This window comes from Zingiber officinale, chromosome 3B (genome assembly GCF_018446385.1).
Source record: "Zingiber officinale cultivar Zhangliang chromosome 3B, Zo_v1.1, whole genome shotgun sequence".
Taxonomy (NCBI): Eukaryota; Viridiplantae; Streptophyta; class Magnoliopsida; order Zingiberales; family Zingiberaceae; genus Zingiber; species Zingiber officinale.
The window spans coordinates 114,930,748-115,074,926 of NC_055991.1; the positions used below are offsets into that span (position 1 = coordinate 114,930,748).

Consider the following 144,179-nt stretch of genomic DNA (forward strand, 5'->3'; position numbering starts at 1 on the left):
CTCGAAGTTCGGAACACAATAGCGAGGTGCATGGTAGCGGTGACTCAGGGAAGGCTGGTTCTCGTTAGAAGTGTATGACAACACGGATCGAGGGCTAAATCGGTCCCAAGAGAGGATTGCGGTGGTAGTCGGAGGTCAAATCTGTGTTACATCTAAAGGCAAGGTGTCGAATGGTCAGATCCGGCAATAGTGATATTGTCTGCGACGCAGAAGGTACGAAGGGCGTAGTAGAGTGAGAAACAGCGTAGCCGACTAAGTCAATAGACTGAGGAGGCCGGGGGCATCATGACCGGCGATGGTGGCTGGTCGTTGCGGCAGAGAGGTCGTCGATGAGTGACTGTGGACACCAGAAAGGAGGGGAGTGCGGCGGCAGGCTATGGGGCGAAGGCGGTGGCCGGTGGTGGCATGAAGGCAACAGCTGGCTGTGGCACGAAAGCTGCTGTCGCGGAGTGCGACGAAGGCACCCGCAACGCTGGAGTGGGTTGAGGGTGGTCGGTGACGACGCTGAAGGGCGGCTGTCGAAGGACTGTGGAGCGAGGAGTGATAGGATCCTTTAATGGATCTATTCAAATAAATCCTTTAACTTTATTTCCTTTTCTAAAGTAAGTTTTAAACCTTTTCCTTTTCTAAGATAAGTTTTAGATAAGATACTTTCTCTTGAAAATAGGGATGACAATGGATATGATTTGGGTAGGATTTTATATCCTCTATATCCATCCCTATTTATTATATCTATACCCATACTCATCCCCATATCCATCGGGTATTTAACTTTCATACCCATCCCCATACCCGTCAGAGTTTCGGGTATCCATATCCTACCCATCATCCTATTGCTCCCTACCATTCTCGTTTTTTTTTTAAAAAATATTTTAATGTACTTGTTAGTTCTTCCTCGTCTCACGCTCGGGTGAACATTTCCCATGGAAAAGAAAATGATATACATGTTGATGATCGAATAAAGAGACAAACTAAGTCTTTTTTTGCTAAGACGGAAAGCGGACTAAAGTTTTATATATATATATATATATATATAGTTTAGATCTCTATTTAAAGAGACGTTATGTAATTTTGGAAGACAAGTAATTTCCTTTTTAGTTAATCGATTTAATTTGATTATTAGAGGTCGATCCCCTCGAAGTGATCATCCTATCCATCTTTTCTTTTTTTTTTCTCCTTTGATTTTTCCACGTGATAGGCTCCCGGGTTTCTATCACCTTGGTTCAACGACATAGACTCTCATCCAAAACATATTACAGAATTCATCATCAGAACTCTACTATTCTTGAGATGGAGAAATTTTATGATATAAAAATAGAATCTTCCTTCCAACAAACACAATTGAAAAATAAGTAATATTGAAGGAATTTCATTGTTCACCAATTGCAGGGTATTCTGGCTTCCTATGCACGTATAAATGGATTTCAAGAGCTTTCTATTAGAAGGGAATGAAGAAAGATACCAAAAAATTTGTTACTGAATGTGATGTATGTCAAAGAAATAAAGGAGAAAATGTAGCAAGACCAAGTCTTCTTCAACCCCTTCCCATACCTGAACAAATATGGACCGACATTTCCATGGATTTCGTAGATGGGTTACCCATTTCATAAGGACAAATCACTATCATGGTAGTCGTTGATTGTCTCACAAAATATGCCCATTTTTGTTCATTATCGCATCCTTATATAGCTGCTCGTGTTGTTCAAGTATTTGTTGACCATATAATCAAACTACATGGTCTACCAAGATCTATTGTCACTGATAGGGATCCAGTATTCACAAGTAAATTTTGGAGACAATTATTTCAATTGCAAGGCTCTAAACTTAATTTTAGCACATCCTACCACCCACAGTCTGATTGACAAACATAGATGGTTAATCGATATTTAGAGAATTATTTATGTTGCTTAACTGGTGATAAACCCAAGGAGTGGGCTGGTTGGCTTCCATGGACAGAATGGTAGTATAATACGACCTACAACTCAGCTACTAAGATTACCCTATTTGAGGTTGTTTATGGATGTATACCACCCTCAGTTAACTCATACACACATGGATCAACAAATGTGCATTATGACGACCAAAACCTATGCACAAAGGGCCAAATATTGCAACTTTTGAAAAAACAACTTATGCAATGCACAAGCAAGAATGAAGCAACTGGCCGACATGCATCATTCGGAAAGAGAATTTGCAATAAGTGATTGAGTTTTTCTAAGATTTCAACCATACAAATAAGTTTCAATTCGTCCTTTAACCTCTATGAAGTTGTCACAAAAATTTTATGGCCCTTATAAAGTGATAGAACGTATTGCACATGTTGCTCATCGCTTGGAGCTTCCACAAAATTCTATAATACATCCTATATTTCATGTGTCTTGTTTAAAGAAGAAATTAAGCGACAAATTTACTCCTCAACAACATCTTCCTGAAGTGAATTCAGATGGTGAAGTTAAGTTTCAACCTTATGCTACTTTAGAAATGAGACTTGTGAAGAAGAACAATCAAGCCATGGTTGAGCTATTAATTCAATGAGACAATTCATCTATTAATGATGCAACATGAGAATTATATGATACCATTCAAGAAAATTTCTAGAGTTTGTTGCTAAACAACCTTGAGGACAAGGTTGTTTTGAAGGGCGATGGAATGATAGGATCCTTCAATAGATTTATTTAAATAAATTCTTTAACTTTTTTTTCCTTTTCTAAAATAAGTTTTAGACGTTTTCCTTTTCTAAGATTAGTTTTAGGTAAAATATTTTCTCATGAAAATATATTTTTATTTTAGATCTTTTCTTTTGAAAAGATAGTCTAGATCTCTATTTAAAAAGACGTTATGTAATTGTGAAAGATAAATAATTTTTCTTTTAATTAATTAATTTCATTTGATTATTGGAGGTTGATTCTCTCGAAATGATCACCTTATCTCCTTTTTGTTTTTTTTCCTGGGTTCCTATCAAGGAAACCGCTTGTGAGAGGAGAGGCAGTGTGCGCGAGAGGAAGAAAAGAGATGATCTCGGTAAGGGAGAAGGAGGCTAACCACGAAGATTGACCGTGTCAAAGGCAACTGGCAGTCGGCAGGCGACAAGAGAGATGGCGACATTATCCCTCTGGCAGCGCCCAAAACCCCCCTCTTTTTTCTTTAATGCCGGTGAACAATGTTCTCCTAAAAACCCTAAATGCCCCTCCCTCCTCCTCTTAGTCCTTCTTACCCCACGCAATAATATCCCTATCAATATTTAAAAAAAAATCTTAGTGAATAAGTCAATTTATCATCCTACTTATATATTAAAATTGTCTCTTTTTTTAAAAAAAAAATCTTGTTTGATGCCCTACAGAGGCAAACTTGCCATTTATGAAACTTTGACGGGTAAAATAAGAAGTTTAGGAGCAAGCCAGCCAGGTGAAATATTCTTATTAATCTTTTCGAACCACCACCAGCGCCTCATCTCCGTTCTCGTGCCGTCCGTCGTCGTCAATTCCCACTGCGTGTCCTTCTTCAATAGCTCCACCTCTCTCCCAGCCCGTACCTTCCATCTCACGCGTCCCCCCTGAATCCCGGTTGCCTCCCCGTGGAGCAGATGTCTATCGCAACCACCGCCCTCACCCGCCTCGATCGCCTCTCCCCGCTTCCCGCTTGCCCCTGCCGCGCCCGATTCGCGACTCCTGTTTCCTTCTCACTTGTCTTTCCGCGGGATCGGCACCTACTTCCTCTGCAGCAGGCGACACCAACACATGCTTCGGCCGACGCGTATCGCTGGAGAATCGGCGCCGCTTTCCCAGGTAATGCGAGGTCAATCCCTGGAATCAGCTCCAGCATTTGGGGAAAGTTTAAAAATTCGATTTTTTTAGGTGATGCTATCGCTGGGAATCCGAGCAGGGATTTTCGGGGCTGCCTGGGTTTGGATGAGCTTCTTTTAGTTGCCGAAGTGCTCTGCGTGGCGCCAGCCGTCATGTGTTCGATCTGGGTCCTCGCGAGTAGCGCATTTACCGGAGCATTAAAGGGTTTCCATATGTCATTTGGAAGTAATTTTTTTGTCTTGCAATACTCGCTGCTTGTTGGAGCGGTGGTGGTTGGGAGTATGATTCGTTGCAGGCAGTGGCGGAGGATTTGCAGGGCGAACAAAGATGGAGTGGTGGTTGGTTTTGTTGGGAGGCTCGAGAAGGTGGAAGAGGATATCCGGAGCTCGGCCACCATCCTTAGGGTTTTATCTAAGCATCTTGAGAAGCTTGATACTAGGTTTAGACTCACTAAGAAGGCCTTAAAAGAACCCATTCGTGAGGTAATACCAATCTTATATTTTTTTTTCTTATAAATCGTATGCTTTGCAGATTCCTTTTTGTCATAGCATTCAGCCGGGTTTTTATCCACTAGAGCTGGTTGCAATCACATGCCCACAGCAAACTTGGATTCTATCACTACACAACTGAATGCTGTGGCATTGCACGTACCTCGTCTAAACTTTAGTCTTTTTTCGGTACACCTTAGGCAGCTATAGGCATCAAACAGTTGCTACTTACAAAATCTTACAATGGATGCATCAGATGCCCTACCTTACTTACCGGAACTATTATACAGAAAGGTTAGGAGTTAACTCTGCAGTGGGTATTGTTTAGCAACATAAAAGATAGTTGTTAAATTCAGTCAAAGCTAGACCACGGGATTTTAACATCTATTGCAGAAATCTAGGACTGTTAATACCTGCACTATAATGCAGACACAATGTCTGGTCAACATATGCCTCGCCAACGCTCTAGTTAATACCACAGCTACTCCACTCCAACTGTAAGTGCCAGATGAAGTGGATGCCCTATAACCATACCATGTCCTGTGAAACTTATCCAAAACACAAGTACAGTATTGACTAGGCTCCATATTGGCACGGACTATAGAACAAAGCTACTAGAAGCATAAGTATATGAAAACTAAGCATGATCTGGGAATACCTTGTCAAGGAAGATTTGTTACACATGCAGTATTCTGCTTAAAAAGCAAGACCAGGATTTCTTTGTGGTAGCGTTTCAAAAGGGTCTGGTGTTGGGTACCATTAGTATGCCAAGTCTGTTTTCTAATAGATGTTGTACAAGAAAAGTTGGATGTATTGAAAGATGTTATAACTTGTGAAAGTTGATTCACTAACTGATTATCCCCAGAACTCAAACCATTAAGAAAGGAGCCAATCTTTGTAGTTGCATCTTTAACACTCACCCTTCATATATGGGTTGGTATACTTTGGTTTACTGCCCACCGAATACATGCATTGATGAGATATATTGTTGGCATTTTCTCTACTACCATGTTAAAGTGAGTGGCTAATTAATTATTGGACTATTAAGAAAGGGAACGATAATTGTATCCTTAATGACTTGCGTAATCTATGCCTTGATCTATTATAAATGTGTTTATTTACCAAAATTAGTAAACCCATCTAGCTGAGGCTAGAGTTTGCAATAATCTGAGAAAGCAAGCCATTCTAGTAATGCCCATTGGACCCTTTATCATAGTATTAATATGTAATATAAAGGACTTTGAAACCTAAGACATTGTTATTTTCACATTAGTAGCATTCTTATGTTCAATATCTTTATGAGCATGTGCAGCTAATGTTGGTGCCTAGGAGCAAACAGATTTGCTGATTCTTATGTTCAATGCATTTTTGTGTAGCTTGCTATAAGTAACTGACGCTTAATCTTACTTTATATTACATAGCAATTGATTCAGGAAAATAGTAGACAAAAGTTATTTGCCTTGCTGAGTGATCAGGAATTTGTCAAACTGTTGGCAAGAGAATCTTTTTCTGATATGATCTGGGAAAGCTACATTAGACAAGACCAAAAGAAGTGTAGATAGAAATATAACCTTCTCTTATGATATACTGAACCTTGAAACTTAAAATGAAAAATGTTCTTTGTACCTTGTGCCCTTTTTACTAAACAGAAAAAAGGAAAAGGAGACATTTCTACAAAACTAGCCATCTATATTATTTTATTACTTTTCCTGACAACTTAAAACTTTCTATTTTCTGTCTTCATGCTTTTCTTTTGCGTAATAAGTATATGGGTTGGTTAACTCCAAAGGCATAATTTGATGCTGCAGACGGCAGCCTTAGCACAGAAGAATTCCGAAGCTACTCGAGCATTAGCTATACAAGAGGAAATTCTTGAGAAAGAGCTTAGAGAAATCCAAAAGATTTTGTTGGGAATGCAGGTGAGGCTTTGTATTACAAGAATAGTGTCTTTATAATCTGAAATTCTGAATTACAGATTTGTACAAGTACTAATTAACTGCAATGTCTTGGTCTGGTAGTTTCCATTGAGTTTTTTTTTCTGAATTAATATTTCAATCATTTAAAATTTGATGAAGTTCTAGTGGTACTAAGATGAATATAGGAAAGGCAAGTTGAGAAATTTTAAAAGGAAACAGTAAAGAAAGAATTAAATAAGATGAACAAGAATTTTTTTATTGTAAATCTATTATTATGCATAAGAGATATTATAAAGAGTTATTCATAGGAAAAATCTTGATAGCTAAAGTCGAGAGCAGAGTTTATGGTCATATGCCTAGAAACATTTATAAAAGAATGGTGCAACTACTGAGAAAATAGAATCTTTATCTTAAAAAATGCTAGAAATGAAAATGTTGAGATGGATATGTGAATTTACTAGGAGCTTGCATTAGATGAATGGTATCGATATGGTCAAAGAGAACCAAATTAATTGAACTTACAAATTTAAGAGGCAAATGAAGTTACAAAAAGGAATTTTCTAAAAAATTTAAACAAGCTTAGTATACATGGCTCAAAAAGAGAGCACGAAACTGATCCAACACTTGGGACATATGACCTGTTTATGTTATTGAATGGTATATATATGTTCAAATAGGACCAAATCAATTAGAGTTATAAGTTTAAGAAGCAAATGAAGTTATAAAAGAAAACCTAAAAAACGAGTGCATGAAACTGATCCAAATATTTGGGACATAGAGCTTATTATGTTGTTGAGTGTTTGGTGAAGTCTGGGGGGTTGGTATTTTCTGCATTATCTTCTTCCTAATGGATTGGAGAAATTAAGAATTGATGTTTCCTAGGCATAAACAATTTTCTGGGTTTTGTGCACTGTGGTTGTCCCTCAATGATGATGATCCTTCTAGATGGAAATGGGCAGGAGCATGATCCATACATGTAGAGCTTCATCAACTTTGCAAGTGCTATTAGTATTCCTTAACCAACCTATCACTATATAAGACAGAAGGGAAAGTAAATCTATTTTAAGTTGCTCCGTCTAAGAAACCCAATTGAAGCAATGCTAATAGCCTAATACTAGTATTTGAATGAATTGATGGTTTTGCAGCAGGTAGAGACCCAATAGCAAACTCCATGATGAACGATATGGTGGATTGGTTGTTATCAAGTTACCCATTCTCTTTAGTAAAGCAAACTATTGTTCATTAACTTGAACAGAATTATCATAAATACCTTCTTAAGTACTTTGTGTCCTGGTGTCATTGCAATCAGACCCCTTCTTGAAATTATTGAAGTTACTGAAAAAGTTCTAGCTTGGTTTATTGACACATGTTTTCCATATTCAGCTATCAAAGCAATGCTGAAAAAAAGTATTTGAATTAATGAACGGTTTTTGGTAGGTAGCAAGCGCTAGTAGAGAACTTCGGGAAGAACACTAATGTTGATTTGTCTTCTTAACTTATCAAATTATCCATTCTCTTTAACAGCACGTGAACTTAGAAAAAATTTGTCATTAAAACCTTCTCAAATACTGTGTTCAATAATGATTACGAAAATATTGAAGTTGACAATAAGTTTCTCTTGTTTTAGTAACACATTTTTTTCCATGCCCGACACTTAGCTGATTCTTAGTTTACTGAATAGAATCATTAAGGCCTTTTCATCTATTTTCTTTGCCCTATAATGATTTTAAAAATACCCTTTATGTTTGAATTATCAAAGTTGCCAATAAGTTTCTTTCTTGTTTTATTCACATTTTTTTGCATGTTCAACTCATGTACTAATGATGAGGGTAAAACAAAGTATTTGCATGAATCAATAGTTCTGGGGCAGTTAGAGGGCAGCAGTAGAGAACTTCATGAGGAACTAATGTATGTCAATTGGTTCATAACTTATTATCCATTCTATTTAGTAAATCTAACTAGAGCACATCAACTTAGAAAAGAATGATCATGGAAACCTTCTCAAGTATTTTGTGTTTTCCATGATTGAAACTATCAAAGTTACTGATCAAGCTTCTAGCTTGTTTTAATGCTATTTTCCCCCCTCCCCCCATCTTCAACACCTTTATTACAGGAGCAACAACAGAAGCAGCTGGAATTGATCCTTGCACTTGGCAAGCTAGGAAGATTTTTGGATACCAAGGAGAGCTCTTCAGAAGGTAGTTCTGCAACTAATAATCCCATTTCAGTGAAGAAAGAACTGGAACTGGAAACCCAGTCAGAAAGACATCTTGGATGAAACATTCGAAACAGCTCATTTTTACCGAGTTGTAAAGATTTGGAAGAAGTATCAGATGAGCACTTACCATTGGCATATAGGTGAATAAGTGTTGCAGTATTGGAGCCCAAATGACTCGAAAAGTTGTTCAAGTCAGAGGGAGGAATTGAAACCTTTCAATGTATAGAGTTTGAACAGGATTATTCTTATTTTATTTGGAATCCGTGTTCTCTTCCTAGTTTGTAATGTTTTGCTTTTTGTTGCTAGCAAAAATGATCGAGTTCTGAAAATCGAAGTGGCAAAATTTCTACCAACAAAGTGGCACAATTTCTACCAACAAGTTCTTTTATTATTATTATTTTTTGTGTTCTTACATATATAATTTCTTCTTATTATTATTTTCATCATATTCTAATTTTGTTAAATATTGCATCGTATTTTTTAAATATAGGTGCTCATCCAGATAGTACGTTCTTAGGTTATCTAAAAAGAGATAAATTATATAGTCAAATTGATTATCTAAAAAGAGATAAATTATATAGTCAATTTATAATCAATTGTTAAGTGGTGTTAAATGGTTAAAGAATGATAGGAGTTTTTTTTCCTATTTGATTCCGATCTAATATATGTAATATGCTTATGCTCATGATTTTGAATAATTTGAATTCAATTCAATTATTATTTATCATAATCATGATGGGAAAAAAATTGAAATTAAACTCTCCAATTAACCATCCGAATTTCTAGCCCCCAAGTAGGTTAGTTTTTCCGGCTGGTAAAAAAGTTTCATGAAACTTGTTCAATCGTTTCAGAAATAATCAAATCTATATCGATACAACCAACTAAAAAAATAATTTCTTATTAGAAGTTGATATACTTTTGATTAAATTGTTTTTCTATTGATTTTTTTTTTTAATTTGTAACGTGTTTCTTAACTATTGTTAGGTTACCCTAGATACTTTTTTTGGTCAGTCCACCGTGGCATCCTCGTAATTTAGAATCCCTATAAAACCAGGTCAGTGTTCCCGATGCCTTTCCTACCTCCTCAAGTTTCATTTCCAATGGACGAGAACACGAAGTTTGTCGGCGCCGCCGGCGTCTGCGTCGACGCCCTCAGCTCCCTCTTTCTCCGTTTTCTCTCCGATGGTCCGCGCTTATTTCTCTTCTCCTCCGGCGACGGCGGTCGGATCCTCCGCCGCTTTCTCTTCTGCTCCCTCCACATCCTTTTCTCGATCCTCTCCCTTCTCCTCTCTCGCCTTGCTTCCTTTGTACCTCCCTCCCCTCCTCTACCTCGCACCTCCGCTCCGCCGCTCCCGCTCCCTTCCACATCCGATTCCACGAGCGCCGGCCGCGCCCTCTCGCGCGTCCTCTCCGCCGTGTCGCTCGTTCCCGTCGCGTCCCGTAAATACGACCTCGTCCGCTCCATCGCGGAACGCATCCTCGACGGGAATCTCGTCGGTGGCTCGGACGAGCTCCAGGAGCTCAACCGCTCCTCCCTGGCCGCCGCGTTCTCTAGGTCGATCGCCCTCCTCGAGGCCGCCGTCGAGGCGGAGGCGTCTCCGGCATCGGTGGATGGAGGAAAGATCATGGAAGCGCTGGGAGCGCTGAGGTCGAGAGTGAGGAGGTGGGCCGCGCCGGCGGGAGATGGGAGGTTCGGCGCGTCTGCGGAGAAGCTAGCGGCGGAGACACTGTGGCTTGGGCAGAAGATGGCAGAGAGCGGCGTCGCCTCAGAGGCGGTGGCATCGTGGGGCTCGGCGTCACGGCTCGGAGCGCTCGCCATCTCCGCCGAGCCGCGGCTTCAAGTCGGGCTCGTTCGGGTTTGCGGTAACTATCCTTCACCCTCTTAATCCCCTTTATTCATATTCTCTCTGGCTTATGATTGATGATTGGAAGAAGCTTTGGAGCCTTTCTCTTCTTAGCGGAGAGAAGCAAATTCTGGGGCATATGGTTGATAACAATTATCTTTTGATTATTTTTTTTAATTTCATTCAATTTATTTTCTTGCGTCCGATCACATCAGAGTAACAGAAAATTTAATTTTGTCAAATAATTCTGTGATGAACAATATTTCTATGCCCCTCATGTGAAGGCTGAGGGATAGGGACTGACAAATGACAATTAGAAATGCTACTTCACTGTTGGACACCATATGAAGGCTGAACCAAAGATGAGAGATAAAATATAAGGATTGACAATGAAAGATATTTATTTCCCTGAGAGATAAATGCTCCCAAGTCGCTTGCCATGAAGCAAGATACTTGATGTTGTGAATATTTCAGATCTAAATATATTAAAGAAAACACATCATTACATTTGATAAATATTAGATTGCTGCAATGAGCTAACAAGGAGCTCGTCTTCACTTCAACCATCTTGTTTAATCGATATGAAATTCATTCCTTACCATCTTGTTTAATCGATATGAAATTCATTCCTTACGTTCCTTTGTTTATTATGATTTCTCTTTCACATTTCTCTTGACTATATTGGTTATTCTTTTCTTAATTACTGAAACTACACTGTATTTTTTTTTTTGCTTCTAGTTAGTGTATTAGTCCCTCCCTGTCTGCTAGGAATTGACTTTTGCTCAAGTTAAAACGCCTCTTAATTTAGTAATCTCAAAAGTATACATATAAATTTGAATGTGACTCATAAATTCATCGACAATCATTAATAGATATACTGGTGGCATAGTAGATAGACAGTAATTTAAGAGATTTTGGTGTTATAGTGATTGAGTCTTTCATCGAGTTCAATCCAGGAATAACATCCATGTAGCTGATACTAAATGCTTGAGACTATCAAAGCTATAGCTTGATGATGGTAGTATCCCTTATTAGCTTTGACACCTTTCTTTTAACCCATATAACTATTGGGTCACCCTCTTTGGGAAATATTCCTAAATAGATTTCTTGACACTAATGAAATATTAATACACCACATATTGAAATCTTTCTTACCGCTGTAAATTTTCTCCAACGCTCATCTCATTTGAGTTGATATCTTAATTATGACAGTAGTGTGGATAATCCTATGAGTAATCAAACTCTAACTTGCCAAGGTGAGTCAGATTTTGTTTTCTCAAACTGAATAAGTACTGTTTAAATTGATTGCTGGATCTCAGATCTCAGTATTCATTGAATTAATTTATTCCAGAAACAGCATGAAATTGCAAACATTTAAGCAGATTGCAAACTGCTTTGAAGATGCTTTTCCCCTCATTTTTTGAGTACACAACTGAATGAGTCATTCACTTTTTAAATTTTTATCATTTAATCCTAATTTTATTTTCGTTGGTTTTGGGTCAGGGTACTTTGTCTGAAAACGTTGATAAGATCAGTCTGTTTGATTACAGTTACAACAATTATAATCTTAATGTTGAACCAATGTGAGAAATGCTTTCTTAAAAATCAACCCTATTACAGAACCAATGCTTGTGTCAAAAAAAAGAAGAAACAAGATACTAGGTAAAAATTTCTTTTTTTTTTCAGATTAAAACAATCTTCTTGTATCAATCTTTTCTTTCTAACATTCCGCAACATATTTTTCCTCTCCATTGTTACGTTCAAAGCTAAGTTATGAACCACTGATTCGGTGACACACTACTGATTATCTTTTTATCCTTGTGTTCAAAGTATTTTTGTTCAAGCACACCAACTCCAAGGAATTGGAGCGAGATGATGGGAAAGATACCACAACCTCTCGATTGCCGATGTTGAAGACTTGGCTGCCGTTACTTTGCCATGCATGCTGCGGAGTTGACAGTTCCATACTAAGCATTCGAGAGAAGGCAGATATGGTCAGCATATTGGAGGAAATGATCGAGAAACTTACTTGGGAGGAGCAAGAAGATGTTTTATCTCAATGGCTTCATCACTTTATCTGTGCTGATTCTGACTGGCCTAACCTTGAATCATGCTACATGCGCTGGTACTCCGAATCTCGAAAGCTCCCTCTAAAATGACATCGTACCTTGTTCAATAGAACTACTACATATTGTCTATAGCGATTCACTTGGAAGATCGTCCCCTTTAGACAAACAAATATTACTAGTGGGTACCGGTCAACTGGTGTTAGCTTGTGTATTTATATTGTCCTATGATGACAGGCAATATCAGGTTATAATCTTTTCAAATATGAACTTACTGTTTAAAGGTTCAATATGTTTACCATTCTTCTACTTATCATTTTCTATATGCTTAAAGGTTCCAAACTCAATGATGTGCTTGTTGTTAAACTTGAGTCACTTAATTGCACTCGTTGTTGGACTTAAGTCACCAATCTGAGACCTTAGATTGCAATTTAAATTATTAGTATTTTAATGTAAATCAAATCTTCATAATAATCGAATTTGTTATTATAGGATCGATTTATATAATTGAATAATAATAATCAAATCTTCATAGAGACCGAGGAATTACGATGGCTACATTCAATTTCCTTATTTACTCTATTTTAATAGTAACTAAGAAGACAGTCGTGGAGGGTAGTTCAGATTCTCTATCCATGACATCATGACATCATAAGATCTTCATGACATTATTATAATTGAATAATAATAATCAAATCTTCATAGAGACCGAGGAATTACGATGGATCAAATTAAATCTCAAGACATCATGATATCTTTAAAATATGTACAAAAAAAAAAAAAGGGGACAGAAGATCCGAACTGGGGTGGAGGGCCGCCTGACTAATTCTACCTCCTACCAAAGTTTTATTTACATTAGGATTCCAAAAAAAAAACCGTATATGCCACTTTTAAGTGGTAGGAAACTTCGGCCCATTACAATCCACCGGCCTAGTACCCCTGTTTAATGGGCCGTTCGGAACCGGAAGGAACCGCATCCTCAAATCTCATTATAAATTCTCGGCCACTCGTTCGCAACCTGCCATTAGATCGCTTCCTTAGCCTTCGGCGATTCCTTTTCGAAACCCTAGAATACAGATCGAACTCATCGCCGGGGCTATGTCTCACTTCGGGAGAACAGGGCCGCCGGACATCAAGGATACATACTCCCTCCTCGTCCTCAACATCAGCTTCCGTGAGTGCTTGCTCTTTTTGTTCGTTCTCTTTCGCGGCTTTCCGATCTGTATTTAGTGTAAAACTCGCTTGCCCTTTTGAATTGCTAGGTACCAACGCCGATGATCTCTTCCCGTTGTTTGATCGGTACGGGAAAGTGGTTGACGTCTTTATTCCGAGGGACCGGAGGTGAGCGTTGGTTGTTTGCCGTAGGATTTGGTGGCTTTTGTTTATTAATTTTATCTCTTTTTTTTTTTGTATCTGCGAACTGGAAGGACTGGGGAGTCTCGGGGGTTTGCTTTTGTGAGGTATAAGTATGCAGATGAAGCGCAGATGGCTGTCGAAAGGCTTGATGGCAAGTTTCCTCCATGTCTTTTTTCCTTCCAAAATTTGAGGTGTTAATGTTTGGTTTTTTGTGTGAAGTAATCTGAAACTATCGGTGAATTATGAATTCTATTTGATGTTATAGGGAGGGAAGTTGATGGTCGGAATATTATGGTTCAATTTGCCAAATATGGTCCAAATGCTGAACGCATGTAAGCTATGAAATTTCTTATTTGTTTTAAAATGATAACTAGACTAATTTAATTCATATCTTTTGGTCATTTTTTAGTAAAGTGATATTTAGTTGTTAGCTCTATTGAGATGCTAATAAAAAGAAAACATATTCTAGATTATCTGAGGATGGGAAATTGTAGGCTGTTTGAGGTTTATAGGCTTAGGTTGTTGAACCATTTCATATTGGGAACATCTTTGGATAATGGCCATCTAAACAAGTTAATGAGTCATTTTGGGGGGTGTGCCAATTTGTCACTTTTCTACTCATAATAATAAATCTAAAACTTCATAAAAAAAAAATCTGTAGGGAAGAATCTATGGTTGAAGGGTTTAATCAAACAACAAATTCTTGGTTGTTAATGATGGATTAAGGCCCCATTGTCAATGACACATTAAGCCAAGGTGGCTCTTTGTAATGCCAAAGACAAGGATTCAGTTTGCCATTAGAGTGTACTTCATTATTTTGTTATGTGCATTCCTTTTGACTAATGTTTTTGTGTTTGTCTTATCATTAAAATTCATTTATGCTCTATCACTTTTGTCTTTTGCCAGTCATAAAGGAAAAATTATGGAAGCAATCCCAAGCAGACGGGGAAGATCTAGAAGTCGCAGCCCTCGCCCCAGGCAAGTCGTTTCTGAGCAACTGAAGTGTTTTTTTTCCTGAATCTTATTGTGAATGTGGATTCTCTTTCCATATCAATAACTTTAAAAAGTTGCATTTGTTATGCAAAAATGATTCTTTTGTAGACTTGTCCTTCCTTTCTGAATGAACAGTGCATATATGTCTCTTTTAGTTCTTGCAAGATGACATCAGTAATAAATTTAGTCCATGGAATCTAAGGAGCTGCTTGATGGTGGAGTCGGAACTAATTAACTCATCTTTTGCTTTGATTTGTGTAAAAAGTAAACTAAAGAACAAGGCAAACTTCTAACCTGCAGTTTTCAATTCTGGTGGTTCATACTTTTTACCACTTCTTCTTCTTTTATGCTTTATTTTTTTTTACTTTCTTATATTAAGGGTAGACAAGGCTTGGTAGCCTTCAATGTCTTCAGGTTTTTTTATCGTTTGCCTCTAATTGTTGTCAAACCAAAGGCTTAAAAAATTATGCAGCTTGAAGTAAACAAGTAGTATTGTTACTTTGATCAAAGGCTTAGATATCTCAGTATCCTTCAATTCCACACTATGGGCCTGTGTCTGTTGACTAAATTGGCTTGTCAAGCCCTGATTCATGCTATGAAAAAAACTAATATTATTTTCTGCATGTTTCAGCTATATGATTATCCTTGAACAATGAAACTGTTAGCAACTGACAACTACAAGTTTTTGCACCTTAATTCATACCATTCAAATTGTCTTTGGATGCTTTCTGGGCTGTTTATCTTTTTCCACTTGTATTAGCACACTTTATGATTATCTAGCAGACATAGAGACAGCTATCGAGATCGAGAATATAGAAGGCGAAGCCGCAGTAGAAGCAGAGATAGGTATGAGAGAGATAGGTATAGTGACCGTGAGAGAGAGAATCGCCGCCGAAGTCGAAGCCGAAGCCGAAGCCGAAGTCCTAGTAGAAGTCCTGACTATCATAGGAGCCGTGGCAGAGATAGCCGTAGGAGCAGGAGTGCTTCTTATGACAGGTAACATTTTGCAGAGGTGCCTTTTTGCTTCTAACTTATTGTGCATATTGTGACTTCTTTTCTTTGTTACCAGTGCTTCACCAATTAGGCGTAGTCCTAATCCTGCAAGGAGTTCATCACCCCGTCGCACTCCTCCCTCAAGCCCTGAGAAAGGGAGCCATGGCGGAAAGTCACCCCCTCCAAAAAGTGTCTCTCCTGCAGGTCGCTGTACAAATTCTCGAAGCCCATCTCCTCACAGCTCAAATGAGGTACTTAACATTACATATTCTGATATCTTCCTTTTGCTCTTAATTCTTAGTTATGTTTTGTAAAATTGCATAATTAATTTAAAATTCTATTTTGCAGGATTGATGGATGCTTAGGTGTTGAAGAACTTGTGTGACAATTGCTGTGTTACTTTTTGTTCGCTGGGCTGCTATAAGGTTACATGTTGTCTTCATTAGACCGCCGGTAGCTTTCAAAATGACTAGCAGATGGTGTTAAACTAGTTTTGGAATTTCCAGGTTTAATTGTTGGACAATTCTGTTATTGTGTAACTTAATACTATCTGCTTTCTTCCCTTTATTAATCTTCTGGACCTATTTGCTCACTATTATCATGGCTCATCTGGACTGCATTGTGCATTTTCTAGTTATCTGTTCGTGAAAAGTGCTGATGTTGCCTGTGACAAGATGATATCAGAAGGATATTTCCTTGCTGTTCATCTTCTGGCTGATGATTTTTGAACTTCATAGTTATTGTGATATGATGGTCGTGTTGGGGGTTGATGGTGCTGTTGAACCAGCCAAAACTTTGCAGGTTCAATCGGTGGACAATTCCTATTATTACATCACTTAATTTTTTTTCACGACCTATTCATTCATCATTATCAGCACTTATACTGAACTGCATTGTGTATTTTCTAGTTGCCTGATCCTGAAAAGTGCTGATGTAGCTGTGACATGATATTAGACGGATATTTCCTTGCTCGTTATCCTCTGGCTGATGATCTTTGAAACCCATAGTTGTTATGATTTGATGATCGTTGTTGGTGCTGTTGAACCAGACCTTATGGTGGTTGTATGATTCTCTGGTGATACATACTCGCTGGAGGTTGAAGTATGCACTGAACCATTTATAGTTACAAATATGTTGATGGCCTCTTAGTTGGTAAGAATCATGTCTTGTTATGTTCTAATTTCTAATAATGCTACCACATGTTTGCAAGTCTTGTAGCACACAAGAGCAGTGATAGCTGCGATGAAGACCTGCTTTCCTGTTTCAGTTTATGCATGATGATTTATATTCTGACTGTTAGCACATGGATATGATGCAGTACACACCTCAATGGTTATGCATCTATTGATGGTCTAGCACAATGAACAGCATCGTCAACAACTTCTAGGTTTTGACATGGATATTTTACTTTTTTTTTATGATTATTATTATATTACTGGTGATTTGGTGCCCATATCTTGTTAGGTTTTGCAAGTCATTGTTTTCTTGTAGATCCTTTCTTCGTATACTTTTAGCTTGGAGTTACTCTTGTTGAAACATAGAAATAGGAATAAGATTCCAAATATAGTTTAGAAAAACATGGTTTATGGTTTGATGATGATGATGATAATGCAGATCATGTAGGTTTTGTTTGCTATTGTGGGGCGGGGGAGGGGATATACTTGTACATATGCATTTTTACTATCAAGCATACTTGTATTCGTGCACAAAGCAAATGGAAATTAATAAGAAAAAAGGATTTCGTAGGAGGGGATTACATGTCTTTACCTGAATGTTTTATTACTAGTGATTACTGGATCCGGAGCCCCTTTTGTGTGACACCACTAGTGAAACCATGATGCAGCATTAGGTTTTTTTTTCTCTCGAATGTTTATTTGCTTTTCAAGGTACATGAAAAATAAAAGGTTATTTGATTGGCAAGTCAGCTTGCAAAGTGCCAATCGACTAGGATCATGATGTCTTAGTGAAAGCTATATTTCAGTTATATTTAGTAATTTTAAGATTGTCGTAATAGGTCTGTAAAATTGAAATGTTTGGGACTCCTCATGTTCGTTAACTCACTCATTTTATAACTCTGTTAAAGCTTCTTTCAGGCCCACTGGACAAATTGATTAATGATTTATTAAAATGTTATTAATAGCTATAGATGAAACGATAAATTTTAATAAAAATTTGGCTTCATATAATCTTAGTCCAGAAGTCTTATATAATCCTTAATTAAATTAAGGTTAGAATGATAATCTTAGTCTAGAAGTCTTATATAGTTGGGATTTGAACCGTACATGATCAATTCAGAAGATACAAGTTGATTAAATTAATTAATTAAAATTTAAATACTGTGCTCACTTCGCCGTCTGCTCATTGTTGCCGCTGTGCTCAGATGCCCGCCGGTCGTGCCTCAGGCGCCTGCAGGTCGTTCCTCAAAAAGCAGCAACTCATGATCGAAATTTTTCATCAATTAGTATCTGAATTATAATTTAAATATCTTATCATGGTACCATAGTCGAGGGACAACATAGTGATTAAATAAAAAAAAAATGATAATCTCAATTAATTTCATTGACTATTCTTGGGATGATCGGTCCGATTTTACGAAAATTTTTCACCGGCCAATAAGGTAAATTAGGAAGCGCTCGCGGTCGTCAATCCAGAAGTCCAACATCTTTTGATTACATCTGTCATTTGGAGGAAAAATTCTTATAAGTATATCGTAACTGGGGTTTGAACCATGGATATCTGGGTGGGACAATATATTGATCAAACAAAAAAAATGATTAACCAGACTGGGTAACGTCGAGCCTAGGGTGACCGTCCCAGTCCCATGAAAGTTCCCACCGGTCACCAAGATAAATCGGGAAACGCTCGTAGCGGGAAGTTCAGGAGCCTAGCATCATTTAGTTGCGTGCTCTATTTGGAGGAAAAATTCATGCAAATTTGTCATAGCTGAGGCTCGAACTGCGGGTGCTTGGGTGACAACCTAGATGTCCTACCGCTGCACCATAGCTCTGGGGGCAACATATTGATCAAGCAAAAAAAAAATGATTAACCAGGCTAGGTAACGTCGAGTCTGGAGTGACCAGCCCGGTCCAATGGAAGTTTTCCACCGGTCACCAGGGTAAATCTGGAAGCGCTCGTAGTGGCCAACCCAGGAGCCCAGCATCCTTTAGTTACGTGCCCCATTTGAAGGAAATATTCTTGCAAATTTATCATAGTTGGGGTTCGAACCGCAGGTATCTGGGTGACAACCTGGATGCCTTATCACTGCATCATAGTCTCGGGAAGTGCTTCACGGTCCCATATCCCAGAAATCTTTGAAGGGATTTTTTGAGGAGTTTCAATACCACTTAGTTGATAAGAACGTCCTATCGTTGAAGCGGCAACCTCATTTAATAAGCTTCAAATTAAGAATTTTTAATTGATAAGAATTTACGCACGTGGGAGCTTGAATCCAAACATACTGATCAAACAAGAAGCATAAAAAAAACAGCTTAGGGGCACAATAATCAGAAATCTAATCAAACAAGAAGTTAGCCGGAACAATCATAGCGGCAGGTGCAAAAGAAAATCAAAAAAGCAACAGCATACATGAAACCATCCAAATCGCCGGACAACCTGTGCAACACCGGGGAGCCACATGGAGTTTCCACTTTACTCCAAATCCAGTTCAAAAACATAAAAAAGGAAATAAGATGCTCGCAAAAAAGGAATCGAAGAGATCGGAGCATACGGAGGTCGAGAGCGGAAGTAAGTCAGTAACAAATCTCCTCTCTCCCGTTCTGAAAAAAACAAAGATGATTTTGCGATTCAATTCAAGGGAATTCAACAGAATGTTACTGAGGCAAACGAGGCGGGTAGTTGCAAGTGTTAAGAGTTAAAGCAGATGAAAGGACATCTGTTTCCCTTCAATTTCTAGACTATTCAAATTCTTCCATGAGAAAGAGAATGAGTTATCTTCCGTATATAAAATTACGTCCAAGGTCTAAGAAGAAGGGAGAGAAGTTGTGTGCGATGTTTATGCAAGGTCAAAGAGAAAGGATTTATCTTATATGTGAAAGGTCTCTGTATAACATTCATCCGTGAGCACAAAAGAGAGAGAAGTGGTTACTGCTAAGAACATTCAAGGTTCGTTCGTTCGTTTACTAAAGAGGGATTTGATTTGTGAATCTTGAGAGACGGTTCAATTTTTTGTGATCGTTTCTTGCCGACGACAAGTTCTTCAACGCAGTGTCATTCTTCGTCTTCTTTTCTGAGCATTGTAAGTTTTTAGGGTTTACAGATTTCATTTTCTGTATTCTTTTCATGCTTTAGAACCAACAATGATATTAGAGTAGCGAGTTTCTAAATTGCGTGAAACTCATCTCTTGGAAATCGCGACTTCGTGTCGAAGATTTCCTTTTGAGCCGGCAAGCGCCTCGCGATCATCACTGGTACAGGCGCCTACGAAGTGTGCTAGGGACCACGTCGCGCACTAGTTGTTGTGTTGGAGATCTGGTCGGAAGGCCAGCGATTGGCCGCCGTGGTCGGCGATCTCAAGTTTATCGTGACATAGAAAGAGTTTGATTAATCGATTGATTTAATCGATTAAGCAATTTCTTCGGTTTTGCTTTTAAGAAACAAAAACGAAAGAAAGTTTTTTTTTTTACAGGTTAAGTTTAAACAATCATATTTAGATTTGATCCAATTAGTTTGAACCAATCTGTTCTAATCAGATCCAGGTTTGATCAAACTATTGATTGATTTAATCAGATTAATTTAGTCCAAATCAGAATCGATCTATTTAGGACGATCAATTAATTAGACCAGATGGAATCATACTGGTTATGTTTAATCAAATTGGCTAGATTTATTCTAATATGTCATATTTAATCAAATTGGGCCAGATTATCCAATGGATCAGAATTAATCAAATAAGCTTTGGTTTGATCAATAAGTCCGAGTTACTTAAATGAGTTTTGGTTAAATAATAACAATTGAGCATTCCAATTAGATTAGTTCTAATGAAAATAAGGGAACAAGGTAATGCTTAAGGTCTAGTTTCCCAATCGACCGATCTAGAGCATTAATCAACTGGAGCCCCTCAAATAAAGAAAATGAATTGATTTTTCTTATTTGCTTAATTATTCTATGTATTAGTTTTATGCATATGTGTGAATTAAAATGAACTGATTTTGTTACTAGTTTATTGGTTTTGTAATAACTTTCTTAGCAATAATTGCTTAATGTGCTTGCTGTCGCACAATTCATTTTTCCTAGTATATGAAATGAATGTTCTTACATGATTTTTGTGACTAGATGACCTTTCTGAATTAACTTGGACAAGTAGAAGATGTTAGAGTTAAAAAGATGAAAGGGTACCACTTTCCCTTCATCTTCTAGAACATTCAAATTCCTCGAGGAAGAGGATGAGTCATCTTCCTGATATAAAATTGCGTCCAATGTCTAAGAAGACAAGCTGTGTGCGAGGTTTGGGCAAGGTCAAAAAGAAAGGGTTCGTCCCGTGTGTGAAAGGTCTCTGTGCAAGGTTCGTCTATGTGCACAGAAGAGAGAGAAGAGGTTGCTGTAAAGAACATTCAAGGTTGGTTGGTCCATTTACTAAAGAGGAATTTGGTTTGTGAATCTTGAGAGATGGTTTGATTTTTCATGATCGCTTCTCGCCGACGACAAGTTCTTCAACGCATCCTCATTCTCCTCTGAGAATTGTAAGTTTTTACAGATTACATATTTCATTTTCTATATTTTTTTCATGCTTTAGAACCAACAACAAGGTTGTAGACTTCCATTTCAATGGAGTTCATGGGTAGCAATAGGAGAAGAAATCTCGCCATCGACATAGGGAGGATCGATTCTCTCAAATCAGACGATCCCTATCCTCTAGCCTCTCCAGCGCAATAAGGTCCTCTTTCCCGTTGGAGAGCAACAGTCATGACCTGGGTTGGTGTAGTAGTCAGGTTGTGGCACATCGCTAGGTGAGGGGGGAATGGCGACTGATACGAGTTATGATGAGCAGGTTCAGGAAATGACAGGGATATTAAAGTCAAGGTGAGGTGGTGATCAAGGTTAGGATAGGATGATGTTTGTTACCTGATTTTGTTGATCGTCCTACATCAAAGTCTTGAAAGCGTGCTCGAGCATTTCCTGAGCAGGATGCTCAGATAGGGTCGACCAGTTATAAACTTGATCTAACATAAGGTTGCTTGTGTGCGCTCGACAGGGCAAAGCCCGAGAGAGCTTAAAGGTACTCAGCATTATAAAGCTCTTAGCATATGATCAGCTGAGTGAAGGCCGAATGAACATAAGGTTACCTGTGTGCGCTCGACCGGGCAAAGCCCGAGTGCGCTTAAAGATACTTAGCCTTATAAAGCTCTTAGCATACTATTGATCGAGCAAAGGTCGAATGAACATAAGGTTGCTTGTGTGTGCTTGACCGGGCAAAGCTCGAGTGAGCTTAAAGGTACTTAGCCTCATAAAACTCTTAGCATACGATCAGCCAAGCAAAGGCCGAACGAACATAAGGTTACCTGTGTGCGCTCGACCGGGCAAAGCCCGAGCGAGCTTAAAGGTACTCAACCTCATAAAGCTCTTAGCATACGATCAACCAAGTGAAGGTCGAACGAACATAAGATTACCTGTGTGGCTTGACCCGGCAAAGCCTGAGCGAGCTTAAAGGTACTCAGCCTCATAAAGCTCTTGGAATATGATCAGTCGAGTGAAGGCCGAACGAACATAAGGTTACTTGTGTGCACTCGATCGGGCAAAGCTTAAGCGAGCTTAAAGGTACTCATCCTTATAAATGTATTAGCATACGATCGACCGAGCGAAGGCTGAACGAACATAAGGTTACCTGTGTGCACTCGACCGGGCAAAATCCGAGCAAGCTTAAAAGTACTCAGCCTTATAAGAATTTCAATATACAACCGACTTAATGACTGGTCGAGATATATTCAATAAAAGGTATTATCAATATACGACCGGTTTAATGACTGGTCGAGATATATTCAACAGAATGTATTCTCAATATACGACTGACTTAATGTCCGGTCGGGATATATTCAACAGAAGGTATTCTCAATATACGACCGACTTAATGACTGGCTGATCAGCCGGGATATATTCAACAAAAGGTATTCTCAATATACGACTGGCTTAAAGACCGGTCGAGATATATTTAGCAGACAAGTAGTCGACAACCTTATGATAGCCTGGTGAACTTGTCGGGAAATATTCCCTCGAATCTTCTTCATTAATTAATTAGTTACAACGATACACTCCTTTGAGTATTTCATCAATAGCATAAATATAAATGACAAAGGAGGTACATCTAGGGTAGTAAAAAGATTCCTCAGAAGATTATTGCACGACGTCTAGGTTATACTTCTCTCATCTTCTAACAAACTCTAACAAACTAGGGACCGCCTCACGATCACGGAGGTTATGTAAGGTGGTATAAAAAAGGAGAATTCTCTCCGCTGGCAAGGTACCCGACGCAACACGAACATATGCATCTGAAACTCTACTTTCTGGCATTTTTCGTTACTATTCTTCTTCCACTTTTCAAGAGAGGAGACTGATTTGAGCATCAGAAGGCCTAGCCAGGGATTCCCATCCCGGACTTAGATCACTAACACTTTGTTGGTTCATCTGATTGTGCGCAGGATCGTTGAGGAGTTTTCTTCAGATCTCAAGAAGCTTATTATTCGTCGATCAACTACCTATCGGAGCGAGCGTACCATCTCACCGCCTTCAGACAGGATTAGCGACGAAGACAGGAGAAGGTAGGGGGAGGGATGAAATAGGGCCAGGATCGACATGGCCGTGAGAGAAGCAGCAAGATCAGAGGCGATGGACGTGGAATAGGGGGCGAGGAGGAGAAGTGGTGGCACACAAGGTGCTTAAGGTGCTCAAAGGCGGTGCGCGAAGGGTTCGAGGCGGAGAACAAGGACATGCAAAGCATGCACCTAAGCTTCTTGGCCGAGTGGTATGCTACCCCCGCGACCATGACTAGGATGGACTCTAGATGGACCCAATACCATGCTCCTTTCCCTTCTGTCATTTTGCTCCGCACCACCGGCAATTGCATGCCGTCGGGTCCTCCTCCATGAGAAGAAGAAGCCAAGGATAATTTTGGAAATATTTTTCTATTAATCTTGGAATTGTTAAAAATCATCCATTTTGATGGTAATCTCATTTTCAATTTTGATGCCGATCCAGGGGTAAAGTGGGACCCGGATGGTAGAGGAGCCAATGACACGTGGAGGTCAGAGTCAACACGGTCAACATCTCGGGCTCGGTCGGGCGGCCGGTGTATTGCCCGGGCGGCAGCGCGACAACCCAGCTCAACGCTGGGTTTCCAACAACCCATCCACGTACACCTTCCAGGTGACTTCGGGCTCGAGGTCGTGCACCTCGGTGACGAAGTCTGCCAGAGCTTGTGCCTTTATGGCTGTTCGGGGCTGATACTGAATATCAAACTCACTGAGCTCCGTGGTCCACTTGATCAGCCGCCCTGATGCTTCTGGATCAAGCAGGACCCTGCTCAACGGGCTGTTGGTCATTACTATGATGGTATGCGCGAGAAAGTACGGACGGAGCCTCCGAGCGGCAACGTTAAACGCCAGAGCCGAACCGGCGGCTATATACTTGGTCTGAAGACCGTCGAGCGATGACGTTAAACGCCAAAGCCGAACCGACGGCTATAAATACCTGGTCTGAAGACCGTCGAGCGGCGACGTTAAACGCCAGAGCTGAATCAGCGGTTATAAATACCTGGCCTGAAGACCATCGAGCGGCGACGTTAAACCCCAGAGCCGAACCGGCGGCTATAAATACCCGACCTAAAGACTGTGGAGCGGCGACGTTAAACCCCAAAATCGAGCGGCGACGTTAAACCCAGAGTCGAGCGGCGGCTATAAAGCTCCACCTTCGCATCATTTCAATCTAACATGGGTCCTCTAGAAAGGAGGTGATCCTAAACTCGATGGCCGAGCAGCAGCTCAAAAATCAAAAGATGAGGCTCTCACAAATTTAATAGCGATCGAGGGAACAGGTAACCCGCTCGGATATACACAGCGAGAGAACAAGAAATGGAAGACACAGAAAGAGTTCATTAATCAAAATAGGTCGAACGGCAAGTACATATCAACGACTTCACTCTAGATAATCAAAGACATCATCAGGGATCGTGGTAAGAAGTCTGGCATGGTCACGAACAGGAATGGTGAAGTCTTTAGGGAGATGACCCTCTGTCTTCAGATAATTGACCGTGGCAGTGATGGCCAGCTCGAACGCACACACGAGTCGAGCGCTCGCTATTTCAATAAACTCTGTCGAGCGGATATAGTTTTGCCGCAGGACGGCGGCGCGGGTCGGCTCAGCCTCTTGATATTCTTTGAACGCAGCACGGGAGGCCTCCAGCGCGTCCTGGAGGTTCTTTAACTCCTCTCGAAGAGCAGTCGCCTTTGCCGAGCGGGCAGTCTGTTCAGCGGTCAGCAGGTCCACCAACTGTTAGAGTGTATACTAAAAGCCTAGCTTTTGTAAACATTTACTTTTGAAATAAAAGAATCACATTGGTCAAATGTCTATATTTATTTGTGAAGTGTAGTTGTTCAATTAATTTATATTGTAGATAACATGGTGTGTGGTGTCACACACAGAAGATCATGTTATCAGTTCCTTATAAATTATAAACAGTTGCTCACGACTAAGATGGAAAGGAACAAACCATTGGAATAGTCGTAGTGTAATTAGGTATTAGTTTATCTTGACTAATAAATTACACTAGTACACTCTAAGTGTATTGAGTAGGACCATTTTAGGTAAGTTCTTTTTATACTGACTTAATAAAAGAACTAGACCTTAGTTATTATGGAAGTGTATGTTCTTAATCCTAATATAATAACAAGCATATATATTTAGTATTTATTTCTTTAACTTATCAAAAGGTGAGAGATTTAGCTCGATAAATCAATAGGCCCGATAAGTTGGGAAATGATATTACTTATAGTGTGTGTTGTTGATTATAGAAGGAAACTGTGTCCTAGTAATCTAGGTTGAGAATGTCCCGAAGAGGATCTCATAAGGATTGTCATGTTAAACCCTGCAGGTGGACTTAGTCCAACATGACAATAAGGTTGAGTAGTACTCTTGGACTAAGACGTTAATCAAAGTGAGTTGTCAGTAACTCAATTAAATTAATGGACATTCAATATCTTAAACACAGGGAGACTGACACACTCATAGTAAGGAGGAGTCTATAATGTAATTTGGGATTGGTGCGATAGTACAATAATAACTCTCTAGTGGAATGAGTTATTATTGATGAACTTGAGTTGTGTGTTCGGGGCGAACACGGGATACTCAAGCTCGTCAGAAGGCTAAATCCAATTTCTCCTCTAGGTCCCTGTCGTAGCCTCATTAATGCCTTAAATCCACTCATGAAAAAGCTCATCTTGATGTCCAAGAGAGGGTCGACCCATGACTTGGTGACCAAGCCATGTGGCCGACCACTTCCTCCTCAATGGGGTCGGCCTCTTGCTTGGTGCCCAAGCAAGAAGGGACCGGCCACAATAATTCAAACTAGGAGGGGTGTTTTAAATTTTTAAAATTTTCTCTTTGTAGATATCTACAAGTTTTAAAAGAGAGATTTTAAAATATAAAACTTTCCTTATTTGAATTAGGCCACATGATTTAAAAGAAAGTTTAAAAGTTTTAAAAATTTTCTTTTTTAACCATCCCCATGGTTTTAGAAAAAAGGAAGAGAAGTTTTAAATTTGAATCTTTTTAATTTTGTAACTATGTTTAAAAAAGGAAATTTTAGAAGAGAAGTTTTAAATTTTAAAACATGATTTTAATTTTTAAAACTTTCCTTTTTTAACATCCACAAAAGGAAAGAGAGCTTGTAAAATTTTATAAGAGAATTTTTTCTTTTATAAAATTTTATAAAAAAATTATTTCTCTTGATGATAATGTGGCCGGCCACCCTTGCTTGGTGTCCAAGCAAGGGACCGACCATTAAAAGCATCTAATCATCCATGATTCAATCAATTGAATCAATGATTGAATCAATCAAGAGGAAAGAAAAGGAAAAATAAAAGGGGAAAAGTCAAAACAAGAGGAAAATTTTAATTTTTGTAAAAATATTTTCCTTATTTGCTTTGGGCAAGTAATATAAAAGAAGGGGAGAAGAGGCCTCATGGTACATCAATTCTTATTCTCAAGTTGATGCTCCCTCTTGTGGTCGGCCCTCTCCCTCTTCTCTTTCCCCTTGCTCTCTTTTGCTCCGTGGTGGTGGTGGTGGCCGAATACTAGAAGGAGGAAGAGCTTTTGGGTGGTGTTCATCTTGGAGGATCGTCACCCACACGACGTCCAAGGCGAGGCGAGGAATACGGCAGAAGATCTCGAGGTTATTAGTTTACAAAGAAGAGGTATAACTAGTAATTATTTCCCGCATCATACTAGTTCTTCTTTGTTAAGAATTCCAAACACAAGAGGTATTAGATTCTAGTTTTTCGAATTTGTTATTTGAGTTTGTGTTTTTTTTTATTTTTCGAATTTGTGATTCGATTGTTCCTTTTGGTTAAACCTAGAGTTATATAAGGAAATTAAATATTAGCTTTCCTTAAAAGGCTTTGTCTAGGCGGTGGTGGATGCTCACATACCCAAGAAGGCCATGTGCCTCGCTATGCAGTCCTGGAAGTCAATTTTGGAAATTAATATTTAATTGAATTTATAACATAGGTTGATTTGGATCAATAGTGTTAAGTTTCTCTTGCGATCCAAATCTAAACCATTAAGAACAGATAAGTTAAATTTGGGAATCAATAATGTTAAGTTCCCTTTGCGATTCCTAATTTAACTTCTAAAGAACACAATAGGTTGTTTAGGAAAGGTTCGACACTTGTACAAAATTTTTGCACAGTGGAACTGGTACGATCTTCCTAGGACCAACCAACACCAACTCCTTGACCCTCCGCGTAAGGGTCCGGGCCTCAGTGTTCTTTATCTCCAGATCGGAGATAGCCGTGTTTTTTCTGGTGTTGGCCTGCTCGATCTTTTTGTCATATGTCTTAACCTCAGTCTTGAGCCGATCCACCATAGTCTGCAGGCCAGAAGATTTGTGCTGCTCGGCCTCCAGCAGTCTCTTGGTCTCGTCAAGGTCCGCCTTCAACTTGGCGTAAGAGGGGCCTTGAGGGGGAGCCCCACCAGAAACCTTGAGCTTCTTGAACTCCTCTTCTAGGAGCGCCAGGCGGTTGCTCACTGCAATACTTTTCACCCAATACTACAACAAGCTTGGAGGCAAAAACATCAGTGCCGAACGGAAGTAAAAAAGAAAAAAAGTTGAGAATACCCCGGTGGCCTGTTGTATGTGGTTGTTGCCGAACAGCCCCGGGGGCATCAAAGTAACGCGCGCTCGAGCGTCCTCCCAGACCTTCGCCAGGGGTCCCCGAATGGTTATTTGGTGTTCGGGGCTAGCCTGCCGGTCGGTCGCCTGTAGATTTTCCTCCGTCGGTAGATGGAGTATGGCCTTGATAATCCTGCGCCCGCCCGGCGTGGATTGAGCAGACGCTGAAGGGGCAGAGGACTGGTCGATCGGATCGGAGCGGATAAGAGATCGCCTAATTTTCCGCTGAGCGGGAGGGAGTGAGCTAAGGGGCTGGGCAGCGATGGGGTCAGAAGGTCAATCGCCTTAAGAAGGGGTCCGGTCGGAAGATAGCGCTTCCACCCTCGCGGGAGCCAACGGAGGGGCCGGGAACGCCCATCTGCTCGGACACACGCACAGTTGAGGTGGCCGAGCGGGTTGGTGTGCCCGTTCGGCGTCGTTTGAGTCCAGACAACGGAAGTTCATCACCAGAAGACCTGGCTTCCTCGGCCTGAATGGCCGGTTGAGTACCTAACGGAGCGATCTCTCCTGCCACCTTGGTAGTGGCGGTCCGAGCGGCAGACGCATCGCCCGCCGTCTGCGCCTCTTCGCTCTCGCCTTCATGAGAACCGACCGGAGCGATGCTGAGTTTCTCCGCCTCCTTCGTTGCAACTGCCTCTATCTCGGCAGTCTTGAGTTTCATCATGCCGAGTACCACCGACTTCATCATAGTGACAGCTGCAAGAAAGAAAGAAGAAATTAGTTATACCCAAAGAAAAAAGGAGAAAGTTATTTCTTACCAGGGCCGCCCGGAAGCCTCGCTCGGGTCGGACTTAAGCCGAACATATACATCATTCCTTCCGTGAGCAGCTTATGGATATCCAACTTCAGCCCGGCTAGCATGTTGGCTGCGTGAAGGTAGGCGGGCTCGGTCCTATACCGCTTCAGGTCAGTCTAGGTAGGCAAAGCGGTCTGCCATCAGGTCCGGAAGGGAGGTGGTTCGGGGAATCGCAAGAAGAAGAAATAATCCTTCCAATGCTTATTGGAGGATGACATGTTCTCAAAGAAGACGAGGCTGATCCAAGACTGAAACAAAAAGGTACCTATCTCGGACTGCTTCGGATAATAAAAGTAATGAAAAACTTGAGGCTTTAGAGGAATGTTGTGCATTCGGAAAAGAACAACTACGCCGCACAGCGGTCGAAAGGAGTTAGGGACAAGCTGGGCAAGTGGAATGTGAAAGTAGTTGCAGACTTCTATCATGAACGGGTGGATGGGAAAGTGAAGACCCGCTACGAATTGGTCTCGAAAAAAGGTGACAGTGTCGGCCGGCGGGTCGTGGGGTCGGGCGGACGGCTCGGCTAAAACTATCTCATGGTCAGGGGAAAGATTGAAAGCACCTATCAGGCTGGCGGCATCACCCGAGTCGGACCGACTCTCCATGTTGTGGTACCAAAGGTCGGGAGAAGGGTTAGAGGAACTGACCATGACCGGAGAACGAAAAGCTTGGTGGTTTCGTCGAGGGATAAACGGGAAAAGGCCGACAGGAGTAGAAACAGCGCATAGGAAGGAAAGCCAAAACAAACGACAAAGGAGGACGATGAAGGAACTTACGGGAAAGTGAAACGTAGGGGAGAAAAGCGTGCCGAGGGTTCATCGGAACGCAAGAGGAGAAGGTTGCCGGAGCACTGGGCGTGAGGGAGGTCGCCTAAGCACGAAGGTGGCAGCAATGGAGCAGAAGTCGACCTCGAGGTTTTATAAAGATCGAGCTCGACCAGCCGTAGCCGTCCGATCTAGGTCACGGGGATCAAAGCTTGCATCCGGTCGTGGAATTCAAACCGCCACATGTCCCATCGTGGCAAACGCCCCCGTCGTACGATGACGGCGGCGGCGCCACGTGGCGCCAGGTTACTGTTGGTTGGTCCTAGGAAGATCGTACCGGTTCCGTTATACAAAAATTTTGTACAAGTGTCGAACCTTTCCTAACAACCTATTGTGTTCTTTAGAAATTAAATTAGGAATCGCAAACAGAACTTAACATTATTAATTCCAAATTTAACTTATCTGTTCTTAATGGTTTAGAGTTGGATCGCAAACAATGCTTAACATTATGGATCCAAATCCACCTATGTTAAAAATTCAATTAAATATTAATTTCAGAAATCGGCTTCCAGGTTAAACATGGCGAGGCACTAGACCTTCTTGGATATGGGAGCAACCACCACTTTCTAGTCAAAGTCTTTCAATAAAATCTAATATTTAATTTCCTTATATAACTCTAGGTTTAACCAAAAAGAACAATCGAATCACAAGATCGAAAAACAAAGAAACACAAACTCGAAACAAATCTGAATATCTAGAATCTCTAGCCTCTTGTGTTTGGAATTCATACAAAGAAGAACTAGTATGATGTAGAAAATAATTACTAGTTATACCTTTCTTTATAAGCAATAACCTCTTGATCTTCTACTGTATTCCTCGCCTCCTCTTGAACATCGTGTGGGCGACGATCCTCCAAGATGAACACCACCCAAAAGCTCCTCCTTCTCTAAGATTCGGCCACCATCACCACTAAGGAACAAAAGAGAGCAAGGGGAAAGGGAAGGGGAGAGGGCCGGCCACAAGAGAATAAGAATTGATGCAATCCCTACTTCTCTTCTTCTCCTTCTCTTTGTATCCGGCCACACAAAGCAACCACAAGAGGTGGCCGGCCCTAGCATGAAGAGAAGCAAGGGCCGACCCTTAGGAGAAGACTAGAGAGAAGAGAGAAAAGAATAGAATACATCATGAGGTCTCTCCTCCTCTTCTTTTATAATACTTGCCCAAGGCAAATAAGGAAAGATTTTTACAAAAAATTAAAATATTCCTCTTGATTTCCTTTCCCCTTTTTATTTTTCCTTTTCTCCTCTTTTATACTCTTAATGGCCGACCCCTTGCTTGGACACTAAGCAAGGGTGGCCGGCCATATCATCATGAAGAGAGAGAATTTTTTTTTTATATAAAATTTTATAAAAGAAGGAATCCTCTTATAAAATTTTACAAGCTCTTTTTCCTTTTGTAGATGTTAAAAAAAGGAAAGTTTTAAAAATTAAAACCAAGTTTTAAAATTTAAAAATTCTCTTATAAAATTCCCTTTTTAACATGGTTACAAAAAATGAAAGTTTTAAATTTAAAACTCTCTTTTTTAAAAATCATGTGGATGGTTAAAAAGGGGAAGTTTTAAAACTTTTAAAACTTTCTTTTAAACCATGTGACCTAATTCAAATAAGGAAAGTTTTGTAAATTTAAAATCCCTCTTTTAAAACTTATAGATGTCTACAAAGAGAAGATTTTAAAAATTTAAAACGCTCCCTAAACTTTGAATATAGTGGCCGACCTCCTTCTTGCTTGGGCACCAAGCAAGGGGCCGGCCCCTTTGTGGAGGAAGTAGCCGGCCCCATGGCTTGATCACCAAGCCATGGGTCGCCCCCCTCTTGGACACCAAGATGGACTTTTCATGAGTGGATTTGAGGCTTCATTGAGGCTACGACAGGGACCTAGAGGAGAAATTGATTTTGGTCTCCCGATGAAATTAAGCTTCTCGTGTTCGCCCCGAACACCTAACTTAATTTCATCAATAATAATTCATACCACTAAAGAATTATTATTGAACTACCATACCAATCCCAAAAATATTTTGGGTTCATTCTTATTATGAGTGTGTTAATCTCCCTATGTTTAAGATGTCGGATGTCCACTAATTAATTGAGTTACTGACAACTCATTTTAATTAATATCTTAGTCCAAGAGTAGTACCACTCAACCTTATCGTCATGTCTGACTAAGTCCATCTGCAGGATTTAACATGACAATCCTTATGAGCTACTCTTGGGGACATTATCAACCTAGATTATTAGGACACAGTTTTCTTCTATAATCAACAACACACACTATAAGTAATAGCATTTGCCAACTTATCAAGCCTATTGATTTATCGAGCTAAATCTCACCCTTGATAAGTCAAAGAAATAAATACTAAATATATGTGCTTATTATTATATTAGGATTAAAAGTATACACTTCCATAATAACAGAGGTATTGTTCTTTTATCTAATCAGTATAATAAAATTACCTCAAATGGTCCTGCTCAATACACTCAGAGTGTACTAGTGTAATTTTATAGTTAAGATGAACTAATACCAAATTACACTACAACTATTCCAATGGTTTGTTCCTATCCATCTTAGTCGTGAGCTACTGTTTATAATTTATAAAGAACCGATAACATGATCTTCTGTGTGTAACACCACACACCATGTTATCTACAATATAAATTAATTGAACAACTACACTTAGCATATAAATGTAGATATTGACCAATGTGATTTTTAAATGTTTATACAAAAAGCTAGACTTTTAGTATACACTCTAACAGTTACAGGGTGACATTTAATGGAGGCCATTACTCGGCGTGGCCGCGTGCTCGGTTTTAATGACGGGGATTTGCACGAATTTCGAGGAGATTTCGATGACGACAACTTTGACCACAAGCAGACCCAGACATGGAGCGATAAGATTAACAAGTACCGGCACACTTCTCGTCGAGCGGCCAACGAAGGTTCGACCGAGCGAATCACCCAAGCCCACCTGAATCATTTCATCATCACTGTCGAGTGACCGGCAAAACACTAAACCAATTTGTCCAGTCAGTCGGACTTACAGCCTCCTTCGACTAGACTTGAAGGGGAGGCATGTGATCCAGAGGTAAAGTGAGACCCGGATGGTAGAGGAGTCAATGACACGTGGGGGTCAGAGTTAGCACGGTCAACATCCCGGGCTCGCTCGTTCGGCCGGCGTACTGCCCAGGCGGCAGCGCGACAGCCCAACTCAACGTTGGGTTTCCGACGCCTAGGGGTCGAGCGGAGCCCCCGCTCGACCGGACGGTGGACACTGCTCGACTACGCGTGGCGAGGCGAGAGCAGGATGAAGCATTAGGGGACGAGCGGGCCTCCCACTCGGCTCGGTCACTCCCTCAACAGTATGGGGGCGCAGCCGAGCGGACCCCCCACTCAGTCTTGTAGACGACAAGATGAGCAGGAGGGAATATCTTCCTCAGGGCAGGCATCACCGACAAGCGGCATGGTTGGCGGCATGGTCAGGCAGAGAATCGTACGGTGGAAGCCTCCACTGTCACGTCAGGGATATGCCCGGTCTGTTAAGGCACGACGTCAGACACGCTTTTCTGACACACTCATTACAGGTATGCTTTGAGAAGCGTGCACATCTCGATAAACGTGCACACGCCTTCAGGGATCTCTATATAAGGACCCCCAGACTTCAACGGAGGTATAGGCGACTCATCACTGTAGCTACAGTCTCGTCATTCTACTTCAATTTCTTGCTGCCGGAGGCTGACTTGAGCGTCGGAGGACTGTTGCCAGGAACCCGTTCTCAGCTCGGTTTTGTGCTTGCAGGTTCCCGCCAAAGGTCTACGTCACTCACAGGGCTGCGCGGAGTCAACTAGAACACCACGTCCCCAGCGACCGTCGACTCAGCACTCGAACTGGATCAGATGTGTTTGTTGATGTGACTAGAGTGATTGGTTACTTAGGAATAATTTATTATCTAAATAAAATAAAATTAAATAATATAACCTTAATAACCTTTTGTTCAATAACTAAAATTATCAACTATTACCCCAACTAAATGCACTCTTAACAGTTATACGCTTTTGCTCCTTTGCATATCATTAGGTTAACTCTGAGAAAAGTGGCCAATAGTTCTTGATCCATTCTAAATGCCAATAAGGATTTTAATTTTTTAAAGTTATTATAAACATTGCCACACAAACTAATTCAGATTTTTGTTTCTTTTATGGTGATAGTTTCAATATTTTTAGATGATCGATTTTCTAACAGTAATCTAACCTCTTAATGGTGAATTCTCATCCTCTAATATGTTTTATCTAATTTTTATTTTCTAAAAATTTCTTAAGTATTCAAATTATTTAACCTTTTAAAACTATATATATACATATATATTTTAAACTAAAAGTATTAAATTTCGTACCTTTTAAAATTATTATTCTTTAAATTTAATGCTCCCGTGCAAAACATGCTTCTAATGTAATTTAAAATTGAATGTAAAATATTATAAAATTTTCTTAGGATATAATACTAGTGTAAAAAAATTATGATAATTTTAATTAATCTCATTAATTATTTTTGTGATGATCGGTTTAGTTTCATGAAAATTTTCTATCGATCATCAGGATAAATCGAAAAGTGCACACGACGATCAACTCGAAAGCCCAGCATCCTTTGAGTGTGACCCTCATTTGAGGATATAATACTAGTAGAAATAATGACAAAGGATTATACATAATTAATTGTCTAAAATTAATGAATAATCTCAATCGTTAACTAGGGTGGTAAATAAATTAAATAGTTATTAGTAAATTTAATATTTAGTTTGATAAGAATTTATTGTATTCATTGTGGTAAAAAGGATTTAGTAAATTTAATACGCTCGCCCCCAACGTCCCCGCCAACCCATCCCAAGGCTAACACGGAGGAAGTAAATCACGGACGACTACTAGCCTTTGGAATAATGACTAACACATAAAAAAAATATTTATCTCGACAACTAAATCTATCTGAGGGGACGAATTTATTGTATTCATATTCAATATGGACAACGTAAATTAAATAAATAACTTCAACATTTATGCTCAATTTACGAATGTTCATTAATAAAAATTATAAACTATTATAAATAATATTCATGGATAATATAACGATTTTTTTTATGAATCATATATTCTATAATAAAATAGTTATCAAACTTATAAATAAATAAAAATTAATCTAAATAAATAAATAAATAATTTCAAATTTAAATTCATTAACTAATTAAATAAGTTAAAAAAATAAAAATCAAATAAATTTAAATTAAAAATTGATAATATCGAAAAAAAACAAACTCAAATCAAGCTCGAATTAAAATCAAACTAAAAAAGGTAAATATTTAATAATTTGATTCATTTTGGAATGACTGGGTTCAATTTTAAGAAATATAAATTGAAACTCATTTAAACTAATAATGCTCATTAATTTTGAAAATTTTATAATTGTAAAAATTTAAAATTGTAATTTGACTTGGACTGATATAATCAGCCCGACCGACCAGTATCTCGCGACAAGGTATATATTGCAATCCCTAGACAATGGCATTCAGTTCAGCACTCGCCGCTGTCGTTCTCGTCCTTGTCGGGTCGCCTTCTTACCTTTCTCTTACGACTCCATCGATCGCTGCTCCAAAACCCTAATGTGAGGACTCAGCCATTGCTGGAGCATTAGGTTTAGTGTACCGATGTCTCTGTCGATTTTGAAGCGAATGACTTGTTCCTGTCTTTGCTGCAGTTTCTTTCTGTTTTTTTTTTTTTGCTGGTTCTGGAGGCGGAGGAGAATGGCCGGGGCCGCTCCTGGGCAATTGAATCTCGGCGAGTCTCCCTCGTGGGGGTCGCGAAGCGTCGATTGCTTCGAGAAATTGGAGCAGATCGGTGAAGGCACGTATGGGTGAGTTCAAAAGTCCCCCTAAAATCATCGCCTTTCGCTTAGTATCTCATCTTTGGTAATTGTCGCAATGAGATGTGCTGGTGAGGGCGAGACTGTGCTCTCTCTCTCGTTCCTTTTTTTCCCCTTTCCCAGTGTGAATTCTTTTAAACAGCTACGTTCTTTGATTTTATTTTAGATCTTTTATCCTACTTGGTAAGCGTGCTTCTACCTTTTCTAACTCCAGTTTGAGAATCGAAGTAGAACACTCATTAGCTAAATGAACCATTCCCCTTTCTTAACAGTTATAAACAATTTTTCACCTTGTGCCATTGTGTTTACCTTTCTTTTTAAGAAACAAATTGATCTATGCTCTTTGTATTTCGCATGAATACCTGAAAGGAGAACAACAATTGATGCTTTCACTGAAACTGTGCATTTGTGTATTCAGATAAAAGAGATGTTACTCCCTTACTTTATTCCACTATTGGGGCAAATTGCCAAATTTTGATGCTTGGCCCATAGTATATCTTTTGAATCTTCCCAATTGTATTTTGATGTTATATATATAGCAAATAGATAACACTCTAACTATCACATAACAACTTGACTCCACCTTACTGAATGCCAGTGCTCTAATACCATTTGTTGGGACTTAAGCAATTCACATATCTCCACAATGATATGATATTGTCCACTTTGGGCCTAAACCCTCATAGTTTTGTTTTGGGGCTCTACTCAAAAGACCTCATGCCAATAGAGATATCTTACATCCTTTTAAACCCATGATTTTTTTCCATATTTTTTCAATGTAGGACTTTGATTGTATCCCCAACAATATATATATATATATATATATATGAAATCAAGAAGCTTGTTTCTCAGAATCTACCTGTCTTGTGTTGTACTTGGATTGCTGTAATTTGTTTTGAAGCTTAGGTTTTGTACATTCTTATGTCGTTGCAGTCAAGTGTACATGGCACGAGAGACCAAAACTGGGGAGATAGTAGCACTGAAGAAAATTAGAATGGACAATGAAAGAGAAGGGGTATGGTTTATTGAGTTGTTCTTTCTGGAACTCCTATAACCAATACATTATAACATTTTCTGTCTAGATCTAGGATTCATAAGTTAATCCGTTAATTTGTCCTTTCAGTTCCCCATAACAGCGATACGGGAAATCAAGATTCTAAAGAAACTTCATCATCAAAATGTGATTCAGCTCAAAGAGATTGTAACCTCTCCAGGTTTTACTCTTATCATTTCCCTCTTGGTTTGTTTCATATCAGTTAGTTCATCTAACAACTTTATAATGTAAATATTGGCTACAATTTTCAGGTCCTGAGAAGGATGAGCAAGGGGAGCCAGGTAAATCTGATTCACATTGAGGGGTGCCTGAATTATTTTCTTAATTTACCTTTGCTTGGTAATTTGGTATTTATCTTTCTCTTTAACAGAGTTGCTAACTCTTTTAGTCTCTTGTACTCCAGATGGTAACAAGTACAAAGGGAGCATCTATATGGTTTTTGAATACATGGACCATGATTTAACTGGCCTATCAGATCGACCTGGGATGAGATTTTCAGTACCTCAAATTAAGGTAAAGATTTAGTACCTAATGGTAAGTAGTACTTACAATACTTCTCTTAGTTTTTAAGTTTATGCTAACTGTACAAATTTTTTTGTCTTACATCTTACTAGTGCTATATGAGGCAGCTGCTCACAGGTCTGCATTATTGTCATGTCAATCAAGTACTCCACCGTGACATTAAAGGTACTTCAATACTCTAAAGTTTGTTGTAGAATCATCCTTATTATTGAATCCTTACCATATATTTTCTATACTGGGCCAGGATCAAATCTTTTAATTGATAATGAAGGAAATTTAAAACTTGCTGATTTTGGTCTTGCACGATCATTCTCAAGTGATCATAATGGCAATCTTACAAACCGTGTCATTACTTTGTGGTATAGGTAAGACCTGAATTCTGCTGTATGGTAATATAAATGTGAGATTCCTTTTGCATATAACTTGTGTTTTGTACAGAAAAGATGCATTACCTCTCGTTGTCAGTTTTTAACTCATATCAATTCTTGGTGGCAGACCTCCAGAGTTGCTTCTTGGTGCTACCAAGTATGGTCCTGCTGTTGATATGTGGTCTGTTGGTTGTATATTTGCTGAGCTTCTTCATGGAAAACCAATCTTGCCTGGAAAGAATGAGGTACTACTGATTTGAGTAAGCTTTTTATGATTTTTGTGGTTTAGCATATTTGTTTTCTAATATAAAATTTAATTTCAAGTTAGCATTCACCAGCAAATACTACTAATAGCCTGATTGCATATCTATGACCACAGATATTTTTCCAATACTTAGGGAACAACTAATAGGTGCTTTGATACTCATGGTTTTGAATTTTCTTAGATCATTCGCTAGTTCTTCTAAAATTATTAGCATGTAATAATAAATTCATATTCCTCTTCCACATAGAGGAATCAAATTCTGAACTACAAATCTAGTTAATGTATAAAAATTGAATTACTTGATTTGAACATTGTTAGTAATATAACCTTGCCTTGGGAGCCTAATGGAGGAAAGATTCATTTAGCAACCACAAATTGTTGTGGTTGGGACAAACACAAGTTGATTCTGAGAGATCTAAAGAGAAGCTTCTTCATGATGGAGGTGTCAGTTGACTATGTCAACTCGCTGACTGTTGTATAGACAGACAATGGATATCTCATCCTGGTTTCACTGTAGCAATACTTTTGATGATTATCTTTTAATAAAAAAAATTGTGTAGAATTTGGACTGATGTTTTTGGTAGGAGTTAAATAATTTTCTAACCTCATTTTTACATGTATGCCCAAAATTTGTTATACCAAAATCTTGATGATAAATTGTCTTGTTGTATTGATACCTTTTTTTCTCACATCAACAAATTGCATGTGTTGGTCTTACCTTTTCAGGGTCTACAAACTAAACCTTATCTGTCTATTAAACACTATGCAACACAGATTGTTAGTAATAACCATACGCTTTATCACTTTGATCAATAGCTAGAAGATTATTTGATCTCCCTCTCACTGTCACATCTTCAAATTTTAATTGATTCGACTTATCTATAAAATTTATTGGTCATCTTTGAACATATGTCCATACCATGTCAATTTATTTTATCTTATTGAATTTTATTTTGTCTAGTAACCCCAAACGTTCATCTTTGCATTGTAATCTTAGTATGCTATCTTTGTGTGTGTCTAGTCTTCTAACCACCCAACACTATGATGCATTAATATGTTGATCATACCACATTCTTGTAATTTTATTTAGCATAAAGAATAGATAATAATCACATTAGACTCCAAAAATTTCTTTATTTCAAGAACACTCTATCTTGTTAATGATTTCTTTATCAATATCTTGTTGTATGTCCTTGTCGAGCAATATATCCAAGATATCTAGCAACTGCTGAAATTTCCAATCCAGTTAACTTAATTGTTCCCTGCCTCTATATGATCAACATGAACTTGAATCTTTTTGTGCCTTGCAATTCAGAATTATTATCCATTCTTTTTATTGTTTCTGTATGTGTTGGAATTAGTCTTAGGATTCACCATTTGCCATGAACTAGGATTTGGATTTGCACCAGGAATTTCACATTGGGACGTGCTGTAGCATGATGTCAAAAGGAGATTGGTTCCCTTGATCTAGTCTCACTTTAAAATTGGTGGGCTACTGATGGCAATTCATAAGAGGCATAACTGGGTCTACTATTCTACTACCAAGTACCAACAACATGGATTTAATTTTTGGCCATATGATTCAGCTTATTGAGTCCAACTATCAATTTTTCAGGGGCCTGGTTGTGATAATGGAGCATTTAATATTTCCAGGTGCCAGATTTTTGGTCATGACATTTTTTCCCTTGAGAATGGAGACAGCTTAAAACTCATTAGGATAATATAATCTTATTTTTTTCTTAATCTTGGAAACACAGGTTTGATGAAACTGGGTAAGGATTTCCAATGTCGCAATTGTCAATGATGGAATTCCCAATGAACAGTTCAAATGGTTAACTTTTCAGTAAAAACAATAGATTTAGGTAGCAAAATTTTGGTTCTTGGCATCTTTGTGCTGTGAATCTAGACAATTTTATTAGTTTTTATTTTCATTTATTTATAGAAGCAGATGGAAACCCTCCCCCTCTTTGGTGTTTGCAATGCAGTTGATCTTGTTATGATTCTTTCGGAATCTAAATGTTAATGTTCATGGTTACTTCCAACTGTGAGGACAGTAGTTTATTAGACTCAAAATGCCAAAGATTAATTTGTATCTTCAGAAGAGTGTTTCTGTAATGTTATTCTCAGTTCCGCTCAGTTATATAATTGAAGTGCAATATTGTTGATGGTTTTATACTACTTTTATGATTGAATAGAATCAATTGTTGATATCAAGATTAGCTTTGTGAGTCACAGTTGATATAAGAAATTTAATTTATAAAAAGCTATTTGCTTAGAGATTTTTCAATTAACAAATTTCTCTTCCAAGATACCTCTGTTTTCTTATTAGAAAATGATGCGGCGTTGCTAATGGAGATACTATCTCTGCAGCCAGAGCAACTCTCCAAGATATTTGAACTTTGTGGAACTCCTGATGAACTTAACTGGCCTGGCGTTTCCAAGATGCCTTGGTACAACAATTTCAAGTCTTCTCGTCCAATAAAGAGACGGGTCAGGGAGACATTTAAGCAGTAAGTAGTCCTACTTCTAGCAGCTGATATGGTGACCTTGTCCAAATTTTATACTGCCATGGACTGTTACAATTTTGGTAAAGCTTTGCAATTCTACAGTTTCGATCGTCATGCCTTGGAATTGCTTGAGAAGATGCTAACCCTCGATCCATCTCAGGTAACTAATAATTTCTTTTGCATATCTCAAATTTAAAGATAACTCTCAATTCCAAATATTCTCGTTACCACTACCATGGACAGCGATTTAAATATAGTTCATGAAATACTATATATAGTTTCACACTAGGGCAATATGCCCCCCATGATTTAACTGCCAATAATATGTTCATAGAGTTGCTTTTGTGCTTCCTTGAGATTGTTGATGAAGTTTATTCTCTGATCGAACACATCTGTGCGAATAACTTGTTGATCTAATAATCAAAAAGAAAATAGGGCTACATTATTTTGTATTTTAGTTTTCATATGCATTTCTTACAGTTTGGCAAATTTCTCGTTTGATTTGCAGAGGATATCAGCAAAGGATGCACTTGATGCAGAGTATTTCTGGACTGATCCTCTACCTTGTGACCCAAGAAGGTATTTTTGCATTTAGCGATCAACTTCCTCAAACTGGTCATCCAAAATTTCCACTTTTTTTTTTTTTTGTTGTTGTTTCAATTCAATGCATTCTGTATAAATCCTGTCAGCATATTTACTCAGTTTGACTTTATGTCATCCTGATGATACAGCTTGCCAAAATACGAATCTTCACATGAATTTCAGACCAAGAAGAAGCGTCAGCAGCAAAGACAGCAGGAGGAAACTGCAAAAAGGCAGAAACTACAGCATCCACAGCCACACGCTCGCCTGCCACCCATCCAGCAACCTGGTCAACTACACCCCCAGATACGGCCTGGTCCAAACCAGCCCACCCACAATGCCCCGCCACATATGGCTGCTGGGCCAAGCCACCATTACGGCAAGCCTCGGGGACCCCCCGGAGGTCCCAACAGGTATCCTCAAGGTGGCAACCCAAGTAGTGGATATAACCCTAATCGAGGAGGCCAAAGCGGAGGCTATAATAGTGGTTCGTATCCTCCACAAGTACGTGGACCACCACCTTATGCCGGGAGCAGTATGCCTGGATCTGCTGGCCCTCGCAGTGGGACTGGCAGTGGCTATGGAGTCAGCGCGCCTAATTTTTCACAAGGTGGAGGTCCGCCTTATGGTGCTTCGGCCGGAGGTAGAGGCGGTGCTAACCTGATGAGCGGTAATCGCAATCAACAGCATTATGGCGGATGGCAGTAGCCAAAATTGTGTGCAATAGATGTACTGATGTTAACATGGGAATGAGGTGTGATCATCTTTGCAACATTCTTAGAAGCTTAAAATTGTTGTCTGACATCAAGTTTTGAGTATGGTGGTGTTACACGTTGAAAATGATAAAAATGCTTAAGATAACAGGCTTTGGTTAACAATTCGATGTCCTTGAGTGTCCCGTTTCATTTTGTTTTGAAGTATTTCCTTCCAAATAAACTTGAAAGATTCTTCCATTGTGTTCTAGCCAGTTTTTTGTCGATCATTTGATTTTAATCCAAGTGTCAACATGAAGTGCAACAGTGCGCATTGGCCTCAGCCCTCAAGAGAGAGTTGAACATAAAATAGTATGCAATAAACGTGAAATCGATAAATCAAAGAGAAAGTCAAGATAAATCAACCTGATTTAGCTAAAACATGAATCTGCAGTTACAGATCAACCAAAAGAACTAAATGATGATCTTCTTCGACTGTAATTATCAAAGAGGAAGTAGAGACAAATCAGACTGATGTAACTGACTGCTCCAGCATCTCACACTCAAAATTAGTGTGCTCCAACATTGGACCCAGACTCACCAGCCTTGGCACCATCACATTGTTCCTAAATGCACAAACCAGAGGATCATCCCACTGCAACAGCGAGCCAGTGATATTAGAACGCACCGTCAACGGAAAAATACGTGCCCATCTCTCTCGGCTGTAATCTTGCAGTGCTTCGTCCACCGCCGAGTGTCGGCCACTCCTGATGGCAGTTGCTAACTTCTTGACGAGAACCACAGAGTCTTCTAAAGCGCAGCAAGCACCCTGGCCGAGGTTGGGTGTCATGGGATGCCATGCGTCTCCCACCACCACCACCCCATTTGATGAGGCTGAGGGGGTGAGAATGGGCCATAGCCACCGGTCGACCAGCGGAGTCTTGATGACCACATCTTCTGACGTGTTCTGTATGACATCAAGTAGCTCTTCGGGCCAGCTTCTTACAAGGTTGAGAGCTTCTTGTTTCAGAACAGATGGGTCTTTGATCTTTGGCCCTGTTTTGTGAGAATGTATCCTTCATATGGATAAACATTAAAAGTATGAACTTGATCCAAGAAGCATGATGATAAATATTAAGCAATAGGAAAGAAGTATTATTTGAACATTGCAGCATATATTAAGAGCATAGAAAGAAAGGACGGTGACTCTTCGACAATGCTACTAACTCGATCATCTAGTATAGTGCTGCCTCGTACTATCGACAAGCAAAAGCTACATAAAATCTGCACAAACATATTGTGTAGCTTCCAAAATAGTTAACCATACAGAACAATTTAAGACTGGAACATCAAAAAGATGATCTTGAAGAAGCAAACCTGGGGATACACTGTTCCAGCAAATAAACCAATAAACTTTTGTGGAAGATATTGGAAGGAAACCGGCTCGAATCCCCCTTCCATAGATGTAGTTCACTTTTGCTTTGTGGGAATGACCTTCAGGATATACAGCAAGGCCACGGAAAGCACAATGTCCAACATATCTGGGTTCTGAAAATCCCATCCATTTGGCTACAGGTGAGCGGACTCCATCACAACCTATAACTATCTGTTAAACAATGTCAGATTCAAGATGAAGTAATTCAATTCTCAACTTGAATTCTCTGACGAGACATGCTTAAAATTCTACTGGTTGCCTTGACATCACCAAAAATTCAAACAGAACAGTTCCTATAGAAAGAGCAATATCGCTTGAAATTCTACATGGAACGACAAGTTCATGGCGATGTTTCTGTTTCTAAACTGTGAGATACATTTTCACCAGGACATGTTAATGACAGGGAATGTAATTGCTTGTAGAAATCTTGTGGAAAACTCATTTTCACATTAGAAAGCATGAATAAGAACTACTTTAATCAGAACATAATCCATGCCAATAGACTAACTTTTAAGATATAGCATTCCATAAACTTGAAATGCAGAAATCTTCTACTTAAAAAAATCTTCTGTCCATTTACCTTGGCACGTATGCTGTCACCATCCTCAAGTTCCAGTAGTGACCCATGGCTTCCATCTTTTCTGATTGACTTCAATCTGGATGAGAAAGATATTGTGTTTGGTGGCAATGGGCTAGCTAGAGTCTCAAGAAGCACCCTCCTCTCAACTGCACGAGCTTCCTGCCTGCAACAGCCATCATCACTTCCCGTAACGAATTCAACAAATTAGGCTACACAAGCAATATTGTCACCCTGGGGTTTCCTCTTCGAGGACAAACGAGCGAAGCTCCCTTCCATCATCGGCTCTCATCACCAGCCTGCAAGGAGCTGACACCGTGAACGAGTTCAGACGCTGAAAAAATGAAATCAAAGCAAGTGTCCCCGAAAGTGGTCGTCTTTATAGTTCGAAACGCACCCTTGGATCTGCAGGAACTGGCCGCGGAGCTCGTCCGCGACGCCGATGGAATCCAAGACGCGCCATCCGTTCTTGAAGAGCGTCAGCGAGGTGCCTCCCGCCCGAAGCGAATCCCCTTGCTCCAGCACCACGGATCGGATCCCGAGCCTGCGCTAGGGTTCGGGAAATATCGCAACCTCGGCAACATCGACACCACAAAAGAGAAGCGGAAGGGAGGGAAGAACCTGTGGAGAGAAAGAGCGGTTGCGAGCCCAGCGATTCCGGCGCCGACGATGACGATCTCCTCCTCACGCGGGTCAGCGACTGATGCAACGGCCGGAAAGACGGTCCGACGACGAGACGTCGATGTTGCATCCCGGCGACGACTGAGGGGGAATGAGGAGGGAGGAAGGCGAAGGAGAGAGCAAGAGGATGCGGCGGCGGATGCCATGGGAGGTGTGCGGTGGTGTGTGTCACCGCCATGGATGTGGTGGTGAAGAGTATAGTAGCGGAGTCGACTTGTGTTTGCGCCACATATAAATAAGAGGCGGAGAAAGAGCCAATCTTTCCAATCGAATTCCTTTGTCTTCTTCCTCCTCGATCCAGTCCGCAAGCCTGAAGAATTGACCATCACATATGCAGTCTGCAAGATCATGCAAGATTTCGCGGAACACAAACTTGTCCTTCTTTCTCGCTGAACTCGCAAACAAACAATGTTTCGAAAGATCTTGAACATTTTCAGATGAACCCAGTCCAATGGCCTCCCATAGCTGAAACAACTGATTTTGTTCGAAAGGGTAATTCATGTGAGGCAAGATGCGTCTTCCCCATTCCCACCGGGCAGGCGATGATGATCAACGCAGGCGACTCCTTTGATTCTCCTTCTGCTCTGTGAAGTAGCGTCGCCTTCTCCACATCTCGGCCTTTCGTCTCTCCAAAGGTAGATCCACACTTTATCGCAGAAAGGTCTGGATTTGTCAGTCCCTTTGAAAAACCCTAATCTCTTGGAGGAGGCAATCGGCTCCGTCGATGACCTCCGGCGACTTTTTCATCGCTTTCTTAAAGGGCGGGCCAGCGCCGTCGCCTCCTTTGTTCGTCGCTCGGCAATGCAGTAAAACTCAAGTCGACGAGCACGTCCTCCGCCATAGCAAGATTTTGCCTTCTGGCGTCACGACACCTTCCGCCGGCACTCGATGGCGTGACCTGTTCTCGTGGCGAGGGAAAGCGCAAGCCGTTTCGGTCTGTGGTACTAAGGGTGTAATCGAACTAAGTCGAGTCAAGTCGAGTCGAAGTCTTAGATATTTGAGTTTGACTCGTTTATAATCGAGCCGAGCTCGAGTTTTATTTAACGAATATATTTATGATTCACAAGCTTATTCAAACTTTTATCGAGCTTAAACGAACTTAATAAATATAAATTAAAAATTTAAATATTCTTTAAAAACTTAATTATATATTTTTAAAAAATTATAATATTCTTGTTAAAATTTATAATTTTATTCTAATAAATAAATTTAATAAATTTATCTATATTTTTTATAAGTAGAGGTAAAATTTATAAATTCAATATCAAAATTATTATTTTTTTATTTAAAAGTTGATTCACGAGCTTAACGAATATATTCACGAGTTAATGAACTGAATATTGTGAAGCTTGAGCTTTGTTTGTTTATCTTAACGAGCCGAATATTGTGAAACTTGAACTAAGTTTGTTTATCTTAACGAGCCGAATATTGTGAAACTTGAGTTTGGTTTATTTATCTTAACGAGTCTTATTAAACGAGCTTAAACGAGTTTTTATCGAATCGAATTTTCAATAGCTCACGAACAGCTTGGCTCATTTACACCCCTAATGGTACTCAATCGACATGACTACTCCGCTCCGCTCTGCTCCGCTCTACGAAGAGCACCATCATTTCTATGTTTATTTGAAAATACGAAAAACATACAAATGATGGGTCTCTGATATCATTCACATACAAATTATTGGGACCTCCAATCGGTCGGATTAACGGGGGCGCTGAGACAAACATATTCATCTTTTATCATCATAAAATTATCAACAATCTAATCAGGTTCTACCATGACAGTAGTTAAGGGGTCTCTGAACATTTATATTAGTGGAAAATAATGACCTCAACTATATGTGAAATAAGTGAAGGTGATTGTCTTCTATCAATCCATATCAGAGGATGGGTCATTGGTGGAGATTGATAGCTCCCACTTATTTTATACGTGGAGCCATCACTCTCTATTAATGATGAAGAATAATCCATCTTCTAACTCATATTTTACGGACCAAAAGAACTGAGCTGATTTTTCCTAGTTCAAGAGCGGATCGAAAAAAAATGGTCCAGAAATCTCATTTAATAGTTAAGACGTGGGTATTATTGTATTAACATATCTTCTGTATGTCTTGATAATTACATTAATAGTAAATATTTATCTATGATTACCTATGGGCGGATATTGCATCAATAATATAATCAGAATAATATACTCAGCGGTATTAAAGAATTACCCAACAGAACTAAATTAATAAACCAAAAGGTTAACAAAAAAATCATACTAAAGCGTTTGATTTATGTGTTTTTTTTTTGTTTTTTTTTTTCAAAATATCTATTTTTTTTAGAAAATAATTTTTAAAATGAATGTTATCTCTTTTACTAAAAAAAATCTATATAAAAAATAAAAAAATATTTCCTACAGATCTCATTTCTCATTATTAATTAAGTATTAGTCTCACTCATAATTAATTTAAACAAAAATAAATACATTTATTCTTAAATTACAAATCTCAAATCTCCATTCATATTTTTTATATTTAATTTTTTTAATTTTATAAATCTTTTCAAAAAATCTTGCATTGCATGCTAGACAAATAAAATTAGGACGGCAAATGAATCAAACGTTTATGAATAAGCTTGGTGTTCGGCTTGGTAAGAACTTGTTTATGTTCGTTAAATATACATAAGATTAATTAAACAAACAAACTTGAACATCTCGTTAAGCTAAATAAACAGGCTTGAACACATATGTGTTCAACTCGTTAATATTCGTGAACAATGTTCGTGAATAATGTTCGTGAATAATGTTCACGAACCATATTTATTAATAAAATACTTTTCAATATGCTAAATAAATAATAAAATAAAATAAATAAATTTAAATTATCAATCTTAATAACCAATCAAACAATTAAAAGTTTCAAACAATCAAACAAGTTTGAATTGAGAGTTTGATAACATTTAAACGAACCAAGCTCAAACCAAGCTCAAGCCAAGCTCGAACCAAGCTCGAACCAAGCACAAGCCAAGCTCAAACCAAGCTCGAACCAAGCCCAAGCCAAGCTCAAGCCAAGCTTGAATTGAGAGTTTGATAACATCTAAACGAACCAAGCTCAAGCCAAGCTTCAAACAAGCTCAAGTTCATAAAAAATAAACCAAGCCAAGTTTGAACACTCATTTCAAAAGTTTGATTCATTTTAAACTCGGCTCGGCTCAGTTCAATTATTTTATCAAATAAACTTGAACACTCAAAAAATCGGTTTGACTCATTTACAACCCTAAACAAAATTGATCCAATATGAAAAAATTGAACCTTAAAATTACCCATAAGATTGAGATAAAATAAATAAACCTAAGGGAATAAATATCCATGAGGAAAAAAAAACCTTGTAGTTAAAAAAATATTATCTCACCAAAATAATTACCCTGACAACTTTGCTCTACTGTCCTTTGGGAACAAAAGGAACACGAAACGATCAATCCGTACTGTACTTTTCACATATGGAACGTGAATATTCCAAGTGAAAAAGTAAATAACACAATATATTGTCCGTACGAATGATGTATGAGAGTGATGGACAAAACCATTTTCTACATAAGTAATGAACCTATATATTTGAAATTATCGAATGGAGTAGGTTTCAATTGCTCTTCCCACTTAATTTGCATTCATTTACCATAATATAATGGAATTAATTACTGATGTGGGCATTGCTGTTAGCAATTCATTTCAAGATGACATTACTATAACATCTAACAGAATTGCAGAATTTCCTGCCCCCAGTAATGGTGCAGTGGTTAAGCATTTGGCAAATTAATTAAAATTCAATTTTCAGCTCTGACATACGATAAGATATTTTCATTCCATCAGGATGAAAAATCTAAGACGTTGACGGTTGAGTGAAGTGAGAAATCATAGCACTTTTAAATTTATCCTAATTACAGATGAAAAGAAAGAATAAAACTTTACCAGACTGTTCAATTCTAAAATTTTCGCATTTAACTAAACAAGGATTAAAGACACGGGATTAATACGATCAAAATAGAACAAGAGAGAAGTCATCAATCCATTATATAAATGAAAGATTTATATCAATTGACAACAAGTTTTAACAACGAAACTTAAAGATGAAGTCAAAGGATTATTGAATATACTTCAATAAGAAAATCAAGTAATAAATACGTGACCTTCCTACAAGAATTTACGGGTACAAATACAAATACAATAAAACAAGAAATGTGATAAAAGTGAAAATAATTAACTTATAAAATTTGTCATTATAGTCCTCTGATTACTTGCCTAATGCACAAATCATTCACATCAATCATGGAACAAAACTCTTCTTGAAAGAATGCTCAAATTAAAATTATATAGTTTGTATGCTCCAACTAGACAAACACGAATATCCGTCCTGCCAGTAAATACCAATATTCTAAATGCTTGTAAATACCAAGAGAGTGTGCAAGATTTGATTAATAACAATTCTTTGTATATTCCATTTACTAAATAAATACCCAAATAATTCATTAGATAATAAATAACTAATATTGTTTCCACACAACCATTTAAGTTGCACATGTAGATAGATTTTAAGCTATTTTTCATGTGATGAATTGGCACTTTTCAACAGTAGTAGCACAGTGTCTGTGTGTGTCACACCATTAACATAACCTTAATGAGTATCAACTGCTATGATGAAATTTGTGGCAGCTTGGCTAAAAACAATACCATTTAAAATTGAGTACTAAATAATATGATGAAATTGTTAACAACTAATAGTTAAAAGCAATGCCATTTTGAAACACAACTAAAGAAAATAAAGTTTTTGAAACATTACTTGTAGATAGATTCTATTATGCATAGATTAAAAGCTTGCGTTAAAGGGAGGGTAGATAGGGCAAATAAGAAACAAATAGTCGTGCAAGTAGTGATAATGTATAAAGAAGTGCACAATTTAACTTCATGTGCATCAGTAGCCTGAATAGTATGGCACTTGCTACCTTTTCAATCATTTTAGTTGGTGCTGATATGTTATAGTAATACATGCATATGTGATCATCATGCAAGGGGCGATGATATTTAAACCAATATCAAAATTTACTAGAAGACATCATGTGTTTGTGTTACATCTTTGATGATAGTTAGAATTGATAGAAATGAAGCAGACCCCCTCCTACCCAAAACACTATGCTCTATATATTGCATCTTGGGCTATGGTGTCACGACTTAATATTTAGATTGTCATCCAGGTATTCACGGTTCGATCTCCAGTTATGATATATTTGTAAGAATTTTTTCTTCAAATGGGATGCGCAACCAAAGGATGCTGGACTTCTGGATTATCTGCTACGCGCACTTTCCAATTTACCCTGATGATTGATAAAAAAATTTCATAGGATCGAACCGATCACTCCAGAACTAATCAGTAAAATTAACCGGGCATTATCATCCATTTCTAGTAATAATTATCATCCACAACTATTACATCATTTTAAAAGCAATGCATTGATGAGAATACTAATTTCTTTTAAGCAAACAAGAATATAATAATTAGAAATTGATTAATTACTAGAAATGGAAGATTATAAACACTATGGATCTTTTTTTTTCCCTATTGAATTGTATTAAAACCTTCAGTAATTTAGTAGAATGGTTATCTTTGTTTTTTCCCTCCTTACAGTCATTTATTGTTCGTGATTGAAGGTGGAGTTACATATATACATTCTGGAGTTGACAAGAAACTTCAACACATCACAACGATCCATAACACACACACCCAAAAAAACGCAGATAATACTACAAGGAAACTGATTTTTAATGACCGGATTAGCAAAGCAATTTAAATTGCACTGCTAAATTCAGCCCCGGTCCTAATAATCCGGAGGCCCGGGGCGAAACGATCAAAATAGGTCTTTAATTTTTTTCATAAAGTAAAATTTATTTATAATAATTTCTTCTAATTTTTTCTAGATATAAAATCATCTATAATATGAGTAATTTCAAAAAAATTTAAAATCTCTTTTTCGATAGATAAAATTACTAATCCATTTAAAACCTTCAGATGCAGCGTGTAGGAGGTGCTGGTGCAGCCGTGTATAGAAGTGGCAAAGGCGCAGCTTCGCTGTGACGCTGTCGTGGAGTCGCCGATAAAAAGGAGAGCAAATAAAAATGAAAAAAAAAAAAAAAGCTAAAAGAAAAGTGATGTAATTGTAAAAAAATTTAAGAGAAAATTGAGAAGTAGAGAATATGAAAAAGGAGAGCGCTCATGGAAATTGTAATTTGCTCGAGCTTGTCTGCTTGTGCCGTTGTGCGATGACGGAAGAGCAGGTGCAATGGACAAACAGTACCAGATTTACAAAACCTATTTCTTAAAATAATTAATATATATATATATATATATATATATTATATAAACATATACAAGTTGTGGGCCCTCCAAGAGCTTTGGCTTGTGCGGCGGCGGAACAGCGGCTGCACAATGCAAGGTTTACAAAATTTTTAAAACAATTAATATTTATATTATATAAACATCTCAAATTATGGGCCCCTCCCAAACTTGGGCCCTGGGCAATCGCCCAGGACGGCCCGGCCTCTGGGCCGGGCCTGGCTAAATTAGCAACCAAATTAAGTGACAAAATTAATTTCTGTCGATCGAATTAATATTCGATCACTAATTTAATAATTAAATATTTTTCCAGCATTATTCAATCGTTAATTTAGTAACAAAAAATTATTTCTGTTATTATTTTAGCGACAGAAATTGTCGCTAATTAACTTCTATCACTGAAATAACAACAAAATATTTTTCCGTCTACGAAATATTTTTTTCGTCTCTATTTTAACTACTTTTTCCCGCACTCAATCACTTTTCCAATTCCTTCTTCACCAGTCTCCTATTTTGGATCTCTTTTTCCAATCTCCAACTCCAGTAAGCTTCTCTCCCCTCTCCCCTTACCTCCAATCACTTCCCCATTGGTAGGTCTCGGTGAGGTCGATTAGGAGGGATGGTTAATAGCCCTGCCAATTAGATTAACAATTTCTTTTGCTTTCTTTCTTAGCAAGGATATACTATTAGTTTAAACAAAATAAAAAACATAAAGAAAGAATAAGAGATAAAAAGTTTTACTTAGTTACAATCAGGATGATTGTTAATCTAAGACAGTTGAAGTTCATTAAAAATTTTCTTTTGACAAAGGCAGAATAACCTCTTACAGACATTAACGCTAGAATAAAAACAAAGAATGAATTCGGAAATGAAAGTACAGTATTCGTAAACCAGTGTTGTGTTGAATAAAGAGGATCAGATCTCTATTTATAGTTCACTAGCTGAAATATAGCCGTTGATGACATGGTGGATTCCGCTCCACTGTGGCGCCTTATCCACTCCGCAACGGCTCCACAACGATTTTTTGATAATTCTCTTATCCATGCTCGGGCGCTTGGACAAGTCTGGGAGCCTGGAATGTTGCTGATGTGGACCCAAATTCTATCCCCGTTGTAACGTTTCCGAAAGGGGGCCTCTGCTGGCCCAAGCTAGTTTCGGCACCCGAATTGGATCGGGCACTTGGAGTCTGGGAGCTTGGACTTTGTCCAAGCACCTAGACAAGTCAATTTTATGTTGACTTGTCCGGCTGCTACTCCGGTCCCTTGGGTGATTCTCCGACCATCCAGAGTTGAGCTCACTTGAACCCAACTCCGACCTTCTCATTGAGTAGACTTCTTTCCTGGCTTCTCGTCCCTTAAAAGCGCTGCACGCATCCTTCTCGTCTACCGATGTACTCTTCCATAGTTCTTTGTCTCTCAGATGCACCAAACCCGTCGACTCGCTTCCCATGCCATCATTCTCGCTCGTTGCGTCTTCCGCTCGACTTTCTATGTTTCTAAGTCCCTGCATGCTTAGACATAATGCATCAAATATGCAGAGTCTAACTTAACTTGGTTGATCACATCAGAACCAACCTGGAGTACTTACAAGGCAGACTAGGCACGACCTCACCTTGGTCGTGATCAGGTCACCCCTCAGCCATGACCTCGCAGCTAAGATGAGAGGCCAGTCGTGACCTCGTAGTGAGGTCGAGGCCGACCATGGCCTTGCAGTAGGAGAAAATCCGCTGCTTCAGCATATCCTACTTTTGTTCTTCTTACTCCCTCTGTCCTCCTCGTCGCCGCCTTCCTCTTCTCTCCCGTTACTCTATTCATATACATATTCTTAAGTTTGTATGGAAGAAAAAGATAGAACGTGATATCATGCAAGTTGTACCTCTTGATATATTCGTGAAGGCTAAAAAGAAGAGCCAAAGAGAAAAAAATGGTATGTAATTATCATAGATAGTGGTATAATATGTAATAGTTAGATTTTTTTTAAAAAATTGTATGTTTCATTTTGCTTGGATTGATCAAGGAAGATCACATGATGTTCATATTATTGGAAATATGAATAAAATAAAGAGGTAGAGACGAAAATATTCTATTATTCATGAGTTTTTAGTCTCACGTTAGAAGTCTCTTGGTTTTATTGCTAGTTTAAATTATGATACATGCATTGATATTGTAAACATATGCATGGAGAGAGACTCTCTCACGTGTGGGTACGTAGGGGTGGGTGCAAATTCAGGGCCCGAATTTACACTGAACTAAGTTGGCTAGTGTGCGAGCACGACCAGCGTACGTCGAATGCTGGATCGACCGAGGTAAATTCTGCCCAAAAGAATGAATCAACATTTTGCGACGTAAATCTCTTTTTGCTACCCGCTCAAGAGTGTAACAAAAACATTAATATGAAATTAATGGTGATTCCATAATGTCTCGACATTAATGGTGACATTAAACTTATTAATATTGACTTCGTAACATCTCGATATTAATGACGAACTTAAACCGATTAATAATGATTATGTAGCGTCTTGACATTAATGAAGAAATTAAACCCACTAATGACGACATTAACTCCAGCATTAAATGACCATAATTTGGTCATTCATTGTAGGCAAGGTGAGAACTCCTATATAAGGAGGTTGGATCTTGGGCATAGGAGAGAGCAACAGAAGATAAGCGAAAGAAAGAGCGAGAGGAAGAGTAGGAAGTGAACCTCTGTCCACCCGTGTTCTCCTACAAAAACTCTCTCAACCGTGTATTTGCTCGACTAAACTATTCGTCATAGCACAAGGATGCATGCTCAGTTTGTCACGTATAATCAGTGCTTAATTGTGTGTGTGACTCTGTCATTGTATCTTGGGAAACAAATGACTTGAGAGAACCTCGAAGCACAGCTGAAGGTGGGGCAAATCTGTTTCAAGGAAACTACGTTGAGAGTGTTGGTGCAATATCCCTTGGATCAAGGTTGACCAGGTTGACTAGCCTTGAGTTGGCTCAAGCTTGAGTCTTGATGTTTTGGGTTTCGATGTTTGACAATACATGGAGATTGCGGATGTAATTATCCGATTGGGGAGATTGTTGATACAATTCTCTTCTGGTCAAGGTTGACCAGTTAGACGTGAAGAAGAGTAAAGTAGGTCAAAAAGTTGATCGGATACTTGACTAGGAAAGTCTTAACTGGAGGTTAGGCAGTTAAAAGTCCTGGTGAGTGAAGCCAGATAGTTGGAAAATCCTGATGAGTGAAGCTAGGTGAAAGACCTAGTGAGTGAAGCTAGGCAGTTGGAAAATCCTAGTGAGTGAAGCTAGGTGAAAGTCCTGGTGAGTGAAGCTAGGCAGTGGGAAAATCTTGATGAGTGAAGCCAGGTGAAAACCCTAGTGAGTGAAGCTAAGTGGAAGTCCTGGTGAGTGAAGCCAGGCAGGTGAAAGCCCCGGTGAGTGAACGGGCAGTGGAAAAATCCTGGTGAGTGAATCCAGGTGAAAACCCTAGTGAGTGAAGCTAGGTGGAAGTCCTGGTAAGTGAAGCTAAGCATATGGAAATCCAGGTGGGTCAAGGTTGACTGGACACTTGGTATTGGGAAGTCCAAGTATGTAAAAGGTTTGACCGGATACTTTGCACGTGGAAATCCAAGTGGGTCAAGGTTGACCAGATACTTGGTGTTGGAAAGTCCAAGTAGGCCAAAGGATTGACCGGACACTTGGCATGAGGAGAAAAGTCCAAGTGGGTCAAAGAGATTGACCGGACACTTGGTGAAGGAATTCTAGTAAGTCAAGGTTGACCGGATGCTAGGCATGAGGTTCGAACAAGTCACGGTTGATTGGATGTTGGACTTAGGGACCCTAGACTTGGTTTAAGCAAGTCAAGAGGAGACTAATCGGTTTAAGCAAGTCAAGAGGAGACTAATCGATCAACCGATCGATTGAACAGTGGTTCAATCTATTAGCTGATCGATTGGGACTATGCTGCGACAAGCAGTGGCCCAATCGATCGGTCGATCGATTGGGAGCCTTTGTCACAGGCACATAACGCTTCCCAATCAATCAACCGATCGATTGGGTACCTCCAATCGATCAGCCGATTGATTGGGGACTGGCTTTTCTCACACGATCGTGAGAAAGCCTGAATCGATTGGTCGATCGATTTAGGCCAGTTCTAGAGAGTAGAGGCACTCTGATTCGATCGACCGATCGATACAATTTGACCGTTGCGTAGGAAGCGAGCGATGGACGGTTGGGATGGCGCGGATCTGACGTGGAAATCGATTGGGAGCATGCCCAATCGATTGGGAGTCCTAGGAGCGCAAAGTATATAGTCGTTGGCGAGCTTCTTCTTCGCAGCTCTTCTCCCAATCTACACACGACTTCTCCGACGACTCGTCGCTAGTTCTTGGAAGCTCTTGGAGACAAGTGCAACCGCACTTCCAAGGTTCAAGAGGCATCTACAAGCATCAAGTGAGCAAGAAAAAATGTTTTTCAGTTATGTTCTTTGTATTTTCTTCTTGTGTTGAGTTGTATACTTGGGTGAGTCTTGTACGAGGTTTCTCCACCTCCAGTAGTTACCAAGAAGGAGTGTTTTCGTCAGTGGAGTGTGTGTCACGTGTGGATCCTTGGATTATTCACCTCTTGTTGAGGTGGATACCAAGTAAATCCTACTTGTTAACGTTGTATTGTGTTTCGTGTTCTTTCCGCTGCACATCATCGTCACGAAGCAAGCAACGAATGGGCGATGAGCTATTCACCCCCCTCTAGCATATTTTGACCCTAACAGAGAGCATGCCTCGACATCTTACTCGGCGAATTCCCTTCCCACTCAGAAATTTTGAAATGCATCAGATGGATGTAAAGACAGACTTTCTAAACAGATATTTAGAAGAGGAAATCTACATGGAACCACCTGAGGGATTTTCTGTACTAAGACAGAAAAATAAAGTTTGTAGATTGGTGAAGTCATTATATTACTTGAAATAAGTACAAAAGTAATGACATGAGAAATTTGATAATGTCATGAAGGAATGTGGATTCAAAATTAATAAATATGATAAATGTGTCTATATGAAAGTCACATATAATGACTATGTTATCTTGTGCCTATATGTAGATGATATACTTATCATTGGAAGTAATAATAAGATAATCGAATCCACTAAAGATATGTTGAACTCAAGATTTGACATGAAAGACAAGAGCCTAACTGATGTGATTCTAGAAATCAATATTCTTAGAACAACAAAAGGACTTATTCTTAGTTAGTTCCATTATGTAAATAAGATTCTTGAGGAATTCACCAAGGGTAATACTACGTTGGCATGAATGTCGATAGATACGAGACTCTAAGTCTATGAATGGATATGTATTCAATTTGGGAGGTGCAGCCATTTTCTAAAAATCTTCTAAGCAAACGGTAATTGTAATGCCCGAAAATTCTCAAAACTGCATTAGAAATATTCTATGATTTTTCTGGGATTTTTAGATATTTTTCCAGAATTTTTAGAATAGCGGAAGTAGTAAAAATAATTAGAACCGCAAAATAGCTTAGGCGGGAATCGAACCCGGGACCTCTCGGATCCGATAACTTTTAGTTAGTCTTAGTAACCAGATGAACCCAGCAGGGCCGTGCTGAAAGGAAAGGGAATCAATTAAATTTATATTGAAGTTGGGCGAACTAATTCCTAAATATAAATAGGAAAACTATTAAGTGAGGAGATTGTTTTGATCGTGACTTTTCCTCCTCAAACCCTCACCCGCCGACCCTCTCCCTTCCTCACCTCTCGGCGCCCAAGCCAAGCAAGCCTAGGGTTCCATCCCTAGGGCCATAGGAGCATCTTCCAGCAACATCAAGGATACGAGGACGCTCCTCTCCGCGAGAAGATCATCGAAGAGATCTCTTCTCCGGGAAACCTAGCGCTTAGATCTGTAAGGAAATCCAAACAGGAGGTAAGAAACCCCTCACCTGCAGTATAAGTAGCTTTCGTTTGATTGCATTCCTTTAGTTTAGCTATATGCAGATTTTTCGGCACCTAGGGTGTGTTTAAACCCTCCTCGCAGATTAGGGATCTAGTTGAGCACCTCTAGATGGGCCAGACACGTTGTTCTCCTTCAGTTGGAGGCTCTAGACGTTGTCGGGTGCCTAGAGGTGGTCTCCCTATTAGAGGGGAGAGTTGGAGCACCCCAAGTGTTCGACAAAATGATTAGAGTAGCTAAATACTACCTCAGATATTTTTAACAGCTCAGTTAAATGCATTAGTAGCATTTAAATCAGTATATTAGTCTAGTTTCAGCTTACATGGGACTACGGTCCAATGGGTGGGCTCCCACAGTCGCTTCTAGGTTTAGATAACCTAGCTCTAGGTTCAGATAACCTAGAAACAGCAAAATAAACAATTAGTAGCTATATTCAGTATTTTATTTTTAGTGGCACTGTACATGATTAGATATTCATTGGGTTGGGCTCCCACAGTCGTCCCTAGGTTTAGATAACCTAGTAAACCCTACTAAATGCGGGACTTGCAAACCCGGGTCTAGCAAGGGATGTGTGGCAGGAACTTGGAATGAAGATCCTTAGGAAGTTTAGCAAATTAAGAACTTAGTTTCTTTTCTTAAGACACTTTTATGCATTTCTAGTGGTTTAAATGCTATGAATTAATAAACCTTGCACTATGTCATGATAGAATGCTAGTTAGTGGATATTAGAATGTTTTCCATGCATTGTATAATTGTTGTGTGAGGTTTTGGCACGAACTAGTGCTGAAATCAAAGTTTCGGTGTGAAATCAGAAACCCAGATCGATCTACGGATCGATCAGAAATGGGGTAGTGCCACTGGATTGGTCAGCTGACCGATCCAGGCGCGAACAGAGAGTTAGCGTCTGTTATGGATCGGTCAGCCGACCGATCCAGATGCGAACAATGAGTACAGAAGCTCACTGATCGGTCAGCCGACCGATCGGCACGACCGATCGGTGTACTCTGGATCGGTCGATAGACCGATCCAGCAGCATACAAATGTGATTATGGATCGGTCAGCCGACCGATCCAGAGCTTCTCTCCGTGCCAGTATCAAGCTGGATCGATCGCTGGATCGATCCGACAGCCCAATCGATTCATGGATCGATTGAAATGCCTAATTACAGCTAGCAGGACATCCGAGAGGCATAGATTATCTTCCCTAGCATGTGTACAACTCCTAGGTACACCTAGAATATTAAGTTCAGATTTTATAGTAATCAGTTTAGTAAAATTTTAATCAATCCAGATTTTCGCAATAGTAATTTAGCACAGCATAATGTAGCGATCGACCTTACAGCCTAGTCAGTAGAAGGCGGGTCGTTACAGAGTGGTATCAGAGCAGTTTCCATACTTCCTACACACACATCAGCATTGTACCTGCAGCTTCCAAGTAAGAATACCTCTCACTTTGTATGTTTATTGCTTTTCTGTTATAGATAACTAAAGCATGCTTGTTTATGATAGTAGTTAACATGATAACAATAGTTTCTCTATTATGCTTGTGTTAGTCATGTATGTCCTACATGTCTTTAGAAATGGCACGAGGACGCCCAGCTAGAAGGGCACCAGCCACTGAACCCCAGCATGACTTACAACACTAGTGGCTCGGTTACAGCAGCAGCTAGCTGAACAGTAATATGAAATAGCCACCTTAAAGGCTAGTCGGCAGAACACTCCCACTGTCACCCGGAGCCTAACTTAGCGACACCGTGGTCTTAGAGGTTCCACCGATCCGACTTCAGTACCAGTAGCCCCAGTAGCCGGAACGCAACCTGATCCAGTGGCAGAGAGTCAAGCCGAGAATTTCTCGAGAACAATGAACCATGGGATGCTCGGGCATGGTTCAAAACTTTGGAAAGTACGATGGAGCTCTGATGGCGGAGCATGAGAAGGTGAAGTGCGCCTCCTTCTGTCTGGCAGGATATGCACGTATGTGGTGGGAGAGAATCAGAGCGAAGCGCCCAGTGAACCAGATGACATGGGCTGACTTCGAGAAGGAATTCTTTGAGGAGTTCTTTCACATGTGGGTCACCAACCGTCACTACGACGAGTTCACTGAGTTTCGTCAGGGCAACCTATCAGTTGAGGAAGCCGTGAATAAATTCAACAGGTTGGCTCGTCTATGCCCTGAATTAGTCAGCACAGAAAGGGAACGAATCCGGTTGATGCTCAAGATGCTGAGGTCGGATATTGCAATGAGCGTGGCTGGTGGAGTTCATAGGCCACAAACCACGGAAGAATTAGTGAGCAGTGCTCTAATCACTGAGCATTACCAGAATAGCATCAAGCAGCAGAAGCTCAGGCACTCAGAAGCAACAGGGCCACGGCTCTAACTGGAAAGGGAACTCCGGCAACAAGCGCAAACCAGGGGGTTACCCAAAAGGAGGACCAGCCAGCAAGCAGCCCAGTTATCCAAAGTGTGCTACTTGTGGGAAATTCCATCCTGGAGTTTGTCGTAAGGGCACACGAGGATGCTTTGAATGCGGACAGGAAGGGCATATGGCCAAGCAGTGTCCAAACAAGACCAGTCTTTCTCAGCCACAACCGATTCAGTATGGAGGTCAGCTAGCTCAGTTACATCAGATGCAGGCCGCTTTAGATGGTCCACATATCAACCAGGGCAGATTAGAAGCCCCTCCAGCTACGACCAATGCGAGGATCTATTCACTGACCAGAGAGGACGTAGCAAATGCCTCGACAGTTGTTACAGGTCAGATTAGTATTTTACAGCAAAGTACAACTGTCTTATTCGATACTGGGGCAACCCATTCTTATATATCTAGGGCATTTGAAAAAAAATTAGCGAGACTTCCAGAGGTACTCAGTAGTAGTCAGTTTCTGACGACCTTACCTTCAGGAGAAATTATGGCATCCACGCACTGGCTCAGAGCAGTGCCAGTCATTATAGCAAACAGAGAGCTCTTTTGTGATCTGATAGTGCTAAATATGACTGACTACGATGTCATCCTTGGAATGGACTTCTTGATCAGATACGGTGCCTCCATCGAGTGCCGTAAGCAGAAAGTTGTATTCCAACCTGAAGCAGAAGCACAGTTTGAGTTCGTCGGAGAACCAAAGAGAAAGCCCAAGAAATTTCTCTCAGCTATGAAGGCACAGAGGTTAATGGATTCAGGATGTATGGGATTCTTGGCACATGTAGTCAATACCAGTCAGGACAAGGACCAACAGCTAGCAGAGGTTCGAGTCGTATGTGACTACCCAGCTATTTTCCCTGAAGAGTTACCAGGCTTAGCACCAGACAGGGAGATCGAATTTGAGATAGAGCTCATTCCCGGTACAAATCCTATCTCCAAAGCGCCTTACCACATGGCTCCAGCAGAACTGAAGGAACTTCATGAGCAATTACAGGAGCTGCTTGACAAAGGCTTCATACGCCCTAGTCACTCACCATGGGGAGCGCCTGTATTGTTCGTGAAGAAGAAGGATGGGAGCATGCGCCTGCGTATAGACTACTGGGCATTGAACCAAGTCACAATCAAGAACAGGTATCCTCTTCCCAGAATAGATGACCTGTTTGATCAGCTAAAGGGAGCAGCAGTGTTCTCTAAGATAGACCTCAGATCGGGTTATCATCAGGTGAAGGTCAAAGAAGGGGATATACCTAAGACAACATTCAGGACTAGATACGGACATTACGAGTTCGTAGTCATGCCCTTTGGTGTGACCAATGCTCCAGCTACTTTCATGGACCTCATGAACAGAGTATTCAGGGAATATTTAGATAAGTTTGTCATCGTGTTCATCGATGATATTCTTATCTATTCAGGAACTCAGGAAGAACACACAGAGCACCTGAGAACAGGATTGCAGACCCTTCAGCAGAACCAGTTATATGCCAAGTTCACAAAATGTGAATTTTGGTTAGATCAGGTGTCCTTCCTGGTATCATCTCAAAGGATGGTATCATGGTAGACCCCAGTAAGATAGAATGTGAGCAACTGGAAAAGACCCAAGAACGCCGGTGAGATCGAAGCTTTCGGGATTAGCAAGTTACTACAGGAAATTCGTAGAGGACTTCTCCAGATAGCCTCCCCAGCGGCTCTTACGGAAAAGAAGAAAATTTCGGTGGGACGGATGTGAGAGCAGTTTATTGGTGAAAAGGAGATTGACCGATGCACCTATTCGACTCTACCGAGAAGCAGATAGCTTTGACATATATAGTGATGCCTCGAAGTTGGGACTAGGAGCAGTGCTGATGCAAGATGGCAAGGTGATCGCCTATGCCTCCAGACAACTTAAGGATTATGAGAAGAACTATCCTACTCATGACCTTGAGCTTGCAGCAGTGGTGTTCGCTCTCAAGATTTGGAGACATTACTTGTATGGAGCTCAGTGCAGAGTGTATACAGATCATCAGAGTCTGAAGTACTTCTTCACTCAGAAGGATCTGAATATGCGGCAGCGCAGATGGCTAGAGATGGTTAAGGACTAGGATATAGACATCCTCTACCACCCAGGAAAAGCCAATAGGGTAGCAGACGCCCTTAGCAGAAAGTCCAGTGCTGCCCTATTATCTCTAGCAGCCATGTCACCGCCCCTACAGAAGGAGATCTCAGATTTCGGTCTCGAGCTCATAGTCGGACAGCTCTCTACTATGATATTAGAGCCTACCTTGCTCGGTGACATCCAGACAGCTCAGGAGCAGGATCCTAAAATTCAGAGAATCAAGCAAGGTTTAGCAGAATCAGAAGGTGGAGAGTTCAGAATATCAGATAGCGGGGTGTTGTATTTTGGTGACAGACTATGTGTTCCGGATCAGGAGGAACTACAGAGGAAAATCCTAGACGAGGCTCACAAGACTCCCTATGCGATGCATCCTGGCTCCACCAAAATGTACCAGGACATGAAGAAACGTTTTTGGTGGCCTGGGATGAAGAGAGACATCGCTCGATATGTCAGCACCTGCCTAACCTGTCAGAGGGTTAAGGCAGAACATCAGAGACCAGGAGGAGTTTTGCAGCCCATCCAGATTCCAGAATGGAAATGGGAAGACATTTCTATGGATTTTATAGTGGGATTACCCAGAACCACGAATGGTTTTGATACCATCTGGGTAATAGTCGACAGATTGACTAAATCAGCTCACTTCTTAGCTATCAAGTGTAACGCCCGAAAATTCTCAAACTTGCATTAGAATTATTCTGTGATTTTCTGGAATTTTTAGATATTTTTCCGGAATTTTCCGAGTAGCGGAAGTAGCAAAAATAATTAGAAAACGAAAACGGCCTTAGCGGGAATTGAACCCGAGACCTATGGCTTAGGGATAATGCTAGTAACCAGTTGAACCCAGCAGGGCCGTGCTGAAAGAATGAGGAACCAATTATATTTATATTGGAGTTGGGTTCAATAATCCACTTAATATAAATAGGAAACTTAAAGAGGGTTTGGTTTATTTTAAGATTTTGGTTCGGCAAAATCCCTCTCCACCGAAGCCCTCACGCCAACTCTTCTCCTCTTCATCCTTCTTTCGGCGCCACACCAAGGAAACCCTAGGGTTCCTTCCCTAGGGCCCCAAGGATATTTTCAGGCGACGATTTCAGCACGAGGACGTTTCCCTTCGCGAGTAGAGCATGTGGACGTGAGTAAATCGTCGAAAGGGTCATCTCCACCGGAATTCCAGCGATTAGAATCGTAAGAAACTTCATACAGGAGGTAAGAAACCCCTCACCTGCAGTATAATAGCTCCATTTGGATTGTCTGTGTATTAGTTTAGTTTTATGCAGGTTTTGTCGACATGTAGGGTGTTTTAACCCTCCTCGCAGGTTTAGGGATTTAGTTGAGCGCCTTTAGATGGGCCGGACACGTTTACCCTCTTCAGTTTGGGGTTGTAGACGTTGTCGGGTGCCTAAAGGTGATCTCCCTAATAAAGAGGAGAGTTGGGGCACACTAGGTGTTCGACAAAGTAACTAGATCAGTAAAAAGATGCAACTTAGGCATTTTAATAGCTCAGTTAAATGCATTAGAAGCGTTTAAAACAGCAAATCAGTTTATTTTAGCTTATATGGGACTACGGTCCAATGGGTGGGCTCCCATAGTCGCCTCTAGGTTTAGATAACCTAGCTCTAGGTTCAGATAACATAGAAACAGTAAGTTAAAACAGTTAGCTATATTCAGTATTTTATTTTCAGAGGCACTGTACTGGATCAGATATCCATTGGGTTGGATTCCCACAGTCGTCCCTAGGTTTAGATAACCTAGCTAACCCTACTAAATTCGGGACTTGCAAACCCGGGTCTAGTTAGGGATGCACGCACAGCAAGTACAGTTGTCGGGCCCAAACAACATGATTATGTATTTTCACTTATATCTATTAGCTTTCAAAGTTTATTCAGATATGTGACTATAGCATCAGAACAACACTAGTTTAGCTCAAGTATAGTTTCAGTTTCAGTTCGGTTTCCAGCATAGTTTATTCTAGTTGATGCTATGATATGATTATATGCTTAGTTTATGATGCATGCCATGTTTCAGTGTTTATACCATGTTTCAGTATGCCATGCTTTAATAAGCTCAATGCATGTTTTCAAATAACATGATTTGTAAAGCATATTTGCATCGCTTGCATGTTTTTGTGAGGTAGATGGTTTCTTACTAAGCTTTAAGCTTACAGATACTATTTTTCCTTATACTGCAGATAAAGGTAAAGGAAAGATGGACTAGCAGAGGGAGCTGGAGGACAATGCAAAGGATGGTGTGTGTGGCAGGAACTGGAATAAAAGACCTTGGAGAGTTTAGCAAATTAGAAACTAGTTCTTCCTTAAGACATTTTCTTATACTTTGGTTTTTATGCATTCCTAGTAGTTAAAGGTTATGAGTTGATGAACCATGCTCCATGTCATGTTGGAATGTTAGCTATATGTTATTGGAATGTTTATTATGCATTAGTTAGTGGTTATGTGAGATCTTCGGCACGAATAAGTGCTGAAATCAGAGTGTTAGGTGAAATCAGAACTCTGATCGGACTCCAGACCGATCGGAGCCTGGGCAGTGCCACTGGATCGGTCGGCCGACCGATCCAGACAGATACAGTATGCTACTGTATCCTCCTGGATCGGTCAGACGACCGATCCAGCACGATACAGTAGCGTTCCAGGAAGCTTCAGGTGCCTGGATCGGTCAGCCGACCGATCCAGACATACCTGGATCGGTCTGCCGACCGATCCAGCCACACCTGGATCGGTCAGCCGACCGATCCAGTTGGGAACAAAACGACCGCAGCTCTGATCGATCTGTGGATCGATCGGCAGGTCTGTGAGTAGTTGGGATGTTCAGTTTCTCCTCCTTAGCATATGCACACTAGCAAAGAAGGTCTTTAGACCTTTCTTATCAGTTGTATCCGTCATTAGTAGAGTAAAATTTTAATTAGCCCAGTTTTCCGCACAGTATAGTTTAGCATTATTGTGACGATCGGCCTTACAGCCAGTGATCAGAAGGCGGGTCGTTACATCAAGATATCCTACTCCATGGAACAGCTAGCTCAGTTGTATCTCAAGGAGATCGTTAGATTACATGGAGTCCCACGAACCATTATTTCCAACAGAGATAGCAGATTCACATCACACTTCTGGGAGTGTGTACAGTCAGCTTTGGGCACAAAGTTAAAGTTCAGCACATCTTTCCATCCTCAGACAGATGGTCAAACGGAGCGAGTAAATCAGGTACTCGAAGATATGCTCCGAGCATGTGCCTTAGATTTCAAGGGAAGTTGGTGCAAATATCTGAGTCTAGCAGAATTTGCATACAACAACAGCTATCAGGCCACTATCGGCATGGCACCTTACGAGGCTCTCTATGGGCGGAGGTGTAGATCTCCAATCTGCTGGTATGAGAGTGGTGAACAGAAAGAGCTAGAACTTCAGACAGATCTAGTGGCAGATACCACAGTAGCTATACAGCAGATCCGCCAGAGGATAGAGACAGCTCAGAGCCGCCAGAAAAGCTATGCTGATATACGGCGCAGACCTTTAGAGTTTTCAGTTGGGGATTCAGTGTTTCTCAGAGTAGCTCCCATGAAGGGAGTAATGCGTTTTGGAAAGAAGGGCAAGCTAAGTCCCAGATATGTGGGACCATACCTTATCAGCAAAAGAGTGGGCAAGGTAGTATATGAGCTAGAGCTACCCCAGGAAATGGCAGCTGTCCACAATGTATTTCATGTCTTTATGCTGAAGAAGCATATCCCAGATGCCACCCAGGTGATTGAGCCCCAGTCGGTACAGATCCGTGAAGATCTCAGCTATGACAATCGGCCTATTCAGATAATAGACCGAGCAGTTAAGAAATTACGGAACAAGGAAGTACCATTAGTCAAAGTCATTTGGCACAATCACACAGCAGAAGAGGCAACATGGGAGACAGAAGCCAGCAGGAGACAGAAGTACCCAGAATTATTCTAAGTTCGAGGACGAACTTTTTATAAGGTATGGGGGATTGTAATGCCCGAAAATTCTCAAAACTGCATTAGAAATATTCTATGATTTTTCTGAAATTTTTAGATATTTTTCCGGAATTTTTAGAATAGCGGAAGTAGTAAAAATAATTAGAACCGCAAAATAACTTAGGCGGGAATCGAACCCGGGACCTCTCGGATCCGATAACTTTTAGTTAGCCTTAGTAACCAGATGAACCCAGCAGGGCCGTGCTGAAAGGAAAGGGAATCAATTAAATTTATATTGAAGTTTGGCGAACTAATTCCTAAATATAAATAGGAAAACTATTAAGTGAGGAGATTATTTTGATCGTGACTTTTCCTCCTCAAACCCTCACCCGCCGACCCTCTCCCTTCCTCACCTCTCAACGCCCAAGCCAAGCAGGCCTAGGGTTCCATCCCTAGGGCCATAGGAGCATCTTCCAGTAACATCAAGGATACGAGGACGCTCCTCTCCGCGAGAAGAACGTGTAGACGCGAGAAGAACGCGTAGACGCGAGAAGATCATCGAAGAGATCTCTTCTCCGGGAAACCTAGCGCTTAGATCTGTAAGAAAATCCAAACAGGAGGTAAGAAACCCCTCACCTGCAGTATAAGTAGCTTTCGTTTGATTGCATGCCTTTAGTTTAGCTATATGCAGATTTTTCGGCACCCAGGGTGTGTTTAAACCCTCCTCGCAGATTAGAGATCTAGTTGAGCACCTCTAGATGGGCCAGACACATTGTTCTCCTTCAGTTGGAGGCTCTAGACATTGTCGGGTGCCTAGAGGTGGTCTCCCTATTAGAGGGGAGAGTTGGAGCACCCCAAGTGTTCGACAAAATGATTAGAGTAGCTAAATACTACCTCAGATATTTTTAACAGCTCAGTTAAATGCATTAGTAGCATTTAAATCAGTATATTAGTCTAGTTTCAGCTTACATGGGACTACGGTCCAATGGGTGGGCTCCCACAGTCGCCTCTAGGTTTAGATAACCTAGCTCTAGGTTCAGATAACCTAGAAACAGCAAAATAAACAATTAGTAGCTATATTCAGTATTTTATTTTTAGTGGCACTGTACAGGATTAGATATTCATTGGGTTGGGCTCCCACAGTCGTCCCTAGGTTTAGATAACCTAGTAAACCCTACTAAATGCGGGACTTGCAAACCCGGGTCTAGCTAGGGATGCGCGCATAGCAAGTACAGTTGTCGGGCCCAAACAGCAGCATGATTACTATTTTCACTTATTATGATAATAGCTTTCAAATTCGTAACCTAGTTATGTGAATATAGTTTAAGCTCAGTTTTAGCTCAGTTTTAGTTTTAGTTTCAGTTTAGTTCTCCTAGTTGATACCATGAGATAGCTCCATGCTTAGATTTTATTATGTATGCCATGTTTCAGTATTTATGCCATGTAACTTCAGTATGCCATGCTTTAACAAATTCAGTGCATGTTTTTAAATAGTATTCTTTAAAAACATGTTTGCATCGTTGCATGTTTTAGTGAGGTAGTTGGTTTCTTACTAAGCTTAAAGCTTACAGATACTATTTTCCCTTATACTGCAGATAAAGGTAAAGGGAAGAGGAAGCTGGAGGTCAATGCAGAGATGGTGTGTGTGGCAGGAACCTGGAATGAAGATCCTTAGGAAGTTTAGCAAATTAAGAACTTAGTTTCTTTTCTTAAGACACTTTTATGCATTTCTAGTGGTTTAAATGCTATGAATTAATAAACCTTGCACTATGTCATGTTAGAATGCTAGTTAGTGGATATTAGAATGTTTTCCATGCATTGTATAATTGTTGTGTGAGGTTTTGGCACGAACTAGTGCTGAAATCAGAGTTTCGGTGTGAAATCAGAAACCCAGATCGATCTACGGATCGATCAGAAATGGGGTAGTGCCACTGGATCGGTCAGCTGACCGATCCAGGCGCGAACAGAGAGTTAGCGTCTGTTATGGATCGGTCAGCCGACCGATCCAGATGCGAACAGTGAGTACAGAAGCTCACTGATCGGTCAGCCGACCGATCAGTGAGCCACTGGATCGGTCTGCCGACCGATCAGTGTACTCCTGGATCGGTCGGTAGACCGATCCAGCTGCATACAGAAGCAAATGTAAAATACCGAAAAATAGGTGAATATTAATAAGGGAATTTTCCGGAATTTTTGGAAATTTTTCGGAAATTTTTCGGAGCTCGTACGGACGAGTTAACGGGGATAAAAACGGGGCCCGGAAAAGCCTGTTTAGGCTACCCTGTTTTAATAAGGAAAAGTTTTATTTCCTTTTCCTTTATCTTTTCTTTTTCTTTTTCTTTTTCTCTTATTCTTTTCCCCGTGCTCGACACCTTCTCCGCCCGTTCCTTTTCTCCTTCTTCCTCGCGTCGGTTTCCTCTCCCAAACCCGATCTTCTCCTCATCTCTCTTGGGTGCACATACTCTCCCCTCTGCCGCCGGCGACAAGAGCCGCCTCTCCTCTACTCTGCACAGTGTCGACGCCGGACGGAAGTGCCGCCGGTCTTCCTTGTGTGCCCTAGCGCCGCGGCTTCCTCTGCCCTAGCCCTACCGATCCCCCTTCTCCTCTTCCGAGCGCCGGCAGCCGACCAAGCTCCTTTGCCCTAGCGTCGACAGTCGAGCCCTCTTCGCCGGGAGACCATGTGTCAAGCCGTGCCCTAGTCTCCAGCCGATGTCTCCTCGCTGGCAGTCCGAGTCCCTTCCACCTACGACCACTACAAGAGCTAGCCCACTAGTGTCGAGTTTCCTCTCGCACCTTTGCCAAGATTCCACCATCCAACCTCACTGTGACCTAGCGCTGTCGCCGCATCCTTATCACCTCCGACCAGTGGAGAGGAAGAGCGACTAGTTGAGGGTTGTGGAGCAACAAATACGGCTGAGAGGTATAGGTATCGTGTCTTGTGGATTTGGAATTTTATACGCTGTAGATTTCTTTTTGATCCAGCAACTCACTTTGGGTTCGGACAGGAGCAAGGAATTCCAGCCTAGTCTTTCCCTCTGTTAAATCTCCGGTAGAGAGGAAGAACTTGGCACCGTTGCAGGTAAGACATTTATGGGTATTTGGATTGATTGGGAATGCTGACATAGAGAGTAATAGATCCTTGCAGTGTCGGCAATAGACCGTTGGTAGCAATATTCTTTGGGAAGCAAGTTTTGGCAGCAACTTCTCCGACAGTGAGTTATCGGCTGAGGCATTCAACTCAGGTGAGTTTTGGTTTGAGCTTATTCTTGGGGATGATTTGGTCAAATAGATAAATTAAATTGTTGAATGAGGTTTGAGTTGTTTTAATTGGGAATTTTGAATAATGTGAAAACTCCAAGGTTTGAGTTGACTTGTGGATGTAGTGAAGAGGACTTTTGTAGATAGTTATCCAAATTATATTGTCTTGGGGGTTTGACACGATGTAGAAGAACCCAGTTTATTTTGTTGTTCTTAAGGATTTTTATTTAGCTATTCATTTGAGTTGTAGCTAAATAAAAATGTATATATGTTGGTGACACAGGACCTTGACACGAGACGAGCATCTCGACGTCAGATTTGGACTAGATTTGGATATCTCTTATTGGAGGTGGGTACTTTGACTTATGTCTTTTGATATGCATAATAAAGTGTTTAACATATAGCAAGAATTGTGTTTTTCATTTGATTCGGTTGGTCACTACATGATCTGTTACATGTTGTTTGTTTATTTATTATGCACTGCATGTTATTATTTATCTGACCATACATGCTTTCGGTAGTGACCCAACCATATGATACATCATGTTCAGGACCTAGGGTTTATATGATACCCTATCTGTTTGTGTACCTTCCATCTGATACATTGACTTGTAGTACACCTTTTATTTATGTATGGATCTTGCTATGCTATTCATGAGATTGCCATGCTTAGTATCATGCATCATGTTTGCATGCTGTGCGATTGTCGGCTCCACTATGGTTGAGTCCATCGCCAGTTACATGTACTGCACACACCACCACCCATGGATTAGTGGTATATCAGACAGGTGTGTGGCGGTTCTGCTGTTTGGCTCCGTTGGTCTGAGGACTCAGCGTGGTAGCCGGCAGTCAGTTCCGCTCTGTTTGGCTCCATTGGCATTTAGTGTAGCAGCGTGGTAGCTGGCAGATGGTGGACTCTGTTTGGCTCCGTTGGTCAGGAGAATCAGCGTGGTAGCCGGCAGAGATATCCTCCCCGTCATTGTGTACCGGGAGATGAGAGCATTGAGCTCCCCCATTTATGATTTGGGGACAGAGGACAGGAGTACTCCGACAGCATTCCGTCCACTTAGTCGCTCTGCAGGAGCAGTGATGTCAGAGTGCACGGTCACCATATGCATTTATTGCATTTATTGTTATGATTCTGCACTTATTTGCTGCATTTGTATGGATGCATTTGATTAACATGCATACGGATTATGATTTCTTGATCTGACGACCTGTTACCTTTGTACCTTGATCCCGGTTAGTACAGTTATCTCCTGATTTCGTTTCAGTTGCATTTATTCCTACTCGTATTCAGGAGACTGTACGCATGATTAGTGTTGTCTGTTATTTGTTTTATTATGCATATCAGTTGTACCTGCTGAGTGTTGGACTCACCCCGCCTCCATTGTTGATATTTCCAGGTTGAGGCTGTCCGGAGCAGTTCCAGTCGCTGGCCCCCCATCTGCACGTAGAGCCAGTTCTCTACTAGTTCGTTATTTGTTTTATTTTGGCCTTTTTCTATATCAGACTTTGTTTTAGTCTTGTTTTGGATTTTACATATGGATATTGTATGAATCCTTCCGTTTTATGGACTTTTGGTATGATTTGGATTTTTATTCTACTATATGCCTGCTTGGACGGCAGAAGAGGTGAGTTCGTCGGATTTGAGTTTTACGAGTGTAGTTGAGTAGGGTGGATTTCGAGTCAGAGTCCTATTGTTATTGATTACTATTATTAACTGCGTGGTTGTGACAGCCAGAGGCTGAATATCTTTATAAACTGCGTGGTGTTTGTTTTTATTTTTGTTATCATTCCAGCCGCCTGTGGCTGATGTATATGTGATATGTAGAAAGTTTCATATTGTCCGCCGTACAGGGGAGATGCTGCCGAAATTTCTTCGGACAGAGACTCCTCTGGGGCGTGACAGCAAATGTATTTATGGATCGGTCAGCCGACCGATCCAGAGCTTCTCTCCGTGCCAGTATCAAGCTGGATCGATCGCTGGATCGATCCGACAGCCCAATCGATTCATGGATCGATTGAAATGCCTAATTACAGCTAGCAGGACATCCGAGAGGTATAGATTATCTTCCCTAGCATGTGTACAACTCCTAGGTACACCTAGAATATTAAGTTCAGATTTTACAGTAATCAGTTTAGTAAAATTTTAATCAATCCAGATTTCCGCAATAGTAATTTAGCACAGCATAATGTAGCGATCGACCTTACAGCCTAGTCAGTAGAAGGCGGGTCGTTACAGTAATAACTAGATTCACGATGGAATATGAGTTTGTAGCTCTTGACAAATGTGGTGAAGAGGCTAAATGACTACGATAATTCTTAGAAGATATTCTGAGATGGCCGAAATTGGTGTCGACAATTTGCATACATTGCGATAGTCTATCAATAATTGGCTGGGCATAGAGTCATCTGTATAATGGTAAGTCTAGACATATATGTCGTAGACATAATACCATTAGACAATTACTCTCCATGAGAGTTATCACTGTTGACTATGTGAAGTCAAAGGATAACCTAGCGGATCCAATAACTAAAGGATTAAATTAAGAGTTAGTTGCAAGCTCATCACGAGGAATGAGTTTGATGTTGTTATTAGCGATCAATGTAGAGGACACCCAACCTATGCTGACTGGAGATCCCAAGAATTAGGTTCAAAGGGATAACCAATTTGCACTGATTAGACATATTGTGAGGGATAACCCAATAAAATATTGACCGGACCAGGTAAGCCGATGTACTTTTAATAATCAAGAAGAATAGATGACTACTCTCGAGGGTCACCTATGTGAGAAAGAAGTGAGGCCGCTTCAAAGAGAATTGGAGGCACAGCTCTTAGAGCTTCTCATAGAACCAGACGTGTTTATGGTCAAGAACAAACACACTCATGAGAACTGAATTGTATTAAGAAGAGTTACAGGTGTTCAAGGACATTATGTCTACTATCAACCAGTATGCAAACATATCTTCCCAAGGGAAGGTTCAAAGGGTAAAACCTACTTATCTTATACTTGACTCAACTACTGAATGTTAGCACATACACTGTATTTCATTCATGTAGGGGATTGTTGAAAATGTGAATTGAATAAAGAGGAGGAGACGAAGAGACTCTATTGTGCATGGGTTTTTAGTCCCACATTAGAAGTCTCTAGGCTTTATTGTTGGTTTAAATTATGACATATGTATTGATGTTGTAAACATATGCATGGGTAGAGACTCTATCACGTGTGGGTGCGTAGGGGTGGGTGCAAATCCAGGGCCTGAATTTGTACTGAACTAAGTTGACTCGTGTGCAAGTATGACCTGCGCGCGTTGAATGCAGACCGGTCGAGGTAAAATTTGCCTACAAGAATGAACCAATGTTTTGCCACCGAATCTCTTTTTGCTACCTACTCAAGAGTGTAACGTAAACATTAATATACAATTAATGGCGATTCCGTAACGTCTCGACATTAATGGCGACATTAACTCATTAATGGTGACTTTGTAACGTCTCGACATTAATGGAGACATTAAACCCATTAATAATGATTCTGTAATATCTCAACATTAATGAAGATATTAAACCCATTAATGACGACATTAAACTCAACATTAAATGACCATAATTTGGTCATTCATTGCAAGCAAGGTGGGAACTCCTATATAAGGAGGTTGGATCTTGAGCAAAGGAGACAGCAGCGGAAGATAAGTGAAAGAGAGAGCAAGAAGAAAACCTCTGTCCATCCGTGTTCTTCCACAAAAACTCTCCTAGACGTGAAGTCGTTCGGCTGAACTACTCGTGATAGTACTCAGGTGCATTCTCAGTTTGCCACGAACAATTAGTACTTGATTGTGTGCATGGTTTTGTCGTTGTGTCTTGGAAAACAGACGACCTGAGAGAATCTCGAAACACAATTGGAGGTGGGGTGAATATGTTTCAAGGAAACTACATTGAGCACAAACCTCAGTATCTTACTCAGCGAATTCCCTTCTCGACTAGGCGATCAACTCCTGATTCTGCTATTCACCACATCAACTCCACAACTTGGACCACCAAAAGCTTGGTAGAACCAGCCCCGTTGGCAGTCTGAGATTATTCGCTTAGGTTATCTCAATAGATAAGTTAGAATTGATTTTGTGTAATTCAATTCAGTAATTTTTCTCAATATCTCCGACAACATATTGTCCAACACATATGGCTTTAGCAACTAAAGAAGTATAATTTCCTAGTCCACCAGGCTTATTCCTTGTTTGGGTACTAATGAATGCATGACTTAAAACCCATAGTGGTGTTTAAGGTTTGCTTCACCTATCACTAAAATGGTTGCATCAAATGCACAACTGTTTCCTTTTAGATAATATACACTTTAATTGCATCTGCATATAATTTTTGCTACATCTCAACTTCCATGACTGTTCGTCGGTCTGTATTTGCTAAATTTATAATTTTGAGTATGATTTTTCATTCTCTCCTGAGACCTGGGTTGTTAAAAGTGCGGCCGAGGCGTAAGGCACACAAGGCACCGACAAAACCGCCTTATCCCATGCAAGGTTGGCATTGTTCATCAGGCACGCGCTTGGACGCGCCTAGGGTGCCTTCGCACCTCAACAGAGGCACGACCGAGGCGGACGAGGCGTGATCATGAACGTGAACCATTTTTAGATTTTTAACCAAAAAAAACATTTCAAGCCAATTTGGTTTGAAATAAGGGCACGGAGAGGAGAAGAAAAGGATAACAGGGAAGAAGGAAAGAATGCAAGAAGAAGAAGAAACTTGAATTTGAAGAAGAGTCGCATTGTCACCTAGGTATTCCCTCCACCGCCACCGTTGTTGAGTCTCACAGTCACCCAGGTATGTGTTTTTTCCTTCTTCTTCTTCTGTAATCTTCTTCTTCGCTTCTTCTGTTATTTTTTTTATTCTTCTTTCTCTTCTTCATTTTCACTGTTCAATTTTTCTTCATTTTTTTATCTTCTTCTTTTCTTCTTTTTGTTTTGTGTTCTAGTATCTTCTTTTCTTCCACTTTTTCTTTTTTTTTTCTTATTTTTTTATGTGTTCTGGTATCTTTTTTTCTTCCTCTTTTTTCTTCTTGTCGACAGCAAAACTACTGTCCGATTTTGCTGTTGTCCCATTTTTTATTTTGTTTGGGTCCTATTTTTTCTTCTTTTTTTCATGTTTTTCTTTTTGTTTTCGATTTTCTATTGCTGATACTGTAAAATTGTTTTCTGATTTTTTATTTTGTTTTTGGTCTTGTTTTTTCTTTTTTTTCCTTGTTTTTCAATTACTGGTACTAGTGGTACAGTACATTTCTATTGTTAGTGCCTAGTATAGTACTTTTCCATTAAAGTACCTTTATTTTATTTTTAATTTTTCAGGTTATTTTCTTGTTCAATTATCATAGAAGGTAGTAGTGATACTCCAACATATATATCAAAAGATCCGGGATGGAATTATTTTTAATGAATTAATCTGCATAACAGAAATGATTTGATTTGTAACTTTTGCCAAAAAATTATAAAAGGGGTATCTATTGTGCAAAACAACATCTTGTTGGGGTTTTTTTGAAATACTAAGACTTGCAAATGATGTCAAATTAAAAATTTCATGGAGAAAAAGACGGAGAAAAGTAATCTTTCTAAACTTGTGACATTGGACTTTGAGGATGTAGACCCTCTTGGTGATGATATTGATATGGATGATATTGTAGCTAAAGTTGTGCCGCCTATAAGTACAAGTACAAGTTCTAGATCAGTGAATATGCAAAAAAAAGACCAAGACAAATGGGTCCAATGGATATGTATTTTGCTCTTAATGTGAAAAAAATGTTGAAAGTAGAAAGGGTAAAGAAAGACAAACTACAATAAATGAGGTATACAAGAAAGAATTGAGGGAAAAAGCTTGTATGACCATAACTGAGTGGATGTATGATGCGGCAATTCCTTTTAATGTCATTAACTATTCAAGCTTCAAAAGGATGTTGGACTTGGTTGACCAATATGGTGTAGGTCTAAAAGGACCTAGTTATGATGAGGTGCGGGTTCCTTTTCTAAAAAAGGTTGTTGATAGTGCGACAAATGATTACATTAAGTTGTGTGAAACAGAATGAGCCAAGTATAGTTGTAGTTTAATGGCAGATGGGTGGATAGACAAAAGACAGAGGACATTGATTAATTTTTTAGTGAATCCTCCTAAAGGTTCAGTTTTTATCTAATCAGTTGATGCTTCTGATTATACAAAAACCGGAGAGAAAATATTTTAGTTGCTTGATCGATTTATGGAGCGTGTATGAGAAGCAAATGTTGTTCAAGTTGTTACGAATAATGCAAGTAACAATGTGCTTGCTGGTAAGAATTTATTTAATTTTTTATTATCATTATGCTTTTTCTTATATATGTTAAACTTATCTAGATTTCTAACTTCTTTTGTAGGAAAATTATTGGAAGCAAAAAGGCCACACTTATATTGGACTCTTTGTGCTACTCACTGCGTCTACTTGATCTTAGAAGATATTGGGAAATTGCCTGATTTTAAAACAACATTAAAGAAGGTAATGAGTGTGAATGCTTACATTTATGTTCGCCCCGATATGATAAATATGTTGAGGCAATTCACAAGACAAAAGGAGTTTTGTTAGGCGGATGTCACAAGATTTGCTACTGCTTTTCTCACTCTTGAAAGGATGCACCTACAAAAGCAAAATTTAAGAAAAATGTTCATTTCAAAGGATTGGACAGAGAGTAAATGGGCAAAAGAAGCAGCGGGAAAGAAGGTAGCTAAAATCATCATGACACTTAGATTTTGTAGCAGTATTGTGCATATTTTAAAGATATATGACCCTTTAGTCCATGTTCTAAGACTGGTTGATGGCGAAAGAAAACTTGCAATGGGCTATATTTATGAAGCTATGAATAGGACAAAAGAAACAATTATGAAGGCCTTTAAGGAGAAAGAAGAGAAATACAAAGAAGTGTTTGAGATCATTGATAGATGGTAATGCCAACTTCATTGGCCTCTGCATGCTGCAAGACATTATTTGAATCTAGAATATGTTTATTCATACACAGATTCAAATATCTGTGGAGAAGTGGTGAATGGTTTGTTTGAAACTATGGAGAGATTCGTTTTAAACGCTGCTGAGCAAGATAAAATCACTACCCAGATCTTTATATATTGAAAGGCAGAAGGGATATTTGGGAGGAATGTAACAATTAGACATAGAATAGTATTATCTCCAGTAGAATGGTGAGAATGCTACGGAGCAAGTACCCCAGAATTGTAAAAGTTTGCTATTAAAGTGCTTAGCCTTACTTATAGTGCTTCCGGCTGTGAGCACAATTGACATGTATTTGAGCAGGTATGTAATAAATATAAATGCATAATATTATTAGTATGTTATTTTATAAGTAGAAAATATTCTTTGCTATCTTATTATACGTATTGTGATTTTTGACATTTTGTAGATTCATAGAAAGAAAAGGAATAGGCTAGCTCAACATCACTTAAATGATTGGTATTTGTGAAATACAATTGTGCCTTAAAACTTCAGTATGATGCCCGTGATAAGATTGACTCCCATCTTTTTGACAGATATTGATGACAATAATGAACGGTTGATGGATAGAATGGATGGAGAAAGTGATAATGAAGAAGATGAGTTGATTTTTGATGGTGATGACTTGACATGGGATGTCATTGCTAGGGCTAGTAGAGCTGAAGAACCTGAATATTGTACTAGAGGAAAAAATATTACATCCATGACCTCTAGTTCACATGTTAAGCCTAAACAAGTCAAAAAGGGAAATACATCTTCCTCTATGAGATACTCATCTCTAAGACTTAGAGATGAAGAAGAAGAAGAAGAAGAAGAAATTGAATTTGAAGAAGAAGAAGATAAAGAAGAAGAAGAAGAATACAATGAGGATGATCTTGAGTTTGATAATTAATTTGACTTATTAAACTTGTTTTGATGAACTTCGTTAGTTTAGATTAGAAAGTTGAAACTTGAAAGTTTGAAATTTTTATTAATTTTATCATGGTGTTATTTTACTTGTCATATTTGATATTTGTGTGTGTGGAGTATTAATAGTTATCATATTTGATATATTATATGAGTATGAGTGTGTCAGTAGTTTAGTAATCAACCTTATGTTCAAGAGGCGCGTGCCTCAGGTTCTAGGAGCCCTTTGCACCTCGGTACGCCTCGGGCTCTAGGAGCCTTTTGCGCCTCAGTGCACCTCGCGCCTCTAATAACACTGCCTGAGGCATGTTGTGTTCAAGGGAAATGAATGATGGTTATTGTTATGAATAAAGATAAATCTTTGTAATCGGGTAAAAAAAAGTGTATACCATTGCATAAACCTAAGTAGATTTTCTTGGATTTGTCTCTTTTAAGTGATTCAGTTTAATCTTCTATATTCTCTTTTTTAATAAAGAACTGATTAAAAGTTTATAGGAGCTAGAATTTTGTCTAATTTACTTAATTCTTTTTATTTGCTACATCACCAAAGTTTGTTTGTAGGTATTTATTGTTGCATACTAAAATAGTTTTGATGCAGGCTGAGATTGAAAAGGTGAAGAAAAGGAGAAAAGACGGGAAGAATGGTATTTTATAAGAGCTACAATTTTAATTCCATTGCTAAATACCTTAGCGATCTAAAATATTACGACCAAATTTCGGTCGCTAATCCATACTTTTCTTGTAGTATAAAGCAATAATAGAGAAGTGAAATCAAAGGAATAAGTGGAATGAGTTAAGAGTGAATATGGTAGCTACAAGAAATTATTAAAATAACGATGAAATATTAGTGACGAATTAACGGTTCGTAGCTAAAAGCATTATTAGCGATGAAATAATAGATCGGCTCAAAAACTCAAATTATTAGCGACAATTTTAATAATTCATTGCAAATAATCAAATTATTAGCGACAGTTCTAATAATTCATTGCTACTAATTTATTAGGGCATCAGCCAAAAAAAAATATTGGCAATAAAATTTGGAATTATTTGTCATTAACATTTACGTATATTAGTGACAAATTTAATTAAATTCATCACTAATATTTACGTCAAGGTCCAACTACGAGCTTTTTATCTGCAACAACTTAAATATACGCTATTGGAGTTGGCACCAGACTTGCCCTCCAATGGATCCTCGTTAAGGGATTTATATTGTACTCATTCCAATTACCAAACTCAAAGAGCCCGATATTGTTATTTATTGTCACTACCTCCCCATGTTAGGATTGGGTAATTTGTACGTCTGCTCCCTTCCTTGGATGTGGTAGTCATTTCTTAGGCTCCCTCTCCGGAATCGAACCCTAATTCTCCGTTACCTGTCACCACCATGGTAGGTAACTATCCTACCATCGAAAATTGATAGGGCGATGAATTTAATTACATTCATTGCTAATATATGTTAGGAGCGAACTTAATTAACTTCATCGCTAATATTTATGTATTTTAGTGACAAATTTAATTAAATTCGTCGCTAAAATACCTAAAAAACCCTGTCGAGTAGAGGAAGATTTAGGGTTTTTCTCCTTCGGTGATTCCTTCTCCTGCTCCAGTGATTCTTCTTCCTAGTGATTGTTCTCTCTCTTGCTTTGACCTGATGCTATTCCGACCACTCCTCAGAATCTTTTCTCCCCGATTATGGTAGAAACTCTTCATATAGTATTTTAAATATTTTTAATCATAATTTTAGGTTTATTTTGATACTTAGATAATAATTTTAGGAATATTTTGATACTTATATGATGAATTTAGGACTATTTTGATGCTTAGATGATAATTTTTGGATTATTTTGATTTGTAGAAGATAATTTTAGGGTTTATGCTTAGATGATAATTGTTTAGTTATTTTGATGTGATTAATTAATTTAAGTTATTTAAGTTGCTTAATTAATTTCATTGAAAGTTATCATCATACTTATTCATAAGATTCTTTTTATATATTTAATCAGGTTTTATACACATGGATAAAAGTTGAATAACAATTGAGAATCGGATTAGCCATATATATAGAAATGAGTTAAATCAATTTTTAAATGTGGCAGAGAATAAATTTGAATTTATTCAAAATTTGTTGTCCATGTCAAAAGTGTGGCAATTTATTTAAATATGATTTTCGAGGACATCTTTATAAATGGATATTTGATAAATTATACAATGATTGGCAGAGAATAAATTTGAATTTATTCAAAATTTGTTGTCTATGTCAAAAGTGTGGCAATTTATTTAAATATGATTTCCGAGGACATCTTTATAAATGGATATTTGATAAATTATACAACGATTTGAAACTTTTTTGGAGAAGTTGCTACATCATTTATTAATATAAATATTGTCAATGAAGAGGAACATGATTGTGATTTTGAAGAACATGATTTTCAAGACATGTTTACTGATTTAAGAAATACAAAAACTATCAACATAGTGAGCTTCAATTAGATGACATTAATGAAAACATGAATATAAATGATATTAGTGGAAGTTATATCTCAATGTTTGATAAAGGACAAAAAGAGTTGTATCATACATACTAATTTATCGATATTCAATTTTTTTTTGTCAAGTTAATGCATGTGAAGGTGTTAAATGGCTGGAGTAACAAATCTTTTGATATGTACTTTAGTTATTGCAAGAGACATTTCCCAAACCGAATGTGATTTCAAACTCTCATTATGAAGTAAAAAAATTATTAAAAGAGTTAGCATAGACATATGAGAAGATACATGTATGTAAGAATAATTGTTTATTATTTTGGGGTGAGCACGAAAATAAGGATACATATCCAGTTTGTAAGGAGATCGAATACAAGTATGATGGGATGAATGGGAAAAAGAATACTAAGAAAATTCTTTAATATTTTCCTTTAAAGCCCAGACTTAACGATTGAAACAAGTGACATATTAAGACACCTAATAGATAGTGAATCATGGAAAGAATTTGACATATCACATGAAATATTGGCTTGTGATCCACAAAATATTCGCTTAGGGTTTGCTACTAACAGTTTTAATATGAATTTTCCACCATGGAAAATAATGAAGTCATTGTACTTGATTATGCCTCTTTTAATTCCTGAGCTTAAAACACTTAGGAAAGATATAGATGTATACTTACAACCTTTAATCATCAAACTGAAGGAGCTATGTGATGATGGAGTTGAAGCATGTAATACATCGAACAATTATTTCAATTACATGCTTTCATGATGTGGACTATTCATGATTTTCTAGCATATAGAATAGTATTTAGATGGGGCACAAAGAGTTATAAAGCATGTCCAGTGTATCTTGATGAAACTAAATCTAAAAAATTATGGAGTAAAATATATTACACGTCACCGTCGATTCTTAAATGCGCAATTCCCATAGCGTAGAAATAAGAATTTTAATGGAAATGTTGAACAAGAAGGACCACCACGAAGATTTAGTGGTTATGAGATTTTAGCACAGTTAGATGCATTACCCTAGGTGACATTCAGTAAGCATCCTACATTAAGTAAAAAGTAGCAACGATCTTTGGATTATACAAGTTGGGTAAACAGTCTATATTTTGGAGTTAAAGTATTGACCATATTTAAAGTTGAGACACAATTTACATGTGATGCACATTGATTATGATGCTTTGGTTGACACATTAATAAATATAGATGGAAAGTTAAAGGATACATTTAAAGTAAGGTTAGACTTACAGGATATGAGAATTAGAAGTGAATTACATTTAAAGAAAGTAGGAGACAAATTTAGAAAATTATATGCAAGTTACATGTTGACATTGGAAGAAAGTTATAAATTTTGTCAAATTTTAAATTATGTGAAGTTCCTTATGGATATGCTGTTAATATATCTAGAAATGTGAATTCAAATGATGGAAAGTTACATGAACTAGAATCACATTATTGTCATGTCTTGTTGCAAAGAATACTTCCAATGGCTGTACAGAAATTTTTTCCAAAAGACATATGCGACACACTAATTGAGTTATGTGATTTTTTAAAAAAAAGATAACTACAATATCTTTACACAATGGATTTATGTAAAATGGAGGAAATAATCTTCATATTGTGTAAGATAGAACAAATATTTCCTCCAGTATATTTTGATATTATGGTTTATTTGACAGTTCATTTACCCCGTGAAGCCATGCTAGTTGGACCTATTTTGTCACGATGGATGTATCCCTTTAACCAATATTTTGGCAGACTATAAAATATGTTCATAATAAAGCAAGACTTGAAGGATCTATTATAGAGGGGTACATTGTAAATTGAGGTATTGACTTTCAATTTTTTTTATGAGAAATGATATTCATCTAGAATTTTCATCTAGAAAATTCATCTAGATAGACACATAAATGATGGGCCCACAAAAAGTGAAATGGTGGGTCCCATCATTTATGTGTCTATCTAGATAAATTTTCTAGATGAAAATTCTAGATGAGTATCACAACTCTTTTTTTATATATGAGTTAAATTAAGACAAGATTTAGGTTGTAATAAAATAAAGATGTTCAACCAGTAACATGTAATTTAAGTGTTTTCTCACAACAAGTAAGAGTGTTTGACAACCAACATAATCTAAAATTGCCTTTGATTTTGTATAAGAAAATACATTGGTATCTTCTCAACAATTGTAAAAAAGTTGACTGATATAGGAGTAAGTATTTACATTATGTAATTTTATTATCTATACTTCATTATAAAATTGTAATTTAAATATTTATTTATCCAGCAAACATCTACAACTTCTATCACATAAAGTTTATTCAAATCAACTACTACAATACCATGAGAGAGATTTTCCATAGTTGTTTAGGTAGAGAATGATAAAGTTAAAGAATTTAACAAATTCAAGGATCACAAAAGAGTTGTACTATTTAGCAATGAGACCTGATGTTGGAATTCAACTGTACGATGCATACATTGTAAATGATATTCGATACCATAAGAGATCTCGTAATTCTCACAGAACTACTAAGAATAATGGGGTTAACGTACCATCATTTGATGTTAGTTACAATTTGGATTTTTTTTGGAGTGTTAAAAGATGTTGTTCGACTATTTTACTCTTTCAGGTATAAAGTACAATTATTTTGGTGTGAATGATTCCAATGTAATCCTAAAAAAAATCAATGGTTGAAAAGTTTGGTCTCTTATGTATTGGCACTTCTAAAATATGGCATGTGTTAGAACACGTAGAGAGCAAGAAGAGGGGTTAATAGATTCGTTTGCTTCTTTGATGATTACTTTTGGTAGAAACTCAAAGCTAAAACTCCATAATGATAACACCTCGGATTTGTTTGGTCTCCACCTCCTTAAGGTGATTAATCCAAGGATTTATATAGCGTACTATGCTCCAATATAAACACACTCGTTGGAAACTTTCTAGAGGCGGAGAAGCCTTATACAATCTCGAACATGAGAATATAACAAGAATGTTGGAGCAATCCCAATGGTCCGTGCGACCATGTGTTTTAATATTTGGGCAAAGGGTTTAAGTTAGGTTCACCCTTGTATTTGATATGTGTATTTGAGTTGTGTAGGTTTACAGGATACACATATGACTCTGGTTGATAGCTTCAGGTCCGATGAAGGATGGAGCATCCGAGGGACCGTGGATAAAACAACAAAGACAAGGGCCGAAGGAAGCGACTTAGAGGCATACGTGAAGGATGACATTGGGGACAAGCCACGAGCTTGAATGCATCCAAGGGACGAGAGCCAAAGGAAGTAGACTTGAAGGCAAGAGGTCAAGGCTGCAAAGAAACGTCAAGTGAGTTGTAAGGGTGAGGGTTCGAGTGCTAAGAGATTGTACTTGGGTACTAGTCGATTGGTGATTTCATCAGTCGATTGATGTAGTCAACTGGGTAGTCGATTGGGAGTTAACAGAATGCTTCTATTCGCTTGACCAGTGTGGAGCAATCGACTGGTATTTTTACCAGTCGACTGATATCGAGCCGTTGGGATGTAATGGTCGAATCTCCATAGGGGACAGTCGACTGACACTTTCACCAGTTGACCGGTAGGCGGGGTTTTCTAACCTGTGGCCTATATAGCCAAGGCTTGGGAGCTTAGTTATAGTTGACGAAATTAGACGTGGTTAAAGTCTAATTAGTAGTTTACTAGTGCTCAAAGTTTCCCTTGTGTCCAAGAGGTCTTGGTGAGTTTGTGGCGAGGTTTTTCCACCCACAAAGAGGTTTGAGCTAGCCGGAGTTTCCGGGGACTAATCTACCGACGGATTGAGGGATCGTCCATCTTAGGGACAACCATGGAGTAGGAGCAAGTTATCTCCGAACCACGTAAATTGATATGTATTGGTTTGCATTTCCTTTCTTAGTTTTAGCCTTTAGTTTTCGTATTTGTATTGTTTGTATTTCGTTGTGCTAACAAATACGTAGGAAGCGATTAATTGAGGGCACGACTATTCAACCCCCCTTCTAGCCGGCCGTAAGATCCCCTACAAGTGGTATCAGAGCGAGGCCGCTCTCCATTGGACTAACCGCCAAGGAAGCAAATATGACCGGCTTGATAGATTCGCCAAAGTTTGAAGGAAAAAGTTTATGGGACATCACCTTTTGGATGGTGAAGATGAAAAACTTCCTCGAGACCGATTGGGACGCAATGATGGTGGTCGAGGAACCATTTGAGGTCCCAAGAGACAAGAAAAGAAAGAGACTCCGACTACGACATTGGATGGATGAGCAAACCACACGACCGGAGGCAAATTCAAAGGTAATATCAATTTTGATTGAACTTTTGTCTTCTAATGTGATAAGTCGTGTAGGTAAATACAAGAATGCCCACGAGTTGTGGAGCAATGTAAAGATGGTTCTAGGAGAAGAACTCATGCCCACACAAGAAGAAAGAAAATCCGAAGAAAAGGAAGAAGTGGCTCAAGTAGAGGAGGAGCAACCGGAAGTCGATCCATGCTCAACTTCCGAGGAGGAGAAGGATGAAGAAAGACCATCCACAAGTGTGGATGAGGAAGATGAGACATCTGTTGGTGCAATCAACCTAGGTTTTGATCGGCACGATCATAGTTTTGATGTGTGTGTCAAAGAGTTTAAGTTAGGTTCACCCTTGTATCTGATATGTGTATTTGAGTTGTGTAGGTTCGCAGGATACACATGCGACTCAGGTTGATGGCTTCGGGTCAGGTGAAGGATGAAGCATCCGAGGGACTGTGGACAAGGCTGCGAGGACAAGGGCCGAGGGAAGCGATTTCGAGGCATACGCGAAGGATGGCATTGGGGACGAGCCGCAGGCTTAAATGCATCCGAGGGACGAGAGCCAAAGAAAGTATGCTTGAAGGTTCTGTTAAAGCTGCAAAGGAAGCGTCAAAAGAGTCGTAAGGGTGAGGGTACGAGAGATTGTACTCGAAGTAAAAGCATAAGTTTTAGGGTTTACTGTAGTAGTACTGTACAAGTACTGTAGCGTTACTGTAGCAGTACTGTAGTAGCACTGTAGCAGTACTGTACCATTCGACTGCATGTTTTAGCAGTCGACTGGTGCAGTCGACTGCGCAGTCGACTGGTGCAGTCGACTGCGCAGTCGACTGGGCGCGAACAGAATGGTTCTGTTGTGTGGATCAGTCGACTGCAAGTTTTAGCAGTCGACTGCACCAGTCGACTGCTAGTTTTAGCAGTCGACTGGTAAATGACCGTTGGTGCTGGAAAGTAGCCGTTGGCTACCTCTAACGGTAACACCAGTCGACTGATGGTTTTGCCAGTCGACTTGTGCCGAGATGAGTTGATATGATGATCAACTCTCTCCTCTTATTTATAGGAAGCTTTGGGGCTTGAAGGAGGTTACTGATTATTATTGAATCACTCATTGTCATTGCCCAAAGCTTCCAAGCCTACTCTCTTCCTCCTAAACCTAAGTTCATCTTGTAAGAGGAAGAGAACCTTGTGAGAGGTTGTACTCCACCGAGAAGGAGTAAGAGCTAGCCGGTGATTGCCAGGGACTGATCCACCTCAGGATCAAGGGCTCATCCACCTCAAGGACACGCCGTGGAGTAGGAGCAAGCAATCTCCGAACCACGTAAAAGAATCGTGTTAGCGTTTGTGTTCTTACTCATTGCTTTCTTGTTTTAGTTTCATTTCCGCTTGCGCAAACTAACCGTGTAGAGAAGAAATCGAAGTTGGGGGTGACCTAGCTATCCAACTCCCCTTCTAGCCGGTCACCGATCCCTTACAGCATCATCTACATCCTTAAGGATTGAAGAAGAATCCAAGACAAGTGAAGAGGATGAAGAAGAAGTCTTGGAAGTGGTCAACCTAGCAAGCACCTCCATCGAAGTGAAGTCAAAGGACCACATAATTTACTTCGGGTGCAATGAGAAGGGACACTACAAGAGTAGGTGTCCAATGGGTAAGAAGAAGATAACTCCTAAACTCAATCAAGTTGTTTTAAATACTAACATAGGTTATAGGAATGAAGAAGCCCCAAAGAGGAGAATGTGCATTAGATGCTTCACATATGGGGAGAAAAGTTTCTACCACACCAAATGCCTCAAGAAGGGAGAGCTCAAGAAGCTAGCATATTTGAAGATGCGGGAAAAGAAGTGGAGGAAGAATGGAGACTCATGTCAAGGGGGGCTTTAAGGGTAAGGGAGGTATACCCTAATTTGAAGTGTAATTCAAATTTAAATTCAAAGTCTTATTTTCCCATGCATAATAGGAGAAATGATTTTGTTAATCATAGTATGCCCATGCATAATTTTAGATTTAAATATCATGATAGAAATAGGGTTAATATAGATCAAAACTATAGGAAATTTATGCATGATAAACCTAAACATGTTAGATTCTCATTACCTAAGGAGAAGAAGGTAATGGAGAACCTAGGCAAAAATCCCAAGAAGAGGAGACATATGCCTAGAAAGATGGGTAGGTCTAGGAATGCTCAATGTGGATAAGTCAATTCTAGGGTTAGGAACCTAGAAAGAGAAAATCAAGCTTTGAAAGCAAAGTGTGATAGTTTGGAGAAAACCCTAGTTAGATTCACGGTTGGATCTAGAGGGTTAAATATGGTGTTGGATAGCCAAAGACCCAACTATGATAGATCGGGTTTAGGATACCGATCTAGTGTCTCTAATGCTTAGGAAAATTCTTATGCTAGGGTTGCATATGACTATAGCAAAGAGAAGTCAAGAAATGGTAAGGGAAAATCATTTAAAGGTAAGGAAAAATTAACCAAGGACAAGATGTCCAAGATTAAGAAGGTTAGATTTGTAGGCCAAGTGTCACCAGAGGTGCACCGATGTGGCCTAGCAATTGTGGATGAATCACCTAGGGAGATGACCAAGGTTAAGAGCTCTAGGGGGCTCTAAGAGTCAAGTTGGGACCCATGACAATTAGATCTCAGGTGGGTACTACTTGGGAGTCTAGAGGAGTCATGGAGTGTGTCAAATGATTTGGATACGGACTTGAGTCTCAAACCTAGGGAATTGACACACATTGGGTTGTATTTTATGCAAGGAAATATAATATTGGGGTCATATTACATGATAATTGATTTTTGATGTATAAATGTCATATAAACCAATGCTAGGGATGCATTGTGGGTTAGTATGAGCAAATACATCAAGAGGAAGCCAAAAATAGGACTTTAGGTCATTGTTCAATTGAACCATTTTGCTAGTTTTGAGTTTTATGTCAATCTTGAGATTGATGATAAATACATTTTTGAATGTATTTTTCCCAAGTAGACATGAGTAAAATAGATCTCTCCATAAAATTTGGGGATTTTTTGATGTTTGTGGAATTATTGGCACATTTCTAAAATCGGGTCAGAAATGTAGGATAGGATGGAATTTAGGTGCCAGTAGACTGATACAGTTACCATTCGACTGATAATAGTGAATATCGAACATAGAATGCTTCTGTGTGTTGATTTCGATAAGAGCAGTCGACTGATACTTTTGGCAGTCGATTGATACCAGTTTGAAATTATTTTCAGCACTAGATTCTGACCGGGTCAGCTCGTATATGTGTATAAGATCCTAGGGGATAAACACATGAGTTTAGGGTCAGTTTGGATGATAAATTTCAATAATTGAAAGATTGTTGGAGCTTTTTGGATATTAGGCCAAGGGAGAGAAGGTTTAGTTGGGAAAATCTTAGTGCCTTTGCATAGGGGGAGCCTTATGATAGGTTCTTAAATAACCCTGTGGTAAAATCCTAGCTCAATTGAGGAGCTTAGGTGTAGGGGAAGTCTTGTGATAGGTTCTTAAATAACTTTGTGGTAAATTCCTAGCTCAATGGGGAACCTAGGTGTGTGTGGGGGGTGGGGCATTGGGATAGGTTCAAATGCATGTTGCATTGTTTTTAATTTGGCGGTGTAAGTCCAAGTGTGTAGCTTTGGCAACGTAAGTCCATTCGGCAGTGTAAGTCCAAGTGTGTAAGCTTGATAACGTAAGTCCATTCGGCAGTGTAAGTCCAAATATGTATCATTAGTATCGTAAGTCCATTGTTTTTAGCATATTATTTTGCTATTTGTTTTCCCTAATTTAAATGTATTGCCAAATATCAAAAAGGGGGAGATTGTTGGAACAATCCTAATGGTTCGTGCGACTATGTGTTTTAGTGTTTGGGCAAAAGATTTAAGTTAGATTCACCCTTATATTTGATATGTGTATTTGAGTTATGCAGGTTTGCAAGATACACATATGAATCAAGTTGATGGCTTCGGGTCTGGTGAAGGATGGGGTATCCGAGAGACCGTGGATAAGACACCGAGGACAAGGGCCGAGGGAAGCGACTTCGAGGCATAAGCGAAGGATAACATTGGGGATGAGCCGCAGGCTTGAATGCATCCAAGGGACGAGAGCCAAAGGAAGTAAGCTTGAAGGCAAGAGGTCAAGGCTGCAAAGAAGCGTTAAGTGAGTTGTAAGGGTGAGGGTCCAAGTGTTGAGAAATTGTACTCGGGTACCAGTCGATTGGTGGTTTCATCAGTCGATTGGTGTAGTCAAGTTGGTAGTCGACTGGGAGTGAACAGAATGCTTCTATTCGCTCGACCAGTGTGGAGCAGTCGACTGGTACTTTTACCAATCGACTGGTATCGAGCCGTTGGGATGTAACGGTCGAATCTCCATAGGGGGCAGTCGACTAGCACTTTCACCAGTCGACTGGTAGGTGGAGTTTTCCAACCTGTGGCCTATATAACCAAGGCTTGGTAGCTTGGTTATAGTTGACGAAATTGGACTTGGTTAAAGTCTAATTAGTAGTCTACCAGTGCTCAAGGTTTCCCTTGTGTCCAAGAGGTCTTGGTAAGTTTGTGGCGAAGTTTCTCCATCCACAAGGAGGTTTGAGCTAGCCAAAATTTCCGAGGACTAATCCACCAACGGATTGAGGGATCGTCTATCTTACGGACAACCGTGGAATAGGAGCAAGTTATCTCCGAACCACGTAAATCGACGTGTATTGGTTTGCATTTCCTTTCTTAGTCTTAGTCTTTAGTTTTCGTATTTGTATTGTTTGTATTATGCTAAGCTAACAAATACGTAATTGGGGGAACGACTATTCAACCCCCCTTCTAGCCAGCCGTAAGATCCCCTACAAAGAATACAAGCGAAAATGGAAGCAAATGCTTTATAATGAAATAGCTTAACTTGATATCTTGTTGCTTGGAAATGCCTCTTGATTGGCTAGAAATGCAACATCACTTCTTCCTCAATGTTCTAAGAACAGGCGTAAACGAAAATGACTTCAAATCCTCATGAAACCCTTTTATAGGGTTCACTCAATGCCTCTAATCAATTAGGCTTACCCTAATTGATTGTCATGTCAGACAATCATTCAAACACCTGCAGAACAACTCTTTTTCACTCATCTAATTGATTGGTGAGTCATACCAATCAATTTGGTAGCTTCTAATCAATTTTTCCAATCGATTCAAAAGCTTTCTATTTGTGGGAGAAAGAAGCCTAATTGATTGCTCAATTAATTCCCAAGCTCTCTATTCTCTCATGAAAATGGCCCCCAATCGATTAGCTTAATCGATTGGGGAGGCTGAATCGATCGATTCACCAAGCTTATGTTCTCTCACGAAAGCTCTCAATCGATTAGGCAATCATCCGAATCAATTGGAGCATATGCAAATTGATTAGGCACTCCGAATTGATTAGGCACTTTGGACTTGGACAAAATGATTGCCCAACCCTAAGTTTTGATCTCGAGTTTAGGGTTTCTTTGCCCAACCCTACAGTCATCTGCGACTTGTTGGGACTTTCCATTGCCTAGTATTCGGTCACCCTTGACCTATCAGGGTTTTTTAACCAAGTGTCCAATCAACACTCGACCCACTTGGACTTTCCATCTCATGCTAACTTCTCGTTGGACTTTCGATCACCAAGTATCCGATCAACCTTTAACCTATTGGGGATCGTGGTCTGACTAGAAGGGGATTGAATAGACAGTCACTTAATCCCTTCTCTTCCTACAACTTGTTAGTACATAGCAGAATAATGAAACCAAACAAGGTAAGACGACAAACTCTAACAAGGTTGTTTAATGTGGTTCGGAGATAGAGTTCCTACTCCATGATTTGTCCTTGAGGTGGATGATCCCTCAATTCATCGATGGATTAGTCCCTGACAATCTCTGACTAATGCGTACTCCTTCTCGGTGGAGCAAACCTCGAACAAAGCACTCTTCTTTTTTACAAGATTGTGAATGAAGTTTATGAAGAGGAGTATTAGACTTGGATGCTTGAGGGTAAACACTTAAAGAGTATACAACAAAAATCAGTAGTACTTTTCATGCCCCAAGCTTCCTTTAAATATAGTGAAAATAATTGATCCTAGGTCAACTCATTTCCTGCACACCAATTAACTGGAAACACCATTAGTCGACTGATGTTACTGTTGGACATAGCCAACAGTACTCCACAGAATCTGAGATTCTGCCAACGACTCTCTACCAGTCGACTGACTAGTTGATTGGTCTTAGGTAGTTGACTGACCAAACGATATCCCTTCACAGTCGTCAGGCACAAAACCTTCTGTGCCCTCATGATCTTGCTTTAGTCGACTAGTAATTGTTGGTACAATTGACCTCCAAGATTTTAATGTCCGACAAATATGTTTAATGGAGCTTGATTAAGGAAAGTCCTAGTCGTGGCTAAGCAAGGGTGAGAAGTCTACCTAGTTATTAGTTCTAATTGCGGTTAGGCAAGGGAAATACTAGTTGTGGCTAGGCAAGGAAAATCTCAACAGATCTTAGAAGCTAGGTAGAAGGATTCAGTAGATTTGGAGAACTCGATATCGAATCCCTGGTGGGCCAATCCAATACCTAGTCCCAGTGAGTGAAGCTAGATGGAGAAAACCTTATTGGGAGATAACTCTAGGGTATGGTGAGTGAAACTAGATGGACAAAATCCTAGGGGGAAGTAACCTTAGGTAATAGGAAGTCTTGGAGGAGTGAACTCTAAGCAAAGTTGATCGGATGGTTTTCGATTAATCGCGTGCGGTCGATCGAACCAGCAAATCTAGGTAAAACTAAGTTTAGTTTTACCATAGTATTTTGCATTACTATTATTGATGTTAGCTAATTTAGTATTGCAGAAAAAGTTTTAGTAGATCAGATAATCAAACACTGAGTAGAGAAAGTTCAAATAGGTCTGGAGGACCAATGTTTGACAGGTAGATTGAGGTAAGTAACTGGAGAGGAGTGATGGTGAGGTCGTGTTTTCGGAAAGGAACAACCTTAGGTAGCTAATCCAACTGAAGAAATCAAGAAGGTTTTAAAGTTGAGATTAAGACAGTTTTATTGCCAATTACTATTCATGCATATTACTACTCATGCATCATATATTGTCACTGTATTAACTTTGTTTTACAGAAGTATTTGTTTTAACTCTATTTTGTAGGAATCAAAGTTATTGGTCAACCGAACAACAAGATCGGTCGACCGAACAACAGGATTTGTCGACTAAACTAGGTTGATACAGAACAGAGATCAGTTTGAAGTAAATTTTGGTAAAGTGACTGATTGGTCAACCGAACTAGCAGATCGATCGACCAAATAAATGTGACATGGTAGAGATCAGATCGAGCCATAACAAACATGGAAGCCAAGTTGATTGGTTGATCGAACCCAGGGATCAGTCGATCGAATAATCGAAGAATTAATGGAAAATCTCAGTGAACAAGGAAACTACACAAATCGGTCGACTAATCAAAAGGATTAGTCAACCGAACTATAAATGCTCATAAATGCGCAGAGATCGGATCTCGTCGAAAAAGAAAAGCAAGGGGTTCTATCAAACGATAAGAGGATCAGTCGACTGAAAGAATCAGTCGACTGAACAACTTTTCGGTCGACCGAACCATGCTTATATAAGGGGAGCTCAAGGTCCGAGGCAATGTATCAATTCTCAGTTCATCTCTATGCAAAACTGCTATTCGTGCTCTTACTCTGTGCTCCATCTTCACAAGCAAGTTACTTTATCAAGAAGTGTCGACAGTACTTCATCTTCTACCTATTATCAGTATAGTTTTAGTTATGCTTGCATTGTTTTACTTTCTAAAAGATAGCAGTGTGTTACTATCTTTCAATTTGTATGAATTGCTTATTTTCGAAGATTTTAGGAAGAAGAATTATATTGAATTGTCCAACGATGCGATCAAGAATCACGAGTCTTAGAGTAGGAGTTGACATAGGCTCTAAACCAAGTAACCACCTGCACCACTTGTCTTTCTTTTGCTATCTTATTTTTCGTTGTCTTATTTTGCTATTTGTTTTATGAATCATTACAAAAGAAAAATTTTAATGAGCTATATTCACTCTCTTCTATCGCTTCTTTTTTATCCAACAATAATATCATTAGTCGACCAGTCTCTTACAAACACTCAACTCTCATCTTCTCGTGAGTTGCCCTTGAAGTCCTCTTCCTTAGTTGTCGTTCCTTATATGCATTTGAACCCGCGGCTCTTCTCCATACCATCCTTCACGTTGCTTTGAAGTTCACTTCCCTTGGCTCCACTCCATTATTCCTCGTCCGACGGTCCCTCGGATGCCTTCCACATCATCTTTCACTGATCTCAAGGACCCAAACCATAGGATGAACTTATCAAGCTTCTCATATATGGTCACCAAGTCTTGCACGACTCAAACATACATATCAAATATATATAAAACCTAACAAACTCTTTGACACACACATCAAAACTATGATTGTACCCAATCAAACCTAAGTTGATTGCACTCACATGAACCACTTGGATAGGTTTGATTGCACTCATATGACCATTTGGACTTTTCCCTTGCTGAGCCCTGCTAGGACTTCTATTGCCTAGTTCCCAACTAGTATTTGATTGCCTAGCTTCGCTAGGACTTCCATTGCCTAGTTCTCAACTAGGTCTTCACTATCTAGCCCCACTAAGACTTACACTGCCTAGTTCTCAACTAGGTCTTCACTATCTAGCTCTGCTAGGACTTCCACAACCTAGTTCCCAACTAGGTTTTCACTGCCTAATATCTAGTTAGGACTTCCATGGACAATCATTCGATCATCCCTTGACCTACTCGACTTCTCTCTCACATATTGTCAAATATCGAAACTCAAGCTTGAGCAACTCTAGTCAAATTGGTCAACTTTGACTCGAAGACGATTGCACCAATAGTACGCTAATGACCCATTCATTTTAGCCAATCAAACAAACCAAGTTTATTATTTAAATGATATAAGCGTGGAAGCCATTAGAAGGTAGTGCAAAAGGTTCAACATCGAGAAATATACAAAGTAATTGAAGTTGATGAAATATTTGAAGAAATTGAATCCAAGAATAATTTCAATATTGAGACTAATCAAGATATTTCATCTAATGAAGCAACTTTAGTAGTTGACAAAGACTTAGAGATATCCCAACTTTGTAGATTAGATGTTGAGCATCAATATATAAATATTATAGCAAAAAGGCGAAACCCTCGCCCCCAGGGCCCCCACCGACCGGACCCACGATCATTGTGATGGAGGTAAATCGCAGCACCCGAGCTAACATGGGACGGACCGGGTGGGATACAGGGATAGGAGATTTATTCCTCCGTTGCCACTGAGTTTCGACCCAGCGGCCTCATTGCAGCAACCTCCGCCCCATGCCATCTCGGATGACCCACGGGGTCACATCAATATATAAATATGTCCAATGCACAAGTGGTGAAGATAATGAAATTGATAGTGACATAAAAGTTCAATTTTTTCATTCAAAGATGATAGTGATTAATTTTTATTGACATGACATTTATGTTTTTCTTTATTTTTAATGCATTTATATAAAATAAAGTTTCATTACTTGTAGATACCTCTATATGTTGACACATGTTTGTTGATCTTATATATGATGAATATGTGATAGTCATGTCGTCCAAGAGAATTGAGCATTTACCAGTTCCGCAGACACCTGATGATGATAGTTCTCCTAGTGCTTATTTGTTTTGTATTTACATTACAAAAGTTTTATTTAATTTGTTATTTATTTAAGTATTTCTTTTATTAATTGTTAATGCTTTTGCATTTATAGGTCGACCGTTACGTAGGGAGACACGTGACACACATTTCGATCGACTGCGATGCCAGATCAATGAATGGGGTAAATTGTCCATTACTTTTCGTTAGAGTGATAGACATTCAATTGACCCAAATACAACTTCATTTATAACCAATTTAGGTCTCTCAATAAAGAAGTTTGCTCCCTTATAAGCTAAAAGTTGGAAGCACGTCCCCGTGGATAATAAAAGGATAATATACGATCAATTATTAGTAAGTACAAGAATTGAATATATTTATAACCACTCTTTTATTACTAACCACATGCAAAATAAAATTATTCTTTTCATGTTGCTTTTGATACAAGTTTTCAAGAGGGTTTATCGTTTGTTAGAAAGGAGATCGATTAGTTAATTAGTACAAGGTATAGAGACAATAGAAATAAAATACATAGCCATTATAATAAGCTATTGCACCTTCCTCTTGTTGAGTGCTGGTAACAGATGCCGATCGAGTTTTGTGAGATGTAAGATGACTGGGATTACATGATTGCTCTATTTGAATCAGACACATTTCAAGTAACTCGTTATATGACATATGCCTTTTTTATATAAAAATTTAATTATTTGTTCTATAACTAATATTTTATTTATAAAAAATTTTATGTTATAGAAACGATCTACAACAAAGGTTGAAAATCGAGCAAAACTCCCATATAACCAAAGGTTCTAAATCATTCATTCAATATAATTACAATGGTGTAAGTACTAATTTTATAGTTATCGTATATTGTTTGTTAATTAAAATATTAACACCTTATTTTTTGGATCGATCGGTCACAGAGAAAAGATTGGATTGTTGTCGTTAATGAAACTCATTATAGCTTGTTAAAAGGATGGATTAGGGAGAGGGTCAAAACTGTATACATATGATATAACCTTATTTAGTGAATTTATTCTTAACTATGCATAATTATTTTTATGATATTTTTAACATTTTGTTATTTTAGGATGATATGGTGAGACTACGTAATGAGCATACTCAAACACAAAAAATACAGAAAATGACATCGATGCAGTCCAAATTGTGGATACAATTTGTGATCAAGTCCTCGATACTCATTCTGGATACATTATAGGACTTGAAAGTGGGTCAAAGCCAGTTAGATCCACTTCTTCAAATACCACCTCCTCATCCAGATCAACTAACGCAGCATTGCGTGAAAAGCTTGAATCCACCAGTAACGGCTAGAAGACACAAAAGAAGAGTTGGCAAACACTCAAGTTTGATTAGCAAGTTCTCAAGATCAGTTGGAATTAATGAGATCAAGACAAGATATGTTTGAATAAATTCTTAACTGATTGACACATGGAGCATTACATCCACCTCCTCCTCCTCGACCTTAGAATTTGATGCTGTGAACTTACTTGTTAAAGTTGTAAATTTGGATGTGAACTTGATGTGGCGAACTTTATTTGTTGTGTTGCTACTTGTTGCTTGTGAACTTGATGATGTTTATGTTGTGAACTTGATGATGTTTATGTTGTGAACTTGATGATGTTTTGTGAATATTGTAAATTTTAGTTGTAAATTTGTAAATGTTGTGAGTTGTAAATTTTGTGAATGTTGTGAGTTTATTTGCAAGTTGTAAATTTGTATATAGAATATGAATATAAATAAACAAAATTTTGTTTTAACAAATATATACTTAGCGATGAATTCTAAGGAATTTGTTGCTAATAAATATATGGTTTTACGATGAATTAACATAAATTCATCGCTAACTAGGGTTTTATTTAGCAAGTATTATTTAGTGATGAATTACTTGTAATTTTTCATTAATGTGATTGTATTTTGCGATGAAATACGCATCATTAGTTGCTTACCTTTGTATATTTTAAAGGCAATTGTGGTAATCTTAGCAATGCTTATGCTATCAAAATATGGTTCACAACAAGTTTATAACGATGATGATAATTATTCACCGCTAAATGTTATTAGCGACAAATATAGATGTGTTAATGGCGAAATTTGTCGTTGCTAAATAATATTTTTCTTGTAGCTTACAAGTTTCTATCCTCCATGTTAACCAATTAAAGTAGCTATAATCGGAAAAATCTTGGGTTTTCCTATAACAAGCATAACCAAATTAATATATCCCATCACCAAAGAAGTCCCCTTGAATTCAATAAAGCATATAACACTAGCTAAATAAATCCCAAAATAATTTCAGGGCATAAATCTCCTTCCAAGCTCTTCAAATGTCTTTCTGTATATGATGGTGTTGGCGATGTCGACAAAGAATGCTTTGCTATTATTTTTTAAAAAGAAAATAATAGATTTACTAGTTATCTGGACCTCACTACATTTAGAATTAGACTTACTGTTCTCGGATTATAACCCTTTACGTCCCTTTCTTACTATAAATATATAGGCACTACATCGTTGTTGTACAGGACTTTGGCGAGGCTCATATCGTTGTCTTCCCCACAGGCCATAGCTAGCATAATTAAAACGGACTTAAACCAGTAGCGGTTTTCTAAAGACTACTTGCTCTTTGATTAATTAGTGATTATTTTTAGTTTAATCTTGTTCCATATCCAGGTACAGAAAACCACTCAAATAGAATCTATCCAGTTTAGTTTAGTCTAGCTAGATCACAATTATGCTTTAATTACTTGTCGCAACCTCTACAAGCTTCGTATTGACTCGGCATAAATGGTTGTGACATGATATCTCTATAGCATCTCCTCATATATGAACCACAGATTTCAACCTTGAGGTAAAACTTGGATGAATAGAGTACATCAAGTGGTATACCATGATAACAAAAAAAAACTAAATGGCTACGTACCTCAAGAGATAGAAGGGGCAAATGAACATAAAGCACCGCTTCCATGCGCTTCCTTCTCACTCAACTTGCCTGATGGAACAATCGATCAGGTCCAACAACAAAGAATTAGTATGAAATAAACAAGCAAAAAATCATTTTGATAGAAGATAAGTGAACAAAAAAAATCAAGAAATGCATCAGACCCAGCAGTAAGCACTGGAAATAAACAAGAAAAACAGTTGATTTTTATGGAAAGGAAAAGAGGGTGAAACAGAAAAAACAAAAGTGATGAGCTTCCGGTGACACTAGAAAAAATTCTAAGAACTTACAGAAAGGAAAGATGTATAAATGAGTCAGGAAAAGTGGAAAAAAAGGAAAGAAGAAGAAAATCGAAGAAGAAGAAGAAGAAAGAGGGAGAAGAAAATTTAATCCATATCAATAGTGACATCCATTAATGCAGGAAGAAGATGCAGAGAGATAATTGAGATGGTACGATACCTACCCGTCTTCCAAAATCCAATCCAGTTCCCCAAAACAAAGTACCTTCGTCTCAAAAGTCACGTACGTCTCATTTTATTCTTCAGTTTAACTCGGCAACATTACTATTTTGTACACTCTTTTTTTTTTTGAAAAAAAAGGCCACGTTACATACCTCGGAAACGCTTACTAACCCAGAGGTAAGTCTCGACTACAGAGGAACAAGTGGCCGACATAAGATCAGCGACAGCTGAGTCCATCACACGCGTGTCCATCGTCATCGTCCTGAGATGATGCCCTGCCCCTCATATAGTTCATCGTGATCGATCCGACGCAAAAAAAAGGGAACCAAAGACGAGGTCTTTGATTCGTTTCAGCCGCCGACGAGGGGAGATGGGGATGACAGAGAGAGGGGTGAGCACGCCACAGCGACGGCACCTCCGCCGATGCCCTCCCCGCCGCGTGCTCACTCTCTTCTGTCAACCTGGGTCACGCCCCCCTGGCGATCGCCGGGATCCACCAACAACGAACACAACCGTAACAGATCGAATCAAGCACCAAAAACAATAAGCAAATTAAGAGGAGTAGAAAGCGGATGAGAAGAGAAAAAATTAATGACCGTGAGAGAGAGAGAGAGATCCACCGCCGAGTGGTCGCTGCGTCTGGCTCTAGGGCAAGGCGACGCCGACGCGTATTCCCCACCAGGCTCCCTCACGAGCCGAGCGAGTGATTAAAAAATAAATTTATATATTTATCGGACTAAATAATTCGTGCTCGGTATTACGTGGAAGAAGAAAGAGACGGAAGGAAGAAAAGAAAGAGGGGATTGAAATAAACGTCCGTGATTTAAGGTTAATTAAATGAATAAGTTTAAATATTTTATTAAATTAAATAAATAAATTTAGGTATTTAAGAAAATAATTAAGTCAGATCTAAATTAAGTAAGTTTTAAAATAATTATTCTAAATTTATTAAATGTAAGATTAATTGATTTAGATGTGATTAAATTTTTAATTAAAATTATTTGATTATTAATAATTCATATTTTTTATGAAGGAATATTAATAAAGCAATATATCTTTTACGTTGCACAATTCGTGAGCGTCTATTTAATTTTTTTTATATTTAATATTATAATACAATCTTAATTTTAAAAATATGTTTAGTTTAAATTATCATAAATTATCATTCATAATCTTAATTATCATTATCATATTCTCAGATTTATAGAGAATAAATTATTCAAATAAATAAATTGATTCACTTACTTTAATAAATTATTCAAGTGTATTTAATCTATCTTACAAAACGTAAATAAATTCCTACTAGGTATACATGCGCTCACTTATTCTTTAATTTATTTACTAAAAAATTTTAGCAGTAAGTTACTATAATAAACTCTCCTTTATAAAAAATTAATTAGATATTAAATTGATAAGAATAGATAGTACATTTGATCTTAGCCAAAAGATTGAGAAAGGTATGTTTTTTTTTTAACAATGATAGTATATATTTTTTTATAAAAAATAGCCAGAGAAAATTACTAATAAGTCTTAAAATTATTTTTAGTGTGAAAAAAGGACATTAAAGTAATTTAATTTGGGGACAAAATTTAGTTATTAAAGGGTCTAGATTCTTAATTAAATAGTAAGAAACATGCTAACTTTTTTTCATCAGGAATTGCCTAAAAGGCTCATTCAATTTTGAAAATTTACCAAAAGACACATCCTATTTTGATAATTATTAAAGGACACACTAATTTATCTGGTCTTCCTGTTTTACCATTCTATCAAATTGGGTTTTTTTTTGTCTTTCTCTCTTCTCTTTTCTCTCTCTTATGCATGCAAACTCTCTTCTTTTTTCCTATCTTCTCTCTTTTTTGCATATATACATTATACCAAAACATGATTACACTCACCCCAGACACCTCTCAAAGCTCGTCGCTAGGTTATGTGAAGGGAGGTAAATCACGGGGTCAGCTTATAGCCGACCGCCAAATGATTACGGGATGGGAGGAGTTTTTTCTCCAGGGCATGCACCCTCAGTGAATTGATCTCTACCTTATTGTAGTAAATTTGATATTTTCTAGCCAATTAGGCACACCTGTGGAGACTCTTTTGCATGTATACATGCATAACTATTATGGTGTTAATTTTTAAAAATCAACACCATAACATAATTACATTAACATTGTTGATGGTGTTGATTTGCACTACCACAGGCCTGATCTGATTCAAATCAGGCCCAATGTGGGTCTATTTCTTAGAGACCAAGACCATATTCTAGATGATTATTTCAATAATATTTTAACACATCTCGAAAGGATGAAATAAGCAATGGAGGGTACTATTAGATTCTTTGCAATCTCAGAACTCGTAGGACTTGAAATGAGTCTAATTAGAGATGTCTAAGTCCATTAGTGAATTTTAACTAAAATCCACTTATCAACCTAGAGAGCTCAGATTATATTTATTTCAGGTCTAGTAGATTTTTGAGGTTGTAAGAAGTCTAAATATGTCATTCATTACTATTTTAAGGTTTCCCTAGCGGTGGTCTAAAGGTTTTTTTTAAAACAAAAAAATTCTAGTCACTTGGGCCTGGTCTCCTAGAGACCAGGATTACGTCGAGCTTGATCTTTGAGATCAAGACCACGTTAGGCCTAGTCTCCCCATACTAGGCCCAACGTATGAGGAAAAAAAAAAACAAAAGAAAAAAATGTTGTCTTCCGCTAGTGTCCTTGGAATTGTCCTCCTTTTGTCACTTTTAGGACTATGATTGTTTTGCACTCCAATTAATTGCCTTATCAAAATTAACACTACCATGGACCTATGGTTTGATTCAGATTAGGCCCAACGTGGGTTTGATTTCTCGAATATCAGGACCACATTCTAGTTGATTCTTTCAATAAATTTTAACATTTCTAGAGAAGCTGGAATTGCAGGATCGTTGTGCGTTGAGAGAGAGGGGGGGGGGTGAATATCGACCAATTTATTTTTGTCGTTCGTTCGATCTATCAAATTAGTAGTAGCAAAATATACAAAATAAAAGAAGGAACGACTTGCGGGACTTACTTAGTGCTCAACCTCCAGAGTTAGTATGTCCAAGGTTTACGCACTCAAGCGTGTGTCCACTAGTAGTCTCCTTTTCGGAGGCGGAGAAACCCATTTTACAGTTTTAGGTACAAGCACAAAGAATAACAAAATAAAATAAAACTAGAAAGTAAATAAAAACATACTCTTTGAGCATATCCAGAAGTTCTGACCGCAACACACCCCTCCTAGAGTTTTTTCGATCGTAGAGATTCACAGGACGTTTCTCGAGCGTAGCATAGTAGAGTCGTGAAGAATTGATGATCTTGAACATAGAGTTTTTGTCTCCTTTTATAGAGTTGGATCAGATTCTTATATGGATCAACTCTTATATGGATAAAGTCATATCTGGATCAAGCCTTATTTTTATCTGCATCATCTGACTTACACTCATCTGTTGGTGCAATTTGCACTAACGGTCTAACTTAGGTTTTGATGAATGAAAAATGAGTTAAGTTAGGTGTTGTCATGCTCTAATGCATTTATTAAGTGTGCAGATTTTGGGATGTTCAATTTCCATTTGGCAGTCGGGATGTTTGATTCCAGATTGAAAGAAAGTCCAGTCGGGATGTTTGATTCTCAATTGGCAATCAGGATGTCCAATTCCTGATGGGTGAAGTTCGGATATGTTATTCCAGCAGGTCAAGATGTGCGATTCCCGACTGGAGAAGACCGGATGTGTGATTCCGGTAGTTCGGGATCTTTGATTCTCGAAGTCCAGATGTGCGATTCTGGAAGGTAACTCTATGCTTGGTAAGTAAAGGTAAGTCATTGGAGAAGAGTGACTAAGTGAGGACGTGCCCCCGTTCGAAGGGACAATATGTGTTAATCCAATTTAGGTCTATTTCAAAAAACTAAATTAAGACCCTGACTAGATCCTGGTCTTGGTAAGACAGGATCCAACTTATAAATATATATAAACTATTCATGCATATATTCTAACTCTATGTTATAGAGATAAATGTAGATCTTCGAATTCTGCACGCATGAAAACTAACAGAGCTTGATTCCGAGCTTGGAGTCAAAAGATATGGCCACCGGAAAATTAGTGTATTGAACCAGCTTGATGGAGATGCCTCAGATCAACCAAATTCGAACAGTAAAGGATAAGGCTGAATTCTCCTCATCTAATCCAAATTTTTGGGATCTGATAAGATCTGGAGACCCCTCTAAAGGGCTATAAAAGGAGGGATTGAACAAACTTCAGAGATACCTTCGATACGAGCTTCTCTGCGTCCAAAAGACTTTCCGACTGCTCCGGCCTCCTGCTGCTGCCCTGCTACGACTCTGCTATGCCCGATTGTCGCCGAGAAGCCTACTAAACACTGAGCTCAAGCCGATCAACTTCAAACATTTTTTGGTAACCAAAGTTCTTTTATTGTACTTAATTTCTACAAACGGGAAGTGTAGCGTGTTACACTTCTCCGACTTTCTTTATAATTAATCCACTCTTTTGATTTTTCCGGAAGAAGTATTTTAGTGGATTACCCATCGATAGGTCCACGGAACTTAGTTCTTGGAGTAGGTGTAATGACCCGGCCCCTCGACCCCTTGGGAGGCTCAACTAGCGGCCCCTTTGGCGACCCCTTGGCGGTCCCTTGGGCGGCCCAACTGGTGACCCCTTATGTCGTCGATCGACGACCCTCGGCCGTGCCGTTACTCACTAGGTCTTCCCACCCCTGGCCTGTGGATTTTTGCCTTCCCTAGGATTCGAACTCTAGACCTTCAGGCTAAGTACTAGAGTTTATGAATCCTGGTAGCCAAGTGTCAAGTAGTCTCTGCCAGAGAAAATTTCGGTAGCATCTCCTCTGTACGGGTGACAATATGAAACTTTCTACACCAATCTCGATACCTCGGCCAACACGACCGGAACATATGTATAATAAAAACAATACAACAAACCAGCATCCACGTAGTTTAATAGTAAACAAACTAAACTAAGCAAAGATAAGGAAACCAAGTCAAAAATCCTACTCAACTACACCCATAAAACTCAAATCCGATATCCTACTCAACTACACCCATAAAGCACAAAATCGTTATCCTATTCAAATGAAAATCCATCGCCAAATACCAAAACTAGACAAGATTCAAATGTCAAAAGCTATAAGTCTGAAAACATAGTCTAACATAATAAATAAATCAAAATGTGCGAACTCGTCGCGACGAGCAGTGGTGGAGGACTAGCGACTGGAACCTTCTGACAACATCAACCTCCAATAGGAAGGTCCAATCCAGTCCAAATCCGATGTCGAGATGCTCGTCTCGAATCAGAGTCCTAATTTACCCTCCTCTGTTGAATCACAGCCGGTGAAGTTACTGCCAGAAATATGTTCCCGACACCAAATTTCAAATGCTTCACTGTGGATTCGGCCGGAGAAGTGTTGCTTGGCTGGCACAGTGAATCTAAGAGATGATGGCTCGGTCCTCCTGGTGATCAGCAACCTGCAATGTTGAGATCATAGCTAGGGTAGAGGGAGACGACGGTGGTGGCGTCAGCTAGGGCAGAGAAAAGGCGGCGATGGAGATCCTAGGGAAGAGGATGCCGTCGCCGTGAGGGCAGAGGGTGAGGGAGTCGGAAGGAGGAAGGACTCGACGCTCCCTTCGGCATGCCATTTTGTACACGTGGGGAGGAGAGGAATCGACGCGGTGGCGGAGTCGGTTTAGAGGAGATAAGAAATGGTGACGAGGGAGGGGGGGGGGGGGGAGGTGCGGGTCAGGGGGAAGAAACGACGTTTAGGGGAAAAGAAAAAGAAAAGGAAATGTATTTATAAATAAAACATTTTCTCACTTAAATGAGTATCCTAAACAGGCTTTATCCGTACCCGTAAATTTGTCCCCTCAAAACCCGGTGTACGAGCTCTAAAAAATTGCCAAAAAAATTCTAAAAATTCTAAAAAATTCCCTTATGATTATTCGCCCTTTTTCCGGTATTTTACATTCTCCCCCACTAATAAAAATTTGGTCCTCCAAATTTCGTTATCTATCATCAGCAAGTACTAATAACAGATAAAGAGTATAAATGTTGAACGGTAAATTAACCGACATACCTCAAGTGAAAAGATGAGGGTATCAAGCTCGGATCGTATCCTCGAGCTCCGAGGTAACCTCCTCGTCGGAATGATGCTGCCATCCGACTTTAACTAGTCGGATAATCTTCTTCCGCAGTTGACGCTCCTTCTGGTCCAGAATCCGTATCGGAACCTCCTCGTAGGTGGCATCAGGATGAAAGAAAACTGGTATTCAAATAGCACATGAGTTGGGTCGGCTATGTATCTCCTCAGTATAGATACATGAAATACGTCGTGCACGCCTGTCAGAGCTGGTGGTAGCGCCAAGCAATAAGCTACTGCTCTAATTCTCTCCAGGATCTGGAAAGGGCCAATGTATCGCGGAGCTAGCTTATCTTGGAGGCCAAATTTCTTCACTCCTTTTGTGGGTGAGACTCGTAGAAAAACATGGTCGCTAGTAGAGAACTCCAAGGGTCTGTGTCTCCGATCAGCATAACTCTTCTGGCGATCCTGTGCCTCGGACATCCTCCATTTAATAGTACGGACCAACTTTGCCTCCTGCTGACCTCTATGAGGTCCTAGCAGCTGGGCCTCTCCAACCTCCTCCCAGAGGATGGGTGTCCGACAAGGCCTACCATACAACGCTTCAAACGGTGCCATCGCCATTTGGATAGCCGAATGATAGCTGTTGTTGTAGGCGAACTCAACTAATGGTAAATGATTCTCCCAGCTGCCTTCGAAGTCCAGAACACAAGACCTCAGCAAGTTCTCTAGAGTCTGAATGGTCTGCTCTGACTGTCCATCTGTCTGCGGATGGAAAACTATACTGAAATGGAGCTGAGTGCCCGAGGGCTGCTGCAGACTCTGCCAAAACCCGGACGTGAACCGTGGGTCTCTAACCGAAATAATACTCAATGGGACACCATGCAATCTGATGATCTCCCGGCAATACAAATCTTCCAATCGATCCAGAGAATCGGTCTCCCGGATCGCTAAGAAGTGCGCAGATTTGTTTAATCAATCAACGACTACCCAAATCGAGTCATGGTCTCGTCGTGTCCTAGGCAATCCTACCACAAAATCCATAGTAATGTGCTCCCATTTCCACTCTGGAATAGGGATCCTCTGAAGTAATCCAGCAGGTCTCTGGTGCTCGGCCTTCACTTACTGACAGACAAGACATCTAGCTACAAACTCTTCGATGTCTTTCTTCATACTGTTCCACCAATAGGAACGCCTCAAATCGTGATACATATGAGTTCCACCTGGATGGATAGCAAATCTAGAGCGATGAGCCTCCTGAAGTAAATCCTCCATGACCGGGTGAGACTGAGGCACACATAATCTGTCTCAGAAACAAACAATACCATCGTGATCTCATGTAAACTCAGTCAGTTGTCCGGAAGCTATCTGGCTGCCAATGAACTGTAAATGCTGATCTCCAGCCTGGGCCTCGCGAATCCTCATCCTAATCGACGACTGAGCAACAATGGTAACAAGAATACCCTGCTTTGTCTGTCCCTACTCCTCAAGGCCCAACTCAGAGAATCCCTGAATCAAGTCCGTGACTATAGCTCGGTGACAAGCTAAAGTCTCTCTGGACTTCCTGCTAAGTGTATCAGCAACCACATTAGCTTTACCCGCATGGTAGCTAATAGTACAATCATAATGTTTCAGGAACTCCATCCATCTCCTCTGTCGGAGATTGAGTTCCCTCTGAGTAAAAATATATTTGAGACTCTTATGATCATTAAGAATCTCAAAAGTAATACCATAAAGATAATATCGCCAAATTTTCAAAACAAAGATAATAGCGGCTAGCTCTAAATCATGTACTAGGTAGTTCTTCTCATGCTCCTTCAACTGACGAGAAACATAGGAGACTACCCTGCTGTGCTGCATCAAAACAGCGCCTAAGCCCTGTAGAGATGTGTCTGTCTAAAGTACGCATTCGTCCTCTCCAGAAGGTAAAACCAATACTGGAGTCGGCACAAATCTCCGCTTCAGCTCCGACCACGTGAACTTCACGCCTTTCCTGGTCAGGTGTGTCAGTGGCATAGCTAGACACGAGAAACCCTCGACAAACCGTCTGTGATATCCAGCCAGTCCCAGAAAACTGAGGATCTCCTGAACTGATTTCAGCTACTCCCAGCTGGTGACAGCCTCGATCTTTTGAGGGTCTACTGAAATACCTCGGCTAGACACCACGTGTCCCAAAAAACTAACTGAGGGTAGCCAAAACGCACACTTGCTTAACTTCGCATATAGCCGATGTCGTCGAAGAGTCTGTAAGACTATGCGAAGATGCTATGCATACTCCTCCTCGGAACGCGAGTAGATCAAAATGTCGTCGATGAAAACGACAACGAACAGATCTAGATACTCTAAAAAGATGTGGTTCATCAAATTCATAAATACCGCTGGAGCATTGGTAAGCCCAAATGACATTTCCAAAAACTCATAATGGTCATATCTAGTATGGAAAGTTGTCTTCTGAATATCAGATTCTTTGACTCTCAGCTGATGATATCCATCGTCTCTGATGCCAGTGAAATCCCATGAGAGTTAGTTCGGAGGTCGGAATGTGACCACCCTCGTCTAGAAATCAACCGTGACATGATATGCAAAGAGTCAATCCATGCCAAGGATAATGTCGAACTCGACCATTTCCAGCACCAATAGATCTACCGTAAGTATCATGTTGGCAAAATCTATTGGGCAACCTGTGACCTCCTGAGTGACGTCCAAGGTATCACCGGATGGTAGAAAGACGGTCAGTCGCTGCGATCTAGGAGTAGATAGTCTACCTATGTCCTTTGTAAAGGCATGGGAAATAAAAGAATGCGAGCTACCAGTATCTATCAGCATATCAGCGAATAATGCGTAAAGTAAAACCATACCACGGAAAATGGATCCGTCAGTTCGCTGTGCATCCTCTCTGGTAACCGCGTGTATACATTCAGTCTCTGGCGGTGGGGAAGGTGGTAGCGCTACCAAAGGTTGTTGCGCCTGAGTCTGAGCCTGCCACTGTGACGGTGCCGGGTACTGAGCCAGAGACGGATATGTGGGCTGCGACTGATACTGGACCGGCGGCTGGAGCTGTGACTGGTACTGAACCAGTGGCTGAGGCTACGTCTGGTATTGGACTAGAGGCTGGGGTTGCATATATTGGACTAGGGATTGAGGCTGCAGCTGATACTGAGGTCCCACACCAGAACTCTGTGGTACCATAAGGGCACTGGAGTGCTCTAGTCCATGCATGTCATATGCAGCCGCTGCAGGGGGAGCTGTCCTCTGCTGACGCTGTGAAGATTGGGCTTTGTGCCCTCCTCGCTGAGTCCCTGTCTGACTGAGCTAAACTCCATGACCAAAAACTCCGGAAGCAACATGTTGAGCCTTCAGCGAACAATCTCGACTCAGGTGCCCGGGCAGTTTGCAATAATAGCAAACCGACTGTCCTAGGGAGCAGGCTATGGTGACGTGGTCTCTGGACCCACACCTGGTGCAGTGAGTGTCCCTGGCGAGCTATTTCCGGTTCTGCTGAGAAGACCGGAAACGTCTTGATGAAGATCGCCCTGACTTCTGAGGCTGACCTGAATCCCCAGAAGTACCCTGACCTGGTCGACTGCGACCACTCTGCTGCTGTTCGGTTGCCTGTGCCTGCTGGATCTGCCCTGATGTCTGACCTGACTGCTTCCTTTTCTTGTATGGAAATGCTCTCTGCTGAGCTGACTCTATCATCAGGGCTCGGTCTAGTGTCTCTATGTAGGATGAACTCCCAAAACCGGCAAACTTTACTTGCAGATGTCCATCCAGTCTCTGAATAAACTGATGCATACGGGAACCGTCCTCAACAACTGGTTCTGGATAGAATTTGGCCAATCGGTTAAACTTAGCATTATACTCTGTCACCGAACTATTATTCTGTCACAGACTCAGAAAATCCTGCCGGCGAGTCATCTGATATGCCTGTGGAAAGTAGCGGCTCTCAAAAGCCTCTCTGAATCGGGCCAAAGTGATGTTCTGCTCGCCTATGATGGAACGCTGAGTATCCCACCAGATATCAGCCTCGTCCCGTAAATGGAAAGGAGCCAACTCTGCTTTCTCCCACTCGGAGCAAGCCATGTAGAAGAAGGTCCGCTCCATGGTCTTTATCTAGGACTGAGCCACAGTCGGATCAGTCTCTCCTCGGAAGAGTGTGAATAGACTCTTCATCGACTCTGCCAAGCCTGGGATCTGGCCTCGTGCCGCGACAATATCTTTGAGGAGGGTAGGGACCGACGCGGAAACTGGCGAAACCACTGGACCTAATACTACAGGTGGTACCGCTGGATAAACCGGGGGTAGTATCCTTGGTGCTGTCGCATAAGCTGGGGCAGGTGCCGCTGGTGGCACTGTAATTACGATAGGGGTAGGTATAGCGGGTGCAGCCGAAGTAGGTACCTCTAAAGGAGCCATCGGCGTGCCCGCATCACCTTGAGTCTGTCCTTGACCGACAAGATCAAACCCAGTAGGGATCTCTGGAGAGTCCGTTGCCAGAGATTCCAAAGTCCTCTTACGTGGTCGTCCAACACCACGTCTTGACACGGAAGCACGTGCACCTCGCCTCATATATGTTGAATTATAACACAGATATTACTACATGTATCAACTATAAAATTAAACATCATACCTATTTGCTGTCTGGAGATGTTCCGTCGATGTCCAATCCCCCTTTATAACCTCGGAATCCCGTACGAGAAAATCGATGGAATCCATACAAATCCAAAATAGAATTCCGAAACATAAACATAACGAAAATCCGTACAAATCCGAAAATACCTAGATTTACTCGCAAACCTCACTCTGATACCAAAAATATTGTCACGTCTCAAGTAGTCCCTACCAGAGAAAATTTCAGCAGCATCTCCTCTGTACGGGTGACAATATGAAACTTTCTACACCAATCCCGATACCTCAGCCAACACGGTCGGAACATATGTATAATACAAACAATACAACAAACCAGCATCCACGCAGTTTAATAGTAAACAAACTAAACTAAGCAAAGATAAGGAAACCAAGTCAAAAATCCTACTCAACTACACCCATAAAACTCAAATCCGATATCCTACTCAACTACACCCATAAAGTACAAAACCGTTATCCTATTCAAATGAAAATCCATTGCCAAATACCAAAACCAGACAAGATCCAAATGTCAAAAGCTATAAGTTTGAAAACATAGTCTAACATAATAAGTAAACCAAAATGTGCGAACTCGTCGTGACGCGCAGTGGTGGGGGACTAGCGACTGGAACCTTCTGACAGCATCAACCTCCAATAGGAAGGTCCAATCCAGTCCAAATACGACGTCGAGATGCTCGTCTCGAATCAGAGCCCTAATTTACCCTCCTCTGTTGAATCACAGCCGGTGAAGTTACTGCCAGAAATATGTTCCTGACACCAAATTTCAAATGCTTCACTATGGATTCGACCGGAGAAGTGTTGCTTGGCTGACACAGTGAATCTAAGAGATGATGGCTCGATCCTCCTGGTGATCAGCAACCGGTGATGTTGAGATCACAACTAGGGTAGAGGGAGACGGCGGTGGTGGCGTCAGCTAGGGCAGAGAAATGGCGGCGGTGGAGATCCTAGGGAAGAGGATATCGTCGTCGTGAGGGCAGAGGGTGAGGGAGAGGGAGTTGGAAGGAGGAAGGACTCGAAGCTCCCTTTGGCCGGTCGTTTTGTATGTGTGGGGAGGAGAGGAATCGACGCGGCGGCGGCGTCGGTTTGGAGGAGATAAGAAACGGTGACGGGAGGTGGGGGGGGGGGGGGGGGGCGCGGGTCAGGGGGAAGAAACGACGTTTAGGGGAAAAGAAAAAGAAAAGGAAATGTATTTATAAATAAAATATTTCCTCACTTAAACGGGTATCCTAAACAGGCTTTATCCGTACCCGTAAATTCGTCCCCTCAAAACCCGGCGTACGAGCTCTAAAAAATTGCCAGAAAATTTCTAAAAATTCTGAAAAATTTCCTTATGATTATTCGCCCTTTTGCCGATATTTTACAGTAGGAGTCATCGAAGGCTCCGAACTAAGTAAAACCGCTTGTGTTCTTGTTCTTTTGCTTGTTTTTCTACTTCGCTTTCTAACTTAGTTTTCCGCCGTGCACTTTGACTTCAAAACTGAAAAAAAATGAATTTTTAAAATCACGTGATTCACCTAGGGCTGGAATTTTTCACAAAATTCCCGACCCTTCCCGACTCCCAACCCGTTGCCGTCCCGAAGTTTTCCCGACCCGAATCTTTCCCGACCCAAGTGGTCGGGATTTTTCCCGACCCGACTAAAATCGGGAAAAGGATTGGGTACACAAGTTCTACCTGACGGGCTTCCCGACCCGACCCGAATATATTAATAATAATTTTTAATTTGACTATTATAAAAAAAATAATATAAAAAATTAGGTTTAAAAATTAAAATAACAAACTTTAACTGAAGTATAATTTTAAAAAACATAAAAAGAAAAATAGACACACGTTAAAGTTATTTTTCTGCCATTCACTTAGCATCTCAAACTTTAGTTAAGGACCATTTTGCTCTTCGCTCGTTGAAGTTTGTTATTTTTCGCTCGTTGAACAGCATCTCAAACCCTAGTTTTCTGCCGCCACACCCTTCGCCGTTCGTCGTTTGCTCTTCGCTCGTTCACCGTTCACCCTTCGTCCTCGGCTCCTCGCCCTCGCGGTCTCGCCCTCGCCCTTCACCCTCACGGTCTCACCCTATCCCTTCACCCTCGCCCTCGCGTCTCACCCTCGCCCTTCGCCCTCGCCCTCGCGGTCTCGCCCTTCACCCTTCGCCCTTCGTCGTTCGCCGATTTATTCCACTGGAAGTCTGGAACCCTAGCCCACGCCCACACGGCCACACCTCCTTTAGCGACAGTCGCTTCCCCGACAGTTAGCAAGCACCTTTAGGCTTCAGCGGTAAGCTATAGTGAATAGGGGATGTAATTTCTAGTTGTTCATTGTGATATACTGATATGTCCAATAAGTATAAATGGATCCTGGGGCAATTTTTGCTTATAGTTATCAGATTGCCTGTGGCTGTGGATTTTTGTCCTAGATCATGTTGAATTTTGTATGGTTATGGTAGTTTATGGAAATATCCAGGTCAATTTTTTTGTTATTGTATGACTAGTGTTCAAGTTACTAGCATGAGTATTACTGCAATAACTTATGTTTGAATCTTTGATGTTGTTGTTTTCATATGGATTCAATCAATTTGTTCACCATGATGGTATTGGTATGTGTATTATATTTCTGATGAACTGAATTTCTTATAATGTTCTCTACGTGTTTAATATAGGTTTTATATTTTTCTTAAATCTTGCTCCCTAATTTCTTAACATGTGTGAAATTGTCAATCTATATTTTTCTTAAATCTTGCTCACCTAGCATTCTCTTTAATTAGTAATATTTGAATGTTTCTAACTGTGCAACTATCTGATTTTGAACGATATTCATATTATTGTAGTCATTCATAAGTTCACTCATGGATGCATCTAGCGGAAGTGGTAGCTCTCCTTCCATCACTCAACCTCACACAGTAGCAGTATCTCTATCCAAAACATCAATCATTCATGAGGAAGTAGTAGATATTGGAGGCAAAAGGAAAAAAGTAGCGGATGTATGGTCACACGCCAAGAAAATTATAAGGAGAAATGACAAAAATGAGGTCACTGCTGTTGTTGCTATTTGCAATTATTGCAAAACTGAAGTTCCTACCCATAGCAAAACACATGGGAATAATGACATTGATGGTCATGTGAAGAAATGCAAAAAGAATCCTCATAATGCGGTGAAGTCAGGTTCTTCTCAACCAATCTTAACACAGTCATCCATGAATAATGCTTTGACACCCCACATCTTTTGCCAAAAAAAGCTTGAAGATAAGGTTGTTGCATTTGTTGTTAAAGATGAGATGTCATTTAGGGTAGTGGAAGGGGCAGGGTTTGTAGAGATGATGAAGGAAGCTCAACCTCGATTCAAGATTCCCAACAGAAAGAAAATTGCATCTCTTGTATGGGATTTATATGCACTAGAGATGGCTAAGATAAAGAGTGTCATTGGTGATCAAAGGGTAAGTATCACAACCGATACTTGGACCTCAATTCAGAATATCAATTACATGGTAATCACAGCTCATTTCTTGGACAATGATTGGAAGTTGCATAAGCGAATAATAAATTTCACCAAGATTACCTCTCACAAAGGAGATGACATTGGCAAAGTTTTAGAAACATGCTTGAGCGATTGGGGGATAGATAAAGTTTTCACTATCACAATTGATAATGCTAGCATGAATGATAAAGCGGTGGAGTACATGGGAAAGAGGCTAAAGGAAATGAGCACTCTATTATTTGATGGTAAATACTTGCATTTGAGATGTTGTTGCCATATTATAAATTTAATTGTCAAGAGTGGGTTAAAGTTTCTTAATGAGTCAGTTGAGTCCATTAGAAATTGTGTGAAATATATTCACTCTTCTGGGGCACGGTTGGACCAATTTAGAGAGTGTGTTATCCTATTGAAGATAGATAAAATGTCAACCGTTCCAATGGATGTGCCTACGAGATGGAATTCCACCTATACAATGCTTTTTGTTGCATACAAGTTTAAAAAAGTATTTGGTAGGATGGCAGAGAATGTTCAATTTGTTGAATACTTTGAAGAAGTAGATGGTTCGGAGAAGAAAAAGAGAGTGGGGCCTCCTATGGAAAAAGATTGGGAGAAGGCACAAGTCTTTGTGAATTTTCTCAAGAGGTTTCATGATACTACATTGCAACTTAGTGCTACCAAGAAAACTACATCACCTTTGATTTGGGAGGAAATAGTTACAATGAGGATGATCATTGATGAGACAATACTTGACACTACTGATCCTTCATTACAAGAAGTTGCTAAGAGAATGGAGAGTAAGTTCATTAAGTATTAGGGTAATCTTGAGAAGGTGAACAAGCTTGTTTTCCTAGGTCACATTCTAGATCCTCGTTATAAACTTCAAATGATTGGGATCCATTTGGGAGATATGAAATTGGATGCTAGTAAAATACAATCCTTTGTTGACAGTTTAAAGAATTGTCTAATGGAGTTGTATCATGCATATAAAGGGAATTCACCTTTGGATCATATTAATGGGATTGATGATGGCGATGTAGATAAAGATTTGATGGAAATGTATAAGAATGATCCCATTAAACTAAACTATCATCTGAAAATGGCTCAACTAAGAAAAGCTCAAAAGCAAGCAGAAATAACCAATGAGGTGGACAAGTACTTCTCGGATCCTTTTGTGAAATGGAGCTCAAGCTTCGATATTTTGGAATGGTGGAAAGGAAATACAATGACATTTCCAGTCTTGTCTAAGATTGCCAAGGATATTTTTTCAATCCCTTCATCTACTGTTGCTAGTGAGAATGCTTTTAGCCTTGGGAGGAGGGTTGTAGATCCATTTAGGGCATCATTGCATCCCAAAATGGTGGAGGCACTAGTGTGCACTACTGACTAGCTTAGAGGTGAAGAAATTAACTTATACAAGGAGCCGACAGAAAATGAATTCAACTTTTATAAAGATTGTGAAGAAGTGGTCACAAGTAAGTCAATATTTAACTTGTTTATCTTTGTATATACTATAGAATATAGACTATGTTTATATGATATTTGTTGTTTGTAGGTACCGTCAATGCTTAATTGTGGATGTTTTGCACTAAAACAGAATTTCAACTGAAGATTATCAGATGGACTGTTTCTTTGATTTTGGTAAGGAGTCTTTGTATGTAGGATTGTATGTTTTGCTCTAGTCTTGATTTGCTTGTATCTTTATATTTGCCAACACATCTGATATGTTTATTTTAATTCACCGAGCACCTCATGTAGCATTGCCACTTTTCTGCTTGCGACAAAATAGTTTGGCAGATGGCTCTTCCTAGTTTTCATTCTATGATGCTTTGATTACACCAGCTTAACTATCAAATATACAGCTCACTGACTATTTTTTGATCTGCAGTTATAGAATTTCACTTTGCCTTCAGTTTAAACCTCATCATGTCGCTGCTGGAGCTGCATTTCTTGCTGCCATGACCCTAAATTTTGAGACACCCTTACATCCAAACATTTTGCACTAGTTTCATACGACACCATCTATCATCTAAGGTATCTAGTTAACGAATGTTCTGGTATCGCATGATTGCTGATGATGTTTATCTTATGTTCTATACTTTCTGTTGGAGCTGCAGAAGTTGTCCAACAGTTGATGGAGCTTTCTTGACTCGAGGGAAGACCTCATTCTACTTTTATAGTAGCAACTAGTTATTGTCTCAGGAAAAGTTGGCTGCCCTAATGTCTATCAAGTTTGCTTTTGTAATTGCCCCTTGTGAACCTTATACTTGCTAAGAAAAAAGGTATTGTGTCAACGAGATTGAATTGAGAGATTTGTTTCTTTGTTTTGATGTTTCTTCTTCCAGAATTTAATCATCCGATGTTCAAAACACTCTTATTATTCCTAGCACTCTACTCTTCTTATTCCAAGCAATCTACTCTTATTATTCGATCGAACTGATATTTGACTCAAAATGTTGCTGTATAATGAAAATAGTTGAACATTCAGGATATCATCTCCCTACCCGACGGGATCCCGAACATTCGGGTCCCGACACTTGTCGGGTATGGGATCGGGAGAAAAATTGATTCCCAATTTTTTATCGGGACGGGAATTGGGTAAGATGGTTACGGGACGAGTCCCTACCCGATTCCACCCCTAGATTCACCCCCCTTGTCACGTGTGACTCGATTCAATAAGTGGTATTAGAGCAGGTTCTACTCTGGATTAGTACAATCACCAATCAAGACAGGGGAACCAGTGTTTTTTTTAGATTTCAATTTTTCGCATTTTGTTTGAATTGGTAAACCTTTACCTCTTCAGATAATTACTTTTTCATTCAATTTTAACTCGAAGTTGGTGCAACACCACTCGAGTTCTTCGATATTTTTTTCTCTTCTCAAACTCTGCTAATCCAAGACCAAGTTTTGGTACCTTCTTTTTAGTTTTCTATTCTCGGTGCTCAAGGGCCCAACTTGAGGGATACAGCACCGCTCGCCTCCTCTCTTCAATGGAAACAACTTTCCGTACTGGAAAAAGAGAATGGAGGTTTAACTTAAAGATGGACATTGAGCAATGGTTTTCCATCTGACGAGGGTACCGAGGACCTATAGATGAAGCAACAAAAGTACCACTCGATCCAGAAAGATGGAGTCCAGAAGACAAGAAAAAAGCCCAAACTGACTCAAAAGCCTTAAACATGATCTAGTGTCGACTCACAAAAGAAGAACTAAACCAAGTCTGTCCGCACGAGAACGCAAAAGAGCTATGGTACAAGTTCATTGAACTACACGAAGGAACTCTTGACTCGAAGGTAATGAAACATAACCTACTCCTTCTTTATTTAATATAAAGATACAGGATGGAGAAACCACGAGCCAACTACATGCGAGGGTCAAGGATATCCTCAATGACCTGCATATGATCGAACACCAAATCGAGAATCGCGACATTATCAGATATGCTCTGACTCATTCCCTCGAAACTCCTTATGGGCATCAATCGTAGATGCCTATAAAGTTTCAAGGAACTTCTCTAAGTTAAAATTAGATGAACAAACTAATGGTCCAAAGGTTAAGAAAGGAATTGCTTTTCTTGCAGGTACTTTGAAGGGAACTAGACCTGAAGCAGAAATTGAATCTGAATCAAAATCAGACAAAGAAGAGCAACTAGTGAACATGGTAAGGAAGATGTTCACCAGATGCAAAAAAAGCTTCACTAAACACGACAGGAAGAATATATTCAAGTCGACATCTAACAACCCAAAGGAAAACATCACGTGCTATGGCTGTAACAAAAAGGGACACTTCAAACATGAATGCCTGAATGAAAACCAAATGAAGAAGAAGCAGAAGAAAGCACTAAAGGCGACTTGGGATGAATCTTTCTCGGATGGATTGAGAGCAAATGAACCGAACCAAGCAAGCTACCTCATACTAATGGCAACCGAAGGTAAAATGGATCAAGACGACGAGTCTGAAAAATGAGTCGAGCCATGAATCATCATCCAAGTCAAACCAACATGAGGTAAACTCCTTCTTTAACATAAATTCTTTTAAAATAATAGCCTACCTAAATAAAAGATTAATTAAAATCGAGGAACACGCTAAACTACTCCTAAAAGAAAATAGTATCCTTAAGGAACAACTAAACATGAACTCGGTGACTAGCCAAGTTCAAGATAAACATTCAACTCAAGTTGCAAAACTTGAGGAAGAAAACTCTGTCCTGAAAAGTCAAGTCAAGGAACTCAAAGGACAATTAGAAAAATTTACCTCGGGAACCAAGTACCTAAATATGATGCTTGAATTCCAAAGAGCGGTATATAACAAATCCGGACTCGGATACTAATCTAACATAAAATATAAATCATTTCTAACCCTAACTCAAACTAAGAAAATGAGCAAGGTGTAGGATCGAAGCGCTAGAGGTGGGGGGGGGGGGGGGGTGAATAGCGCTCATGACTAATTTGTTCATTTCAGAAAACTTTAAGTAAATAGGCAGCGAAAAAGTAAAGACACAGAAGCAATGCTAATACTTTTGGTTACTTGGTTTAGAACATGTGTCGACTCCTACTCCAAGGCCCGCGATCGTTGATCGTTTTCGGTTGGTAATCACTATAAGCTTGAGAATCCTTACAAGATTAATTGTAAGTATATAATTTAAGTGCAGAAAAAATATACCAACAACTAAGAATGAGAAAATTCAGACTTCAGGTTGTCGGAGAAGTGCTATAGCTTCTTTGGATCATTTTGTTAGCAGCACACGTAAGAAGTATTCCGAGTTTGGGTTGATATTTGGCATCTGCTCGGACCGGTCTTATATAAGTTGTTGAGGGCGCCTCCAATCTCCATAGGAGGTGCCTCCAGTCCCGAGTCAACCGCGTTGATAAGCTCCATAGAGTTCGCTGCTTATCCACCCGAAGGCGCCTCCAAGCTCCATGGAGGGTGCCCTCCATCCAGCGTTCAAGGTGCCTTCTATCTCCTTGGAAGGCGCCTTTGCTCCTTGCTGTGAGGCTTTCATCAAAGGCACTTGAGGCGCCTCCAAGTTTCATGGAGGGTGCCTCGGGTACTATTCATCCGAGGCTTCCTTTGGGCAATTTCATTCCTGCAAGGCATATTAGTCCACAAACAAGGTATACCTTGCAAAACCAAGTTAACAAAATAAAATACAGATAATATAAGTATTTAACAGTCATCATACTGTCCGATTTTGACTTCAGATTTCCCTTCGGAAACCTTTGGTCGAACCGACACCTACTGTTCCCTCACAAGGGAACGCGTCCTCACCTACTCCACTGAGGAGAGTTTACCTATTGCCAGACAAATCCTCCAGACTGACTAGACTTTTGCTCAGTGTCCGAAGCTTCCGGTCTTCATGCTGGACATCCACTCCACGACCCGTCCAGACTTCCACCCGGTTCGTGACACCAAGATTTCAACCTAGAGTCCCCGACTCTAGGATTTTGCCTGAAGCCTTCGATTCGCCAAGACTTTCCGCGTAGGGTTACCACCCCCTAGGACCTAGGGTTACCACCCCCTAGGGTTTTCCACCTGCCTAACTGCAGTTAAGGCTTTTGCCTAAGAACCCTTAGGACTTTCCTGCAATCTCATTCAAACTTGTCAAAGAACAAATAGCCTTAACTTTGAACCCTTTGATATAATCAAAACACAGGTTCGATCGTCTGGTGCTTCCCGCACCAACACAAGGCTTGAGTTCCAAAAGTGTGTCTAACCATGTAAGTAGGAGTCAGTCAATACTATGTGTCGAAAGATAAAATACACTACCTTAAACCTTCTAAACTAAATTCAAATAACTCGACTCTAGATTCTAAACTTAAACCTCTTAAAATAAAATTCAAACCAAAAGAATAAAATCAAATCAAATAAACCTAAACTAAATAAATATGAAATTAATCGAAACTCAAACTATAACCAAGTCTATTATAACTATAAAATAAATCGACACAAACCTAAAACCTAAACCCAAAAATCTAATAGTTAATGGGGAGGTTCCAAACTAGTTGACAACTCCAAAAATAACAATTTACCCGACTGGATAATTAGGACTAATAAGTTAAAAAAGGACAAAAGTTTAACTTGATAAATGGTACTGAAGAAGTTTTGGATGATAGTAGGTTAAGGAACCTTTGTCTATGCATGTCTAGAAAGATATGACTTCGACTTGGTGCATTTGACTGAGTGAAATTAACTGAAACTACCCCTTACTAATCCTAACTAATTAGACCAAAGTTTTATACTAAGTTCAGTGGATAAGAAAATTTGAAAATTTTCAAAGGCATGGTTACTCTAATGATGTCCAACTGACTCACCATAAGTTAGAAGTTTATTCAAAGAATATTTATTTGTTGAACCCAAAGCCAAACTTGAATCTAACGCAAAGTTAAATCAAACACTAAAATTCAACTTAACTCATCTCATATAATTATAGCATTTCCTGATTGAAAATATGGATAGGGTGAAATGACTAAGGATTCAAATTCAAAGTAACTTAAATTAAAATTAAATTAAATTAAATTAAACTAAATTAAATTCAAATAAAATAAAATAAAATAAAATAAACATAAACATAAAATTACTTAAATTAAAATTAAATTAAACTAAATTAAATTAAATACAAATTAAATTAATGTTAAGTTAATTAAATTCAACTAAATTAAATTTAATTAACGTAAAATTACTTAAATTAAACTAAATTACTAAATTAAATTAACTACAAATAAATAAAATTAAATTAACATTAAGTTACTAAAATTCAAATAAATTAAATTAAATTAAAATTAAATTAACGTAAAATTACTTAAATTGAAATTAAATTAAATTAAATTAAATTAAACTAAACTAAATTAAATAAAAATTAAAATAAAATAAACATAAAAGTACCGAAATTAAAATTAAACTAAACTAAATTTAATTAAATTCAAATTAAATTAAATTAACGTTAAGTTACTTAAATTCAGCTAAAATAAAAATTAAATTTAATTAATGAAAAATTACTTAAATTAAACTAAATTCAAAATTACTAAATTACATTAAATTCAATAAATAAAATTCAAATTAAATTAAATTAATGTAAAATTACTTAAATTAAACTAAATTAAAATTTAATTTAATTAAATTAGTGTAAACAAAATTAAATTAGTTTAAACAAAATTTAATTAAATTAAATTCAAATAAATTATATTAAAATTAAATTAAATTAACGTAAAAGTACTTAAATTAAAGCTTAATTAAATTAAACTAAACTAAATTAAATTAAAACCTAAATTTTAAAAAAATAAACTTTAGGAATTAATTAATCTTAACTAAAAAATTAAAACTCAAATTAAAAATTTAAATAAACTTAACTTAAAAATAAAAGTTTAATTAAACTTAAGTTTTTTTCTTTAAACTAAACTTAAACTCAAAAGCAAAATAGATCAACCAAATATTAAATATTTTCTTCTACCCTTTATAGGAATCTATATGGATAGAGGACAGTACGTGCTCCCAACACATGATCAGGATCAAATCATGTTCACAAAATTGACCTTCAAAAGACTAGGAACAGTTACCTTTGGAAACAACGACAAACTGAAGGTAATTAGAATATGTAACATTGAACTAGAATCTAATTTCATTATTCATAAAATACTACTGATTGAAAACTTCAAATTCAATTTACTTAGTGTCAATCAATTATGTGATTCGGAGTATAAGGTTAGATTTACATCCATTGAATGCTTACTTAAACATATGACAACCCCCACAATAAAATTAAAAGGATTTAGGGATAAAAATATTTACACAATTAACCTAGAAAGCTCCTCACTTAAGTGTCACTTGACACAAAAGGAGGAAACCTGGCTATGACATAGAAGATTGTCCCACGCCAACTTTAGAAACCTCACCAAACTAAATAACTTAGTTGAGGACTACCAAAACTACCTAACTTAGACCCAACAATTTGTAATGCATGTCAACAAGGGAAAGAAATCAAATCAACCCACAAACCAACTAATCAAATCCAAACTAATTCAATGTTTGAATTATTAGACTTAGATTTATTTGACTCACATGGAATAAAATCTATAAGTGGAAATTTGTATTGTCTAGTAATAATTGATAATTACTCAAGATTCACTTGGGTAAAATTCTTAAAAAATAAGGATAAAACTTACAAAATATTTAGTAATTTGTGTAAACAAAGTGAAAATGAAAAAGACTTTAAAATCAAAAGAATTAGGAGTGATAACGGTGGGAAATTTAAAAATCATAGGTTTACTAAATTCTGCTTAGAAAATGGATATTATCAATAGTTCTCTTGCTCTAACACACCTCAACAAAATGGAGTAGTCGAAAAGAAAAATAGAACTCTCCAAGAATCCACTAGGACGATGCTTAATCAATATCAACTACCAAAATATTTATGGGCAGAAGCTGTTAGTACAGTTTGCTATCTACAAAATAGAACAACAATTAATAAAAAACAAAATAAAACTCCATTTGAAATTTATTATGATAAATTGCCTAGCATAAAATACTTTAAGGTGTTTGGATGCCCTATTTACATATTAAACAGAGAATATTTAGAAAATTTTTCCTCAAAAGTAGAAAATAGAATCTTTATAGATTATTCCCTAAACAGTAGAGGATATAGAGATTACAATAAAATAACTCTAAGAATTGAGGAAACAACCAATATAAAATTCAATGAAACTACTAAAGAATCTGATTCAACTCAATGTCAACCAATTGATTTCATTAGAGCTAACACTAATCTAGGGAGAGCAAATAAAAATCCAATAAATGAATACGAAGATGAACAAAATCAGCCATAAGAAAATGTACAAACACAAACAGAGTCTAGAATAATAAGAGTAAGCTCAGATTACCCAATTGACCAAATAATATGTGATCCTGAACTAAGGGCTCAAATTAGATCCTCATTTAGAAACTTAAGTCAAATATATCTAATTTCTAAAATCAACCCCAAAATAGTAGAAAAATCCCTACTGGACCTAGATTGGATCATAGCCATGTAGGAAGAATTAGCACAGTTTAAAAGAAATGAAGTTTGGGATTTAGTACCACTACTTAATAATAAAAAGGTAATAGAAACAAAATGGGTATTCAGAAACAAATTAAGTGAAAATGAGGAAATTGTTAGAAACAAGGCTAGACTAGTAGCTAAAGGGTTTAGTCAAGTAGAGGGGCTTGATTATGATAAAACATATACTCTAGTAGCCAGACTTGAGTTTATTAGAATGCTATTGAGCTATGCAACCCATAAAGGATTTAAGCTTTATCAAATAGATGTTAAATCCGCCTTTTTAAATAGGCTAATAAAGGAAGAGGTCTATGTAGGTCAACCACCTGGGTTTGAAAGCCTAGATCATCCTGACCATGTCTTTAAACTAAAGAAAGCCTTGTATGATCTTAAACAAGCACCTAGGGTATGGTATGAAAGGTTGACCTCCTATCTAATTTCTAAAGGATTCACCCAATGTCAAATTGATCCAACTCTATTTGTAAAATCACTCAAACAAGACATTTTTATAGCACAAGTATATGTAGATGACATAATCTTTTGTTCAACTAACTCAAAATTTTTGCAAGAATTCATAATTTTAATGGAACAAGAATTTGAAATGAGCATAGTAAGTAAACTAACCTATTTCTTAGGATTACAAATTAGCAAACTAATGAAGGAAATTATATTTACCAACAAAAATATATCAAAGAATTACTTAAAAAATTTAGAATGAAAAATACCAAAGAAATAAAAACTTCAATGGCAACTAACACAAACTTAGATAATGATCCAAATGGAAACCAGTAGATCTAAAATATTATATGAGTGTCATAGGCAGCCTTTTATACTTAATTGCAAGTTGACCTAATATTTTACTTGCAATTAGTATGTATGCTAGATACCAAATGTGTGCTAAGGAATCCCACTTAACTAATGTAAAAAGAATTTTTAGATATCTGAAAGGCACACCAAATATAGAAATTTGGTACCCTAGGACACCTAATTTTGAACTAATAGGTTACTCTGACTCAGATTATGCTGACTGTAAACTAGATCATAAAAGTACAAGTGATGGATATCAATTACTAAGACCATCACTTGTCAGCTGGTTTAGTAGAAAATAATACTGTGTTGCTTTATTTACTACTAAAGCCGAGTACATGGCAATAGGTGAGTGTGCGACACAACTGTTATGAATGATACATATATTAAAAGATTTTAACATAGAATATAAAAATGTAAAAATCCATATTGATAATATTAGCTCAATTAACTTAACTAAAAATCTAGTGCATCATTTAAGAACCAAACACATTGAAAATTAACATCACTTTATTAGAGATCACGTCACTAAAGGAGACATTGAACTCAACTATGCTGAATCCAAGTCAAATTTGGCTGACATCTTCACTAAGCCACTACCAAAATCTGACTTCAGTAATCTACGAAGAAAACTGGGAATGTGCACAATTAACTACGATTGTTATTTCAAAATATTTTGTTAAAATAATTTACAAATTCTAAGAAAAATCTTTACTTATATTTTTCTAAAAATTCCCATTTTCTTAGTATTTCAAAATTAATTTTAGCCTTAGTCTAGAAATCTATAGAAAGCATGTTCCTATAGTTCTAGGACTTGAGCATCTCACAAATACAATAGGTATACCTTAGTTGTGTATTCACAAACTTAGAACGGTGTGAGATGCATAGACAGATTGTCTAGAATTCAGATGCTTATGTCAGTAATCAACACAAGTCTGGGTAAAAAATACTAAAATTATAGTGATTAGGCTAAGTAATCCATTTTAGTCAAACACTACCTGGATCCACTTACTTAACTTGACTAACCAAGTGAACATTACTATCTTCTAGTAGTTAATTAGTAACTAAGGGTTAGACATTTAAGATAAATATTTTTCTAACTATATATCAGGTTCAGAGGGAGTTTTTCTTAACCTATTTTAAAAATCTTATTTGAAAATTTTACTCTCAAAACTTGCCTTAAAAACACACGTATACTTCTTAAATATTCATTTTGAAAAATGCTTTGAAAAGTGTTTGTTTAAGTCCTTTGAAAACAGTTTTTATGCTTATTTTTGAAGAAATTATACTTCCATGTGTACTTACATGCATATTTTTTTTATGAATGTCAAAGGGGGAGGGTAAAGATTAAGTAAGAAAAACTAAAACACTTGTGAAAACTTGAAAACACTAACCCAAAAATGCTTAAGGAAATAAAACAAAACTTGCTAGTTTTTATTACTATTTCCTTCTGTATTATTTTTCCTAACTCTAACCCAAGTTATCATTGTATCAAAAAGGGAGAGATTGTTGGTATAGTTTACACTAACGGTCTAACTCAGGTTTTGATGAATGACAAATGAGTTAAGTTAGGTGTTGTCATGATTTAATGCATTTACTAAGTGTGCAGATTTCAGAATGTTCGATTCCCGATTAGCAGTCGTGATGTTTGATTCTAGATTGGAAGAAAGTCCAGTCAGGATGTTCGATTCTTGGTTGGCAGTTGGGATGTCCGATTCCCAATGGGCGAAGTCCGGATGTGCGATTCTGGCAGGTTGGGATGTGTGATTCCCGACTGGAGAAGACCGGATGTGCGATTCTGGTAGTTCGGGATGTTTGATTCCTGAAGTCTGGATGTGCGATTTCAGAAGGTAACTCTATACCCGATAAGTAGAGGTAAGTCACTGAAGAAGAGTGACAAAGTGAGGGCACGTCTCTGTTTGAAGGGATAGTAGGCGTCAGTCCAATTTAGGTCTTGGTAAGATAAGATCTAACTCATATATATATATATATATATATATATATATATATATATATATATATATATCCGGTGGTAAGGACGGGGGACCCTCGTTGGCGGGAGGTCAACGACACGTGGAGGTCAATGGTCAAGAGGGTCAACCCCAAGGTCGTGCCGAGTGGACAGAGGTCATGCCGAGCGGACTGGCGGGCCGACCGAGCATCCGGCCAGGGGTCTCCCAGGCCGGACGAAAGATAGCCTGACCAGGGGTCGGGTTTCCGATGCTCAAGTTAAAAGAGTCTTTGGCCGAGCGGACAGGCCGCTCGGCCGAGCCACAGGACAATAAGGCGCAATCCCATCCGAGCACATGAGCAGGGCTTCCCCGCCCGGTCCGAGGTATGAGCATTCCTGGAGGCCATGAGCGCCGAGCGACCGGTCCGCTCGGCCCGGGAACAGGCAAGACGCGCAAAGGGACAAAAGGGACAGCTGGTAACATCATCCTCGAGACACTTGCCGCCGACAAACAGCATGGTCGGCGGCCGGAGCGGACAGAGTATCGTATGGTGGAAGTTTCCACCGTTACGTCAGGGATATGCTCGGACGATTGCGGAATGACGTCAGACATGCTTTTCTGACACAACCCTACTGAGGTATGTTTGGAGAAGCGTGCACGCATCTAGAAGCGTGCCCGCGCCTCCCCGGGGTCCTATATAAGGACCCCCAGATTTCGAAGGAGGTATGCGATTCTCATCACTGTAGCCACAGTAGCGTTACTTTGCTCCTCTTCTTCTTCACTGCCTGACTTGAGCGTCGGAGGGTCGTCGCCGAGAAACCCCTCCCGGCTCGGCTTCTTTGCAGGTTCGCCGGAGGTCTACACCATCATTAGAGGATAGCGGAGAGCGCCACGTCCCCAGCGTCCATCGACTCAGCGCTCGGACAGGATCATACACACACACACACACACACACACACACACACACATATATATATATATATACATGCATATATTCTAACTCTATGTTATAGACACAAATGTAGATCTTTGAATTCTGCATGCATGGAAACTAATAGAGCTTGATTCCGAGCTTGGAATCAAAAGATATGGCTTCCGGAAGATTAGTGTGTTGAACAAGCTTGATGGAGGCGCCTCAGATCAACCAGATTCAAATAGTAAAGCATAAGGACGAATTCTCCTCATCTGATCTAAATTTTTGGGATCTGATAAGCTTTGGAGACCCCTCCAAAGGGCTATAAAAGGAGGGGTTGAGCAAGCTTTAGAGATACCTTCGATACGAGCTTCTACGCGTCCAAATTACTTTCCGACTGCTCCGGCCTCCTACTGCTGCCCTGCTATGACTCTGTTATGCCTGACTGTCGCCAAGAAGCCTACCAAATACCGAGCTCAAGCCGACCAACTTTAAACATTATTTGGTAACCAAAGTTCTTTTATTGTACTTAATTTCTACAAACGGGAAGTGTAGCGTGTTACATGTTTTCGACTTTCTTTGTACTCGATCCCCTCTTCCAGCGATTCCGGAAGAGGTATTTTAGTATATTGCCCATCGATAGGTCTGCGAGACCTGGGTCTTGGAGTAGGAGTCGTTGAAGGCTCTGAACCAAGTAAAATCGCTTGTGTTCTCGTTCTTTTGCTCATTTTTCTACTTCACTTTATAACTTAGTTTTCCGCGGCGCACTTTGACTTCAAAACTGAAAAGAACAAATTTTCAAAACTACGTGATTCATCCCCCCTCCCTCTCACATGTGACTCAATCCAACATCATCCTCATCCAAATTATAAAGCTGAAACTGATATTTTTCCACATTAGTTTCCATGTTAACTTCTTTGACAACTCAACAATCTAGTTAATCTAACTCAATTGGTCAACTGAACTGATTTTTTTGGTCAACAAAACCAAGCCAAGTCACCGATCCAAGTCTAAACTTGAACCCTATCAATCAGATTCGATCAGTCTACTGATCCTTGGGATCAGTCTACCGAACCACTAGTTTAGTTGACCAAACTGATTTGCATCCGGTTTGACCTGAGTCAAGTCTGGTTTACCCCAAACTTGGTCTAGCTATGTCCAATTACATCTATCTACTTCCTCAATCCTGCTTCCAGCTCCAAGTTCCTGCAAGATAAGCATATAACAACAAGCAAGCAACCTAAGCCTTAATCTTGTAAATCTACTTGGCCTACTAAGCTTACCTTTTGCTTGGAGTCAACTCGTCCAAGACTTTACCACCTAAGGTCTACTCCTTAGGATTTCACCACCTAGGGTTCACTTCCCTAGGATTTTCCTTTACCAAGCCTCTAGTCCTCTAGATCCTCTTGGACTTACCTTTAACTAACCTCCAATTCGGACTAGTCACTCGATAAACTTCTCACCCGCTTAACCTCTAATTAATATTTTTCCTTACCTAACCTCCAGTTAGGATTAGTCACTCGGTAGACTTCTCACCCACCTAACCTCCAATCAGGACTTTCCATTGCCTAACTTCAGTTAGTACTAGTCACTCGGTAGATTTTTCAACCACCTAACATCTAATTAGGATTTTTCCTTGCCTAACTTCAGTTAGTACTAGTCACTCAGTAGACTTTTCAATCTCCTAAACTCTAGTTAGAACTTTCCCTTGCCTAACCTCCAGTTAGGACTAGTCACTCGGTAGACTTCTCACTTGCCTAACCTCCAATTAGGATTTTTCCTTACTAGTCATATGCCCCTGACTAGACTTTTCTTTACTAGTCATCTAATCAACTTTGATTTGACTAGACTTCACTCACATCCAAACATCAGATCCTGTTTAGATCAACCCTTGGTCAAACTAACTAGACTTAGGTGGATTATCAAATATCAAAACCTTTAAGACTAATTGCACCAATAGAAATAAGCAATAAAGTGCACCATTAAATTCCTTGCAACCTTATAAATTAATAGTGTTGGTGCAGTTGACACTGATGATCAAACCTAAGTTTTGATAAATGACAAATAGATTAAAGTTAAATGTGTTAGTATTAGCTCTAAGAGTCAATTATGAGTTGATTGACACATTCGGTTTAGAATCATTGAGTTAGACTCAAGTGAATCCAACCATATGGATTCAATCTAATCCGAATTAGACTTGAGTTACACTCAAGTGAATTCATTCACTAAAGAGCATTAATGGAGATTAATGAAACATTAGAAGAGTTAATTTCAAAATTCATTCAATTTCAAAAATTGAACTAAAAAATGAAGAGTTCAAAAATGACCTTAATGGAGTGTTAATGCTCATTAAGTCTCATTAAGTGAAATAATGTTCATTAAGTATTTTCATTGGATGAAGTACAAAAATATTTTTTCTCTCATTTTTGAGTGTGAATTCATTCTTCTTCTTCTCCTCTCTTTCTTTGGCCAAAAATCTCAAAAGGTTGCTAGCACAACCTTGAGTGTTGGTCTTTTACATTTCCTTTTGTTCGTGTGGATACCAAAAGAGGCACAGACATGTGATCATGCTGAGATCCTAGCTATCAGGAGATTGAGTACACGCATCAAAGGTATAACTCGCTATAATGTTAAAACTTAGTATATGTTTTTTCTTTCGCATGGATCTTCTGATAGGAACTAGATATTTTCCGCTATGCTTTCTACGTGTTTAGCACCCTAGTTCCTAACAGTGGTATCATAGCCATTTGCGAAGGCGTATACTAAGTAATAGTTAGAATTTTTATATATGTGATATAGAAAATTACATGATAGGTTTAGTACTATAATTTGCATGATTATGAGTCCTTGTTCTGTTTGGGAACGAAACAGTGATTATATGAACAAACTAAAGGATATAGCATCTTCATACATGTTATGAATGAGTGCTATAACCTATTTCGTTTGATAGATATATATGTCCAAGTTTTGGTCCAAAGAGAAGTTGTAAACAACAAGGTGGTCTCGTCCAAAGTGTTGTGAACAACATGGTCTCTCAGGTTTTGTGGGTAGTAGGGTCTCAGGTATAACAGCAACTTATACAATGAGTATGCAAAATATTTTTTACTTCGGGGGCGTTGCACCTCACCCCCCGCAAGAGGTGCTGCCCCCTTGACCCCGCTTGTTAACTAGCTAGCGGGACCACCGTGGCGTTGCGGTTCATAACTCTTTGTTAAAAATCATAGTAGATTTATGTGTAGGATCGAAAAGAATTTAGATATCTCCACAATAACATGATATTGTCCACTTTGGGCCTAAGCCCTCATGGTTTTGCTCTTGAGCTCTACCCAAAAGGCCTCATGCCAAATGGAGATATCTTTCTCTTATAAACTCATGATCTTTCCCATGTGTTTTCAATGTGGGACTATGTTTGCAACCTTGCAACCCCAACAATCCTCCCCTCAAACAAAGGACCACAGGCTTCCCATGGTCGATCCTTGACCCACCAGGTCTTCCTGCCCCTCGGTCCACCCGACCTATTAGGACTTCCTTTGCCTAGCCGCAACTAGGACTTCTTGCCTGGTGTCTGGTACTCTTGATCCGAACATAAGAGCCCCCACTTTCTTTTATTCGAGGTCAATATTGTACCCACATGGCTCAATCAAATCATAGCTCTTATGCACAGTCAGCGGTTAAACCTTCTGGCAGTCCGGGCTCTGATACCAATTGTATGATCGAAAAGAATTTAGATATCTCCACAATGACATGATATTGTCTACTTTGGGCCTAGACCCTCATGACTTTGCTCTTGGGCTCTCCCCAAAAGGCCTCATGCCAATGGAGATATCTTTCTCTTATAAACCCATGATCTTTTCCATGCGTTTTCAATGTGGGACTATGTTTGTAACCTTGCAACCCCAACATTATGTTTTAAGGATATTGTGAATATATATATATGACATGGTGCATAGTTATGGCCTTTAACCCCAATGTGTTTGGATGTGTGTTACAATTCATAATACGGTTTGCGTGTTGTGCCTTCATCTTTTATCACTCTTGTTGTAAATTTAGACTACCCTCAAATGTAATAAGGCATGTATGTCGTGCCTTTATCTTTTATCACTTTTGTTGTAAATTTAAACTACCCTCAAATGTAACTCAAGATTTCTTTAGGTTTTTGTAATGTATAAATTAGAGAAGAATTAGTCTACTGGATGATGGTGGAAAAGGGAGAAGGACAACAACACATGGCGACCAAGGAAGCACTTGGAGAAGATGCTTAGACCTAGGTTGACCTTTTAATCTTCTTATTGGCTTGAGAAGATCGTAGTTTATGGGGGCATAACCATGTCACGTTTAATTTAGCATATATGTTTATGTGTACCATGATTGTATGTGATACATGTGTAGTTTAACAATAATTAGGTCATTTTAATATATGTCTACCAAAGTTTGGTACTCACTTCTAGTTTGATCAATTGTAGTAAGGTTTTGCCAAAGCAAAGTGACTTGATTTATCTTGTTAGAGTGCGATAAGACAATTATGATGCCCAATTATTAAACTTTGGGTGAGACTTAACTAAGATATCTCACTTGGATTGAGAGCTTAGAGGCATGCCCCATACGATGGAATTCAAATTATACTAATCTTGGGCGATTATCCAAAGTTAACTCAAGATGAGTTATAATATGAATCTTATAAGATGGGTAAATGAACAAATAGTTTTGTTTCTCTAGTTATACAAGAGTTACATTTGATATAATTGGTATATGATGCCTACCTACATTATACAAGTCTTGAGTGATTAGCCAAACTAACTCAAGATAAGGTATAATATGAATCTTGTCCCACATGAATGTTATCATGATTGGATTTGGAGCTAGTAGTATGGGTAAAACCACATCCATGACTTGCTCCTACCAAGCTTTATAATTCAGTAGGAGAATCATTTAATTATAGGCCTAATTAAATGATCTAAATATGATACTTATTTGTGTATTTTATTATTGTAGATAACCATGTCAGCAAATACGTCGAATACTCTCTCTCTACGATCTGTCCTTGATAAGGACAAGCTTAATGGAGATAACTTCCTGGACTGGTACAGAAACTTGAGAATAGTTTTCAAGTAAGAAAGAAAACTGTACATCCTAGAGTAGCCCATTCCTGAACCACCCCCACTACTGCCACTAGAGCTGATAGGGATGCTTATAAGAAGCATCAAGATAATGCATTAGATGTATCATGCCTTATGCTCACCACCATAAACTCTGAGCTTCAGAAGAAGCATGAGAACATCTTAGACAACTATATCAAGGATAAGAAAGGCATGAGAGATTTGAGATCTCTAAGGCACTGTTCAGTGCAGAATGCAAGAAGGAAGTCCCGTAGAGCCTTATATGTTTAATATAATCGAGTATGTGGAGAATCTACAAAGGTTGGGATTCCTACTAGGCCATGAATTGGCTACTGACCTTGTTCTGTAGTCATTGCCGAAAGCTAAAGTCAATTTATCATGAATTCAACATGAATAAAATTAACAAACCATTGCCTGATTGTTGAGTATGTTGAGAACTACTGAACTCAACCTTAAGACGGGAAAGCCTAGTACCATTTTGATGGTGTAAAAGGCAAAGGCAAATGGAAGCCCAAAGGTAAGGGTAAGACCCAAGCTAAAGGCAAGGGCAAGACTCATGCACTGAAACCTAAAGGCGGGATTGCTAAGGAAGGAACCTACTTCCATTACGGTGAAACCAGACACTAGAAGAGGAACTGTAAGGTGTACCTTGAGGAACTAAAATGGAAGAGAAGTGAGACTTCTGCCTTAGGTATATATGTTATAGAAGTCAATCTATCTATTTTTTCTTTATGGGTATTAGATACCGGGTGTGTATCTCACATTGTACTAATGTGCAAGGGCTGAGAAATAGTAGAGCATTGACAAAGGGCGAAGTGGACCTACGAGTAAGTAATGGTGCAAGAGTTGCTGTTGTCGTTGTAGGAACGTATTCCTTATCTTTTCCCACTGGGCTTGTTTTAGAACTAGAAGAGTGTTGTTACGTGTCTGCTTTAACCAAAAACATAATCTCTGTTTCTTGTTTAGACAAGAAGGTATTTTCATTTATAATAAAGGACAAATGTTGTTCTGTTTATTTAAATGACATGTTTTAGTGCACCTCTGCTAAATGGACTATGTGTTCTAGACTGTGAAAACTCAATCTATAACATAAATACCAAACAGTTCAAGTCTAATGATTTGAACTAAACATATCTTTGGCATTGTCGCTTTGGTCACATAAATGAGAGTCGCATATCCCAACTCCATAAGAATGGACTTTTGAACTCATTTGATTTTGAATCATATGAGGTATGCGAATCTTATCTTCAAGGTAAGATGACAAAGACTCCATTTAGTGGACATAGCGAAAGAACTAATTACTTGTTAGGACTCATACATACTGATGTATGCGTCCCTTTCAAAATAATAGCTAGAGGAGGCTATGATTACTTCATTACCTTTATAGATGATTTCAATAGGTACGACTACGTGTATTTGATGAGACACAAGTCAGAATCTTTTAAAAAGTTCAAAAAATTTAAGAATGAAGTACAAAACTAACTTGGAAAGAGTATTAAGATGCTTTGATCAGATCAAGGTGGAGAATACCTTAGCCAAGAGTTTTATGACCATCTGGTTGAGTGTAGGATCATATCTCAACTCACTCTACCTGGAACACCACAATGGAATGGTGTATCAAAAAGGAGAAATCATACTTTATTAGATATAGTATGATCAATGATGAGTTAAATAGATCTTCCTACTTCCTTCTAGGGACATACTCTAGAGACGGTTGCTTTCACATTTAATCGCGTTCCATCTAAGATCGTCATAAAGACATCATATACAATATGGACTGGGAAGAGTCCCAAGATATCTTTCATGAAGATTTGGGGTTGTGAGGCTTACGTTCAACGACAAGTCTCAGATAAACTAGGACCCAAATCAGACAAGTGCTACTTTATAGGATATCCCAAGGAAACAAAGGGATATTACTTCTATAATCCCACACAAGGTAAAGTGTTTTTTTGCTAAAACTGGTGTCTTTCTAGAAAGAGAATTTATTTTTAGAAAAACTAATGAGAGTAAAGTCGATCTTGAAGAAATTCAAGATACACAACTAGCACTGACGCCTTGATGAAAATTGAACAGGTACCACAAAATATTGTGGATCATGACTTTGTTACACCGCAAGAAGTTGTGGAGCAACAACATATTCAAGTAGCACAAGCTCTACACAGATCTGATAGGACCCATCCTCAACCTGAGAGATATTCTTTCTCTTGTCTGATCATGGTGATGTAGTGCTTATTGGTCTCAATGAGCCTACATCTTATCAGGAAGCTATACGGGGCTCAGATTCTGAGAAATGGATAGATACCATGAGATTCGAAATGGAATCCATGTACACTAACCAAGTATGGACTTTGGTTGATCCACCTGAAGGGATCAAACTCATTGGGTGTAAGTGGGGTATTCAAACTAAAAACTGACATGGATGGTCTTTTGCATACCTAGAAAGGTAGATTGGTGGTTAAAGGATTCAAGCAGATTCATGGTATAGACTATGATGAAATCTTTTCACCAGTTGTGATGCTTAAGTCTATTCGGATCATTCTTGTTATTGTCGCTTACTATGATTATGAGATCTGACAGATGGATGTCAAAATTATATTTCTTAATGGAAATCTACTCGAGGATGTGTACATGACACAACCTAAGGGTTTTGTCGATCTAGAGCATGCTGGAAAGGTATGTAAGTTATAACGATCCATTTATGGATTAAATCAAGCTTCTAGAAGATGGAATCTTTGATTCGATGATGCAATCAAAGCGTTTGGTTTCATCAAGAATGAAGATGAACCTTGTGCCTACAAGAGGGTTAGTGGGAGCATAGTCATCTTTCTCATATTGTATGTAGATGACATACTTCTCATTGGAAATGATATCCCTACTCTTAAGTCAGTGAAGACTTGGCTTGGGAATTATTTCTCAATGAAGGACTTAGGTGAAGCAGCCTACATTTTAGGCATCAAGATCTATAGAGATAGATCTAAGCGATTGCTTGGTCTAAGTCAGAGTACATATATTGACAAGGTGCTTAAACGTTTTGCCATGCAGAATTCCAGGAAGGGATTTATGCCGATGTCACATGACATGAGTCTTTCAAAGACTCAATGCCCCTCTTCTAAGGAAGAAATGAACCGCATGGATCAGATTCCTTATGCATCTGCTATAGGGTCTATTATATACACCATGCTTTGTACTCGCCTAGATGTATCGTATGCGTTAAGCATGACAAGCAGATACTAGTCAGATCCAGGTGAAGATCATTAGACAGTAGTCAAGAATATTCTTAAGTACTTGAGAAGAACTTAAGATTATTTCTTGATTTTTGGAGGTGATGAAGAGCTTGTTGTGAAGGATTACACCGATGCTAGCTTCCAAACTGACAAGGATGATTCCAGATCACAATCAGGGTATGTATTTTGCTTAAATGGTGGTGTTGTGAGCTGGAAGAGTTCAAAGCAGGACACGGTCATTGATTCTACAACAGAGGCCAAGTACATTGCTATTTTAGATGCAACAAAGGAGGCAGTTTGGATTAGAAAATTTATTGCAGAGCTTGATGTTATTCCTAGTATAGCAAACCCAATAGACCTCTATTGTGATAACAATGGGGCTATTGCACAAGCTAAAGAACCTCGCTCTCATCAGCGATCCAAACACATACTACGGTGATTCCATCTCATTCGAGAGTTCATCGATAGAGGAGATGTGAGGATATAAAGAGTACCGACCGATGCTAACATTGCAGATCCTTTAACCAAGGCTTTGACACAGAGGAAGCATGATGGTCACACTAGGTCACTAGGTATTAGATGTTTCAGTGATTGACACTAGTGCTAATGGAAAGTTGTTAGTATCAACCCTAAAAGTCAATTATAAGATGATTGACAAGAGTACTTTTTGTATCATATTTCATTAGTTAATAAAAGGAAAAGTTGGTTATTATATTTATTTCAGTTCAGCGCCGAATGAATAAGTATAATAATGTCCTAGGATAATAGGTTATAATTTACTACATATCAATTGGTTGAATTGATAGTGAGATATGTAGATATATATAGAACACTACTCTAAACTATTCTTAGTCAAGTATTAATATACAAGGATAATATTAATGTGCTGAGACTAGCATGTAGGTCAACGGATGACTTAGTCTCACAAGTCATGGATATGAGATATCAAGTTGACACATGAGTATATATTAGAGAATAAATAGTGAATGACCCGTCATGAGAATGTTTCATGGATCGTTATATGAATGTCATAAACATTCTCATGTGATTATTGGTATGAATAGTCCTTAGACCTGAAGTCACTATGGTTCTCTACATAAGGAGTTATGTACTTTGGTATCGGCAAATGTCACCTGTAATAAGGTGGACTATAAAGTTGATCACTAGGTATACAATGGGTTATGCAGAGGAATGTAAGTAATGTAGATGAGATCTATCCCTTTCATATGATGAAAGTGATATCTGTGTGCCCCTTGATTAGTAGGACATAAGAAAGCATGACCATGCTCAAATGAGTCGATATGCGATATTGAGCTTATTTGTTTTAGTGTATCCACTTAGAGATCAAGAAACACAAAGATTGATAAGAGGATGACACGGTCTATGCCTCATTGATCAATCTAGATATCAAGGATAAAAGAACCAAGTCATACAAGATAATAACCACGGAAAGGTTAAGTAGGATCTCGATATTCTTGTCACTTGGGTAGCAATGATGCCTTACTAGATGTCACTCATTGCTTATATATCTAATATAATTTAGAGACTTTGCCAACGTTATGAGAACCTATTGGGTCACACACAAAGAATATATTGATTTGGAGATAGGTTCATTTTAGTTTGACTAAAATGTGATGGACCATTGGATGAGATTATTTTAGTGATTGACACTTGAGCTAGTGGGAGATTGTTAGTATTAGTTCTAAGAGTCAATTATGAGTTGATTGACACATTCAGTTTAGAATCATTGAGTTAGACTCAAGTGAATCCAACCATATGGATTCAATCTAATCTGAATTAGACTTGAGTTAGACTCAAGTGAATTCATTCACTAAAGAGCATTAATGGAGATTAATGAAACATTAGAAGAGTTAATTTCAAAATTCATTCAATTTCAAAAATTGAACTAAAAAATGAAGAGTTTAAAAATGACCTTAATGGAGTGTTAATGCTCATTAAGTCTCATTAAGTGAATTAATGCTCATTAAATATTTTCATTGGATGAAGTACAAAAATATTTTTTCTCTTATTTTTGAGTGTGAATTCATTCTTCTTCTTCTCCTCTCTTTCTTTGGCTGAAAATCTCAAAAGGTTGCTAGCACAACCTTGAGTGTTGACCTTCTCCATTTCCTTGTGTTCGTGTGGATATCGATAGAGGCACGGACACATGATCGTGCTGAGATCCTAGCTGTTAGGAGATTGAGTACACACATCAAAGGTATAACTCCCTATAATGTTAAAACTTAATATATATTTTCTTCCTTCACATGGATCTTCTGATAGGAACTAGATATTTTCCACTGCGCTTTCTGCATGTTTAACACCCTAGTTCCTTACAAAATGTGGTGTGGTCTAACCTTTCTACCAAGTGTGCATGACTTGACGGGTCTAGAGGACCTAACACCAAGCTAAAATCTAGCTAGGTCTGGAGGACTTGATAGCCGGTGTGAAAGTCCAGATAGGTCAAGGAGTGACCTGATATTCGATGGAAAGTCTGACTGGGTCTGCGGGTCTTGATAGTTGGCCGAAGTCCAATTGGATTTGCGGACCTGACAATTAACAGGAAGACTTGGTGGGTCAAAGGCAAGTCAAGCAATTTTGCATGGTAAGTAAGGTAAGTTATGTAAGTACCCCGTTGTTGTTTTGATGTGAACAATCAAGTCAAGTTAGGTCCTATGTATTTGATCCTTGTATCTAAGTGTACAGGAGCTTAGGAATACAAGAAGTCGAGTAGAAGATGCAACTAGTGAGAAGGATGGCACGAGAAGGGAGTCAACAGGCTCGGTGCGTCCAAGGGATGAGGTGCTGCGGAAGAATACATTGTCGAACAAAAAGGAAGTGCGCTATGTTTTTGAGGGAAGAGAAGCCAGAGCAGAAGACTGCTCGAGAAGAGAAGGCCAGAGTTGGGTTCGGGTGAGCTCAACTCTGGAAGGCTAGAGGATTACCCAAGCGACCGGAGAAGAATGCAGCAATCGGAGAAGGTACCGGATGGTCAAGACTAATCCAAGGGCCCGAACAAGATGGTTTGAGCGCCCGGACCACTTTGGTGTAGAAAGGGCATCAACAGCGGTCCTGTAACGACCCGCCTTAACTAACTAAGATGTAAGGCCGATCGTCACATTATGCTGTGCTAAACTATTCCCTGACCATCATTAAATCTAGGTGCGGAAGCTGTACTAAATTGAAATTTGCTAAACTATTGTCATTTCTCTATTGCATATGTGCTAAGGTGTGTAATCTAAGGTATACTTAGCATATACTACATCCCCTATGGTCAAGGAACTGAATTAAACATTTTTCTACTGTTATCAGACCTCCCAATCGATCCACAGATCGATTGGAATGGTCGAATCGATCCAGTGATCGATTCAGCACGCTACTATGCTCGGGGCAATATTCTGGATCGATCGGCTGATCGATCCAGACTGACTAATCGATCCAGTGATCGATCCCAGGGCTCTCTGTTCGCGACCGAAGGCATCCGGATCGATCGGCTGATTGATCCAGGAGCTTACTGTTCACGGTACGAACTTCTCAATCGATCGGCCGATCGATTGAGAAGCCTCCAATCGATCGGCCGATCGATTGGAGTTTCTGATTTCATACCAGAACTCTGATTTCAGCACTGTTTCGTGCCAAATTCATATACGTGAGTTCTAACATGGCTATAAACATACTAACAACATTTAACTGACATTCTAAGCATGATTACTAACAATCTAAACAGGTCTTTCATGATTCATGCATCAAAATAACTAAAAATGCGGAAATAACGTTATATAAAACTAAAGTCTTAGTTTGCTAGTTTCTCCAAGATCTCTACTCCAGGTTCCTTCCACACACATCTTCATCATTGCATTGACCTCCAGCCTCCGCTAGTCCACCTTTCCTTTACCTTTATCTGCAGTATAAGGAAAAAGTATCTGTAAACTCGAGAGCTTAGTAAGAAACCATCTACCTCACTAAAACACGCATACGATGAGTTCATGCTTTTGAAAGATGCTGATTGAAAACATGATGGAGAATGCTAGGCATGACATACTATCATACGAAACATAGAAACCAAGAGCTAATCATGGCAATAACTGAAGTATCAACAAGAAAGGACTAAACTGAAACATAACTGAGTTAAACTAGAGCTGAACTAGAACTGATTTTAAAATATAATCACATGACTGATTGTGAGTTTGGAAAGCTATTATCATAATAGATCAAAATACATAATCATGCTGCTAATGGGCCCGACAACTGTACATACTGTGTGCGCATCCTTAACTAGACCCGGGGTTGCAAATCTCGAATTTAGTAAGGTTTACTAGGTTATCTAAACCTAGGGACCGACTATGGGAGCCCAGCCCAATGGATATCTAATCCTGTACAGTGCCACTGAGAAAGTAAAATACTGAATATAGCTAATTATTGCTTGTCTTGCTCTTTCTAGGTTATCTGAACCTAGAGCTAGGTTGTCTGAACCTAGAGGTGATTATGGGAGCCCACCCATTGGACATCTAGTCCAGTAAAAGCTGTAGCAAGACTCGATTATGCTGTAAAATGCTTCTATTGCATTTTAGCTAAGCTATTGCAATGCCTATGTTGCATTTGGCTGTACTAAACATTTAATCGGACACTTGGTATACGCTAATTCGCATCCTTTGTGCCGAAAGTCTACATACTACTAAACTAAAACATAAAAATCCACACGGAAGCTACTTATACTGCAAGTGAGGGGTTTCTTACCTCCTGTTCAGATTTTCTTACGATTCTAATCGCTAGATTTCCGGTGGAGACGATCCTTTCGACGATTTTCTCGCATCTACGCGTTCCTCTCGGGGAGGGGAGCGTCCTCGTGTCGAAGTCATCGCCGGAAAGTGCCCTTGGGTGGAACCCTAGCCTTGCTTGTGGTTGGCGCCGAGAGAGGAAGAAAAGGGAGAGGGGTCGGCGGAATTAGGTTGAGGAGAAGAGAAGTCTCGTTAAAAATTATCTCCTCACTAATTAATTCCCTATTTATATCTAGTGGGTATTTCGACCCAACATAAACATAAATATAATTGATCCCTTTTCCTTTCAGCACGGCCCTGCTGGGTTCACTTGGTTACCATGGTTCACCATAAGTCATAGGACCCAATAGGTCTCAGGTTCAATTCCCGCGTAGGCTATTTTACGGTCCTATTTATTTTTGCTACTTCAGCTACTCTAAAAATTCCATAAAAATACTCTAAAATTCCAGAAAAATTATAGAATATTTCTAAAATAAGTTTGAGAATTTTCGGGCGTTACAATCCCCCATACCTTATAAAAAGTTCATCCTCGAACTTAGAATAACTCTGGGTACTTCTTTCTCATACTGACTTCTGTCTCCCAAGTTGCCTCTTCTGCTGTGTGACTGTGCCAAATAACTTTGACTAATGGTACTTCCTTGTTCCGTAATTTCTTAACTGCTCGGTCTATTATCTGAATAGGCCGACTATCATAGCTGAGGTCTTCGCGGATTTGTACCGACTGGGGCTCAATCACTTGGGTGGCATCTGGGATATGCTTCTTCAGCATGGAGACATGAAATACATTGTGGACAGCTGACATTTCCTGGGGTTGCTCTAACTCATATGCTACCTTGCCCACTCTTCTGCTGATAAGGTATGGTCCCACATATCTGGGACTTAGCTTGCCCTTCTTCCCAAAATGTATTACTCCCTTCATGGGAGCTACTCTGAGGAACACTGAATCCCCAACTGAAAACTCTAAAGGTCTGCGCCTTGTTTCTGAGCTGTCTCTATCCTTTGGCGGATCTGCTGTATAGCTGCTGTGGTATCTGCCACTAGATCTGTCTGAAGTTCTAGTTCTTTCTGTTCACCACTCTCATACCAGCAGATTGGAGATCTACACCTCCGCCCGTAGAGAGCCTCGTAAGGTGCCATGCCGATGGTGGCCTGATAGCTGTTGTTGTATGCAAATTCTGCTAAACTTAGATATTTGCACCAACTTCCTTTGAAGTCTAGGGCACATGCGCGGAGCATATCTTCGAGTACCTGATTTACTCGCTCCGTCTGACCATCTGTCTGAGGATGGAAGGCTGTGCTGAACTTTAACTTCGTGCCCAAAGCTGACTGTACACACTCCCAGAAGTGTGATGTGAACCTACTGTCTCTGCCCGAAATAATGGTTCGTGGGACTCCATGCAATCTGACAATCTCCTTGAGGTACAACTGAGCTAGCTGTTCCATGGAGTAGGATATCCTGATAGCTAAGAAGTGGGCTGATTTAGTCAACCTGTCAACTATTACCCAGATGGTATCAAAACCATTCGTGGTTCTGGGTAGTCCCACTATGAAATCCATAGAAATGTCTTCCCACTTCCATTCTGGAATCTGAATAGGCTGCAAAACTCCTCCTGGTCTCTGATGTTCTGCCTTAACCCTCTGACAGGTTAGGCAGGTGCTAACATATCGAGCGATGTCTCTCTTCATCCCAGGCCACCAAAAACGTTTCTTCAAGTCCTGGTACATTTTGGTGGAGCCAGGATGCATCGCATAGGGAGTCTTGTGAGCCTCCTCTAAAATCTTGCTTCGTAGTTCCTCCTGATCTGGAACGCATAATCTGTCACCAAAGTATAATACCCCGCTATCTGATATTCTGAACTCTCCACCTTCTGATTCTGCTATCCCTTTCTTGATTTTCTGAATTTCAGGATCCTGTTCCTGAGCTGTCTGAATGTCACCAAGCAAGGTAGACTCTAATGTCATAGTAGAGAGCCACCCAACTATGAGTTCGAGACTGAAATCTATGATCTCTTTTTGTAGGGGCGGTGACATGGCTGCTAAAGATAATAGGGTAGCACTGGACTTCCTGCTAAGTGCGTCTGCTACCTTATTGGCCTTCCCTGGGTGGTAGAGGATGTCTATATCGTAGTCCTTGACCAGCTCTAGCCATCTACATTGTCGCATATTCAGATCCTTCTGAGTGAAGAAGTACTTTAGACTCTGATGATCTGTATACACTCTGCACTGAGCTCCATACAAGTAATGTCTCCAAATTTTGAGGGCGAACACCACTGCTGTACGCTCAAGGTCATGAGTAGGGTAATTCTTCTCATATTCCGTGAGTTGTCTGGAGGCGTAGGCGATTACCTTGCCATCTTGCATCAGCACTGCTCCTAGTCCCAACTTAGAGGCATCACTATATACATCAAAGCTATCCGTGTTCTCTGGTAGAGTCAGAATATGTGCACTGGTCAATCTCCTCTTTAGCTCGCTAAAGCTGTTCTCACAGTCCTCTGTCCACTGAAATTTTCTGTTCTTTCTGGTAAGAGCTGTCAGTGGGGAGGCTATCCTGGAGAAGTCCTCTACAAATTTTCTGTAATAACTTGCTAATCCCAGAAAGCTCCTGATCTCACTGGCATTCTTGGGTCTTTTCCAGTTACTCACAACTTCTATTTTACTGGGGTCTACCATGATACCATCCTTTAAGATGATGTGACCCAGGAAGGACACCTGATCTAACCAAAATTCACATTTCGTGAACTTGGCGTACAACTGGTTCTGCTGGAGGGTCTGCAGTACTATTCTCAGGTGCTCTGCGTGTTCTTCCTGAGTTCCTTAATAGATAAGGATGTCATCGATGAATACAATAACGAACTTATCTAAGTACTCTCTGAATACTCTGTTCATGAGGTCCATGAAAGTAGCTGGAGCATTTGTCACGCCAAAGGGCATGACTACGAACTCGTAATGTCCGTATCTAGTCCTGAATGCTGTCTTGGGTATATCCCCTTCTTTAACTTTCACCTGATGATAACCTGACCTGAGGTCTATCTTAGAGAACACTGCTGCTCCCTTCAGCTGATCGAACAGGTCATCAATTCTGGGAAGAGGATATCTATTCTTGATCGTGACTTGGTTCAGTGCTCTGTAATCTATGCACAGGCGCATGCTCCCGTCCTTCTTCTTCACAAACAATACAGGCGCTCCCCTTGGTGAGTGACTCGGACGTATGAAGCCCTTGTCAAGCAGCTCCTGTAGTTGCTCATGGAGTTCTTTCAGTTCTGCTGGAGCCATGCGGTAAGGTGCTTTGGAGATAGGATTTGTACCGGGAATGAATTCTATCTCAAATTCGATCTCCCTGTCTGGTGCTAGGCCTGGTAACTCTTCAGGGAAGACTGCTGGGTAGTCACGTACGACTCGGACCTCTGCTAGCTGTCGATCATTGTCCTGACCGGTGCTAAAAATCCCGTACATCCTGAATCCATTAATCTCTGTGCTTTCATAGCGGAGAGAAACTTTTTGGCCTTTCTCTTGGGTTCTCCGATGAACTCGAACTGTGTTTCTGCTTCAGGTTGGAATATGACTTTCTGTTTATGGCACTCGATGGAAGCACCGTATCTGATCAAGAAGTCCATTCCAAAGATGACATCGTAGTCAGTCATATTTAGCACTATCAGATCACAAAAGAGTTATCTGTCTGCTATAATGACTGGTACTGCTCTGAGCCAGTGGGTGGATGCCATAATTTCTCCTGAAGGCAACGTCGTTAGAAACTGACTACTGAGTACCTCTGGGGGTATCGCTAACTTCTCGACAAATGCCCTGGATACATAAGAATGAGTTGCCCCAGTATCGAATAATACAGTTGTACTTTGCTGTAAAATACTAATCTGACTTGTAACAACTGTCGAGGAATTCGCTACGTCTTCTCTGGTTAAGGAGTAGATCCTTGCATTCGTCATAGCTGGAGGGACTTCTAGTCTGCCCTGGCTGATGTGTGGACCATCTAGAGCGGCCTGCATCTGATGTAACTGAGCTGGCTGGCCTCCATACTGAATCGGCTGTGGTGGAGGAAGACTAGTCTTGTTCGGGCACTGCTTAGCCATATGCCCTTCCTGTCCACACTCAAAGCATCCTCGTGTGCCTTTACGACAAACTCCAGGGTGGAATTTCCCACAAGTAGCACACTTTGGATAACTATGGGTAACTCCCTGGTTTGCGCTTATTGCTGGAGTTCCCTTTCTAGTTGGAGCTGTGGCCCTGTTGTTTCTGAGTGCCTGAGCCTCCTTAACCTTTAGATTCTGTGAGAACTTGCTTCTGCTGCTTGATATTGTTCTGGTAGTGCTCGGTGGTCAGAGCACTGCTGATTAGTTCTTCGGTGGTTTGCGGCCTATGAACGCCGCCAGCCACGTTCATTACTATTTCTGGCCTCAGCATCTTGAGCATCAACCGGACTCGTTCTTTTTCTGTGCTGACTAGTTCAGGGCATAGACGAGCCAGTCTATTGAATTTCTTTACGGCTTCCTCAACTGATAGGTTGCCCTGACGAAACTCAGTGAACTCGTCGTAGTGGCGGTTTGTGACCCGCATGTGAAAGAATTCCTCAAAGAACTCCTTCTCAAAGTCCGCCCATGTCATCTGGTTTACTGGGCGCTTCGCTTTAATTCTCTCCCACCACATGCGTGCATCCCCTGTCAAGCAGAAAGAGGCGCACTTCACCTTCTCATGTTCTGGCCAGTCTAGAAGCTCCATCGTACTCTCCAGTGTTTTGAACCAGGCTTGTGCATCCCATGGTTCACTGGTGCCTGAGAAGTTCTCGGGCTTGACTCTCTGCCACTGGATCAGATAGGCTTCTCTCTTTGCCTCTACTGCTGCTGGGGCTACTGGTGCTGTAGGCTGGACTGGTGGAACCTCTAAGACTACTGGCGTTGCTACGTTTGGTTCCGGGGTGACTGTGGGAGTATTCTGCTGATTAACCTTTAAGGTGGCTATCTCCTGCTGCTGTTCAGCTAACTGCTGTTGTAACTGAGCCACCAATACTGTCAGGTCTGGGGGAGGCACTGAACTGCCTGTCTCATGTTGGGGCTCAGTGGCTGGTGCCCTCCTAGCTGGGCGTCCTCGTGCTATCTCTAGAGACATGGAGGACATACATGACTAACACAATCATAAGGGAGTAACTATTGTTATCATGTCAACTACTATCATGAACAAGCATGCTTTAGTTATATCTAAACATGAAACAAGAAACATAAAGAAAGTGAGAGATGTTCTTACTTGGAAGCTGCAGGTTCAATGCTGATGTGTGTGTAGGAAGTATGGAAACTGCTCTGATATCACTCTATAACGACCCACCTTCTACTAACTAAGCTGTAAGGCCGATCGTCACATTATGCTGTGCTAAACTATTCCCTGACCATCATTAAATCTAGGTGCAGAAGCTGTACTAAATTGAAATTTGCTAAACTATTGTCATTTCTCTATTCCATATGTGCTAAGGGGTGTAATCTAAGGTATACTTAGCATATACTACATCCCCTATGGTCAAGGAACTGAATTAAACATTTTCCTACTGTTATCAGACCTCCCAATCGATCCACAGATAGATTGGAATGGTCGAATCGATCCAGTGATCGATTCAGCACGCTACTGTGCTCCGGGCAATATTCTGGATTGATCGGCTGATCGATCCAGACTGACTAATCGATCCAGTGATCGATCCCAGGGCTTTCTGTTCGCGACCGAAGGCATCCGGATCGATCGGCTGATCGATCCAGGAGCTTACTGTTCACGGTACGAACTTCTCAATCGATCGGCCGATCGATTGAGAAGCCTCCAATCGATCGGCCGATCGATTGGAGTTTCTGATTTCATACCAGAACTCTGATTTCAGCACTGTTTCGTGCCAAATTCATACACGTGAGTTCTAACATGGCTATAAACATACTAACAACATTTAACTGACATTCTAAGCATGATTACTAACAATCTAAACAGGTCTTTCATGATTCATGCATCAAAATAACTAAAAATGCGGAAATAACGTTATATAAAACTAAAGTCTTAGTTTGCTAGTTTCTCCAAGATCTCTACTCCAGGTTCCTTCCACACACATCTTCATCATTGCATTGACCTCCAGCCTCCGCTAGTCCACCTTTCCTTTACCTTTATCTGCAGTATAAGGAAAAAGTATCTGTAAGCTCGAGAGCTTAGTAAGAAACCATCTACCTCACTAAAACATGCATACGATGAGTTCATGCTTTTGAAAGATGCTGATTGAAAACATGATGGAGAATGCTAGGCATGACATACTATCATACGAAACATAGAAACCAAGAGCTAATCATGGCAATAACTGAAGTATCAACAAGAAAGGACTAAACTGAAACATAACTGAGTTAAACTAGAGCTGAACTAGAACTGATTTTAAAATATAATCACATGACTGATTGTGAGTTTGGAAAGCTATTATCATAATAGATCAAAATACATAATCATGCTGCTAATGGGCCCGACAACTATACATACTGTGCGCGCATCCTTAACTAGACCCGGGGTTGCAAATCCCGAATTTAGTAAGGTTTACTAGGTTATCTAAACCTAGGGACCGACTATGGGAGCCCAGCCCAATGGATATCTAATCCAGTACAGTGCCACTGAGAAAGTAAAATACTGAATATAGCTAATTATTGTTTGTCTTGCTCTTTCTAGGTTATCTGAACCTAGAGCTAGGTTGTCTGAACCTAGAGGTGACTATGGGAGCCCACCCATTGGACATCTAGTCCTGTAAAAGCTGTAGCAAGACTCGATTATGCTGTAAAATGCTTCTATTACATTTTAGCTAAGCTATTGCAATGCCTATGTTGCATTTGGCTGTACTAAACATTTAATCGGAGACTTGGTATACGCTAATTCGCATCCTTTGTGCCGAAAGTCTACATACTACTAAACTAAAACATAAAAATCCACACGGAAGCTACTTATACTGCAGGTGAGGGGTTTCTTACCTCCTGTTCGGATTTTCTTACGATTCTAATCGCTAGATTTCCGGTGGAGACGATCCTTTCGACGATTTTCTCGCGTCTACGCGTTCCTCTCGCGGAGGGGAGCGTCCTCGTGTCGAAGTCGTCGCCGGAAAGTGCCCTTGGGCGGAACCCTAGCCTTGCTTGTCGTTGGCGCCGAGAGAGGAAGAAAAGGGAGAGGGGTCGGCGGAATTAGGTTGAGGAGAAGAGAAGTCTCGTTAAAAATTATCTCCTCACTAATTAATTCCTTATTTATATCTAGTGGGTATTTCGACCCAACATAAACATAAATATAATTGATCCCTTTTCCTTTCAGCACGGCCCTGCTGGGTTCACTTGGTTACCATGGTTCACCATAAGTCATAGGACCCAATAGGTCTCGGGTTCAATTCCCGCGTAGGCTATTTTACGGTCCTATTTATTTTTGCTACTTCAGCTACTCTAAAAATTCCATAAAAATACTCTAAAATTCCAGAAAAATTATAGAATATTTCTAAAATAAGTTTGATAATTTTCGGGCGTTACAAGTCCGGGCACCCGAAGCCGGTCCGAGTGCTTGGGAGTGGATAAATTCTTATCCCTTTCTTGTTGTGAAGCGGATTGAGACGGATAGCTAGGCTACCAGCTGGGGCGCCCGGATCATGCCACGCCATCAAACGATCACTTCGACTAGTGAGCCTATAAAAGGAGCCTTGGTGCTCTTCATTCAGCACAACACTCTCTATACTTCAAATTTCAATTTTATTTTTAATTTATATGCTTCCAACGCTAGTAAAAGGCTTCTCCACCTATGACGAAAGGAGAATTTTATTTGTGCTTTCAATGTCTTAGATTAACAACATCTCCCGTTGTAACTAAGTAAACATTGTTAGCCTCTTTTAATTTATGCAATATAGTTTTTGTTCATTAAAGTATTTGTCCTAATTAAAGTTGAAATTCTCGAGAAGGGTATTCTTATCTTTTCAGAGCAATTCACCCCTCTCTTATCGATTGCACGGGACTTACAATTGGTATCAGACTGAGGAT

The 144,179-nt window shown here is 39.4% G+C and overlaps 5 protein-coding genes and 1 long non-coding RNA gene across 10 annotated transcripts; 4 read left to right on the forward strand and 2 right to left on the reverse strand.

Moving 5' to 3' along the window:
- The first annotated feature begins 3,522 nt into the window (after window positions 1-3,522).
- LOC121967339 lies at window positions 3,523-8,774 on the forward strand. The gene is made up of 4 exons (XM_042517495.1): window positions 3,523-3,785; window positions 3,855-4,285; window positions 6,100-6,210; window positions 8,321-8,774. Exons 1-4 carry the CDS (start codon window positions 3,584-3,586, stop codon window positions 8,483-8,485), a joined length of 909 nt encoding a protein of 302 aa, XP_042373429.1. The 5' UTR covers window positions 3,523-3,583; the 3' UTR covers window positions 8,486-8,774.
- Window positions 8,775-9,502: 728 nt separating this feature from the next.
- Window positions 9,503-12,644, forward strand: LOC121967340. Its single transcript, XM_042517497.1, has 2 exons — window positions 9,503-10,288; window positions 12,100-12,644. Exons 1-2 carry the CDS (start codon window positions 9,526-9,528, stop codon window positions 12,426-12,428), a joined length of 1,092 nt encoding a protein of 363 aa, XP_042373431.1. The 5' UTR covers window positions 9,503-9,525; the 3' UTR covers window positions 12,429-12,644.
- A 693-nt stretch (window positions 12,645-13,337) lies between these two features.
- LOC121967341 (serine/arginine-rich splicing factor SC35-like) lies at window positions 13,338-16,272 on the forward strand. Its single transcript, XM_042517498.1, has 8 exons — window positions 13,338-13,509; window positions 13,598-13,676; window positions 13,763-13,842; window positions 13,957-14,023; window positions 14,598-14,669; window positions 15,468-15,680; window positions 15,754-15,928; window positions 16,026-16,272. Exons 1-8 carry the CDS (start codon window positions 13,434-13,436, stop codon window positions 16,029-16,031), a joined length of 768 nt encoding a protein of 255 aa, XP_042373432.1. The 5' UTR covers window positions 13,338-13,433; the 3' UTR covers window positions 16,032-16,272.
- An 18,937-nt stretch (window positions 16,273-35,209) lies between these two features.
- On the forward strand, window positions 35,210-41,771 carry LOC121967342 (cyclin-dependent kinase C-2-like). The gene is made up of 13 exons (XM_042517499.1): window positions 35,210-35,340; window positions 35,434-35,589; window positions 36,532-36,613; window positions 36,722-36,812; window positions 36,904-36,933; window positions 37,056-37,165; window positions 37,267-37,339; window positions 37,419-37,539; window positions 37,670-37,787; window positions 40,178-40,317; window positions 40,417-40,474; window positions 40,823-40,893; window positions 41,046-41,771. The coding sequence occupies exons 2-13, from the start codon at window positions 35,480-35,482 to the stop codon at window positions 41,602-41,604; spliced, it is 1,563 nt and encodes a 520-aa protein (XP_042373433.1). The 5' UTR covers window positions 35,210-35,340; window positions 35,434-35,479; the 3' UTR covers window positions 41,605-41,771.
- A 224-nt stretch (window positions 41,772-41,995) lies between these two features.
- LOC121967343 (monooxygenase 3-like) lies at window positions 41,996-45,285 on the reverse strand. Of its 2 annotated transcripts, XM_042517500.1 has the most exons (6): window positions 44,222-45,285; window positions 43,998-44,144; window positions 43,834-43,899; window positions 43,604-43,766; window positions 42,966-43,194; window positions 41,996-42,644 (listed from the first exon to the last, which is right to left on the reverse strand). In XM_042517500.1, exons 1-6 carry the CDS (start codon window positions 44,710-44,712, stop codon window positions 42,115-42,117), a joined length of 1,626 nt encoding a protein of 541 aa, XP_042373434.1. In that variant the 5' UTR covers window positions 44,713-45,285; the 3' UTR covers window positions 41,996-42,114. The 2 variants fall into 2 exon arrangements, with proteins under 2 accessions (XP_042373434.1, XP_042373435.1); XM_042517501.1 differs by lacking the exon at window positions 44,222-45,285 and having other exon boundaries at window positions 43,834-43,909; window positions 43,998-44,140.
- A 3,413-nt stretch (window positions 45,286-48,698) lies between these two features.
- LOC121967344 lies at window positions 48,699-96,821 on the reverse strand. Of its 4 annotated transcripts, XR_006107716.1 has the most exons (4): window positions 96,260-96,821; window positions 95,629-95,697; window positions 74,846-74,962; window positions 48,699-49,633 (listed from the first exon to the last, which is right to left on the reverse strand). It is a non-coding gene; the product is annotated as an uncharacterized LOC121967344 (long non-coding RNA). The 4 variants fall into 4 exon arrangements; XR_006107715.1 differs by lacking the exon at window positions 74,846-74,962 and having other exon boundaries at window positions 96,260-96,820; XR_006107714.1 differs by lacking the exons at window positions 48,699-49,633; window positions 74,846-74,962 and adding an exon at window positions 93,615-94,021 and having other exon boundaries at window positions 96,260-96,820.
- Window positions 96,822-144,179: the final 47,358 nt, after the last annotated feature.

Bases quoted from the DNA above. Each gene is read 5' to 3' on its own strand.
- LOC121967339 (XM_042517495.1), top strand. From the start codon at position 3,584: ATGTCTATCGCAACCACCGCCCTCACCCGCCTCGATCGCCTCTCCCCG. The intron at 3,786-3,854 runs GTAATGCGAGGT...CGATTTTTTTAG, and splicing joins AATCGGCGCCGCTTTCCCAG to GTGATGCTATCGCTGGGAAT. The intron at 4,286-6,099 runs GTAATACCAATC...TTGATGCTGCAG, and splicing joins TAAAAGAACCCATTCGTGAG to ACGGCAGCCTTAGCACAGAA.
- LOC121967340 (XM_042517497.1), top strand. From the start codon at position 9,526: ATGGACGAGAACACGAAGTTTGTCGGCGCCGCCGGCGTCTGCGTCGAC. The intron at 10,289-12,099 runs GTAACTATCCTT...TTGTGTTCAAAG, and splicing joins CGGGCTCGTTCGGGTTTGCG to TATTTTTGTTCAAGCACACC.
- LOC121967341 (XM_042517498.1), top strand. From the start codon at position 13,434: ATGTCTCACTTCGGGAGAACAGGGCCGCCGGACATCAAGGATACATAC. The intron at 13,510-13,597 runs GTGAGTGCTTGC...TTGAATTGCTAG, and splicing joins CGTCCTCAACATCAGCTTCC to GTACCAACGCCGATGATCTC. The intron at 15,681-15,753 runs GTAACATTTTGC...CTTTGTTACCAG, and splicing joins AGGAGTGCTTCTTATGACAG to TGCTTCACCAATTAGGCGTA.
- LOC121967342 (XM_042517499.1), top strand. From the start codon at position 35,480: ATGGCCGGGGCCGCTCCTGGGCAATTGAATCTCGGCGAGTCTCCCTCG. The intron at 37,166-37,266 runs GTAAAGATTTAG...ACATCTTACTAG, and splicing joins TTTCAGTACCTCAAATTAAG to TGCTATATGAGGCAGCTGCT. The intron at 40,475-40,822 runs GTAACTAATAAT...TTTGATTTGCAG, and splicing joins TAACCCTCGATCCATCTCAG to AGGATATCAGCAAAGGATGC.
- LOC121967343 (XM_042517500.1), bottom strand. From the start codon at position 44,712: ATGTTCAAGATCTTTCGAAACATTGTTTGTTTGCGAGTTCAGCGAGAA. The intron at 43,900-43,997 runs GTGCGTTTCGAA...AGCTCCTTGCAG, and splicing joins CAGTTCCTGCAGATCCAAGG to GCTGGTGATGAGAGCCGATG. The intron at 43,195-43,603 runs GTAAATGGACAG...ATTGTTTAACAG, and splicing joins GTGACAGCATACGTGCCAAG to ATAGTTATAGGTTGTGATGG.